The following is a 144,179-nucleotide window of genomic DNA, read 5'->3' on the forward strand; positions in this document are numbered from 1 at the left end:
CATGAGGCTCATTTGCCCTAATCTCACATTTTCACACTACACTCCACATTTTTACAAAACGACCTACCGATACAGCAGAACGCTCATGAAGTTTCCTACTAATGCTTATCTTTTACGGAATAAATACACTCTGGACACTCTAGATCACTCTAGCTAGTCCAGTCACTGCCAGTCCATACGTGTGTTGTAGATCAGTGGGACAGGGCCAGTATCCATAGCAATGGTAAACCAACTTATTCGAGCAAGACACAAACCTAAAACAGACTGTGTTGTGCTTCTAATCCTTAAATCCAGTCCTGTCAACATTCATCTCCAAGATGCTGATACCCCATTAACTCATACTCCTCCTAACAGAGTGATGAGAAGCTCTTAGATTCAGAGCTGTAAACTGTAGCTGGGAGTCTGAGATTGTGTTGGTGGTTCGGGAGGGAGTAATGCTTAGCAAACCCCTCACAATCATAGTTATTCGTCAAGCTGAGATTTTGATTGGTTGATGTTAAAGTGGAATTTCGAATTGTTTTATATTTTGCAAAGTCATTTAATTTGTTTTGATTTACTTATTCATAAAACTGTAATACTGAAACTAAATTTAAGCATAATTTTGTGTGGGCCAGTGATAAAAGTGGGTGGGCCACATTGTACTGCCGGCTACATCACTGGTAACCATTAACTAACTATTTTTAACTGGTAAACTGCCCTTATTAGAGTAGATTGACCAGTTAGTTGGAGAGCTAATACTAAATGATCAGTGCTGAACAAAAACAGAACTTACCAGCTTTCAGTCATTGTTCCTATAAAGGCTTAAATGTTACACTTCATCAAGTCACTTAATGTGACAGACCATTGTTTCATGAGTAAATTAAGCAAACATTAAACTGCATTTGTTTATAATATATTTTACCTAAAATTATTGGTTTTATGTATTAAACTGATTTATGTTATGTTGATGTGGAAACAGATCAGATTTGAATATGGCAATGTTATACGTTATATGTAACGTTGACATAACATTTCAGTCTCTTTATATATTGACATTTAAAAATACCTGTACTCTTTAAAAACAATTCAAAATTCAAATTTATGAACTACCCCCATTACCATCTACCCCACGACCACCCCCTACACCCAGCCTCAATACCCCTGGCCTGGCCTGTTGAAAACTCACTCAAACAAAAAATCTAAAAGTTGGCAGCATGTGTAGTTTTATGGTTACATCTGAAGCTATCGTAGCTATTGTTATTCACTTCTCGTCCCTCTAGTTACTGCATTTAGGTTTCTAAGTTTTTGGTGGTTGCAAAAAATTTTGGATTCAAAATTTAAAAATACCTGTACTCTTTAAAAACAATTCAAATTTATGAACTACCGCCATTACCATCTACCCCATGACCACCCCCTACACCCAGCCTCAATACCCCTGGCCTGGCCTGTTGAAAACTCACTCGAACAAAAATTTGGATTCAAAATTTTTTTACAGTTTTTGAGATAAAAATAAAATGTTTTATGCAAGTGACCACTGTTTGTTTTTACCATCACCTATTTTTACTTATTTACTTGTGACATTTGTATTGTACTTGTAAATTGATCACTCATGTGTCTGTCACAAACTTTCACTTGTCCTGCACAAACACCAATGTCAAGCCCTGCAGTCTCATACAAAACCTTATAACTTCTTTTTCACACCACACACTTACATTCCATGATCAACTGCAAAGGCCCAAAGCATAAATTATAAATCATAATTGTAATGATGCTATTCAAATCATGCCGCATCTATCAAATTTCATACAGTGCCATTCAGTGTGTATAAAGCCTGGAATTGTAGAAGGCTAAGCTTAGTTACAAAAAGTTACAGAAAGCTAAATAAGTCAACTTGTAAGGAATTAAAGACATGGGTTTTTATTTGGGCTTGTGTGGAGCAGAACCGCTTCTTATGTCAGTACGCTGTCACTAAGGCTGTAACCACAGTGAATAACTGATGTACAGCAGCTTTGCTCTAAAAAAGAGATTCTCAGAACAGGGACTCTAAAGCATTGCTTTTCCAAGAAGAAAGAAAGGGGAGTTTTTCAGAGAAGAAATTTATGACTATGACCCTCAAATACACACACCCACACCCCTCAACCGTCTCGTGCACAAACACCACAACAGACCAGAAAGACCTAAAAACGATCAAAGAGATTTACTGTACTATACAAAAGTCAGAAACATTGATTAATTTAATTTCCAGTCTAACCTTTAGTTTAGCGTACCTAAAGCTTTCATCTTTGAGAGACAAGCTCCACTTGTACTTTAGATCTGAAAAAATCCACAGGTGTTTCTGTCCATCCTTCCACTGTGAGAAGACAACTCAACACTATGAGTATGAAAGGATATGTAGCTGTTAAGAAGCCCTTACTAAGACAAATAAACAAACAAATATATAAATAATTAATTAATTTCACAAACAAGAAAATTTGCTAATCAAAAATAAAGGAGCTGCTGTGGATCAGAACAGTGAACTGGTCAGGTTTTTGTAAACACTTTCAGACTACCTTAGTTTAACCCAATGAAACCCAGCTTCTAAGGGAGTAAGGACCCTCTGAATAAACTTGACTGGCGGGGTAACTCAGCGTGGATCATTCCGGTTACAGAACGAATGATATTTGAATGTTTATTGATATAACAGAAGTCATTCATGCATGATAGGAAGTATTGAAAGAAGACGGCGATAGAGCTGGCAGGGACATAAGGTGGAGTAGACTACAGGAATGGTGGTAGAAGTTGAGTAAATAGTTGTGTTTAATTAAGGAGGAACGTACAACAATGCAACTTTCTCAACCTACTTTCTCTCTCTCCAAAATTCACAACTGCAAGTTCCACCTGGAAACCGGTTCAGCGCACTGTTAGCAATGACCTGCGCAGCAAGCCCGGTCACATGTGGCGCCAAACATGACATAAGACGTGCGAGGAAACGCGAGACGGAATGAACGTTTAGGATGCGCAAGAGGTTGAGATACTGCGCGAGAGAGATTGAATCCCCGCGAGAGAGATTGAAAGTTTGCCAGCGAGAGAGAGTGAAACAGCGTGAGAGAGATTGAAAGTTGATTTACCTGAAGTGTACCTCCATCATGCTGACACAGTTCTGTCTTTTTTAGCTTGGTGTCTAGGCGTTTGGTCTGCCACTAAGAGTTACGGGGTACAGGGCCAGAGACAACGTGTTGCAGAATAGATGATAAGAAAAAGAGGCATAGAAAACTGTTTTTTGTTGGGGGAAGCGCGCATACATGGGTTTGTGAGCAAATACTAACTTTTTAAAAATATAAAATAAAAATAGTCCCTCTCTCCTTATTATAATTATATTATAATTTGCTTCTCATTGTGTGATTGATCAGCTATCACCAATGTCATAAATAACAAAGTGTTTTATTAGAATATCTAAAAGGGTAACATTACTGTCAATGTTAGGCCAATGCACAAGTATTCAGATGGCTGTAGGTTGTATGGTATAACAGGCTACCATCTACAAATTACTGTTGACTTTTATTTTACCTTAAAATCCTTAAAGAAACAATTTACTTTGGTTTTCCACTGGTCCTAACTAAAGAGCGTCCTGCAGAATATAATTATATTACAAAAGGGTTTCATTCTAAGTGTTTGTGAGTAAAGTACATTATATGACAAAGAATAGTGTATAACAATGTTTAATAATGCAACAATAAGTAAACAAAATAATATGATACATAATCATTAATAGCATCTGACTGTGCTCGTCCAACAACTGGTGGCAGTGTTCTTTTGAAACCTCTAGCCTGCAAACTTTCTTCACAAAAAAGCACGCGTGTTTAACTCCCTAAAGTACTGCTCTATATCATTACACTGAATTGTAAAAAAGAAAATAAATTGAGATAAAGGACTATTTAAAGGACTAAGAGACTAAGGCTATCTTTTGCATCCTCATATTGATAGCAAACACTGCAGCAGGCTGACAGTGGTTAACATGAACAAGCTCCTCCCCAATATCAAGCTCAACACCTCGCAGTTTCACTCTAGGCTTGTTCGAGATGAACTGCGCCTCGCCTTGGTGGTCAGCGAGAGCAGCCGGTTGCAGTTGGCGGAGGAGGGTAGAAAAGAGCCGTCAAGTCGGACAGTCGCCACATGAATCCCACGTGAGCTGGCGGATCTCGAGGAGTTTGCATTCGTCGTAGCTGATGAAGTGGATGCAGTAGAAATCCCTCTGTTATATGCATGAAATCAAGTATGATGAACAACGACGGTGAAACAGCGTTTATTTAATCGTCTGTAGGCTAAACAAAATATTCTATCATAGTTGCAGGTTAAACCCAGCGTTTGTTTTCCAAATCCACAGTTGTGACTATAGGTGGCCACAAAGCGTCAAACTAAGTTTCTGTAACATCTGTAAACACAAATGGTTTTATTCGTCATTCATTTAACGTGTAGATTGGTGAAAAAGGTTTTAACAAACTGTTATCCATGTTTATGAATAGCCGTGATATTTGTCAATAAGAATGTAAATTAGTAGACTTAAACTAAACAGTCTGTTTTTAAGACTGTTTATTGAATCATTTCACATGAAAACGTTTGAATAAATAATTCCAAGTACATTCATTTTGTTCAAGGTAGAATGATTGAATATTGATAAACAGTGTATATCCAAAACATTCTAGAAATAATTAAATGGAAATGATCAAGTGCACTCAGACCTTAATCATTAAGGTTACGTAAGTGGTAAATAGACTCCAATTACATTGTGTCATAGTGGCTTTAAGTCCAAACTGTCTAAATAAGCATTTTATCTATGTAGGGACTTAATCACATTTCCCCTTTTTAGGCTTATATCAAAAAATACAACATTTAGAGGATGTCGTCCCTCTCTAATAGCCTCTCAGAATTTAGAGGTCATTTCAGACTCTCCTAAGGACAAGTAGATGTATGTAGAGCTCTTAAAGACCCCATATTTACGCTAATACTATCAGGCTCTCTAGTAGCATGACAGTTTATTTCCATGCAGTATTCAACGTATTTAATGTCATAATTATCATTTCATGTCGTGAAAAGACTCGAGTGCCTGATATTTCTTCAATCTAACATATCTATCTTTTTATCTTGATATTTTTCTAGAACTCTTAGTGTTTTTTTCTTATTATTTTTTATGAAGCACTCTGAAATGCCTTTATGATTTATAACTAGACTGGTTTTAAAGCACTACATTACTTTTACACTTTGATTTTTTTTTCTTTCTGCTCTGTAAACTTTGTAAATGTTTTAAAATATAATAAACAAATAAAGCTGTGTGAATGAGCATGGTATTATGTTTCTTTACAAGAACCAGTGCCAGAATGTAAGCTGTTTTGGAATATAAGAACAAAACATTGTATTGTTCAGAAGGTGATTTTGTTAAGAAATTCATCTTCAATTAACCACAGCCAATATTCATCCTCAATGCCTGAATAATTGCTTTGCCTGTGCCTCAAGACGCACAGACTTCTACACAATCATACAATGTACAAATTAACTCCGATATTCATTAGTGACTCATATTGGGCACATCCTTCATTGGTGTTCTTACACCAAGTAGTACTGTTACACAATACATCCATAAAATAACATCCTACATTGCATGTTATGTGATTAGTTATAATAGGTTTGTTTTATCTGCCAACAATTTAATGTCATCACTGATGTTGACAATATATGAATATACACACTTACAAACTGCAGTTTCATACACACCACTTAAGAGGAGCACATTTCACCTAAATGGTCCACACAGTGGCATTCACTGCTAATTGAAATGTGTTCAATTCATATAGGCTAAAGACCACTCACTAAATCTAAAAGCCAATCACTGCTCAATGGAAAGATGTGTTTGAGTGGCAATTTGGCATAATGCAACAAATTAAGAATTACAATCTACACATTTGCAACAGGTGTGCACTATTCCACCATTAGACCTTTTGGTATATAAGGCCACTGTTTCATGTTAATTGTGCCATAATATCACAACATGGACAACATCCTTATCATTTTAAAGGACAGCCAAGGAAATACCACCTTATGTATCAAAAACTGTTGCAGAAAGGCAGAAGAATGGTGAATCAACAATAAAAGCATGATGCTACTGCAATGGTTTTGGGAATACTTTATTGATTTTAATGTACTTTTCCAGATAAAGAGAATTTGGCAGACAAAATGAATCAAATAAGAACTGCAAGAAATACAAAAAGCTCTGGGCCTGCAGGTACACAGGTATTTATTACACTCTGCTGTACCCCTATATGACTCTTGCTTTGACAGTATCCATAGACAGCCTAGGACACTCTTTGTCAGCGACAATTTTTTCTCATTTGGATTCATATAAACAGGGCCAAGGGTGTTAATTAGATTGTAAATAGTAAGTAAAAGGAAAAAAGGTTATCATAATAACATTAAAACCATTTGGATGGTTATGTGGCTCCACATACTCTACACACTTCTACTTGTCCTTAGGAGAGTCTGAAATGACCTCTAAATTCTGAGAGGCTATTAGAGAGGGACGACATCCTCTAAATGTTGTATTTTTTGATATAAGCCTAAAAAGGGGAAATGTGATTAAGTCCCTACATAGATAAAATGCTTATTTAGACAGTTTGGACTTAAAGCCACTATGACACAATGTAATTGGAGTCTATTTACCACTTACGTAACCTTAATGATTAAGGTCTGAGTGCACTTGATCATTTCCATTTAATTATTTCTAGAATGTTTTGGATATACACTGTTTATCAATATTCAATCATTCTACCTTGAACAAAATGAATGTACTTGGAATTATTTATTCAAACGTTTTCATGTGAAATGATTCAATAGACAGTCTTAAAAACAGACTGTTTAGTTTAAGTCTACTAATTTACATTCTTATTGACAAATATCACGGCTATTCATAAACATGGATAACAGTTTGTTAAAACCTTTTTCACCAATCTACACGTTAAATGAATGACGAATAAAACCATTTGTGTTTACAGATGTTACAGAAACTTAGTTTGACGCTTTGTGGTCACCTATAGTCACAACTGTGGATTTGGAAAACAAACGCTGGGTTTAACCTGCAACTATGATAGAATATTTTGTTTAGCCTACAGACGATTAAATAAACGCTGTTTCACCGTCGTTGTTCATCATACTTGATTTCATGCATATAACAGAGAGATTTCTACTGCATCCACTTCATCAGCTACGACGAATGCAAACTCCTCGAGATCCGCCAGCTCACGTGGGTTTCATGTGGCGACTGTCCGACTTGACGGCTCTTTTCTACCCTCCTCCGCCAACTGCAACCGGCTGCTCTCGCTGACCACCAAGGCGAGGCGCAGTTCATCTCGAACAAGCCTAACCTCTTTCGCGTCCTAAAAGTTCATTCCGTCTCGCGTTTCCTCGCACTTCTTTTGTCATGTTTCATGCGAAACCTTTTCGTGCGCGACCGTGTTTGAAGCGCATGTGCTGCGAGCCGCTCCCTGCTGCTGATCTCAGGTCAGAAATAATCTCCAGTACTAAACCAGTAATAAACCAGTACAGACAGTAATGGTGATCTGTCCAGCACAGTTTCTCAACAGCTATATACAGAGAGATTCACTCGAAAGAGGCCCCGAATATTCTGTTGTAACTCCCTTTAGGATGAAGCAATCTATACCAAAAAATCCGCTACATACCTTGACGTATGGGTAATCGATTGCATTACATGCGATGCTGGAAGTGATCTCCGTTTTCTGCCAGACACATTTCGACACAGTGCTCCATGTTCCTGAACGTATCGGTAAGCATTAGAGAGGTTAAATGTTGCAAGGGCTGTCCGGTGCCTACCTCATTGCTCCGACGCAGGGGCATCCCGGCTTGTACGAAGCCCCATATGCTGTTGTTTTGTTCAGATTGCTTCGTCCTAGCGAGAGTTATTACAGAATATTCAAGTCCTCTTTCAAGTGAATCTCCCTGTAGTATTTAGATCATCTTTAATGGTAAAGAGGGTGTTTCACGTGATGTTCGCTCTAACAAGCATCTTTAATTTGTGCTGAGAGGTAAACTGTAGAGTCCTGTAGCTGAACAACACAGATGAGAACCAGTTTAAACACAGCACGTCTAAATATTACTGAAGTAGATAGAGCTGAATACAGAACAACAGTATAGTGAGTAAAAGTGGATACAGGTGGGTCTCGTCATGAAAAAGTTCGGGAACCCTTGATTTCAGCTGTAAGCTGCCATAAGCTTAGGTCAAGCTGATTAGTGTCGGAAATGGAAATAAAAAGAAACTCTTTTTTGTTGCTTTTTTCACCGCTGTACCGAAATCGTAAGAACTTTGTTCTTCTCAGAAGTGCGTGTGGCAACTGCTGGTGAGCTATTCACTGAAAAGCCAACGGTGGTGTTTGAAAGATTATGAACCTTTTAGAATTTTAATATATTTTTGCATAAATATGACCTAAACATCACTGAAAACAAATGTTCACATACATTTGCTACTCACAAATATAAAATATTGGATCTTTTTCCTCAATGAAATAAATGACCAATTATCCTTTTTTCATTTGTTTATTTGGGTTCTCTTTATCTACTTTCAGGACTTGAAAATCTAATGATGTTTTATGTTATATTCATGCGGAAATATAGAAAAGTATAAAGGGTTCATAAACTTCACCACTAGAGTATATTTTGGAAGATATTTCAACGTAAGGAGTAGTAAAGCAGTTTTTGACTGTTCACTATGCTAGACTTTGATTAGAATTCATTTGAGAAACTATGCCCACTTAAAATTTCTACTTAAAATATTTTTTGCAGATGCAATAGACCTGGAAGCAGTGTATTTTTTCTGCAGACAAAAGAGGACAGTTGTTTAAAACACGATTGCCTAAAACATGCAGGCTTTACTCTGCAACAGCCGATACCACCAATCCTTTATATAACTAATGGCCTTTACACACCAAACATGGTTTTTTAAGTGCACATCAATAATTAAATCCAAATAAATTTCACACCAAATGTGACGTGACAAAATGTGACAAAATTTGCCATCTGTTCTAATTTAGCAATTTTTCACCGGCGTCATGAACTCATTAAGCTCTTACAGCTCTTACCGAACTCTCTCCGCCAGATACAGCTCTCGCTAGCATTGATGTGACGTTAGACAAACTGATTGATCAGCTACCACGAACCACAACTAGAACTTTTAACACATAGTGTGTCCTCACATGTGGAGCTGTGTCGGCAAAAAAAAAAACAATCAAAAAATGTTCACAAACAGCTCAGAATCAGATACGGCCAACTGAACAATGTGCAGATGCGCCTCTGAAGTTTAATCTCCCAAATGAAACTCCATGTTTACTGTTTGTGAGGAGCAGACTATCGGCCCTGTTTTACATTACCCCATCCTCCCTATGCAGTGTGCAATATTGGTAAAAAATTTCAGCAACTCCTATCAAAATAATGCATAATATCTCTGAACTAAAGTTGTTTATATTCACGTCAATAGGATAGATGACTCCCTATTTAACATTTAGTAGAATATTGAGCCATTTGAGATGGAGCTGATAGTCTCAGCTTTCGCACTTTTTTCTCTGCAGTTCCACACGTGATGAAGACATGCCTGTTATTATGTGTTGAAAGTTGTTGTTATTTTGTGAAAAAATTGTGTTTTCCTCTTGTTTATTCATATCGCGTTTGGTGTGTAGCGCGCTTAACTCCGTTTGCAGTCCGTGTCACTGTGTTGCACTGCTGAGCTTAACGGTGCTAAGCTTGCTTGCCATGCCTTGGTTGTGAATTCTGCACAAGGGGTAGAACATCTCTACCTCACATACACTAGCTATACAAGCCAGCAAGGTCAGCAAAGGAAATTGAACATGAGGAATACTTCAATACTTAATTTCACTTCATTCATTACATTTGTAAACTGGTCTAAAATGTTTAAGGGCAACCAATGGTGACAAAACTGCTAAATGTGATTGTGAAGTGACAACTTAATGGTCAAGGCTGGAAGGCAGTGTAGGCAGGACAGATGATATTGTGACAAACAGTCATGCTTATCAACATTTCCCTGTTGTAATGCTGTTCTTTGTTTGTGAGAAGTCTGTATAAAAATCTGTTGGAGTGCTGACTGTCTTCAGTGAAGATGTGCCTCTCTCTCCAAACTAGCTACATCCTGAGGAAGTGTCTACTGCCATCATTGCTGAGGGAGGTACTGGAATGGACAATCTACAGAACCTACCTCAAGTATTGTGCCTCTTGTTTGGATTGGATTACCCCAAAGCCATAAAAAACACTTTAACTTGATTCAAAGAGTGATGCTTGGCTTGGGAGAGAAAAAACTTCCACCTAAACTGCACACTCTTAAAAATCTCCTGTTGAGTCATTAACATGTTTCTGAATCAATGATCCATACACATAGTGGCTGAATGTTATTAGTTCTCTCCCACGATATGCCTCATAGACCTCATATGATTGAGATTAGAAACGTAACATAAACTACAAACATGACTTTCAAGATGTTTTTCATCTTGTTAACTGTTACTTACGGTGGCCTGCTGAGTCATATCACAACAAGAATTATGAAGCAAACAATAGCTGAGAACAGAACAGCATTGAGGGAGAACGCAAATGCAAAAGAGAAAAGCAAATACAAAAGAGAGAACCAAATACAAAAGACAGAACGCAAATGAAAAAGAGAGAACCAAATACAAAAGATAAAACCTAATACAAAAGAGAACCAAATACAAAAGACAGAATGCAAATGCAAAAGAGAGAACCAAATAGAAAAGAGAGAACCAAATACAAAAGAGAGAAGGCAAATGCAAAATAGAGAACCAAATACAAAAGAGAAAACACAAATACAAAAGACAGAACCAAATACAAAAGACAGAACCAAGTACAAAAGAGAGAACCAAATACAAAAGAGAGAAGGCAAATGCAAAAGAGAGAACAAAATACAAAAGAGAGAACCAAATACAAAAGAGAAAACACAAATACAAAAGACAGAACCAAATACAAAAGAGAGAACCAAATGCAAAAGACAGAACCAAATATAAAAGACAGAACCAAATACAAAAGAGAGAACCAAATACAAAACAGAGAATGCAAATGCAAAAGAGAGAACCAAATACAAAAGAGAGAACCAAAAACAAAAGAGAGAACCAAATACAAAAAAGAACCAAATACAAAAGAGAGAACCAAATACAAAAAAAGAACCAAATACAAAAGAGATAATGCAAATGCAAAAGAGAGAACCAAATACAAAAGAGAGAACCAAATACAAGAGAAAAACAAATACAAAAGACAGAACCAAACACAGAAGAGAGAACCAAATACTAAAGAGAGAACGCAAATGCAAAAGAGAGAACCAAATACAAAAAAAGAACGAAATACAAAAGAGATAATGCAAATGCAAAAGACAGAACAAAACACAAAAGAGAGAACCAAATACTAAAGAGAGAACGCAAATGCAAAAGAGAGAACCAAATACAAAAGACAGAAGCAAGTACAAAAGAGAGAACCAAATGCAAAAGAGAGAATCAAATAAAAAAGAGAGAACCAAATACAAAAGAGAGAACCAAATGAAAAAGAGTGAACGCAAATGCAAAAGAGAGAACCAAACACAAAAGAGAGAACGCAAATGCAAGAGAGAACCAAATACAAACGAGAGAACCAAACACAAAAGAGAGAACCAAACACAAAAGAGAGAACGCAAATGCAAGAGAGAACCAAATACAAAAGAGAGAACCAAATGCAAAAGAGAGAACCAAATACAACAGAGAGAACCAAATACAAAAGAGAGAAGCAAATGCAAAAGAGAGAACCAGATACAAAAGAGAGAAGCAAATGCAAAAGAGAGAACCAAATGCAAAAGAGAGAACCAAATGCAAAAGAGAGAACCAAATACAAAAGAGAGAACGCAAATGCAAAAGAGAGAACCAAACACAAAAGAGAGAACGCAAATGCAAGAGAGAACCAAATACAAAAGACAGAACGAAATACAAAAGAGAGAACCAAATACAGAAGAGAGAACGCAAATGCAAAAGAGAGAACCAAATACAAAAGACAGAAACAAATACTAAAAGAGAACCAAATACAAAGAGAGAACCAAATAAAAAAGAAAGAACCAAATACAAAAGAGAGAAACAAATACAAAAGAGAGAACGCAAATGCAAATAAGAGAACCAAACACAAAAGAGAGAACCAAATACAAAAGAGAGAACCAAATGCAAAAGAGATGACCAAATACAAAAGAGAGAACGCAAATGCAAAAGAGAGAACCAAATACAAAAGAGAGAACCAAATACAAAATAGAGAACAAAATACAAAAGAGATAATGTAAATGCAAAAGAGAGAACCAAATACAAAAGAGAGAACCAAATGCAAAAGAGAGAACCAAATACAAAAGAGAGAACCAAATACAAAAGAGAGAAAGCACATGCAAAAGAGAGAACCAAACACAAAAGAGAGAACGCAAATGCAAGAGAGAACCAAATACAAAAGACAGAACGAAATACAAAAGAGAGAACCAAATGAAAAAGAGAGAACGCAAATGCAAAAGAGGGAACCAAATACAAAAGAGAGAACCAAATACAAAACAGAGAACCAAATACAAAAGAGAGAACCAAATACAAAAGAGAGAACGCAAATGCAAAAGAGAGAACCAAATACAAAAGAGAGAACCAAATACAAAAGAGAGAACCAAATGGAAACGAGAGAACCAAATACAAAAGAGAGAACCAAATACAAAAGAGAGAACCAAATACAAAAGAGAGAACGCAAATGCGAAAGAGAGAACCAATACAAAAGAGAGAACCAAATACAAAAGAGAGAACCAATGGAAAACGACAGAAGCAAATACAAAAGAGAGAACCAAATACAAAACAGAGAACCAAATACAAAAGAGAGAACCAAATACAAAAGAGAGAAGCAAATACAAAATAGAACCAAATACAAAAGAGAGAACCAAGTACAAAATAGAGAACCAAATATAAAAGAGAGAACCAAATGCAAAAGAGAGAACCAAATACAAAAGAAAGAACCAAATACAAAAGAAAGAAGCAAATGCAAATGAGAGAACGCAAATGCAAAAGAGAGAACCAAATACAAAAGAGAGAACCAAATACAAAATTGAACCAAATACAAAAGAGAGAACCAAATTCAAAAGAAAGAACCAAACACAAAAGAGAGAACCAAATACAAAAGAGAGAACGCAAATGCAAAAGAGAGAACGCAAATGCAAAAGAGAGATCCAAATACAAAAGAGAGAACCAAATACAAAAGATAGAACCAAAAACAAAAGAACGAAGCAAATGCAAAAGAGAGAACCAAATACAAAAAAAGAACCCAATACAAAAGACAGAACCAAATACAAAAGAGGCCCAAATACAAAAGACGGAACCAAGTGCAAAAGAGAGAACCAAATACAAAAGAGGGGACCAAATATAAAAGAGAGAATGCAAATGCAAAAAAGAGATCCAAATACAAAAGAGAGAACCAAATACAAAAGCAAGAACGCAAATGCAAAAGAGAGAACGCAAATGGAAAAGAGAATCAAATACAAAAGACAGAATGAAATAGAAAAGAGAGAACCAAACACAAAAGAGAGAACGCAAATGCAAGAGAGAACCAAATACAAAAGAGTGAACGCAAATGCAAGAGAGATCCAAATACAAAAGAGAGAACCAAATGCAAAAGAGAGAACCAAATACAAAAGAGAGAACGCACATGCAAAAGAGAGAACCAAACACAAAAGAGAGAACGCAAATGCAAGAGAGAACCAAATACAAAAGACAGAATGAAATACAAAAGAGAGAACCAAATAAAAAAGGGAGAACGCAAATGCAAAAGAGAGAACCAAATACAATAGACAGAAACAAATACAAAAAGAGAACCAAATACAAAAAGAGAACCAAATAAAAAAGAGAGAACCAAATACAAAAGAGAGAATGCAAATGCAAAAGAGAGAAAGCAAATGCAAAAGAGAGAACCAAATACAAAAGAGAGAACGCAAATGCAAAAGAGAGAACCAAATACAAAAGAGAGAACCAAATACAAAACAGAGAACCAAATACAAAAGAGAGAACCAAATACAAAAGAGAGAACCAAATGGAAACGAGAGAAGCAAATGCAAAAGAGAGAACCAAACACAAAAGAAAGAACCAAATACAAAAGAGAGAAGCAAATACAAAATAGAACCAAATACAAAAGAGAGAACCAAGTACAAAATAGAGAACCAAATACAAAAGAGAGAACCAAATGCAAAAGAGAGAACCAAATACAAAACAGAGAACCAAATACAAAAGAAAGAAGCAAATGCAAATGAGAGAACGCAAATGCAAAAGAGAGAACCAAATGCAAACGAGAGAAGCAAATGAAAAAGAGAGAACCAAATACAAAAGAGAGAACCAAATACAAAATTGAACCAAATACAAAAGAGAGAACGCAAATGCAAAGAGAGAACGCAAATGCAAAGAGAGATCCAAATACAAAAGAGAGAACCAAATACAAAAGATAGAACCGAAAACAAAAGAACAAAGCAAATGCAAAAGAGAGAACCAAATACAAAAAAAGAACCCAATACAAAAGACAGAACCAAATACAAAAGAGACCCAAATACAAAAGACGGAACCAAGTGCAAAAGAGAGAACCAAATACAAAAGAGGGAACCAAATACAAAAGAGAGAAGCAAATGCAAAAGAGAGAACCAAATACAAAAGAGAGAAGCAAATGCAAAAGAGAGAACCAAATACAAAAAAGAGATCCAAATACAAAAGAGAGAAGCAAATGCAAAAGAGAGAACCAAATACAAAAAAAAAACAAATACAAAAGAGATAATGTAAATGCAAAAGAGAGAACGCAAATGGAAAAGACAACCAAATACAAAAGACAGAATGAAATAGAAAAGAGAGAACCAAACACAAAAGAGAGAACGCAAATGCAAGAGAGAACCAAATACAAAAGACAGAACGAAATGCAAAAGAGAGAAACAAATACAAAAAAGAAAATCAAATAAAAAAACAGAACCAAATACAAAAGAGAGAATCAAATGCAAAAGAGAGAAACAAATACAAAAAAGAAAATCAAATAAAAAAACAGAACCAAATACAAAAGAGAGAATCAAATGCAAAAGAGAGAAGCAAATACAAAAGAGAGAACCAAATACAAAAGAGAGAAGCAAATGCAAAAGAGAGAACCAAATATAAAAGAGAGAACCAAATACAAAAGAGAGAAGCAAACGCAAAAGAGAGAACCAAATACATAAGAGGGAGCCAAATACAAAAGACAGAACCAAGTACAAAAGAGAGAACTAATTCAAAAGAGAGAACCAAATGCAAAAGAGAGAAGCAAATGCAAAAGAGAGAACCAAATGCAAAAGAGAGAACGCAAATGCAATAAAGAGAACCAAGCACAAAAGAGAGAAACAAATGGAACAGAGAGAACCAAATACAAAAAAGAACCAAATACAAAAGAGATAATGTAAATGCAAAAGACAGAACCAAAAACAAAAGAGAGAAGCAAATGCAAAAGAGAGAACCAAATACAAAAAAAGAACCCAGTACAAAAGACAGAACCAAATACAAAAGAGAGAACCAAATACAAAAGACAGAACCAAGTACAAAAGAGAGCAGCAAATGCAAAAGAGAGAACCAAATTCAAAAAAAGAACCAAATACAAAAGAGATAATGTAAAGGCAAAAGAGAGAAGGCAAATGCAAGAGAGAACCGAATCCAAAAGAGAGAATGAAATACAAAAGAGAACCAAATAGAAAAGAGAGAACGCAAATACAAAAGAGAGAATCAAATACAAAAGAGAGAAGGCAAATGCAAAAGAGAGAACCAAACACAAAAGAGAGAACCAAATACAAAAGAGGGAACCAAATACAAAAGAGAGAAGCAAATGCAAAAAGAGAGAAGGCCAAGTGCAAAAGAGAGAACCAACACAAAAGAGAGAACCAAATACAAAAGAGGGAACCAAATACAAAAGAGAGAAGCAAATGCAAAAGAGAGAACGAAAATGCAAAAGAGAGAACCAAACACAAAAGAGAGAACCAAATACAAAAGAGAGAACCAAATGCAAAAGACAGAACCAAATACAAAGGAGAACCAAATAGAAAAGACAGAATCAAGTACAAAAGAGAGAACCAAATACAAAAGAGAGAACGCAAATACAAAAGAGAGAACCAAATACAAAAGAGAGAATGCAAATGCAAAAGACAGAACCAGATACAAAAGAGATAACGCAAATACAAAAGAGAGAACCAAATGCAAAAGAGAGAACCAAATACAAAAGACAGAACCAAATACAAAAGAGAGAACACAAATGCAAAAGAGAGAACGCAAATGCAAAAGACAGAACCAGATACAAAAGAGAGAACCAAATACAAAACAGAGAAACAAATACAAAAAAGAGGAGGAAATGCAAAAGAGAGAACCAAATGCAAAAGAGAGAACGCAAATGCAATAAAGAGAACCAAGCACAAAAGAGAGAAACAAATGGAACAGAGAGAACCAAATACAAAAAAGAACCAAATACAAAAGAGATAATGTAAATGCAAAAGACAGAACCAAAAACAAAAGAGAGAAGCAAATGCAAAAGAGAGAACCAAATACAAAAAAAGAACCCAATACAAAAGACAGAACCAAATACAAAAGAGAGAACCAAATACAAAAGACAGAAACAAGTACAAAAGGGAGTACCAAATACAAAAGAGAGAACACAAATGCAAGAGAGAACCAAATAAAAAAGACAGAACCAAATGCAAAAGAGAGAACCAAACACAAAAGAGAGAATGCAAATGCAAGAGAGAACCAAATACAAAAGACAGAACCAAATGAAAAAGAGAGAACCATATACAAAAGAGTGAACCAAATACAAAAGAGAGAATGTAAATGCAAACATTCTGTTCTATTTGGTTCTCTCTTTTGCATTTGTTTCTCTCTTTTGTATTTGGTTCTCTTTTGTATTTGGTCTTCTCTTTTGTATTTGCGTTCTCTCTTTTGTATTTATTTCCCTCTTTTGTATTTTGTTCTCTCTTTTGTATTTGGTTCTCTTTTGTGTTTGGTTCTCTCTTTTGCATTTGCATTCTCTCTTTTGTATTTGGTTCTCTCTTTTGCATTTGGTTCTCTTATTTGCATTTGCGTTTTCTCTTTTTGCATTTGTTTCACTCTTTTGTATTTGGTTCTCTCTTTTGTATTTGGTTCTCTCTTTTGTATTTGGTTCACTTTTATATTTGAGTTCTCTCTTTTGTATTTGGTTCACTTTTGTATTTGGTTCACTTTTGTATTTGGTTCTCTTTTTTTTGTATTTCGTTCTGTCTTTTTTATTTGGTTCTCTCTTGCATTTGCTTTCTCTCTTTTGTGTTTGGTTCTCTGTTTTGTATTTGGTTCTATCTTTTGTATTTGGTTTTCTCTTTTGTGTTTGGTTCTCTCTTTTGTATTTGGGTCTCTCTTTTGCATTTACATTCTCTCTTTGGTATTTGGTTCTTTTTTTCTATTAGGTTCTCTCTTTTGCATTTGTTTCTCTCTAACCAAATACAAAAGAGAGAACCAAATACAAAAGAGAGAACCAAATACAAAGGAGAACCAAATACAAAAGAGAGAACCAAATACAAAAGAGAGAAGCAAATGCAAAAGAGAGAACCAAATACAAAAAAGGAACCACATACGAAAGAGAGAACGCAAATGCAAAAGAGAGAATCAGATACAAAAGAGAGAAGCAAATGCAAAAGAGAGAACCAAATACAAAAGAGAGAACGCAAATGCAAGAGAGAACCAAATACAAAAGACAGAACGAAATACAAAAGAGAGAACCAAATACAAAAGAGAGAAAGCAAATGCAAAAGAGAGAACCAAATACAAAAGAAAGAACGCAAAAGCAAGAGAGAACCAAACACAAAAGAGAGAACCAAATACAATAGAGGGAACCAAATACAAAAGAGAGAACCAAATACAAAAAAGAGAACCAAATACAAAGGAGAACCAAATGGAAAAGAGAGAAGCAAATACAAAAGAGAGAACCAAATACAACAGAGAGAATGTAAATGCATAAGAGAGAACCAAATGCAAAAGAGAGAACCAAATCCAAAAAAGGAACCATATACGAAAGAGAGAACTGAAATACAAAAGACAGAACCAAGTACAACAGAGAGAACCAAATACAAAAGAGAGAACCAAATACAAAAGAGAGAACCAAATGCAAAAGAGAGAACCAAATACAAAAGAGAGAACCAAATACAAAGGAGAGAACCAAATACAAAGGAGTGAACCAAATACAAAAGAGAGAACCAAATACAAAAGAGAGAACCAAATACAAAAGAGAGAACCAAATACAAAAGAGATGAGCAAATGCAAAAGAGAGAACCAAATACAAAAGAGAGAACGCAAATGCAAGAGAGAACGAAATACAAAAGAGAGAACCAAATACAAAAGAGACAACCAAATACAAAATAGAACCAAATGCAAAAGAGAGAACCAAATACAAAAGAGAGAAGCAAATACAAAAGAGAGAACGCAAATGCAAAAGAGAGATTGCAAATGCAAAAGAGAGAACCAAATACAAAAGACAGAACCAAATGAAAAAGAGAGAACCATATACAAAAGAGAGAACCAAATACAAAAGAGAGAATGTAAATGCAAAAGAGAGAACCAAATACAAAAGAGGGAACCAAATACCAAAGAGAGAACCAAATACAAAAGACAGAACCAAATACAAAGGAGAACCAAATACAAAAGACAGAACCAAGTACAAAAGAGAGAACCAAACACAAAAGAGAGAACCAAATACAAAAGAGAGAATGTAAATGCAAAAGAGAGAACCAAATACAAAAGAGGGAACCAAATACAAAAGAGAGAAACCAAATACAAAAGACAGAACCAAATACAAAGGAGAACCAAATACAAAAGACGAACCAAGTACAAAAGAGAGAACCAAACACAAAAGAGAGAACCAAATACAAAAGAGAGAACCAAATACAAAAAAGGAACCACATACAAAAGAGAGAATGTAAACGCAAGAAAGAAACAAATACAAAAAAGAAAACCAAAAAAAAAGAGACCCAAATACAAAAGTGAACCAAACACAAAAGAGAGACGCAAATGCAAAAGAGAGAACCAAATACAAAAGAGAGAATGCAAATGCAAGAGAGAACCAAATACAAAAGATAGAACCAATTGCAAAAGAGAGAACCAAATACAAAAGAGAGAACCAAATACAAAAGAGAGAAGCAAATGCAAGAGAGAACCAAATACAAAAGATAGAACCAATTGCAAAAGAGAGAACCAAATACAAAAGAGAGAACCAAATACAAAAGAGAGAATGCAAATGCAAGAGAGAACCAAATACAAAAGACAGAACCAATTGCAAAAGAGAGAACCAAATACAAAAGAGAGAACCAAGTACAAAAGAGAGAACGCAAATGCAAAAGACAGAACCAGATACAAAAGAGAGAACCAAATACAAAAGAGAGAACGAAATACAAAAGAGAGAATGTAAATGCAAAAGAGAACCAAATATAAAAGAGAGAACCAAATACAAAAGAGAGAACACAAATGCAAAAGAGAGATCGCAAATGCAAAAGAGAGAACCAAATACAAAAGATAGAACCAAAAACAAAAGAGAGAACCAAATCCAAAAGAGAGAACCAAATACAAAAAAAGAACCCTATACAAAAGACAAAACCAAATACAAAAGAGACCCAAATACAAAAGACAGAACCAAATACAAAAGAGAGAACCAAATGCAAAAGAGGGAACCAAATACAAAAGAGAGAACCAATGCAAAAAAGGAGAACCAAATACAAAAGAGAGAACCAAATACAACAGAGAGAATGTAAATGCAAAAAAGAGATCCAAATACAAAAGAGAGAACCAAATACAAAAGAGAGAACCAAATACAAAAGCAAGAACGCAAATTCAAAAGAGAGAACCAAATACCAAAAAAGAACCAAATACAAAAGAGATAATGGAAATGCAAAAGAGAGAACGCAAATGCAAAAGAGAACCAAATACAAAAGACAGAACGAAATACAAAAGAGAGAACCAAACACAAAAGAGAGAACACAAATGCAAAAGAGAGATCGCAAATGCAAAAGAGAGAACCAAATACAAAAGAGAGAACCAAATACAAAAGAGAGAATGCAAATGCAAGAGAGAACCAAATACAAAAGATAGAACCAATTGCAAAAGAGAGAACCAAATACAAAAGAGAGAACCAAATACAAAAGAGAGAAGCAAATGCAAAAGAGAGAACCAAGTACAAAAGAGAGAACGCAAATGCAAAAGACAGAACCAGATACAAAAGAGAGAACCAAATACAAAAGAGAGAACGAAATACAAAAGGGAGAATGCAAATGCAAGAGAGAACGAAATACAAAAGACAGAACCAAATACAAAAGAGAGAATGTAAATGCAAAAGAGAGAACCAAATATAAAAGAGAGAACCAAATACAAAAGAGAGAACACAAATGCAAAAGAGAGATCGCAAATGCAAAAGAGAGAACCAAATACAAAAGATAGAACCAAAAACAAAAGAGAGAACCAAATCCAAAAGAGAGAACCAAATACAAAAAAAGAACCCTATACAAAAGACAATATCAAATACAAAAGAGACCCAAATACAAAAGACAGAACCAAATACAAAAGAGAGAACCAAATGCAAAAGAGGGAACCAAATACAAAAGAGAGAACCAAATGCAAAAAAGAGAACCAAATACAAAAGAGAGAACCAAATACAACAGAGAGAATGTAAATGCAAAAAAGAGATCCAAATACAAAAGAGAGAACCAAATACAAAAGAGAGAACCAAATACAAAAGCAAGAACGCAAATTCAAAAGAGAGAACCAAATACCAAAAAAGAACCAAATACAAAAGAGATAATGGAAATGCAAAAGAGAGAACGCAAATGCAAAAGAGAACCAAATACAAAAGACAGAACGAAATACAAAAGAGAGAACCAAACACAAAAGAGAGAACACAAATGCAAAAGAGAGATCGCAAATGCAAAAGAGAGAACCAAATACAAAAGATAGAACCAAAAACAAAAGAGAGAACCAAATCCAAAAGAGAGAACCAAATACAAAAAAAGAACCCTATACAAAAGACAGAACCAAATACAAAAAAGAAAACCAAATAAAAAAAGAGAACCAAACACAAAAAAGAAAACCAAATAAAAAAGAGAACCAAATACAAAAGTGAACCAAATACAAAAGAGAGAATCAAATACAAAAGAGACAACGCAAATGCAAATAAGAGAACCAAACACAAAAGAGAGAACGCAAATGCAAGAGAGAACCAAATACAATAGACAGCACGAAATACAAACGAGAGAACCAAATACAAAAGAGAGAACCAAATACAAAAGAGAGACGCAAATGCAACAGAGAGAACCAAATACAAAAGAGTGAACCAAATGCAAAAAGAGAGAACGCAAATGCAAATAAGAGAACCAAACACAAAAAAGAGAACGCAAATGCAAGAGAAAACCAAATGCAAAAGAGAGAACGCAAATACAAAAGAGAGAAGCAAACACAAAAGAGAGAACAAAATACAAAAGAGAGAACCAAATGCAAAAAAGAGAACCAAATACAAAAGAGAGAACCAAACACAAAAGAGAGAACCAAATACAAAAGAGGGAGCTAAATACAACAGAGAGAACCAAATACAAAAGACAGAACCAAGTACAAAAGAGAGAAGCAAATGCAAAAGACAGAACCAGGTACAAAAGAGAGAACCAAATGCAAAAGGGAGAACCAAACACAAAAGAGAGAACGCAAATGCAAGAGAGAGAACCAAATACAAAAGAGAGCATGCAAATGCAACAGACAGATCCAGATACAAACGAGAGAACCAAATACAAAAGAGAGAACCAAATTCAAAAGAGAGAACGCAAATGCAAAAGAGAGAACCAAATACAAAAGAGAGAACCAAATTCAAAAGAGAGAACGCAAATGCAAAAGAGAGAACCAAATGCAAAAGAGAGAACGCAAATGCAAAAGAGAGAACCAAACACAAAAGAGAGAACCACATACAAAAGAGAGAACCAAATACAAAAGAGAACCAAATACAAAAGAGAGAACGCAAATGCAAGAGAGAGAACCAAATACAAAAGAGAGCACGCAAATGCAACAGACAGATCCAGATACAAACGAGAGAACCAAATACAAAAGAGAGAAACAAATTCAAAAGAGAGAACGCAAATGCAAAAGAGAGAACCAAATACAAAAGAGAGAACCAAATTCAAAAGAGAGAACGCAAATGCAAAAGAGAGAAACCAAATGCAAAAGAGAGAACGCAAATGCAAAAGAGAGAACCAAACACAAAAGAGAGAACCACATACAAAAGAGAGAACCAAATACAAAAGAGAGAACCAAATACAAAAGAGACCCAAGTACAAAAGAGAGAACCAAATACAAAAGAGAGAACCAAATACAAAAGAGAACCAAATACAAAAGCGAGAAGCAAATACAAAAGAGAGAACCAAATACAAAAGAGAACCAAATACAAAAGAGAGAACCAAATACAAAAGAGAACCAAATACAAAAGCGAGAAGCAAATGCAAAATAAAGAATGCAAATGCAAAATAAAGAATGCAAATGTAAAAGAGAGATCCAAATACAAAAGAGAGAATGTAAATGCAAAAAAGAGAACCAAATATAAAAGAGAGAACCAAATACAAAAGAGAGAACCAAATACAAAAGAGAGAACCAAATGCAAAAGAGAGATGCAAACACAAAAGAGAGAACCAAATGAAAAAGAGAGAACCAAATGCAAAAACAGAACCAAATACAAAAGAGAGAACGTAAATGCAAAAGACAGAACCAAATACTAAAGAGAGAACCAAACACAAAAGAGAGAATGTAAATAAAAAAGTGAGAACCTAATACCAAATACAAAAGAGAGATAGTGAAAAGATAGATTGTAAAACAAATATGTTCATAAAATAAAAAATAATTTCCAGTTGCAGGAGGCATTGATGTGGCTGAAGGCTCCACTGGTGCAATGATAATGTCAGGGCAAATTGTTCAACTTTCCTTTGACCATCCTAACACTGGCAATAGAGCATGTTTTAACGTCAATAGCCTGTCCTTTTAGTAGCCTGCTAGGGGGCCGCTGGCTGTCTCAGGTGTCATTACAGAACAGCTATTTTTACCATTTAGACATTTTACCAAACATAATTTTACATATGACAAATATCATGATAATTATTTGCAAATAAAAAGCATTTACACTATGTGGACAAAAGTATCGGGACACACCTCTGAATCACTGAATTCAAACCCATTGCCACAGATGTGCCATGCAGTCTGCCTTTACAAATGTTTGTGAAAGGATAGGTCATTCTACAGAGCTCTGAATTCGAGCATGGTACTATAATTGGATGCCACCGTTACAACAAATCAGTGAATGCGAATTTTTTTTCCCTCCTACATATTCTACAATCAACTGTGAGTGGTATTATTGAAAAGTAGAAGCATTTATGAACCACAGCAACTCAGCCACAAAGTGCCAGACCATGTATAGTTACAGAGCAGGTCACCGGTGCTGAGGCGTGTAGTGTATAAAAGTCACCAACGCTCAGTAACTGCAGAGTTCTATACCTCCTCTGGCGTCAACATCAGCACAAAAACTGTGTGCCGGGAGCTTCATGGCATGGGTTTCCATGGCCGAGCAGCTGCATGCAAGCCTTACATCACCAAATGCAATGCCAAGTGTGGGATGGAGTGGTGCAAAGCACATCATCACTGGACTCTGGAGCTGTAAAAACGTATTCTGTAGAGTGACAAATCATGCTTCTCTTTCTTGCAGTCTGATGGACGAATCTGGGTTCAATGATTGCCAGGAGAACATTACCTGCCTGACTGCATTGTGCCAACTGTAAAGTTTGGTGGAGGAGGGATAATGCTATGGGATTGTTTTTTAGGGGTTGCCCAAGGCCACTTAGTTCCAGTGAAGGGAAATTTTAATGACGCAGCAGACCAAGACATTTTGGACAATGGCATGCTTCCAACTTTGTGGGAACAGTTCAGGGAAGGCTCTTTTCTGTTCCAGCATGACTGAGCCCCAGTGTACAAAGCGAGGTCCATAAAGGCATGGCTGGGTGAGTTTGGTGTGGAAAAACTTGACTGACCCACACAGAGCCCTGACCTCAACCCTATTGAATACCTTTGGGATGAACTAGAATGGAGACTGTGAGCCAGGCCCTCTCGTCCAACATCAGTGCCTTACCTCACAAATGCTCCTCTGGATGAATGGGCAAAAATTCCCACAGACACACTCCAAAATCTTGTAGAAAGCTTCCCAGAAGAGTGGAAACTGTTAAAGCAACTCCATATTAATGCCTGTGGATTTGGAAGCTCCTGTACGTGTAATGTGTAGGTGTCCCAAAACTTTTGTCAATATAGTGTACCTCCATGGTATACTGCATCCCAAAATGCAATGTGAAAATGAAATGACTGGAGGAAAATAGATGTGTTTGGAAACCACACATGTTTACCACACAGATGAACCCAAACAGTGACATTTTTAAGTTCATGAAGACAGGTAGTAAACACCATCCTGCCCTCTGTCACTGTATAGGGTGTATTTTAAAAGTCACACAGGCACATTTCTTGACCAAAATAAAAATGTACTCGCTGAAAAGCGGCTAGCAACGGTGGTCTTGAGATTGTCTGATTGGCTCAGTCCGTGATGTTGGCAGGCTAGTCGCACCCCTGTCCTGTAGTAAGTTACACAGTTTGTGTCATATACTAGATCTTATACAGTACACTACTGATGAAGAGCAGTATGTGGTATACACTAGTTACTGGTGCAGTATGCACTAAACAGTACAAAGTATGCTATTTCAAACACAGCATCTGGCAAAGTTTACCTTTATGCAAATTAGGAGCAAAGCTCTGCCACTGTGAAATGGTGTGCTCCCTTTTTGGTTCCTAGATGTTTGTTTTTACTACAGATGGAGGAATGGCAGCGCAGTGATCGCAAAACCAAACACTTGTTTTCTTCACATACTGACTACAGACAGTGATGCACTACACAGCGATTGCAAAGTCTCTCCACCCATATGGAAAAAAATATATTCCAGATGTATTTATCAAACATATGTATGAAAATGGCTAAAAATGTTTAGTTAAATTTTCAATTGTATGTAGTTTTAACAAAGGTTACAAATATAACTAAATAGTACTGACTATGTGTTTTTCATTGGACTTTAAATGAACCTTGTACATATGTGGTAAGTGTATTTCAATGTAATTTAAATAAACAGCGTACTGCTTTTAACTGCATTTTCACAGTGTAGCAAAAGCTACAACACTGAATTTTGCCGTGTTAAAGGTTCATTTGATAATATTTACAATTAAGATATTTGAATACAAATTCAAAAGGTATTCCAAACAGTTAAGTCCTTTAGACAAGTATTTTGGGTATTTTTGATTTGAGATTTTCAAATGTATTTGATAAGTACATTTTCATATATTGTTTTTTTATATGTAGTATGTAGTATTTTAAAATAAAAGTATTTTCAAATATATTTGGTTAATATGGCAGTACATTCCGAAACACATTGTAGTGTTTGGAATGTATTTCAGCATGGATTGCAATGTATTTGAAATGTATTTAAAATATGAAAATTTTTTTTCCATATGGGCAGGACTTTTATTTTTAGCAGAATGCATCTAATTTGTGCTTGTTGTCAGTGAAACCATGGCAACCAGTGGTCAGCTCAAGTTCAGAAACGCTCACAGGCATTGAGCGACTAGCATTTTGTATGATAACAAGTGAGGGTTGAAAATGAAAGATAAAACAGATTCATTAGAATGAAATGTTTATTTATTTTCTCGTTTCAGCATTTGCTCCTACATATCTGCCCTGTTTTATAAAGCATTATACTCCTTTAACAAGAAATGCTCAATATTTTTATCAGTGAGGCCAACTAGCCACTATTAATTAACAATAGTGAACTTAGCTAGCTGTCTCTTATACACCTTAACTCTTTTCATGTCCAGTTTATGGGTAAAACAGTTTTTGGGAAATGTTTTTGGGAAACTGTAGCACCTGCTGACACTGATTAAGTTAATATCTCTGTAAAAAGTCACTGGAAAAGAATCTAAAAATATATAACTAAGCTTGCTAGCTTGTTTGTTAACAGCTTCTTTAGTCATTCTAACATCAGATAAAGTTCAATACTGTAGCCACGTGTCTAAGTTAATATATACCTAACATTATCATATAGTTACAATGTTTTTAACAACACATTTGAGTTTATCACCACGGTGAAAAAGTAGCTGTCTTCTCTCTCATGAAGGCGCAGGATGAATTTTTCCCCTAATCTGGTTTGTCCTGCACATTCTTTGCTGCAGCTGTAACCAGTGAGGTGACAGGAAAAGTACCCAGCATGCAATGTGCGCTTGGAAACACAGAAAAGATACAGTGAAATTCAGAAATGGAAAAATTCTGTTTAAATTGTTCTAAATAGCACCAAAAAGGGTTTTTCTATTGTTACAGGCTTGACATCATAACAGTAGAAGAATCCTTTTTGGTGCTACATAGGTCCACTTTGAAAAAACATTCTAGAACCGGGTCCAACACATTCTCCGTCAATCTGAAGAACCATTTCACCATGTAAAGAACCATTTAAGCATGAAATGGTTCTAAATAGAACCATTCTCTTTACTAAACAACGCTTGAAGAAACACCTTTTGAAAAAGTGTATCTATAGTTTTATGTATTGGGCTTCCTATAAATATGCACTATGCTAGGATATTTTGACAAAGTAGCACAATTCGTCAGAACACCGGTTGGAGCCTGTCCTCTCCCTATTTATCACATTATATCAAATAATGACTGAAAATGCTAGGGCATGCAAGCTAGACCTTTTTGAATGAGGTGTGAATGGAGCTATACAACTAAAATGTTAATGAAGTATATTTATTTCACGCAGGAGTTTCCTTTAATTTCCTTTAATTACCTCCAATGACTAGTCAGACGCTCGTATAACAAGGAAAAGTGAGCTTTAATAACAGTGAGATAAGCCAAAAACGTAATCCAACAACAAGCCAAGAACAGAACCGAGATAGAAAATACGCACTGCAAGGAAAAAGCAAAGAGTGGTGGGGAAAAAGATCAGGGTCAAGAGCCAAAACAGTAAGTTCAAAATCAATAAACACTACCAAAAAGGGAAATCCAAAGACAAGGTTGAGAAAACAAGGCAGGTCGATACACAGTGATGACAAACAGGTATACAATGCTTGGTGTGCTCTGTGAGCAGTGGCAAAGACATAATGTGACATGTTTATTACAAAGACATGAAATGAGGCACAAGCGTAAACAGTATTCAGGTGACATGGAGCTTTGCCAATACCTCTTAGGCATAAATAATTCCGTCATATTCAGATTGTTTTTCACTTTCTGTTTTTAAGACAAGAAATGGGCCAAGACATCAGAAGGACTGTGAAGAATTTGTAATTGTGAAATGCTGGTGTAAACAGTCTGGCTTCATTCTTTTATCAGACAGAATGCAGCAACCCAGAGGTTTATGTTCCCTATAAATTATAATTAATTTCACAAGAGATAAAAGTGAAGACAGTTGAAAAACGGAGCTGATTGTAAGTGATTGAATGATAAAATGCTGCATTATAGTACAGTAGTGTGTGTCTTTGTGGTATATATAATGAAATTAATAATTAAAATTAATACAATTTGTAAATTAGTAACAAACATCTGCTAGTAAAATAGGCTACATTAAAAAGTGTTATGCGATGGGCAATGAGACTGGACACAAATACTTTAATGAAGTTTGTTACTATGTTGCCCATAAGGTAGCTACATAAGTACAAAGTACAAGTGACCGGTGGAGAAAGAAATTAAATGTTTCATGGCCACATCGATAAAACAATTAAATAAAGTGGTGATGTTTGTAAACCATGTAATATGAATAGTAAATTGGGGACGTGAAAATGGGCCAGGATGCCGATCCAGGTTGTTTGCACCTTGCATTACTGTGTTACTGTATGGATCGTACCTGCACCTGGACCACATTTTTGGTTTACACCATCTGTACTAGAGGTCAGCTTTTATAATTTCTGTAAGACTCAAGGTAAAAAAAAATTGCTTCAAACAACTCTTTAGTTTTTCCCTGCATGCACTAACACACAAATTCACCCTCTCAAGCAATTATTTAAAGACACCCAGGCATGTATGATCAATGTTCAGTTATAAAATAACTACCATGACTCCAGTGAAAAATAGACCTTGTGAGAACTCTGGAGTTGAATATTGCATGACTTTAGGATTGAAATATACACTTTGTTGCATAGTTAACCAGCAAGCTTCCTTCGTACATGCAGAGGTCTGATACTGTCTACTGTATAAAAATTATTCAATATTATTAAAATTATTATTAAAATTAAATGTTAATTAAAAGGGCCACAAATGTGAATTCAGATCAAGTGTTTTAAAAAAACGTTTGTACATTGCACACATCACATTCTTGTGTATCAGCAATATGAAAAAAGTAAGTGTTGATTTTAAGTGGTTTAAGATATGACACCAGGCCCCCTTAAACTGAACATGAGTAAATATAGTTTCATAGTTTCACCTGTAAAAGAGGAAGACAGGCTGGACCAAGTTAGACCTAAAATGTACCACTTTATCCTGTAAATACACATTAAGATATCTAACGTCTATAATGTGAAGGAATCAGCTTAGTATAGCAGACGTTAGTGCTTTGAGCAGGTTTTAGATTTCGGCTCTATTGCTTTTGCCTCTGTTCTGTTATAGAGGGATGCTCTTGATTGTGGCCCAAGTTTAGGATGTTTATTGACAGTTACTTTTGTTAGTGATTTCCACACCTAACTGAAGCACCAGTCTACACTTTTAGGTAGACATTGGATAGATGTTTTGGAATGTTCTGCAGAATTATTTAGGCCAGTTCCTAGTCCTGGTCCTGTAGTACCTCTGCCCTGCATGTAGTGTTCTCTCTGCTCTAGCACACATAATGTGTTATCATATGTGAAAATAAGTGTGGTCACATGTGAAAAAGCATATGATTGTGGAAACCTGTTAACGTGAAACAAATGTGATTACTTGTAAACACATGGTTATGTGAAAAATAAGTGACTTTCCTGTAAGAGGTGGCAAAATCCCAGATGGCTCTTTGTTAGACATATGATGCACTGTTTGGGTGCTGGAGCCTAGGTAGGTCACTATGTAAGGAGCTATTTGAGAGTCAGCTATAGTTCACCTTAAGAAGGGCTTGAAAATGAATTCCTGAGTTGCATCAAGTGTGTTGGGAGCAGGATTGAGAGCCTCTGATGTAGCCTTTCTAAAATGTATCCACACTGTTTGTGTGCAGTACCTAATAACCATAGAAAATGAATAAATTACCTTTAAAAAATAAAAATTAACTGGAATTGCCATTATTGCATCTAAATAACTCTCAAGATTTCTTATTTGTTAGTATCTAAGATGATAGCTTATATCCAAGGTTGTCTCTTCAAACGAAGTTACTGAGCTTCTCTTGAGCAATGGTGAGACGGTCCATCCGGTTCTGCATGTTAACGCGGCGTCTGCTGACCTCTGACTCTTCCCGGAGAACCTCAGCTACGTTAGCACCATCCATTAACCCTAACATCTCACTGCAGAGCAGCTGAGCAGACTCCTTCAACATGAAGTATCGGATCAGCATGGGCACCTGGTCAGCCAGTCGCTGCACTACGATCTGTCAGGAGTTGAAAAATGAGAATTTTGTTGTTGATTTCTATTCCATTTTGCATACACATATTATAGCTGTTGAAGTGGTTCTTCAAGAGTATTTGGCCCTCCTACTTAATTATCCACTGAACTAAAATATACCTCATAATAAGCGTGCAGCATCTCAGGATATTTGGTCCTGCAGTCAAGCCCAGTGTAGTTATCTTCTGAAGCTGTTTGTCCTTCCGCAGAAGGACGTGTTCCATTCAAGGTTTTGAAGTAGATGCTATCTTGAGTGTAGACCAGCTGCTCCATCTCAAACTGCTCCATGATCCTCTGCTCCACTTTAGCTTCTTGCTTTGACTGAATGTTGTCTATCTTGTTCTGGGGTAGCAATTATAAGCAGAGAGGGTACATAGTGTCAGTAGAGCAGTTGGAAACTACTCAAATCAAGTTGAAAGTTAAAAGGGTTTTAAAATTTCAGAATGATCGTACTAAAATATTCTTCTCATTCTGAAAGTAATGCTTACCGTAGCAACACACTGGAGGAAAGGATAGTTGGGGAAGCATGCTTTGGAAACATCTGAGAACTGTTTCTGGATGGTCTCTGAAATTCATGAATCATATTCAGACAGTGGTCACAGCCATTAAAGTGATAGTTCAACTAAAAATCTATGTACACAGTTTTCTCCTTGTCCCAAATGTAGTCAATCAGCAAAGACATGTTTAGTGTCCCAAGTTTGCTTCTTTAGTCTTACACTGGAACTACAAGGCTTGTACACCGACCCACTTGGTTACCACGTCAGGTAGTTAAAAAATTTCAGACAGACTCACTTATGTGGCTTTTGACACTGTCTGCACAGTTACCTATACAAATTGACAAAATATGGAGAGTTCAGACATCAGCTGGCCGCTATTACTGTTTTTAGCCATGCAGAAGACTATTCACCGCTAGTCAGCTGCATTTGGGGTGCATTTTTCACAAAAAGTACTGCTTTAATTCAGTTACTGATAACACAATCTTTTTTTGAGAGTGAGCAACTGTGGGACACTGCAAATTCATAATTACGCCTTTCAGAATTTACTAGAATCGTTATCAAAAAGCCAGACATGCCATCATACTGGATTTGTTTTGTTTTTGGCCAAACAAATTTGCTGATAACTTTACTCCTCTGAATGGAGAATATGTACTTTTCTTCATTGGAAGTCTACATGAAGAAATCTAATTCCATGAGAATTCAGTCACTCATGTTTTTAAGACTGGAATGTTTGTCATTGCAAACTGTGTTAAAGATTCATTAACATGAACTCATTAGCTTTAGGGGTTGTTAATGAATCTTTACTGGCATGTTGTAGTTATACCTGTTATGCCTAAAAGTATTACCAAGCATCTTACCCTACAAGATACATTCCATGCAATAAACAGAAAGTCCAGCTATAAACCTTTGCAATTACTTTGACAAAGTAATGTCCCAGCTCCCCCTCTACTTTGTCTATGCATGGAAAGTGAGCACCATAGGACCACCACTGAACAGATATTTAGAAGGTGGACCATTCTTAGCACAGCAGTGACACCAATATTGTACAATATTGTACAGTTACACCCGATCATATGTGGTCACTGGAGATGCTTTTTGAGACTTACAGAGATGTCAGGTGTAAACACTATATATCTCTCTGTTCACTTATGGTCAGATCACTCAAGATGGATGTTAATACCACCTATGAACAGGGCCATTGATCCACCACCCAAATAATGTCTGGTCAGCAGTGGTTGATGGATGAGCTAGAGAGGGCTGATAAATTGTACAGCAACAGATGAGCTACAGTCAGTAATTGTAGAACTACAAAGTGCACCTATAGCGTAGGTGTACGTGATTAAATAACCTGTGAGTGTAGATACAAGAGCACATCATAAACTGGCAACTCAGTGTGTTTACATATTAAAAGATTCAGCTCATCAGCTGATATTGGAGAAATGTATGAGCTGGATTAGACAAGGCAAGGCAAGTTTATTTATACAGCACTTTTCATATGCTGCTGTCATTCAAAGTGCTTTACAAATACAGAGTCAGAAAATACAGTGTGCTGAGGCAGGGAACACTTAAAACTGTGCAGTGCTGGAGTTTGCCAGGAGCACTATTAGCAAAACCCTGTGTTAAACAATAAAGACTGTGAAAGACATAGTGTGTAAGTGTAAACGTACCTCTTATGACTCTGAGTCTGTCAATGGCTGGTCCCTTCAGTTGGATCACAAGTCTCTGCACCACCATCTCAAACACATTATAATCGCTGAAGCCAGGCAGCTCCCTTCCTCTGTACTTCAGGTCATATTCTTTCACCACAGCCTGGACCACCTCATGAACTGTGTTGCATGTAAATTTTGACATGAAATATTGCCTGAATAAACTCTTCACATACATATGATATCTCGTATAAAAAGTATATTTCACAGTTCTTGGTCAACTTTTGTTAAGCTTTGAGTTTGAACATCAGTTACTGAAATTATTACTGAAATCGAGCCTGTACTACGGTGGATTACAAAAGGGTACAGCTCAAAGCACAACAGAACAAGTCTATTTTTTATATTTCTGTCACTTCAACAGCAGACATTCGAATTTGTTCTTTCTTCAGAATACATTTAGAAACAAGCATGTTTGCTTCATGCTATGCGCTGATTTTAAAATAGTTAATAAATCAGCACTGATGGTGTTTCTTTTGATGATTGTATATTCTTTCATTTAGTGGGTAAGTATTCTAAAAGGATTCTCCTGAAAACATGAAATATAACTATATTCTGAGTACTGCCTTTACAAAGTGTAACTTGGATAGAGATACTTTACTTCCGTATTCTGAATACATATTCCCAATACTTTTATAACCCTGGCCAAGCTTAATGTGTATCGACACATTTACTTACATGATGACTTTGTACTGTCAAGATGTTCTTTCCACTTTTTGAACTCCGACCGAAGCTGAACAAACAAGTTGTCTTCATTACCCGCTTCCCCAGATGCCAAGCGGTTGATCTTGTCATTGAACTTCATCAAAGTCTGCGAGAACAATGGACCACCAACACATAATTTAGGCATGTAAACCAAGTTGCCAGTTTATTAGGTATAGCTACCACATATTTTTTTTCAACAGTGGTTCTGTGGTCTGCAGTTGACTTATTGTGTATAGAAAAATACAAGCTATAGTCAGGGGTGGAAATGGCCATGTTGTATGGAAGAAACTCCCCTTGGTTTCCTTTATTTATTTATTTAAAAGCCTGTTTCTTGTACATTGTCATGTTGAAACACTTTACACTTTAAAACACTCACAAATGAAAAAATGCATGTTTTAATCTAAGGCATTTCCTGCATTAAAATAAATTTAAGAGCTGAAACCTTTACTGACAGACGTAGTGATACTTCACATTCAACTAAAAACACACTTCTTGGGCCATGTTCCAACCTCTTTACCTTTTAAAATTAAACAGGCTATTTTTGCTACTGTGCCTTTAAGACTGATGAATGTAAATTACCTATGCTCTGATTGGCTGCCTTGTATAGCACCTTGTTCAAAAAGCAGAAAATTTAGTTTTTTCTTGATAGGAGGATTAAAGCCTCTGTCTACTTTCATAATCATTAATGCTTTGATTTAACAAACACCAACAATTCATCAAATATCCAGTAATATGTGGTTTTAACCTATATAAACAATTCCTTAGATGTGAAATAGAGTCAGAATGCTGTTCTGTCCTGAATGTTACTTTGTTGTGCAGTAATAAATGGATTACAGTCAAGATTTGTAAACCTACAAAGTGCATGTATGAGGTAGGTGCCATTGAAGCTTGATTCTAGGTAAGTCTAGCTAATAAACTGGTAACCCTGTGGGGATTTTAGAGTAGGAAGTGGTCTCTCACACTGATGAAGAAGTCCTTCCTCTTCTGTGGATCCAGTGGTGGGCCAGCCTCGCACTGATTCAACTCTTTTCTCAAGTCCCACAGCTGCTTCTTTATCTGCTCTGAAAGCAGAGGCAGCGATTTCTAAACAAAAGAAAGGAAAAGAAACATTTAAATGAGATGGGCTGTATTTAGAAAGCAAACAGTGAAGTAGCTATGGGGACATGGAATTAACAAGAACATGCCAATGTGGAAAGATGGAATAGATGTTTGATTTCTTGCAGATTTTTGGATTTGGCTTGGACTCAGCACACTAAGGGATTGACAATGAGTTGAATTGGGTGTGTTAGATGTCTGTCCAGGACTGTATTTGGGATACACTGTTTTAACTAAAAGTGTTTAGTGTGGTTACTTTTTAAGTTTAGTGAAAAATACAGATATAGATTTAGATGTAGAAACTGTGTTTATACTTTGATGTGATCAACCAGGTCTTGAGTCAGTTTGCTGGCAAGGCACTGAATCGTTGCTTTCTCCTCATTCAAAAGGCAACTGTCAATGAAAAATATGTACTTTATGAGTGGATTAAATGTCATAAATATTTACAAGTGACAAATGACTTCTTCATGTTAAGCTGACCTGAAGAACTCGTGACGTTTGAAGAAGTCTCTCTCCACTCGAGTCGCCTGCTCCAGAGAGATTTTCTCATCAATCTGCTTCTGACCACGGCACTTAACGATGATGTATCCTTTGCTTAAAGGAATAACCTGATTTCTGACTACATCCATTATGTTCTTCTCTGTTCCTTTGTCAATAAGGTCTGGCTTAGTAAGAATAGCTGATAAAAAAAGTAAATAAATAAATACATATTTTTATTTCACATACTTTACATATTACTATTATTATTATTATTATTATTAGTGGTAGTACCATGAAATAAATCTGCTCTGTGTTACTTAGCCTTATTTATACTTTACCCAGAGTTCTTTTCCCTTCAGGGTCCACCTCCTGTGCCATCTTCAGTGCCTCTGTTGTTGCAATGTCAACATTGCATGGGACCACGACCAAATTGATGGTTTCATTCTTCTCAATAAAGGTCCGTATGAGATTTTTGATCTAGAAGAAAAGTAGCTTACAGATAAATGAAAATCTTATCATTTAATTGACGCATAAAATTACACATGCTGGTTGTATACTGACCTGATCTCCGATATCATCAGGCTGACCTTTTACAGGAACCCTTGCAATCCCAGGCAGATCGATCAGTGTGAGGTCACAAACATCAGGAGACATGATCTCCAGAGTGATGAGATCATCACATATTCCAACTCCATCTCCAGCCAACTCATTCTGAGCTATTAGACACACGTAACACTTCATTTATGGGTACAGAAATTCTTCAAATCTTTTACTTGATAGCCATTTAGCTAAGATCAAGTTTTTGTTAGACAAACTGTGAGCACTAGTAGCCGATAGTAAGCTTTTTCTTTAAGAGCTACAACATAAGCACGGGCGTCGATAGGCCAGTTTTCCCAAAATAAATGCACCTTACTAGTTAAAATCATGTTTAGTTTCTTCTCATTCGTTTTTCATTATTCAACAGCGCCAATAGCAGAGCGCTACCTGTGGGAGGCGCAACCTGCTGCTCTAACGCAGCGCTGCCTTTGCTGTGCTGCCAGAGCCGGTTTATGAGGAGCCTGGCCACTTCCTATCCCCCTGTTATATCAAAAACAGGACTGATAAACAGCAGAGGGCGCCCGCGAGTGAGTCCTCAATGAATGGGAGTAAATGGAGCTCAACGGCTAAAAACGAAAAGTTAAAATAGTTTCTTATCACTTGCCCAGAACGTTTCTTTAATTTTAGAAAGTAGAAGGATATATTTCACAAAAAAAAAAAACCCAAAGAAATCTTACCTATATATTTCCTTTTTTCTACTGCAAACAGGTCTTGGGCAGCAGAAGGCGGGCTTTACTGCTAGAGCGTGATGATTGATTGGTGAGTATAGCAGCTCATTGGCTGTTTGCGCTCACTGACGTCATGGACATACATGAGGCGCCGTTTTAAACTCCTATAACTCGAGTTGAAAAGCTCTTAAAATATAACAGCGGTGTTAAAATGTTTTATTATATTCAGTGTTCAGGAAATTACTGTATTATTTTACATTAAAAATGTTTAAGCATTTATAAACTATGATTTTGCTCAAATGCTCCATATCAACCCATTCATTTTGGACTCACTCGGGAGCGCCCTCTAGCGTCTGAGAAGCCCGGAAGACATTGCAGAGCGGTAATTCTCCTCTCTACAAGTTCTCTGGTGCTACCATTTATTGACTGAACGTGATGTGAAAAGTAGAACCCCCCACACGGCCAATCATATGAGACCTCATAAGTTGTAAGCCAATCATTTCAGACCTGGGGGCGGGGCTCTGGTTTTACTTACGCAGCTTAGTAACGTAATTCAGCAACCACTGAAGCTGAAGACAGGATTTTGGCTAAAAGCTTATTTGGCTAATAAACATTAGACCTTATTCAAAAAATATATAATGTACAGAGTGAAGACACCCACCTAAAATATGGATCTGTGGCAAATTATGGTCAGTTATGTACTTGGTTGCTTTTTTTAGCTAGTTAACTTTGTGTTTATGTTTGGCAAGAAAAGCTAACTAGCTAACAAACTGACAAACAAAATTTAAGAATTTGAAGAAGCTTCACAGTGAGAGTGAACAACAGGGATAGAAATAACATTATTTACAGCTCTGTTTAGTCTTTGTTTTTGTTATTTTTTGTTTTGTTTCTTTTTTTAGTATTTAAAAACATTGACAAAGGTGTTCACCATATATTGCTTTTTACAAGTAAATGCCAGTGAAAAGGTCATATAGTGTTGATCATAACTCAATTTTACATCCCTCAGTTCCTCAACCAATGAAAATTAAGAGGCAGCAGCTCCATCAAAGGCCAGTCAGATGAGGTAAAACAAACAAAAAAAAAATCTCTCATTATTTTTTAGGGTTCTGAGTTTAATTAAACAATGTGTTACTGAACACAGGAAAAGAGGGAGAGAGAGAAGGTCTGACAGGACTGAAAGAGCAGATCTGATGGAGGTTAGTGATCATGAAGAAAGCGAGGGAGAGCTGTATAAGCCTTAACTCAAATTAATACTGAATTCAATTTAACTTGACTGAGAAAATGTTTGTCACTATGACCATGAAATTCTGTCATCTAGCTTATTAAACATGCCTACAGAGCAAAATCACAATCTTTCTGATTGCACTGAATGTACTGACATTGAACTGACATTTTGGGACCAATAAAAAAATTCTCCTAGGGGACCGCGGCCCTAGACCTCCCTAGTACAGGTTTAGCCCCCTATCCATAAAGCTCTAGTGACACCCTGAACATGAGGGAATACAAGTTTTTCTTTAGTATTATCAGCGACTGCACTGACCTTCCGCAACATAATGTTCAACCATTAATGGGTCATCAAACTCAGTGTACTCCTCTTTGTAAGATATGGCCGCTCGCCACTGAACCCCACCCTTGATCTTCCTCAGCTTAAGCTCCAGAGGACATCTGGTAACAATACCTACAGTGGACAGAGAACATTATATATCCATATGTCTTGTGAAACTTTCTAAACAACATTCCAGCAATTGGACTATGCAGTGTTTTAAGTGTACACACATTTACATTTATTTAACTACACACCTACATAAACATAATGTAAAGGCAAGTGAAAAACGTAGTTACAAAAGTGATGAGAAGAAAAGTAAAGTTGAATGAGTTTTCCAAAGGGGTTTCTTTAAATGTGTAAGGTTTTCATTTTTCCTTCATATAAGTATTTGTTAATTATAAACTAAAACCAAATAAAATTCAAAAAACAACTAAAAAAATGACGTGCTTCGGAAGTTAAAGGTGCTCTGTGCTCTTATCACACTGTTTTTTTTATACTGTAAAGGTTTGTAGGACAAGAGAAAACTACCCACCACTCCCTCTGGGTAACGCCACCCCAGACAGCGCCTCCAGCACAGAGCTTTTCCCGGAGCTCTGATCTCCAATCACTGCTATAGTTGGTAGAGCTAAATCTTCTTCAATTCCAATCAGCCTCAGAGAGTCAATCAGGTCGATGTAAGGACGAACTTTCTCCTCTAAATGGCTATGAAACACCCCTTCCATTGCTTGTTTACTGTAAATGAGGAATTGACATTAATTTGCATGTTTGATATATTTATGAAATTTACAAGGGAATTAAATGGTCATAATCACTTCATACAGTTAGTAATACACACCTGGTTTCACTAGAAGAAGAGACATCTTCAAAACTACTTCCGTCATTCTCCATCATTTAGGAAAGAGTTACTGGGAAAAATTGAAGGAAGGGAAATCACATTTGAACATCTTCAATACTTTAATAAAGACTTTGTATGTATTTTACTAGTCAGATTATAGGACTGTAAGCAAGTTATTTTACTCACCTCTCTGTCTTCCACCAACCGGATTTACAGAAGGACACAAATAAACTGAAAGCACCCACTGTGCTCTTATATATATATAGGCACTCAGTCGCACTGCAACAGTAATTGTGAAACTGAAAGCAGAGAACACAGGGATGACAGGTTTTTCCAAGGTATGCAGGGATTTTCCAGGTTGTATTTAGTCCTCTGAGTTTCACATAAACACCTGTGACGTTAAAGGAGGTGTTATTCAGGCATGATATACATTTTTTGGTACCAAGCTCACGTGCCAGCAGTGTTTTATTGTTGTCTCATGTCTTGTTTGCCTCAGGCAAGTATAATTAGACCCTGACAGCAGAGTTATCAGTTACTAAGCTGTGCCTGATTCAGCTGGGTGGAATCTCTGGTTAACCGTATGCTCTCAAAATAACCCCTGCATGACCACTTCCTCCAAACATTTGGTGAAATGTACACATATACATGGCGGCATGGTGGCGCAGTGGGTAGCACTGTCGCCTCACAGCTAGGAGGGCCTGGGTTTGATTCCCTGGTTGGGTGACCAGGGTCATTTCTGTGTGGGTTTCCTCCCACAGTCCAAAGACATGCAGTCAGGCCGATTGGACACGCTAAATTGCCCCTAGGTGTGAGTGTGGGTGTGAATGTATGTGTCTGCCCTGTGATGGACTGGTGACCTGTCCAGGGTGTGTCCTGCCTTCCACCTGATGATTGCTGAGATAGGCTCCAATTCCCCCCGTGACCCAGAAGGAGAAGCAGCTTAGAAGGGGAGTGTGTGTGTGTACATATATACGCTGTATGTGTGTGATGTGTAGAACTGTCCAGTTTTCCCTGCTCAGGTCCTGCTTCTTTCTCTCTCTGCCCTGGTCCTGTCTTCTGTTGACTCGCCACACATTTGTTATCCTGTTCATGTTTGTATAGTTTTTAACACTTTCTGGTGATTATTGCCTCCAGCTGAGTTTCTATACCATGGCAACCTTGAGCTCTGTGTGGTTGCCAGCTCATTTGGATCCTCCCATGAGCCTCCATGGCCACCTGTTACTGCAAGTTTACTGCCGCTATTTACTAAAGTTAGTGCTAATATTAGCTATAAGTGTGCTAATCTGTCTATTTTCACGTGTACACATCTTGTGGCAAAGTTTCTAGGGTAGGTTCATGTTTACTGTCAGTGGGAGACTGGTTTCCCAGACAGGGATTAATAGACATGTACTATAGTTTCCAGGGCTAGGATTAATCCCTATCGAGGAAACCAGTGTCCAAAGGTTTGTAAACACCTGTTCATCCAATATTTCTTCCAAAATCAAAATTTTTCTCCCTTTGCTTCAGTAACAGCTTCTACTCTTCTGAGAAGGCTCCACACTAGATGTTGAAACATTGCTGTGAGGATTTGATTGCATTCAGCCACAAGAGCATTTGTGAGTTCAAGCTACTGATGTTATGTGATCAGTTCTGGATGACTCCAAATCATGCCGAAGGTGTAGGATGGAGCTCCGTAACAACTTCTACTCTTTTGTGAAGGCTCCACACTAGTTGTTGGAACATTGCTGTAAGGATTTGATTGCATTCAGTCACAAGAGCATTCATGAGTTCAAGCTACTGGTGTTGGATGATCAGTTCTGGATGACTCAAAATCATCCCAAAGGTGTAGGATGGAGCTCCATCACTCCAGAGAATGCAGTTCCACTGTTTCACAACCCAGTGCTGGGGGGGTTTATACCCCTCTAGCCGACGCTTGGCATTGGGCATGTTGACCTTAGGCATACGTGCGGCTGCTCCAAAACATCCCATTCTATTAGCGAAACATCCCATTCTATCACCTCTCTTTGTTCATCCCTGTTTATTCTTCTCTGTTATCACTGGAGGCATCTTTGTTGTTATTATATTGCTTTGCTTTTAGTTTCCAAGTTGTGTTTCAGCTTTCTGTGGTGTTTAACAAAGATATACTGGTGTTCTCTCTGTACTTTGACTTCCAGTGTTGTCAAGGACTTAAATAATAATATATAATAAATAAAAATAAAAAAATAAATAATAAAGAAATAATTCACATACACACCCCGTACATCCTCAGATGCAGTGTTGACATTAAAAGCTCGACATTCACTCGATTCACTTGTCCATGGAAAAAAGGTTAATAACAACATTTACAAATGACTGCGGATGGTGTTGCACAAGTTTCTTGAAATGTTATCATTTGCATTGAACAATATATATTGAGAAAGAGAGAGGGAGAGAGAGAGAGAGAGAGAGGAGACAAAATAATTAAGAGATAGATTTTAACCTACTCAATTTAAATTATGTTACTTTCTCAGATTTTTAACAACAAAATTGTTACTAAGCCTCATCAGTTATCTCTCTCGCTCTCTTTTCACACATTCAGTTCACACAACTTTATGAGGAAAATTAACTTATGGGTAGTGCCAAGTGCAGCTGTAGTGCTAACGTTCACTAAAAGTTAAAGACACTAACTAGCATGAACTGAGTTTTGCCTCTAACTCTATGTGATATTAACGTCAAAAGCACATTTATAATGTATTGTATGAGAGAGCTGTGTGGTTTGATGGATACACTTGAAGCTAATGCAGCTAAATTTACTTCCTTCTCAGCCAAGGTGGCTAACGCCAGACATGCCTGGTAAACACCCGCTACTCTACAGGCTGTGGCGCTGTGGCTTAGGTGGTCAAAATGCCTGTCTAGTAAACAGGAGATCCTGGGTTTGAATCCCTGGTGTTTATCTGCAATCTCTCTTCAGAATCAATAAAGATCTCTCTGTTAAGTTCATCCCTACAAGTGCGAAAACAGTTTTGTTTCCTCTTTGACTCGTCCATGTCATTTCGGAGCTTTACCTCACAATTCTTCATGCTGTGGAGGTTTTGAAAACATTCTGTTTGATTAGCTTAGCTGCTGTGGCTAAAGTGAAGCCCTCAGGTCTGATGAAGATAGAAACTTGTTCACTGTTTGTAGGATACTCTGCTGGGAGTACTTCAGTGTTGTAGTCCTGGACTACATTTCTTTCAGTGGAGAATCTCAGACAGCTGTGAAAAAAAAAAAATTTAGTAGTTCTTTTAAAATTCACACTTTTGAATAATTTAAGCAATGAATGTAAGATAAATGCTTAATTTGTTTATGCAAATGGACACTGTTTGTTTTCTTGCCTTTAGCTGTCTTTACTTTCACTTTCATTTCACCATTTGCGAACATTTCATGATGAATGGATCAACTGCAAAGGTCCAAAGTAAAGAAATCGCAATTGTAACAATGCTTTTCAAATCATGCTGCATTTGTCTTATTACACAATGCCATTCAGTGTGTATAAAGCCTGGGATTACAGAAATCTAAGCTTAGTTACAGAAAATTATAGCATGTTAAATAAGTCAACTTGAACTGAATTAAAGGAATTGCTTTTTATTTAGGCTTTTTGTGAGGAGCGAAGCTGTTTGTTCAGTCAGGGCACTGATATTGCAGCTGTAACCACAGTGAGTGACCTGCATATCAGTGAGCTTTTATCTAAAAGAGAGGTTTGTTCTCAGAACAGAAACTCAGATAGCAGTTTTTTCCCAAATGGAAGTGGAAAGAGGAAGTGAGCTTAAACAATCATTGACTTCATTAGCTTCTTATTCAGTTAAGCATCTTTAAACTCATTGTTTAATGGCTTTTATGAATTATTCAGGAAACCAGTATGTAAGTTATATAGCTTTGAGAATGAGGAAAGGAAAATCACAAAAATCTGAGATCTTGAATATGAATTTTTCCTTCATATTACATATTACATTTAAATGTAAACTAAAACCACTGACAATTGAATTGAAGTGCAATGCTTCCCAGATTAATGCTGATCCTCTCCTGTGCTTGCTGGGGTTGTTCCATTCGGTGATACAGCTCTGTCCTCTTTTAAGTCTTTAGTCTGGAGTTTTCACACATCAGCTCCATCATGCAGGTTAATGGATTCTGCTCATAGCATAACAGCAGCTTCTTTCAGCATAAACAGCAAGACCAGCATAGGCACATAGTCAGCCAGCTGCTGGTAGACGATCTGTTAGAGTAGAGGGGGATTTATAATCTGCAGGTATATTATTCAGTTATTAATAAAAAAAAAACCTATTATATTTGGAAACTATAATCATGTACATTATGCAAAATATCTAGATATAAAAGTGAGGAATTGATGTGTGGGCTCTCATATGGACTCTTTTTTTGTTTGAGGGGTTAAACTGAAAGTGGAAGTGTAAAGGTGGGCCTGGGGAGTTTTTCAAACAAAATCTTATGACTATGAGTCACACATACACACCCAACCCTAAACCAGTTCCTTAACTGTCTGGGAAACCGGTCTATGAAATAGAGTACTGTGCAAAAATGTTTCTATATATAAGAAAAATAAGATAATCATATAAGATAATCTTGCCTGTGAAAGTGGGAAGTAAAAGGAAAATAAACAAGAAAGCATGTTTCCAAGCTGGAATTCGAAAAATGATTAAAAGATACAGAGAAAATGGGATTCATAACAAGACCGTGCAAGACCTGATAGACCATGAAACTGTCTCCATCAGATAAACAGCACTTAAAGCTTTCATCTTTGAGAGAGAGGAAAAAATCAAGCTCCACTCTTGATTCAGATCTGAAAACATCCACAGGTGTTTCTGTCCATCCTTCCACTGTAAGAAGACAACTCAACACTATCTAAAAGGATGTGTAGCTGTCAAGAAGCCCTTACTGAGAAAAGGAAAAATGAACGCAAAACTCCTGAGAAGAATGGAAGCTATAATAAAGGAAAAGAGTGGACACATCGAATTCTGAAAAATCTGATATTATATACAGTTGTTGAGGTTTTTGTGTCATTTTCTGTTCAGTGTATGTTTTTTGAACAATGCATAGCTCACACTTTCTGAAGCTCCTCCATCCTATTTAATGCCTACATATTTCATGCTCTACCTTTTGGTTTCTGTTTTAAAGTTTACACACCCCACCATCTTTTTCTTACTTTTCCTCAGTCTTATCTCTCGACACAACCATACGCTCAATCCACTTTATTAAAACTCCTTTCTTGTTCTTTCACTCACTTGCCTGTTTATGAGGCCCACTATAGTAGTGTTTGACCAAAAGGTTGTCTCGTTCCAGATCAAACCGAATCATAATTCAATTTGTTTGCAGTGTGAAAACACTTTTATTGATTGTTCGGACTTTCAGACCAATTACAGGAAGTTGAGGCAGGCTATCGTCACCCGTTAAACAACATAAGAAGGAGAAGAAGTAGAAGAGAAGTAAAATGAGCCGCTTTAGCACATGGGGAGAGGAGGAGATGAAATGTTTACCTGTAATTTGATCTGACAAAAAAAATGGCAAAAGTCAACTTGAAGTCAGTGCATGAAATTGTCCCTGTAAATGACGATGTAATATTTGCACGATGAGGACGTTCATTTGGTGAATTTGTAGTCTCAAAAACTGTGCTTGAAGTTGGTGGTGCTGGTAGTAATGCCATAATATGATTAGTATAGTGGCAATAAAATTGATCTGTTCATTCATTTATCTCCATTCAAACAGAAAAGGCTACCCACTGAATTGACAGTATGCTGACATCAGAGCCACGCCCCTCTACAAACCAATCAGTGTTAAGTACAGGGAGACACAGCACACGTAGGTGATGATGACAGGACAATGTGTGACCAAAACTAACTGAATTAAAAGTATACAATGTAACAAAACATAAACCTTGGTCTGGACTTTCAGTTGTGAAAAAACACCCTAATACACGTGTTACTAGCTCAAAGCAATGATTTGTTCAAAAATCAAATGTACACAATTTCCCTTAAATATAGCCGATCAGCCATGACACTTTTTTTTTTCACTGGTACTGCGAGACTAATGTAGCTAACAAATAATGTAAGCCACCAGCTAAGCAGCACTCATGCCTATGATCACACATTTATCTCAAACCTCTTAGGTAATCTCAAATAGTGATTTGTTTTTTGTCACTGTATTACATACAGTTCCCCATAAGCATGAACTAACAGTGTCCAACAGTGTGTCAGTGTCAGACACCCCCTAATCAAGTCTTATAAATCCACTTTGATCTGTATTGAAATAAACACATTATAAAAACATTTAATGTTTCCATTTTGTCCTAAATCTTTTTTTTTTTTTGTAATAGTTAAAAATTCCTGGATCGGGGCCTTGTTGAGGCGGAAGGGCTTGTGTGGTCTAGGGATCTTCAGAGCTAAGTCGTCGGGAGCAGTATGCTCCTGGTAGGGTCTCCCAGGGCGAACAGGTCTGGAGTGAAGACCCAGACTAACCCGATCCAAAAATCCTCTATGAAAAATGTACACAGACAATCGTGTACCCTGCCCGGGAGAGGGTCACCGGGACCTACCCCTGGAGCCAGGCCTGGGGGTAGCGTCCCCCGGCGAGCGCCTGGTGGCCGGGCAGCCCACGTAACCCGGCCGGGCTCAGCCCGAAGAGGCAACGTGGGGGGACCATGTGGGCCCACCACCCGCAAGGTCCAGCATGGGGCAGTGGTGCAGTGCCATATAGGCAGTGGGAGATTGCGGGGGGGCCCCTGGTGGCCTAGGCCCCTGCGGCAGAAACTGGCTCTTGGTACGTGGAATGTAACCTCACTGGGAGGGAAGGAGCCGGAGCTTGTGTGGGAGGTTGAGAGGTACCAACTAGATATAGTTGGGCTCACCTCCACCCACAGTGTCGGCTCTGGAACCAAACTCCTTGATAGGGGTTGGTCCCTCTCCTACTCCGGGGTTGCACAGGGTGAGAGGCGCCGGGCGGGTGTGGGGATACTCACGAGTCCCCGGCTGGCAGCCGTGCAGTTGGAGTTTGTCCTGGTGGACGAGAGGGTCGCCTCAATGTGAATTAAAATCGCAGAGAGGAAAACTCTGACTGTTGTGTGTGCTTATGCACCAAACAGCAGATCGGAGTATTCTGCCTTCTTGGATCAAGTGGGTGGGGTTCTGGAAAGGGTCCCGCCTACAGACTCCATAGTCTTACTGGGAGACTTCAATGCTCATGTTGGCAATAACTGGGAGACCTGGAGAGCCGTGATTGAGAAGAACGGCCTGCCCGACCTAAACCCGAATGGTGAATTGTTATTGGACTTCTGAGATCACCATCTGGTGGTGAGTTGGATCAGATGGCAGGGAAGACCGATGGTCAGACCCGTTAGGCCCAAGCGAATAGTGAGGGTGTGCTGGGAACGATTGTCGGAGACCCCTGTTTAGAAAGATTTTAACTCCCACCTCCGGGAGAGCTTTTCTCATGTCCCGGAGGAGGTAGGGGACATGGAGTCTGAATGGACCCTGTTCAAAACCTCCATTGTGGAAGCTGCCAGGCGTAGCTGTGGCCAAAAGCTTGTTGGTGCCTGTCAGGGCGGTAACCCAAGAACCCCCTGGTGGACACCGGGGGTGAGGGAGGCCATCAAGCTGAAGAAAGAGGCCTTTAGGGAGTGGATGGCCCGAAGGACTCCCAACTCAGCAGATAGGTACCGACAGGCGAAAAAGGTGGCAGCCGCAACGGTGGCAGAAGCAAAATCCAGGGCGTGGGAGGAGTTTGGAGAAGCCATGGAAAAAGACTTTCGGTCAGCCTCAAGGAGGTTCTGGATGACTGTCCGGCGACTCAGGAGCGGTCGGGGTGGCTGCGCCCAAGCTGTATTCAGCAGGGGTGGGGAAGCTCTGACTTTAAATGAGGATATTGTCGGTCGGTGGAAGGTGCACTTTGAGGAACTCCTTAATCCAGGAGATATGCCTCCCTCATGGGAGTCATGGCCAGAGGCTTCTGGCGTGTCAAGCTCCATTTCCCTGGTGGAGGTCACTGAGGTAGTTGGCAAGCTCTTCAGTGGCAAGGCACCGGGGGTGGATGAGATTCTCTGGATATTGTGGGGCTGTCGTGGCTGGCACACCTCTGCAATATTGCATGGTCCTCGGGAACAGTACCCTTGGACTGGCAGACCGGGGTGGTGGTCCCTATTTTTAAGAAAGGGGACTGGAGGGTGTGTGCCAACTATCGGGGTATCACACTGCTCAGCCTCCCTGGGAAAGTCTGTGCCAAGGTGCTAGAAAGGAGACTTTGACCGATAGTTGAACCTCGGATTGAGGAGGAACAATGTGGATTCCGTCCCGGCCGTGGAACAATGGACCAGCTTTTCACCCTCTCACGGATTGTTGAAGGGGCATGGGAATTTGCCAACCCAGTCTACATGTGTTTTGTGGATTTGGAGAAGGCTTACGACCGTGTTCCCCGAGATATCTTGTGGGAGGTCCTCCGGGAGTATGGGGTGCCGGGGCTGCTACTCCGGGCCATTCAATCTCTGTACTCCCGGAGTGAGAGCTGTGTTCGTATACTCGGCATTAAGTCGGACTCTTTCAGTGTTAGCGTTGGACTCTGCCAGGGTTGTGCCCTGTCTCCACTCCTGTTCGTGATATTCATGGACAGGGTGTCAAGGCGTAGCCGTGGTCAGGAGGGCATTATGTGTGGAGGCCGAAGGGTGGCGTCTCTGCTATTTGCAGACGATGTTGTTCTTTTGGCTGGATCACATGGATGCCTCCAGCGCGCACTGGAGCAGTTTGCAGCTGAGTGTGAAGCGGTTGGTATGCAGATCAGCACCTCCAAGTCTGAGTCCATGGTCTTAGCCCGGAAAAGGATGACATGCCCACTCCAGGTAGGGGGAAAGGACTTGCCCCAGGTGGAGGAGTTTAAGTATCTCGGGGTCTTGTTCACGAGTGATGGGAAGAGGGATCGTGAGATTGACCGCAGGCTGGGACAGGCGGCAGCAGTAATGCGGTCACTGTACCGGACTGTAGTGGTGAAGAGTGGTTTACCGGTCGGTCTACATCCCGACCCTCACCTGTGGTCATGAGCTATGGGTAATGACTGAAAGAATGAGGTTGCGAATACAAGCGGCGGAAATGAGCTTTCTTTGCAGGGTGGCGGGCTACACTCTATTGGATAGGGAGAGGAGCTCGGCCATCCGGGAGGAGCTCGGAGTAGAGCCGCTACTCCTCTACATTGAGAGGAGCCAGCTGAGGTGGTTCGGGCATCTGATCCGGATGCCCCCTGGACGCCTCCCGGTGGGGGTGTACCAGGCACGGGGACAAGACCCCGGGGTCATCCTAGGACGCGCTGGAGGGATTATATCTCCAGGTTGGCCTAGGAGCGGCTTGGGGTCCCCGGGAATGAGCTGGAGGAAGTTGCGGGGGACAGGGTCGTCTGGGATTCTCTGCTCTCCCAACTGCTACCGCGACCCTAGCTGGACTAAGTGGTTAACGACGATGATGATGATGATGATAGTTAAAAAATTCCAAGGTGTAACTTTTCAAAATATCTGTGTATTTCAATGGTTAAGATATAAACAAAGTTCAGGGTGGTTTGGTGTGAAATGCTCCCTTGTAGAGAAACGTACAGAGTCAGAATTGTTCACAGTGGTGGTGATAGAAAACAAACATCTGAAGAGTTTCATGCCTCTAAAGCTGCATCACAGAAAGTTATTATATAAAGAGGTGATCATGCTGCTTAATGCGACATTGTTTTTACAATATTTTTGCAAGCTTTTGGCCTAAAACGTATATTTTTAAAAAAAAGCTATTCATGGAAAAGAGATGCATTCAAGGCTAAATAGTACTTCAATAATAGGTTTTAAGATTTAACCCTATTTTAACATTATCAGCTTTAGATATAAAAACTCTTTTGGATATAATATAAAATGGCTATTTTTGAGTTGTAGACATTGTGACCCCTGGTTCCTATCACCACCACTGTAAAGAAAGAGGAACAAGTGAGTTTCTAAATAAATCATTTTACACAAACCACTCTGAATGACTTTGTTTACATCTCAACGATTGAACTGTCCCACTTTTGCTCAATTACTAACTCATCTCAGTTGTAATGTAAAACCCTTAACCAGTAGTATTCAGATAATCAGAAATGATCATCCACCACAATCATGTAATAATTTCCAGTAATCATTTTTATTTGTTTATAATCATTTCATTTCATTGTTTACATGCTTCATTCAGCCTATTCAAACACCTAGGTTTAATATATTATACACTTAGCTATACTATTATACTCTTAGCTAAGCCATGCACCTAATTATATCTAGCAATAACAGGCTCTAATTATCTCTGCTGTAGTGAAGAAGAGAGTCAAACTGCAAATGAAAAAGGCCAGTAAAAAATGCTTTCGTTAAGTGTAATAAAAATAAACACGACAGTTGTCAACAACACAAAAACTCAATGACACAATAACACAAGGCTGGCATGAGCCTCATTTTCAGACTGGGTGTTACATGATGCAGACCAGCTCACCCCATACACTAACTGTATTACTACAAATATAAGCTACATTACAAACGCTAGGTTGCTCCCGAGAAAGGTGGGTCCTTGGTAGCACTGTGCCCTGAAGGTTCCTCTTTGTATTATATAATGCAAAACAGAACAGTCTACCAAGAGAAAATACTGTTGATGTAAATGATAGTAAGCTGGCAAGCAAAACATTGGTGTGAATGATGTAATGTGGCAAACAAAGCAGGCAATAAAATTTAATTTACCATCCTGCAAGCTAAAAACTGTTAAACTCACTGAAAGTGAGTGCATTTTATACCCTGTTATCTATTTACACCTTTAAAAAACATACACAACTAAAGAAATAGCATACTCTGTAGTTTACTGTGCTTTTTAGACAACCTGTAGTAGCTGGTTTAATCTGATGGCATTTCTTTTGAATTTTCTTTGTGTGAGTTTGGTATAAAAAGGAATATAGTCAAAATGTAAGCTAAAATTTAAAAAAAAAAATTCTAGAAATTTAATCTAGAAAAGCAGCCCACCTAGATAGCTGCCTAGCTTTTGGAATGCGTTCAGACTTGCATTCTAGTGTGTATATGTGTACGAGAAAAAGAAAGGCCAGCCTTAGCTACACACTTTCACTAATACAATACTCTTAGCCCACACAGCTTTTGAAGACGATCAGCGAGCAGTGTGAGAATAGTGATATCTATACATACAACACAAGGCATATTTGTATTTGTGTTTACACAGATTAGGATGTTAACAGGATTTCAATACATACATTCAATACATAGATCTCACAAATAATTACTGTAGGTTATATAGAGACACATGCATTTTAAAATGTTTATCTTTTCTTATACCTATCAAACCTATCCTATCAAAGCTTTCATCACACTAAAACTGAAACTAAACTCTACATAAAAACTAATATAAACTGTTGCTTTTCAGAAAAACAAGATAAAACTATAATGCACCCTTAAACCAATTGAAACTAAACTAAAAATGCAAACAAAAAAATGGCACTAATGAAAATTTAAAAAAAATGAAAAATGGAAAATTTATATGTGAACGGAAACTTCAATCTGTCTGTACCTGGTTAGATAAACATCACAATCCAACACTAAGTAAACAGACATAATATTAACATTTGACCTTTTTAAAAACAAAAAAGGAACTGCTATTGTTGCATCTAAATAATTCATAGTGTCTTCCCCTTTTACTATTGTGTGAGCTGTTGCCTTAGATCCAGGGTCCTCTTCTTCAAACGAAGCTACTCAGCTTCTTTTGAGCAATGGTGAGGCGTTCTATGCGGGCCTCCGTGATAGCGCAGCGTCTGCTGATGTCCGAATCCTCACGAAGGACGTCAGCTATGTCGGCACCTTCTATTAACCCTAGCATCTCACTGCAGAGCAGATGAGCAGACTCCTTTAGCATGAAGTATCGGATCAGCATGGGCACCTGGTCAGCCAACCGCTGCACAACAATCTGTCAGGAAATGAAAAATGATCATAGTAGTGATTGCTCTCTGTCTTTGCACCACAAAAGATGTGTCTTGGCAAGTGAAATTATCTTAAACCTAGTCAATATATCTAATATTTCTTATCATGATTGTTGTAAACTTATTGTAAGTTTATTTAACTAATTTCTAGACATTTTTTACTTGGTTGGGTGATTTTAGTACAGGGGTGCTGAAACCTATCAGCAAAGGGCTTGTGAGGCTGCAGGTTTTTATTCCAGCAAAGCACATGATCAGTTGTTTGACTGAAAGCAATTGATTAACGAAGTGAAATCAGGTGTACTCCTGCTTGTTTGGAATGAAAACCTGCTGCCACACCGGCCCTTTGCAGGTAGGATTGGACACCCCTGTTTTATTAAGTGAAATTATCTCACTATTCACGGTTTTCCTAGACAACAACATTTACCATTACACTTTGCACGTCTTTGGAACAAGAATGGGCACGACTTCCGGTATGCGTTTGTTGTTGACAACCGATAGCGTACGGATTAGCTTCAAGGCTAAAGAGATTTATCATTAGCTAGTTATTAAACTGTGTAGCTAGTTGGGTTTCGCTTTTAGGATACAAGAAGATGGAAGTTGTGTTGCGGTGGCATCATGGACAAGAATGTTTAACAAGAACTGTAAACAGTGTCACCCAGTCTGTTCCTCATCTATTGAACCTACCCCAAGTCTGGGTTGACGATATGAAACTCTAGCCAGATGTCACGCATGTTGACATTATCAACTACCTTGTTTTTTTCTGAAGGTGTAGACAGTGAGAAGCTGAGAAATTAGAAAAGCACAGAAGCTTACAATTATCTACAAAGCAATAAAATTGGAAGGGTTCTGTGTTTTAATTGCGAACAGTTCACATTTCTCAAAGCTGAGGTACAGCCAGGCCAGTCTGTCGAGAAACCTCAGCATGGGTTATGGTTCAAAACAATGGTGTAGTAGAGACAGCAGGATGGTCTTCCGGGCAGATCTTGTAGCCACGTTGCTGCTGTTTTGTGGAAGGTAGGTTAGGGATTTTAAATGAAACTAGAATACATAGCCAGCTAAGATGAATTTACTCTGAGAAAAAATATAATTGGTTATGTTGCCACAGTAGCAGTAATGATTTATTAGTTTAGCACTGCAGTAGCAAAGTATTTCGTAGGCCGACTAAAATACCAACAGGTGTGCATTCTTCATTCGCTTTGTTCATCAGATTGTATCTCTTGTGCATTTACTATGTTTCATTACAAAATGGAAGGAGCAAACATGAATATTTCGGGGGGGAATTTTTTAAGTTTAGTGCCGCTAGCCATGCTATTTTGGCCTCGTCTTCCTCGGACACTGACATTCTGATCTGTGCATGCCTTTGTGTTCGTAGCATTTATTTTCCAATATCGTTTTAAGCTTTCGATAGCTGTTGTGACCCCCTCTGACAGCACATAATGTTCCTGTGCTTTTGAGACAGTTTGATTGCATTGTAATTACTCCCGGTGAAAAGCGTTACACGCTGGAATTGGAAATGACTAAATTGGGGAGAAAACTGGGTAAAAATCCATGGTTACACGGAGGTTTAGCCCATTCTAGAGGAACTGTTGTGACATCATGGCAACTGACGTTGAGAACAGAAGAAAACCATGGATATTAGAAGATAATTTGGCTTGCTTCAGGCAAGTTTCTTACAACTCAAGTAAAATGACCTGCCAATACAGTGAAATAATTTGACTTACTAATATCACCTAAACAAATAAAAGGTATCTAGAAAAAAGTTTTAAAAAAACTCATAAGGTTGCAACCTCAAAACTAGAAATATTAGATATATGGACTACATTTAAGATAATTTTACTTGCCAAGATACCATTTTCAGCAGAGCAAGAACTCCTCAGGCAGGTTGCACCAGCAAGGCTAATAACTTTGTCATAACTGTCTGGATGTAACTTTTATAACAAGGGTCACCAGTCCTATCTACAAAGGGTGCAGGTTTTCATTTCAATCGAGCAGAAACACACCTCATTCGCCTTGTTTAATCAGTTGGTAACAGTCTTCAAACAATAGACAAGTTATATAAGGTGCTCCTGCTTTGTTGGAATGAAAACCTGCAACCACACTGCCATTTGTGGATAAGATTGGTGATACCCTTCTTTAGACCATTTCACCACCTCATCATAAGCTGAATTTAGACTATTCTAGGACTGTATTAATGGGGTGGCCTTTTGGTGGCCGTATCAACAGAACAGACAATTCCCGCTTATCAACAGCCAACCAATTGGAAAAAGCAGCTGTTATTTAGAGTCAGGCTAATGTTAGCAAGATAGCTACTACTGCTACTCTGTGCAGTTCACCTGTCACAGTTTTCAGATGGCTAAGCTGGCTAAGTGCTATATAACATTTCATACATTAATATAGACAACAACAAAATCAAATGTACTACACAATAAAATCAGGGATCCCCAGTCTTATCCTCAAAGGTCCGATGTGGCTGCAGTTTTTTGTTCCACAGAAGCTGGAGCACGCATGATTCTACTGCTTTAATCAGTTAGTCTAAGTCAAACAATCTGCCCCAAAGATTGGACACCCCTGCATTTAACTAATCAGAAATTGTTGTACCTTGATCATACCCCAGACCACCACTTGGACTCGCCCCTGTTAACATGTGTATGCGGGTTCGGGTTTGGTTTTAAATACACTATATTGCCAAAAGTATTCACCCACCCATCCAAATCACTGAATTCAGGTGTTCCAATCACTTCCATGGCCACAGGTATATAAAATCAAGCACCTAGGCATGCAGACTGCTTCTACAAACATTTGTGAAAGAATGGGTCGCTCTCAGGAGCTCAGTGAATTCCAGCATGGCACTGTGATAGGATGGCACCTGTGCAACAAGTCCAGTCATGAAATGTCCTTGCTACTAAATATTCCACAGTCAACTGTCAGTGGTATTATAACAAAATGGAAGCGATTGGGAACGACAGCAACTCAGCCACGAAGGGGTAGGCCACGTAAAATGACAGAGCGGGGTCAGCGGATGCTGAGGCACATAGTGCGCAGAGGTTGCCAACTTTCTGCAGAGTCAATCACTACAGACCTCCAAACTTCATGTGGCCTTCAGATTAGCTCAAGAGAGCTTCATGGAATGGATTTCCATGGCCGAGCAGCTGCATCCAAGCCTTACATCACCAAGCGCAATGCAAAGCGTCGAATGCAGTGGTGTAAAGTGCCGCCACTGGACTCTAGAGCAGTGGAGACGTGTTCTCTGGAGTGATGAATCACACTTCTCTGTCTGGCAATCTGATGGACGAGTCTGGGTTTGGCAGTTGCGAGGAGAACGGTACTTGTCTGACTGCATTGTGCCAAGTGTAAAGTTTGGTGGAGGGGGGATTATGGTGTGGGGTTGTTTTTCAGGAGTTGGGCTCGGCCCCTTAGTTCCAGTGAAAGGAACTCTTAATGCTTCAGCAGACCAAGAGATTTTGGACAATTTCATGCTCCCAACTTTGTGGGAACAATTTGGGAATGGCCCCTTCCTGTTCCAACATGACTGTGCACCAGTGAAAGACCATAAAGACATGGATGAGCGTGGTGTGGAAGAACTTGACTGGCCTGCACAGAGTCCTGACCCGATAGAACACCTTTGGGATGAATTAGAGTGGAGACTGCGAGCCAGGCCTTCTCGTCCAACATCAGTGTCTGACCTCACAAATGCGTTTCTGGAAGAATGGTCAAAAATTCCCATAAACACACTCCTAAACCTTGTGGAAAGCCTTCCCAGAAGAGTTGAAGCTGTTATAGCTGCAAAGGGTGGGCCGACATCATATTAAACCCTATGGATTAAGAATGGGATGTCACTCAAGTTCATATGCATGTCAAGGCAGACAAGCGAATACTTCTGGCAATATAGGGTACATCAGTACCAGTCAGGCCTGGTTGGCTTGAGTCTCAAAGTACACATGACTATCAGGCTTTAATCTCATGCCCGTGCAGACCTCTAAGGAACATACTGTAGCAAGGCACGTGCTACTCCGGGCTCAATGAGGACGCTGGAGGCATCTCTCCAGCTCACCCTTATTCCCTGGATGTCCATCTAAAACAGGCAAGCCAGCAACACCTGTGTCACCCTTCTCACCGGGGATTCCAGGGAGACCATCCTGTCCTGAATCCCCCTTCTCTCCTTTCTGTCCAGGAAGTCCTGCCAAACCTGGAAGGCCTGGTTCCCCCTTCACTGCTGGGCACTGGCATCGATCAGTGGGCTGCTGCGCTGGCTTGGACAGCATTCTGTGGAGGTAGCTCGTGACTAGCGGCGCTGTTATGGGGTCGTGGGTTTCTCTGAACTCACAAACAGCTCCTGGTCTGCCTTCATGACCCGGGGACCCCTGGCTTCCTTGGGGTCCAGGAGGGCCTTGTAAACCTGGTGGTCCATGCAGACCCTCTAATCCTGGCTCCCCCTTCGGTCCCATGATGCCAGGTGGACCAGTCAGCCCCACTCCAGGCTCTCCTTTCTCTCCTGGTAACCCTGGGACTCCCCTCTCACCCTTTGGCCCTCATGATCCTCTCGGCCCTGGCACTATCTCTCCCGTGAGATCAAGCACTGCCACTGCAGGCGCTCCAGGCTCAACCTTAGGGCCTGGTGGGCCCTGTGGCCCCGGGGCTCCCCCCGCATCACCCTTCTGTGCTTTCGGTTCCTCTATCCCTGGTGTGCCCAGCTCCCCCGCTGAGCCTTTATCTCCAGGAAGACCACGGGCCCTTCTTTGCCCTGTGGACGTGACTTTCTGACTGGACCTGGCAATCCAGTGTTTCCCTGGAATCCTTGCAGGCCTTGAATTCCTCTTTCATCCTGCTCTCCCTTTTCTCCTTTCTGGCCCTTCTCTCCAGCTTCACCTGGTCCAGTAAGGTGTGTGAGCCCGTGTGCGGTCATCACAGGCCCTGGGGTCCTCTGGGGCCGAATTCACCTTTCTGTCCTTTAATTCCACTGGCTCCTTCTTGACCGGGCTGAACTGCATCCCCCTTCTCTCCCTTCTGTCCGCTACCCCAGGCTCAAGGAGGACGCTGGAGGCAGGGTTCAGGGTCGCAGCAGCCATGTTTCTTTAATCACTCACAAAAATACAAACTCAAACAAACCAAAAACCAAAGATACACTATGCTAAGCTGGGCACTCTTCAGTGGCTTCAGCCAGACTTTTCAGTCCTTCTCCTAAATAAGCTTTTCAGCTCTTCACTCAGTCACTCTTGTGGCTGCTGCTCGTCCCTCTCTCTCTCTCTCTCTCTCTCTGTTCCCTCTCGGCTCTTTTAAAAGTTGCTCACGCTGCCAGCCAGATCAGCATCTGCTGACTCCCATTAAGGGCAGTGTGAGCACCCGAGCCGAGAGGGAACGAGAGCTCGCTGCTCAGGCTCCCCGTCACCGCCCCCAGCTTGTAGCTCGAACGTAAGGTATCGTGAAGCAGCCTCGCTGCGGCACAGGGGGCTGGGCCCGGGCTTGCCTCGGTGCCTCTCGTGGCCGGCACCATCGTCTTCGTCCTCCTCCTCAGGCCGTCACTCGCGTGACGCGCGGCCCTCGGCGGAGCTCGGGTTTTGTGCTCCGCCCCCTCCACACTCGCGGCTCTCTCCCTGCTGTCCTCGCCAAGGTTCGTCGCCACTGGGTGTTCGGGCCCCGCCTTCCTGCAGGCTCTCGCGGCCGTCATCGTCGGGGCCTGGGGGGCGGGCGCATGCCACACATACTCTTTTCGCAACTTAGTTATCATATATGGATATGGGTTATCATATATGTATATGTATGGGCTGGGACATGAACAGTACAGTACATGAAAGGACAAAGTGTACATCGTAGAGCAAACTGTTTTTAATAAAAGTAAGAAAGGTAGGCTTTTCAATGATGTGGGCCCTAATATTTTTACTGGTCCTTTAAAAATCTTAAACTTTTTGGTAGGACTACGTGGTAATTAGTCACTGAACTACTAAAACATACCTCATAATAAGCTTTCAGCATTTCTGGATACTTGTTCCTGCTCTCTAGCCCTGGACATCTGTCCTCTGAAGCTCCTTCACTAGAAGAAAGGATCTCATTCAAGGTTTTGAAGTAGATGTCATCTTGACTGTAGACCAACTGCTCCATCTCAAACTGCTCCATGATCCTCTGCTCCACTTTGGTTTCTTGCTTTGACTGAATGTCTTCTATCTTGTTCTGGGGTAGCAGTTGTAAGTAGTTAAGAGACATAGTGACAATACAACAGCAAGCAGCCCATGCCCAAATGCCCAAATGAAGTTAAGGTGCTGCCCATGCCCAACTAGAAAAGTGTTTTAAAATTTCAAAAAGACTGTACTGAAATATTATTCTGTATCATAATAATAATATTTACCATGGCAAAACTTTGGAGGTAAGGATAGATAGGGAAGCATGCTCTGGACACTTCTAAGAACTGGTTCTGGATGATCTCTGAAATGCATGAATCACATTTAAGCAGTGATCACAATCCTTAAAATGACCGTTTGGTGAAAAAACAAATGTGTGCAATTTTTCTCTTTTTTTTAGGCGTAAGTCGACTGACAGTATTATCTTGAATCACTGATAGATGGTCGAGGAGAAGTTGGGTAATTTAAATCACAATGATCACAGTGAACCCATTGGATGATTAAGTAATGCAAAATTGGTGGATTTCTTCTTTAAGGAAAAACGCGGTGGAGTTTTGTATGATGCATTCAGATTGGTTTCTTAGCATCACAGAAACATTAAACAATTGCTGTACTTTATAACGTAAGAAATAAAAAAACAAACAAAATTAAATGTGGCATGGTGTGAGAAAAAAACAGCACACATCATGTTAGTTTCACAAAACTGTTTTCATCTGGTTCCAGTGACCGACCGACAAGCTAACCATGAACTATATTTATGCTACAGAATGGTAGAACCAGATTGGAAGAAACAGATTAGGGCAGCAACAAACAACTAATTTCATAGTCGAATAAACTATCGATTACTGAAACGAATAATCGATTATTCGGATTATGAATCACTACATTACTAAATAACTTTTATGTAGCTAAATTTTATGTAGTAACAAACAATGAAGAATATAAAGATGAATACCATTCAAGAATTCACTGTTTTAATGAACTTTCCTGCTAATACAAAAGATAAAAAATAAAACTCCAATATATTTTTCCTGTCAAAAATTATAACCAAGGATGTGCAGGGTAGCAGCAATAAAAATAACTAAACTAAATCAGTTTTCTTTAATCAAGTAAATAAAAAATCAGTCTAAATTTAAATGTTATATTTAAACAGTGCAGTCTGTGATCGGTCCGTTCTGCTGTCTGTCTACACTTTGCTGCAACTACATTTTACAATCACAGGTCTTTATTGAAACGGAGGAAGGTCAGTATCTCTCCGTGCTCCTGTGAGAGTCTCGCTCTCCTCTGAGAGCGGATACTCCCCGCGGATGGGAAAGTGGCGAATGTTTGTGGCAAACTTCGCTATGAACAGTTAAATTTAAACGACTATCGCCGCGTCCCAAACCACACACTTTTATACTTCACACACTACACTAATGAGTGCACTTGCTATAGCTATTTTTACACACTATTTAGTGTGCTAGTAAAGTGTGCGGTTTGGGATGCGGCGTATCTTACGGAGATGAATCTTCAAGTGATCCGACGAGTTTCCTCTTCAGATGCTCCTGCATGGAGGATGTGCTCCCGTGCCAGCTAAGCTCGGCTTCACAAACAGCACAACTGACGACTTTTTTTCTAAGCTTAGCTCCGGCACTTCTGAGGATTTGTTCTTGAGGCAGCCGTCGCGCTGTTGTTAATTCTCCAGTGAGCGGTATTGTCAAAACGTTTCTAGTGAGCGCGAGAAAATAGTAGTATTTGTTTACCAGGTTCGCCTGGTGGGGCCTCTAAAGCAGGCGTGTCAAACTGGGGGTCTTCCAGGACCAAAAAAGATAGTATTTTAGTAAACTACTGTGTAAAGTTCTTTAAAGAGTAGCTCCACCCTAAGACCTTTTTCCATTAACAGCTGAAATGCACTACTCCGTAATAATAAAATATACCAGCCTTGCTTAAAACGTGAACACATCTTTCCAAACTGTAGAAATATCATTTTTATCGTGGTCAGTTCTGTAAATTGTAAATAACCCAATTAATCTAAGCCTAGTTTGTAATAAAGATGTTGGACCGATTAAGTGAGGATTCTTGCGAATCTCCATAAAACTGGTTGCATCTGATTTATGGTGTTGCATCTGATTTATGTTTCCCTTTACAACTCGGATCCTCGGGCACGCGCGCTCACTGAACAAACGTCAACAGCAAGCAGCACTGGAACTACCCGGGTCAGGAAAGGTTAACGTTAAATGGCCACTGTTACCAACAGTGTCAACCTTTCGCCCGTACAGCCTTGCTCGAACCTTTTTACCACTTTCCGTAGTTCCAGTACTGCTTGTTGTTGATTTCTGTTCAGTGAGTGCGCGCGCCTGAGAGTTCGATTTATGAAGGGGAACGTGAATTTGAGAGGGAACTGACTGAATGTAACACCGTGCCATGAACAGCTTGCAGAACATAAGGGTTTGGGGCCAGCAAGCCTTGGCTGAGCGGTGCAGTCTGCGACCTTGATGTCAAACTGAATGAAACTTAAACAATGTTTAAAGAAATCCACTTTATTCATTCAGAATTCAGTGCATGTAAGAAATCAGGACTCGGGTTATATCTATAATATGAACCTGCTGAACAGATAATTAGAAGCGAGCTGTCATGGTTTTAGAGAGTGTTCTACTCTTCGGACGCCTCTGCCACTCGCTGCTAATCATTTTCTGGCACTACGTTAACTCTTTGGCGTCTTGAGTCAGTGGCTCATACTGTTAAGGCTCAAGACGCCCTACCTAAACAGAAACACCTTCCCTCGTCCAAGATGGGGATGGTAGTAGAGAAAAATGCAACGCCAGCTCTAAAAACACAGCAGCCCAGCCCACCTGGCCAGGGGCGGAGTTGGCTGAAAATAGTGGGGTGTAGTTACTCTTTAACGTTTTTTGTGATGTATTTACACATAAAGCAACAGACACCGAGATTGTGAAAGCAGTGAGAGGTGAAAGCTGTAAGTGGTGTAAACGTACCTCTTATGACTCTGAGTCTGTCAATGGCTGGTTGCTTCAATTGGATCACAAGTTTCTGCACCTCCGTTTCAAACACATTATAATCACTGAAGCCAGGCAGCTCCCGTCCTCTGTACTTCAGGTCATAATCTTTCACCACAGCCTGGACCACCCCATGAACTGTGTTGCATTTCAGTTTTCAGATGAAATTTTTGCTGAACATACCCATCATATACATTCAAACACATACTTAACCCTGGTTCTGGAGGTCTACTGCCCTGCACATTTTAGTGCTTTTCCAGCTTCAACACACACTTTAATTTAATAATGGGCTGTTACTGAGCTGATTAGTTGGATCAGGTGTGTTGGAAGCAAGTAAAACACTAAAAAGAGCAGGACAGTTGGCTTCCAGGATCAGGGTTGAGAAAAACTGACATACATAATGTTGCTAAAAGTACAATACATGAATAACAAATATAAAAACAAAAATCTTCCAAGTTTTTTTTTCTTACACCTATAAGCTTTGATAAGATTTGTTATTCATCCAGCAGAATTCTACCCTTCTAGGTTCCTGTTATTTGCAGTTTCTATTAGCCCATTTTAAATGTAAACTGGATGCAAAGCAATTAGAGGCCTACCAGAAGTTGATTTGCATTTTACTTAAGAAGTATCTTCATTTTTTTTTTTTTTCAATTTTTATTTTTCTACATCATTTGAACCCAGAAGCTGCCCTGTACATTGTGTGGAAATTAATGCACCAAAAGTGAATGGAATAAAATGTATTTACACTTAAATACATTTTAATGTACTAACTTACATTAAAAGTAAAGAACATTTTTGCTTTCTCCTGTAAAGCTGCCATTTTAGAGATCCATGTTTTTTTGGGCAGTGATGTGATCTTTTTATGATTACTGGAATAATATAAGCGCACTCTCAGGAAGGTAGATCTGGAACAGGGGTTGGTGACCACTTCTGTGGGACTATGAGAAGTACTAAAACTTTTTCTTTGTTCATTCAGAACGTATCTGCATATAGACTGTTTACTTACACGGTGACTTTGTATTGACAAGGTGTTCTTTCCACTTTTTGAATTCTGAATGAAGCTGAACAAATAAATTGCCCTCATCACCAGCTACTCCAGATGCCATGTGGTTGATCTTGTCATTGAACTTAATCAAGATCTGTAAGAAAGGACAGCAGGCAGAGGATCTAACCATGCAAGTCAAAACTCAGTACCGGTTGCAGGTTTTGTGAGTTTGAGAATAGGAAGTGGTCACTCACACCAATGAAGAAGGCCTTCAGGTTTTGCGATTCCAGAGGTGGGCTGGCCTTATGGTAGAGATTCAGCTCTTCTCTTGAGCTCCGCAGCTGTCTCTTTATCTCTTCTGAGAGCAGAGGCAGTGATTTCTGAAAAAAATGAAATGACACTTTAAAAGGACACAACTTCATAGGATTTTGTTTACTTCACTACTTACAGAAAACACTGGATAGTGCACAGTTTATCAACCCTATCCATTAATGCAAAAGGACCACCATAGTCAAAGACATCTTAAAATACTGAATGAAACATCTAAAATACCTTGGGGTGAATAGGTTGTAATTTTTAAATCTGCACTGTAAGTGAAGCAAGTGTCTGAGCTCAGAGTGAGGGCAGGTTAAGTTAATATGGCAACTTAAGCTGTGAAGCTAACCTCCTCACAAGCAAGTTTATTTAATCTAACCAGTTACTCACCAGTACACAGACCTAAATAATTTAGGCACTTACAAACATAAAATAACCATACTGAAAATCCAATCTACATCTATGCTCAAATTATTTGTTTTGCGTCAGAAAACAGCAGACCCTGACATTGACATTTAAACCTACCATTTTTAACTGAAACAGTAATTGTATATACAGTGCTGTTTAAGAGTGGATAGTCTGATGATCTCCTTCTTGGGGACAGAAGTCACACTACAGTCTGGCTCGCTGCAAGACAGGAGCCAGGGTCAGGATGACCACAAGCGAAAGAAGCATTCATTCAACTTCTTAACCATTAAGTAAATAAATAAATAAATAAAATAATAAATAATGTCACAAAAGCAAAAATAAATAAAAGTAGGTTAGAAATAAATGAATAAGTAAAATAAATGAATAAGTAAATACATATGAACAAAAACATATATTTATTTCTGTTTTAATATTTATTTGTTTATGTATGTATGAATGTATGTATGTATGTAGGTATGTATGTGTTTCTTCCTCCATTTCATGCTAATGAGGTGGGCAACACTAGCGTAATTCTAACAAACTATTGGTTGAGGGCAGCTTGCAAGATGGAGATGAAACAGATGCTACTAAACAGCAGGTCGATAAAATGAATGTGAAATCCAAGAAAACTGCAATATGGCAAACTGACTTTCTCAGATTGTACAGGATTAATTTCTGTCAAATGACAGATAATGCAGTTATACAGCGTTATTGTATAATTTACATTTAATGAAATGGATGACCTACAAGCATCCTGACTGAACTGTTGCTATCCCAGTAGCATCATCATCTGCAGCTGCTCAGGTAAAACGCTCAGCTTGCCTAAGTCTGCAATTAATTGTCCACTGTCTGATTCGTCCGCTGTCAAGCATAATTGCCATCACTGAAGTACTAGCAATGTTTCAAAAGCAAGGCAAGAGTAACCAAACACACTGCTTTTCCTGCAATTAACCTTGCTTAATTAAGTCTTCCTCATTAGAATACTGGATGATGAATTCTATAAATAAATAAATATATGAATAAATAAGTAAATATATTAAAGAAATCAATGTATAACTACATAAATGCATAAATAAATAAAACAAGTATTTATTTGTTTACGGGTTTATATCATAAATTCCGTTCTTTATGTTTACTTTTCTGCTTTCCATTAATTCATTCTTGTCCTCTGTAGAACGTATCTCCATTTAGTATGTTTCAGAAAGAAGAGACCACTGTCAGATGTGGTTTAAGGGGAGCCACAGCATTTCCTTTTTCTCCCATGATATCAAAAACATGCAGAATGCAGAGGGTGAATCCCCCTCACTCCTGTGAGTGAGTCCTCAGTGAATGTGGGGGTGAAGGGAGCTAAAAGGCTAAAAACGAAAAAACTTAAGCATGTTTCTAACCACTTGTGCAGGACCTTCCTTTAACATTCCTGTCTTAGAATACTGTATAACTTTAAATGTTAGACACACACATTCTCGCCATACCTCGGCCTCTTGTTCTCTATTGGCTGATGCTTCCGAGGTTTGCCAGTTTGCGGGGTTAAAGTTCATCAAGTTCAACTTGGCATGAAGCGGCATGAATTGGCTTTTCAAGTGAATTTTAGTGCAGAGCCCAGACTTTCAGCTTTCAGGACTGAACTTCTCCTGCATTACTCTTATTAGATGACAGAAACCATTTTATTTATGGTAGCATTTTTGGTTCTTTCGGTACCAAAGTATTGTGGAGTGAAGGGTTCTCCCAAGAAAGAGTCCGGGTCCATAACTAGCTTTACTTGGCTTGACTCAAAAACAGTGTATAGAAATTGGAAAACACAGCTCTAAGACAAGCTCTGTTAGCCCATTCTGTTAGCTAGCTAGGCTCACTCTTTGTTTACAATTAAGCCCCTTGAAACTTGCTCCAAACCACACACACAGAACATAGCCCCGCCCTTCAAAATTAGAGTCTGAGAAAAGCATAACAAACACCATTTCTCTTTTAACACCACCAGAACACTGATGTGCACTGACATCAAAGAATATTTGGTACTTCAGGCTGTCGCTGAGCATGTGTGGTTGTAATCAACACTGATAGTCATTTGTTCAAACAGCCTGACTCTCCGTCCTCCAGCCAAAGCCACAGACACCACAGACATAGTTTTTGTATCACAATCGCATAGGCTGAATCTCAAATTGCTGTCAACAACCTGGGTAGTTAGTGCATGATGTAGGCCACAAAATAATGGATTGTACTCCCAAATAGTGCATTATTTATCAAATAGAATGCCATATATATTCATCCAGTAGCTGCACGACTTATCTAACATTTAGAGTGGTACTTCAGTTAGACCCTTTATGTGAATTTGCTTTTTTTTGGTAGGCAGTTTACAGCCTACTGACTTACCAACATGTTTTTTTTTTTTGGCCATGCCAACTCACGTTAAAAGATGCTTCTTGAATCCTGTCATCATCACTCAATTGCTGAGAGCTTATGTGAAAACATTTCAGTTAGGATGAGCCTACTCAGGGCAGAGCAACCTCCATTACTCAAACTCATTACTCTAATTTTTCTGGAAATGATAACTCCAGATATGTTGTGCCATTGTCAGTCAACTCAGAACGAGAGCGACGGTACAGCATGATCTTAGCTACAGCCAGTTTCTAGCTATGCCACTACCAGCAATGGATGACCCAAGATAAATTTAGCAAAGAGTATCAATACAAACACAACTGCCTTTCAAAACTTACTAATGGATTAAATTAGGCCTGTTTACAGCCAATGTAAATGGAATTGGATTAACCATTTTTAATTATGTTCTTACCAGTTTAAGAGGGTTAAGAATGTTAAGTAAACACATCCTCTACAAATTTTATGCATTTTAATACACAATCATGGCTTATTTGCTAAATTTATCATATTGGGGAAAATTTAAATGTAAAATGTAGTCTGTGCAAAAGTTCTTGCACATTTTATATTTTATGTTTTTTTTTTCCAATATGTCGTACCCAGCAAATAAATAGAATGTGTGCACTAAAATGTGCATAAAATGCAATATTTAAAGTTTGTTTCCTGAAAAGGACATGCAAGCTAGACCACGGTATTCACAATTTTGCAAACGACTATATGTTAAGGTTTGGAACAAAATAACATACATACATACATACATACATCATCTAAACCGCTTATCCTTCTGGGTCGCGGTACAAAATAACAGAAATATTCAAATATTAATTCTGCACTGAATGAAATAATTTGTTTTTTTATTCATGTCCTGAGCCCTGACCAACTTAGCTCATAAAAATGTTGTCAACAAGCTAGGACAATGAGTTGAATCCGATGTGTTAGAAAGTTAGACCATGGCTGTATTTAGTTCACACAGTTTTATAATGGCCCTTTAAAAGCAGCATTTTAAAAAGTGAGGGTTTAGTGAGTGGTTTAGTGAACAAGGACATATACATACTTTAATGTGATCAACCAGGTCTTGAGTCAGTTTTGTAGCAAGGCAGTTAACAGTTGCTTTCTCCTCTTGAAGCAGACAACTGTTAATTAAAGAAAAATAAAGAAAACTGATACTTAAGTGTCCAGTTACCTATGAGCAGGTTTAAAGTCACAAAAGAAAACACTTTTCTTGTATGAAGCTCACCTGAAGAAATTATGTTTTTTGAAGAAGTCTCTTTCCTCTTGAATGGCCTGCTCCAGAGAGATTTTATCCTCAATCTGCTTCTGGCCCCGGCACTTAACAATGATGTATCCTTTGCTTAAAGGGACAACCTGATTTCTGACTATTTTCAATATTGTTTTCTCTGTGCCTTTGTCAACAAGGTCTGGCTTAGTAAGAATAGCTGGTAAAAAACAAACAAACAAACAAACAAAAGAAACCATAAAAATATATGCTTTTTTTACTTATACTTTATGACTTATCATTATTATTGCTATTAGCATTATTGTTGGGGAAGAATTAAGTTGTATGTGCTACTAATAATGTGTTTACATATATATTATATGAATAAAGTATTTAATTTAAATATGTGAAAACTGTCACATCACCAAATTGTAACTACAGTTTCTGGTCTTTGGGTGGTAAATTTCTCATGGGAACAGTTACTAGGCCTGTATATGCTAAGATGGACAAAAGACTGCAAACAACACAAATGAATGATCAGTTGTATTTATACTTCACCCAGAGTTCTTTTTCCATCAGGGTCCACCTCCTGTGCCATCTTTAGTGCCTCTGTTGTTGCAATGTCAACATTGCAAGGGACCACGACCAAATTGATGGTTTCTCTTTTTTCTATAAATCTTCGTATGAGGTTTTTGATCTATTTGACGAGAATAGAAGGAAATTCATAAATAATCTTAATTTACTGAATAAAAATGTTAAGTCATAGATTTGTACTGACCTGCTCCCCAATATCATCAGGTTGACCTTTTACAGGAACCCTTGCGATCCCAGGCAGATCGATCAGTGTGAGGTCACAAACACTAGTAGACTTGATCTCCAGAGTGATGAGATCATCACATATTCCAACTCCATCTCCAGCCAACTCATTCTGGGCTGTTAGACAGACGTAACACTTCAGTGTTGCAACAATACATAAAATACAAATACAAAAAAAACCCCAAAAAACTTGTAGATGGCCATCTGGCTAAACATCAGTTTTTTTGTGAGAAAACATTTTGAACAGCAACAACATAAGGAAATAAACATTTTTTTCAGTATTATCAGCAACTGTACAAACCTTTACACACATAAATCTCAACCTGTGATGGGTCTTCAAGCTTAATGCTCTCTTCTTTGTAAGATAGGACTGCTTGCCATTGGACCTCACTCTTGTTCTTCCTCAGCTTAAGCTGCAGAGGACATCTGGTAACAATACCTACAATGGACATTAAACATTAATTTGTTTTGCGGTAGTTTGTCCTCTGGGATAGTTTATTTTTAGAAGACACAAGAATATTATGTAGCTGCAAACAAACAAACAAACATATAAATAAATAAATAAAATCATAATGAACGCTTTATGACGATATATTATAAATTAAGCACTTGATTATATAAATATTTTTCATTCTTTTAAAATTTTGTTTGCCCTGAGAAGAAGATGCCACCCACGCCTGTCATTAATTAGCAATGTGTAATGCTTATATTTGCTAGCATGATGCAAATTTCCACAAGCATCCTCACTGGATTACATTATGTGTGATGTCATCTTATGATGTTATGTTACTATGTTACATTACGATGTCTGTCTCTTGATTCCTCTCTCCTGTGTCGTTCAGTTCCAGTTCTTTAAATGTGCCTAGAGGAATCAAGACGTGCGGAGAGAGGAAGAGTAAAACCTCAATTTTGCACCTGTGTTACTTTTTGTATGGGTGTTCTAAGGGTGTTTGGGCCTAAATTCACAAAACCAGCAGCTGGAGTGTTGATCTACAATTGCCTTCATTAGAGTAGGTTTACTAGGTCAGCGGATAGCTAACAAGCTAATAGGCTCCCCAAACATCCAGGTTCACATCTTATTTGAAGAACTCACTGTACAAGTACACAAATATGCTACTTATTCTGTCCTCTCTTTAACTGGACTGTACTCTACCTCACCTAGCTCAGCAGATAGCTAATGGGCTATCTAACATGCTTCCGAAATAATATTCAGAGACAAGGTTTAAGGTATAATCTTCACTGTAGTGTAAACCCAAAACACAAAACGTTTAAAATGTTACTCGAATGTCTTTTATAAGTTTTAAATACCTGTGTTCATGCTAATTGCTATGAAATGTGTGCAAACATAGCATTAAGAATCTCTCTGGGGCATTAGCACATAATACTGTAAAATCTCCCTGTTATCTAGTCAGTTCAGTGCATTGAATAAATAGGTGCTGTCACTGTAATAGTTGTGACAGTAAAAATAGGCACCAAAATCGTCTCCTCTGCGGTTTAGTTTTGTTTCTCAGTTTTCAATTATTATTGCTTAATTTTGTGCAATTAATTTGAAGTTTAAGGCGGCACGGTGGCGCAGTGGGTAGCGCTGTCGCCTCACAGCAAGAATGGCCTGGGTTCGATGCCCGGCTGGGTGACCAGGGTCATTTCTGTGTGGAGTTTGCATGTTCTCCCCGTGTCTGCGTGGGTTTCCTCCGGGTACTCCGGTTTCCTCCCACAGTCCAAAGACATGCAGTCAGGCTGATTGGACGTGCTGAATTGCCCCTAGGTGTGAATGTGTATGTCTGTCTGTCTGCCCTGCGATGGACTGGCGACCTGTCCAGGGTGTATCCTGCCTTCCGCCCAATGACAGCTGGGATAGGCTCCAGCACCCCACCGTGACCCAGAAGGATAAGCGGTTTAGATGATGGATGGATGGATTTGAAGTTTAATATATTTTAATGCACTTTTTAAATCTTCTTTTGTAGTTTACAGTTTACATACATACATACATCATCTAAACCGCTTATCCTTCTGGGTCGCGGTGGGGTGCTGGAGCCTATCCCAGCCGTCATTGGGCGGAAGGCAGGATACACCCTGGACAGGTCGCCAGTCCATCGCAGAGCAGTTTACAGTTTAATGTAATTTGTCTTTTGAGTTTTCCGGTATTTAAATGTTAAAAGCATGGCTAGCTGAGCTGCATTAATATCTGTGAACCAGGTTAAATGCAACAAATCTTTTCGTAGACTAACATGAAATGAAGCAGGAGAAACTAAAATGAGTTCATGAAATTGTCATTTTTTTGTCACAATGCTGGAGAAGGTAATTGAGAGATTTCCTAATGAGCTGGTAGCATGTTGGGCCAGTTACTGTGGTACAACAGATACAAACCCACATAGAACAATTTAGGGGAGCAGTGAGCAGTCGCACTGGGGCCCATAGCACAGGGTGGATCACAGCAAAAAGACCCCCTAAAATCTTTACTGGACCTCATATTGATGCTGACTCAAGACCCAGTTTCTTGACAACATACCTCAGTTAGCCTCCATCAACACTACACATCCTTGATGTCTATTTGTCTCCTTCTCATTCATAATGAATCATCCATGGCAACAATTTTCAAATGAATCATTCAAAACCTGCAATATGACACATCACTCTGAAACCTTAAATAGGCTGTCAAATGTAAACATTTTAGTCAGCATAAGATGCTAGTGGGTGGAGTAGCATGCCTTCAGATAGAGCTGGTTGGCAATATGAAATGCTTAAGGAAAAGAAACATGGCGAGCTAGAAATGGTTTATAGAATATTAACTGTCATGATTGTCAAATGTAAGATTCAATCTTTCTGGTTTTTTTTATTTTATCACAAGCTGGATCTCATTGTGTAATGAATAAAGGTAGGAAATGAAGAAGATGAAAATACTCAGAATAAAAAAAAAAACATCTTCATTTGAGTGGAGTGGACAACTAGCCTTTCTCTGCTTTTTTTTTTAGGTGTGAGAGTTTTTAGCAGAGAAAATACAGTTAAAGTTCTGGGGATGTGTTACAGAAACGTCCTATCTTTTTGTCTTAAGATCCGGCAGGTCAAGATAAAAATTTTCACAAATTCAAAAGTCTGGAGCCCCTCTGGTGACATCCTGTATAAATAAAAAATAATGCGTGACCACGACTTAATAAGGCGTGGGAATGAGATGATTAAGTCGTGGCCACGACTTAGTAAAGCATGGTAATGAGATCCTAATGCGTGGCCACTACTTAGTAAGCCGTGATCTCATTCCCACGCCTTACTAAGTCGTGGCCACGCATTAGGATCTCGTTCCCACGCGTTAATAAGGCGTGGCCCCGCATTATTTTTATTTATACAGGATGTCACCAGTGGGGCTCCGTAAAAAAAGCAAATATTGTCTTAATTTAATAATCTTATCTTACAGCATTTTATCTTATCTCAAGTTAAGAAACCATAACTTACTCCAATCAAAACTGACAATCAACTGTCATGTCTGTTACCTAGCAACCGACTATAGGCGCACAGCTGAAACGTAAACACGTAATCAAAATAATCAAGTAACGTAGCCAGACAGCTAACGTTAGCTACCGAGGTAAACAAGGTCAAACAAAACTAAAGCACCATAAACTCGAAGTTGAGACTATGGTCTATGTATCAGGGCGTCGCCGCTCTTCAGGTTCACTTTACCAAAGGCTTCAGCTGACCGCGCTAACGTTATTCCTCCTAATGAACAGAAACACGTCCGGTGTTGTGCCGAATTCGGCACCCCTGCCGCGAGATGCACCCCCTCACGGGAGCTGGAAAGTTCATCCGCTTTTACTTTACATATATCGATTTGAAGAACTTGCAAAACATCACCTTCGTCTTGATCAACAACACAATAAATCGCTGTTTTACTGAATGGAAACACCCCAGATGTTCTTCTAAAGTACAGTGACTCGTAAATAGTAATACAATAGTATAATGTAGCCTACATACACCGCTGCTTACTTATTCTACGACATAGCAGTCTGCATTGACTTTGTATGCGGCAAAGCTTGTTGCTTGTTGCTATTTGTCAACAAAATATACATATGAATTTCACCTACTTGTCTTGTCATGTTTCTCACCAGTCTGGATCAGGTTCTTTAGATTTTACACTCTAAAGGCAGTGGCTTGTAAAAAACTCTCAGGAGATGCAGCCCAGTATAAATCGGGATACACTCTTATTGCTGCCATGTAACTTGCATGGATACATACTGTTTGCAAATACATACTGCTAAAATCATTTCATGGTAGACTCAAAAGAAAGAAAATGACAGGGAAATGCTTTGTATAGCAGAACACTGGCCAGGAAAATGCCAGTTTTTGCTAAATTGGTGTTGCATCCCTGAAAATTTATAGCAGAGAACACATGTTGGCCCTAAGTGTATATTACTAATATATTTCATAGTTCTATTCAAACTTTACAAGAGGATACTTTTCAAGTGAGTCCACCTGTCAGGAAAAGAACCCTCTGTTAGATCTGGCTGGGGGGGATGTTGTATCTACGATACTTATACAGGTGTCAGATATCGGTCCAACATATGTGTGATTAAAAACATATCATAGTTGTGTCAACAGAAAGAAAGTTACCTGCCAGGAAATGCACCCCCTCTAAAATCTGGCTACATGATACTTATACATGTGTCACATATTGGTCCCAAATATGCATTACTAAAAAATGTTTCATAGTAGTATCAACAAACCTGCTGGGAAATGCACTGCTTCTCACATCTGGCTACATTATTATTACATCCAGGATGCTTATACAGGTATTGCATATCGGTTCCAAATATGTTGAAGGGATGCAGATTATCTCCTGTAATCAAATTTGAATATTTTGAATTCTTGCTTAAGAATATTTTTCTCAAATCTATGTCAGACATGGCAGTGACCGATGGTAGAGGAGACCGAACTGCGTATTTTAGTCATTGTATATAACTGGATGAAAGGTGACCTTTTGGGAACCTTCAAGGTCTTGGATCTGAGACTCTTGCTGATAAGATAACGAGACACCATATCTTTGTTGACTGAATCTCACCAATGACTCTGTTCAGTTTTGTTTCTAAGCCTATCTAAGTCTACATTATAATAGTTTTGTTTTTTAATGATGGATCAGTAAATATATGTGTAGATTGTCTCATTTACATATGATATGAAAAAGCTCTAACTGCCACGATGAAGTCTGTGTTAGATGGGGGACACACCTGCGAGGGCTCTCACCCCACCACTTTCTTTCTTTCTGTCTCTGTCTATCTGCCTTTCTCTCTCAAGTCTTTTAGCCTGCTGATTTTCTTTAAGCCTTTGTGCGTGTGGTTTAAGTGAACATAACAAACTGTTTAGATTATTTTTCTCTGTTTATATATTTTTCTTATTGTACGTTTCATTGGTATGTTTGCTATCCTGAAAAACATTTTTGGTGCATTTCCTGGCAGGTGGACTGCCTTAAAAGGCAACCGCCTATAACTTTCTTTCTGTTGACACAACTATGATATGTTTTTAATCACACACATGTTGGACCAATATGTGACAACTGTATAAGTATCATGGATACATCCCCCCAGCCATCTCCTGAGACTTTTTACAAGTTACTGCCTTTAGAGTGTAAAATCTAAGGAACCTGATCCAGACTGGTGAGAAACATGACACAACAAGTAGGTGAAATTCATAAGTATATTTTGTTGACAAATAGCAACAAGCAACAAGCTTTGCTGCATACAAAGTCAGTGCAGACTGCTATGTCTTAGAATAAGTAAGCAGCGGTGTATGTAGGCTACATTATACTATTGTATTACTATTTACGAGTCACTGTACTTTAGAAGAACATCTGGGGTATTTCCATTCTGTAAAACAGCGATTTATTGTGTTGTTGATCAAGACGAAGGTGATGTTTTGCAAGTTCTTCAAACAAGTAAAAGCGGATGACCTCCGCTTTCGAGCAAAAGACTTTGAGCGCGCGCTCCCGTGAGGGGGTGCATCTCGCGGCAGGGGTGCCGAATTCGGCACAACACCGGCTCTGTCTCCTCATTATTCACCGACATATTCACACGAAGGTCATAAACCGCGGTAAACTTGCTTTCATCTTCGCATATTCAGTAGCTTTTGAACGGTGCGTGCGAGACAGTTAAACCTAGCAAATTATCGTTGTTGGCATCCAAGACAAGCAGCTACAACTTCGCTTAAGTCTTTTGAAAACCACAGAGCACACTGATTTCCATGCGCTGCTGCGACCTCCGCTAGAGCTAAGGGACCGTCTACAAATTGCATTAAACAATACAAACACAAGTGAAGACCGGCGGACTTCACACTTCATATATGAAAATTCAACCATATGAGCTACAGTACTCTTTTTAGAAGATGACAAATGATGAGAAGTCAGAGGTTTAAGAAAAGACTTGTATCTGTGGCTTTGTTAACAACAACAACAACAACAACAACAACAACAACAAAAACAAACAAAAAAAAACACTTAAATAGAAGAAGCTATTGAATGTTTTGTTTATAAAATATTATTCAACCCAACAATTAATATAAATTTTGCTTGCTGTAGTTAGTTACTATAATAGGGAACTCTTCAATACATTTGATTTGACAAATTTAGTCCCTTCAATAAGAAGCCATTGAATGTTGGTAATATAAAATATTAATTGTCATTCAACTCAACATTTAAGTTTGACCCCTACATTCATCTTCTTTATGTTTATTTATTAAAACAATTATCAATATTCACCTCCAGTTCCTGTAGTAAGTTGTGGTAATAGGGCACTCATTAATGCATATGGTTTCATAATGTTGGCTCCTACTGTAAAGAAGCTATTGAATTTTTGGTCTTTACAATATAAATTCAATTTCAGCAGAACACTTCATTTAAATTCTGCTTGCTGTAGTAAATTGTAGTAATGACCAGATCTTTACTGCATTTGGTTCACCATTTTGGTTCCTAAAGAAAAAAAAATCCAATTATTTTTTTATTTGTGTAGAATATTAATTATAAATCAATGCCCCCCCCCCCAGAGTAAAGAAACCAATGATAACTGTGTTTGACAAATGTTTTAAACTTTAATACAATTCAAATTCTACTGGTAGTAAGTTGCAATAATAGGGCAGTTAATGCAGTTCGTCATAAAATTTTAGGCCTTATAGTAAAGAGGCTATTGATTTTTTTAATGTTTAAAACATTAATTAAAACAGGAATTTATTGACTTGCTGTAGTTAGTTGGAATGATAGAATAGACTTTAATGCCTTGTTTTACCAGTTTGGGCCCTACAGTAAATAAGCTGTTGTTTTTTTATTTTGTGAATTTAGAGTATTAATCATAAATCAACACAACAGTGAATTTACATGAATCTTAAAGTGAATTTAAGTGAATCTGCTGCTGTAGTAAGTTACAATTACAGGAAGGGTTTCAGCTGCCCTACTGCTTGGGTTTCAGCTGGCCCTACTGCTTGGGTTTCAGCTGGCCCTACAGTATAGACGCTAATGATATTTTGACGTTCAGAACAAGACTTGTACATGAGGACGCACACTTTGACGACAGTCCCTTACTTTTGTACGCGAAGATCCGACTAATGCACGGTTCAGTTTGGGGTAATGTGTCGACAATTTCTTTTAAAAAGCAATTACAGCAAAATGAAATAGTGCAGTCAGGAGCTTGTGTTCTGCGGAGAGGAGATGTAAGAGAAAGTTTCGTGTCTTAACGTTACTGACGTCGGAAGTTTACCGAGGTGGTAAAAAAAGGGGACAGTGGAGATATCGTCTGCAGCGTCTGGGATTTTCCTTTACAAAGTCCTTTTTGTAAACACATGTACATTTATAAATTAAAAATGGTAAATAATTCAACTCCACTTTTGTATAGCATAATCTATACATGAAAAACTAAATTTAATGTGTCTTAGTCCTTGCATGCAAGAGATAGTGAGCTGAGTGTATTTTCAGCATATAAAAATTTTACTGCCAAAATTCTGCTCCCTCCTGACAAAATCTCCCCCCTAAGCCTTGATTGATGGGGCTAAGCCTTTACTTGGGAGGGACTATGGGCTTGCCGGTCACATTGCTTGTGGACATTGGTCACAGTGACATCTGTCAGCACAAATTATTTTTGCTCAGTTAAAAAAAAACTTAGAATTATTTATATTATATTCTACAAAATCAGTAATAATTTGAACCGAAAGCTTAAACAGTTTATTTTTGATCAGCAACCTTCATCAGACCTGCTCTTTTAGCTCTGCCAGTCTCCTCAAGTCTCTTTCTCGCTCTCCTTGCCTGTGTTTGGTGACACGTTATTAGCTGTTTTACTAAACTCAGATTTACAGTAACTCATAGCTTAATTAGAGATCAAAATGTTTTTATGGCAAATTATTCTCACCTGGCTGGCCTCTCTGACTGAGCTGCCGCCTCTCCATGTCCATTATGCAGTGTGATTACTGTATTTAATGTGAGAGCGCAAAGACAAGGTTAAATCGAGTAAGTCAGAAAAACGAGCAAACAGCGACACCCAGAGTACAGAAACAAGAACTGCTTCAGACGCCGCACACCGAGAGTTTAGTGTGCTCGCTTGTCGCAGCTCCGCGCTCACTTCACTGATTTCAGCAGAGATCTGCAATGTCTTCCGGGCTTCTCAAACGCTAGAGGGCGCTCCAGAGCGAGTCCAAAATGAATGGGTTTATATGGAGCATTTGAGCAAAATCATAGTTTATAACTGCTCTAAACATTTCTAATGTAAAAGAATACAATCATTCCCTGAACACTGAACAGCATAAACATTTTAACACCGCTGTTATATTTTTAAGAGCTTTTCAACTCGAGCTATAGGAGTTTAAAACGGCGCCTCATGTATGTCCATGACGTCAGTGAGCGCGACCAGCCAATAAGCTGCTCCGCTCGCCAATCAATCAGTACTCTCTAGCATTAATGCCCGCCTCCTGCTGCCCAAACCCCGTTTGCTGTAGAAAAAAGGAAACATAAAGGTACGTTTTCTTTGCCTTTTTAGTGAAATGATCTCCGTATCACCCTTTTTTAGTGAAATGATCTCCATATCACCCTTTGAAGGTAGTAGAGCTGCAAACGTAACTGCTGAAGCATTTGAAGAAGTCGAGCCAGAAAGTGCAGAACAATGGTTCTGAAACAAAAAAAATCAAATGGTGCATCTAATGTAAGGATATGTATTTTCTGGCTTGGCCTTTGGAAAGTTCCAACACAATGTGTAATACACAATTATCTAGAGGTGGTCGTTCACAAGAATGAGAAGTTTAAAATAATCATGTTTCATATTTAAATAGAAACTGATGCACAAACCTTATATTTTGCTTCTTTTTGCCTATGCATACGACACCTATATATCCACAGGATAATATGTCATGGGTAAGGTTAGCACTTGTCACCTGAAACATCACTTTATTGCATTTAAAAGCAAAAGCAAATAAAATGTGCCATTTAGACTGTAATAATAGTACCACATACAATATACTTTACTGATCAGCTCTCTGGTTTCTTGATCTGTGACATCGTCTGAGGTAAATTTCCTGTGGTAAGGTGTAGCACCATTCACGCATAAAATTTGGTGGTGGACTCCTTGAGCCAAGCTTGCAGCAAAAATGTCCCCAAAAGTCCTAAGAATATGCACACAACAATTAAGTTGGCCAAAGAATTTATAACAATATATAGTAATAATTATAAATCAATACCTGAAGTACCACTGGTCAAGGGCAGTACTGAGTAGATGGGATTCTTCCCTTTTGGTCAGAGCTCAGTTTAAAGAAATGTGTTTTAATTCTTGACATCATGTCTGCCAAGAAATTAAGTGTATTACATTTGAACAGCACTACTAATGCACACTTGTCAGAATATGGAAAGGACACCATAAAATAACTGAATAAAATTCTCTCAACCTATTGAAAGTACTTGAAAGTGATTACTGATGAGATAAAAAGTATGTAAAATAATTAATATCCAAACAATGAATCATTAAAAAAATGCCCGTTAAAAATCCCTTCAATGCTCCTGTATGTACACTGGCTTTACCCACATATAACACACATGCATAGAGCATTGTGGGGTGCTTTTCTTTTGTCACTTCCATTGTTGAAGACCACGCTGGAGAAAGTTAGCTCTTGTGATGCAGATTTAAAGTTTTCATATTTATCCGGCTGGTCAGCAATTCTTTTTTGCAAGATATCATAAAGGCCGGGGAAAAAAGGTTATATTACTGATATCTTTGTACAATGTGTTATTTTTTAAAATAAAACTTTTATTATTAAACGTTCAGCTTATTACTTGACTTCACACCTTTGAGCCGCTTCTTGTCTCACATCTGTGCTGTCTGCTTTTGCTGTCGGCCTGCTTAATAATATAATAAATGAATCAGTCCATACTTTAAATCAATTATTTCTTCAATAAACTAAGGCAAGACTGAAAAGGCTCAGCTGCGATAAGCGAGCGCACTAAACTCCCGGTGTGCTGCGTCTGAAGCGCGCAGTTCTTGATTCTGCGCGCTCGGTTTTCTGACTTACTCGATTTAACCTTGCGCTCTCACATTAAAGACAGTAATCTCACTCCATAATCCATCTATAGGTTGAGGGATCAAGAGATACAAAATACAAAATTGGTACAAAATTGAGTTTTGATCAACTCGGTGACTTGGTGACATTGTATTCTTCACTCTGTAATTACTGACTGTATCACTCAGCGCATGGTGTATTGTGAGTTAGGGTCAATGTTATTAGTCTTAGCATGATTTTAACCAACGTCTCTTACATCCTCTTAATGCTAACCATACACTAGAAGACTTTGAAAAGACTTTTGAAAGACTAAAATCTGACACCCTCTCACATCTAAAGACAGTGCCACGGTAGAACTGTATATTCTGGCAGATCATCACCCAGAATTCTACTAATGAACCTGTAAAATGTGCAGTTACTTTTTATTTAACAGAAAGTTTTACACATCAACAAAACATGCAAACATAGGTGTAAGGCCGGCATTAGACTTCTCAACTGATGTCAGAAGAAACCCCCCTCATGCCGACCTTACACCAAACGACTGTTCAAGCGACTTTTCGAGCCTGTAACAGTGATGTAAGGAAATGTGCAGAGGACTTTAAGAGTGGCATTATTGAAGAATCACCCCCCCCTTTTTTTCTTTTGCTTTCTGTTACAGTGGTTTCTTTTTATGGTTTAGTTCATAACACCTAATCAATAACGTAGAATCACTCCATATTTTGTTTATGTATACATTTTCATATTAAATAATAAAGTAACTGTACATTTTACAGGTTAATTAGTAAAATTCTGGGTGATAATCTGCCAGATTATACTGTTCTACAGTGAACTGCGCTGAGCACCAGATCTTTACATGCCATTTGTACCACTATAGAATGAAAGGAAATGGGTTTTTCAGTTTGTACATTTCTACCAGGTGCAAGATGGGAAAAAATCTCAAAAATCTACTTGCGGTCTTGTAAATAGTGACACTGCAAGATCCCTAGTCTTTGCAAAATCATAGTCTGTGACTAAAAACTGTGTCACTGTCTTTAGGTGTGAGAGGGTGTCAGACTTCAGTATTTAAAAAAAGTCTTTTCAAAGTCTTCTCGTGTATGCCTAGCATCAGACGTTAGAAAGTCTCTGATGTTGGTTTCTGCTCTCGCTTTTACAGAGCGTGAAGGGCAGCCAACGCAGCGCTGGATTAGAACAGCATCGCCCTCCCAAGGTCCTAGCGCCCCCTGCTGTCCCGGTATACAGACAAACTTTTGCCCTGTTTTCATAACCCTCTTCAGTTCAGTTTTATACATTAAACTGTCAGAGAGAGAGAGAGAGAGAAATGCGTGAACGCGTGACATTTCTGTAAAAAAAAGCAATTGTACTACATGAAATATAATAGAAAATACAAAACAAGTGTAATAGTTTGCCGGGCCCTATCATGCTCTAAAATGTTAAACAAGGCTACGTTTACACAGCAGGTAAAAGTGGCCCAAATCCGATCTTGTTCTTCATATGTGCAGTGTGAACAGCAAAAAACGCACTGAATCTGATATTTTCAATTCCGATTTGAGATGCTTTCATATGTGATACTGAAATCCGATACGTGCGACTCAGTCTGAACAGCCAGATCGGAATTCATGTGACTTTTGCGTCAATCCAACTCGACATTCGTCGTTCGCTGCTGAGACCTAATAAACATTTGGTGTAATATTTCTGTACAAAAATGTGAAGATACTCATCTGTAAACTCCTCCGTGTTTGGAGAGATTTTGAAAGAAAAGGCCGAACGCGGCAGTGGGAGATCGAGGCTGCTGCGTCGAAGAACAGTTAAAAGTCTGAAAGCAGAGTTTAAAGAATCCGAGGACGCGAACCAAATAAGCGACCGTGGCTGAATAACGTGCACTTTTAATGGCGAACTCGAACACATTCCGCCCAGCTGTCAGTCAGTGAAGCTTGATGCCCCTGTGATACTGGCGAAGATGAAGCTAAAAGCTCCGGGAGAGCGACTGGTGTTCGTTGGAAGTCAGCATTGTTTACCTGCGTAAAGCAACGTGAAGCTCTGTTCTTTTGCGCATGCGGGTCGGTTTGGGAGCGCGATCTGTTCAGAGTAATGTCGCACACAGATCACATTTAAAAGATAATGTGAACAGCCAAACAAAAAAAAATCCATTTTGGTGAGAAAATCAGAACTGGGTCACTTTTACCTGCTGTGTGAACATAACGCAAGACACTCACAAAACCACACAGATGGAGTGGTTCGTTTTACTGATTGACTATTTAGCATTTCAAGTATCACTAAATATAGAAAAAGTATATATAAATATAAATACATTTGAGAGGAGACGTGTGGAAGAGCTGGCTGATGTAGAGAGAGCGGTAATGCGCAGAGCGGCATTTTTGGGGAAGCATCTGTTTTCTTCCACACTTTTATTTTAAGTTATAAGCAGAGTCGTCTTTTTTGTTGTTTTTATGATTTTGTTTACTTACCATGAGCCAGAGATTGTGAGATGATGGTATATGCCCCACGAGTCCGTCGGGTTTCAACCTTGTTTCCGAAAAATCGCGTTTTATTGCCGCATTCTTCATAAAGAAATACATTACCCATGGGTCCTACAGCGGGCTCCACCAATCAGAGAGGTCGCTGTTACCATGAAGATTCAAACTGTGGTTTGGCTAGAAAAGCACCAAGCAAAGCATCGTCAGTCAGCGAGCAGCAGCAGCAGCGCGGTTCCACTGTCGGATGTGTTTATTTAGGGATATAGAGCGAGAGAAGGAGAGTTCACAGGGCTGAGAATTAGAGTCCGCCGAGCGGTGGAGTGGAGTGTGTGTGAGTTGTAGGGGGTGCGGATGGTTAGCTGGTCGGTTCTGTCAGAGTTAGTATGAAAGACCGCGTGTACAGGGCTGTGGAGGGGTTTTGTGGACAAACATTGTGAGCTCAACACAGATTATGCCAATATGTCACACCGCAAAATATACAAAACCATTCAGAGGCAAGAATCTCCTGAATACACATTTATACATACATCATCTAAACCGCTTATCCTTCTGGGTCGCGGTGGGGAGCTGGAGCCTATCCCCGCTGTCAATGGGCGGAAGGCAGGATACACCCTGGACAGGTCGCCAGTACATCGCAGAGCAGATAGACATACACAATCACACACACACTCACACCTAGGGGCAATTTAGCATGTCCAATTAGCTTAACTGCATGTTTTTGGACCGTGGGAGGAAATCCACGCAGACACGGGGAGAACATGCAAACTCCACACAGAAATGACCCTGGTCGCCCGGCCGGGAATCGAACCCAGGCCCTTCTTGCTGTGAGGCTACCCACTGCGCCACCACGCTGCCCAATACACATTTATGTAATATTAAAATTTCCAGCTAATTTGTAAGGTGTACGTTTTCTTTCTCAGATATGTTGGTACTTTGTTTCAGGAATGACAGGCGAGCTTTCACAGAGAGGTAAATATTTTGCGAGTGCACAGCACTGACATCTAAAAAGATTTAAAAAGTTGTGGTAGAAAAATTGGAAATAAAATAAATGAATAAAAACGTTCTCCACCCTCTCCACAGGTCCTACAGTGAACTAGTCTGAGCCCCGGATCTTACATGCCCAGCCAACGCCCCTGGTGTCTGCGCGACGGGCAGGGGATTTTACGGAAAAGTTGGGTAAGAAGTTGGCGAATAAGCGGCTGACATCAGTTTCGTCCTTTCCATCCCCTTTAATTAACGTACTCCATTCTTATTTGCGATATAGACATCGACTTTCCATTAGCAATGCTGTGGAGTGTTTGATGAACGTTTTAAGAAGAAGGAGGAGGTGGAGGAGGAGGAAGGGGGGCTGTCATAAGCGTTAACAAGTGAAAAAACTCTGGAGAAACGGAAAAAGACAGCCTACAATCTTTGGGCACTACCTTAACAGTTAACTCAGCAGAAGGTAAAGGTAAAAGGCGACACTGACAGCTGCATCTCGAGAATAAGAAGTGCTCAGTGACACATCACTGTCTTCAGTGTTTCTAACGGTACGGTGAGGGTCATATCATGCCTCATAGTCTAAATGGTAATTACTGTGGAGTTTAGTGGAAAGAAAATCCTGGTAAAAGAAACGTCGAGGGCAGCATATACATACTCTAGCACTGCAAGATGGCTGCGTTACATAGCTTTGCATTTTGCCCCAAACCACATGGCTCAGAGACTGAACCGCCAGTAACTAACAGCAAAACTACTGCAACAGATTTGAATTGAAATCTTAGTTTGAAACACGCGGGTGTCACTTACGACCAGCAAAATAAATCGACTTGGTATAAAAAATCAAAGCCCTAATGACTGTATTTGACCACTGCTCTTTTATATCTCACCAACTGGAGGAATATGAAGGACATGTGAAACTGAAAAAAAAATGCAATACAATGCTTATATAATGCAAACAAAAAATAAATATAATGGTAATGTAATCTTTAGAAAGACATGCCGATGCTGTCCTGGACACCCACCACTCCCTCTGGGTAACGCCACCCCAGACAGCGCCTCCAGCACAGAGCTTTTCCCGGAGCTCTGATCTCCAATTACTGCTATGCTTGGGAGAGATATATCTTCTCCAACACCGATCAGCCTCAGAGAGTCAATCAGGTCGATATAAGGACGAACTCTCTCATCTAAATGGCTATGAAACACCCCTTCCATCGGTGTACTGTCAATGAGGAACAGGCATTAAACTGTGTGTGTGACAAATTTAGGAAAATCACAACAGAATTAAATTACTCAGTTATAATTAATTATGAAATGATACAGACCCGGTTTTGCTAGAACCTTCGCCCCTATCTTGCTCTTTGTCCACCATCTAGGAAACAGACACTAAATTGTATGCTTATCACAACCGAACATAAAGACTTTTGCTACTCTCAGATGAAGATCATTTAAAATTCACTTACCTTTGCAATTCGTACAACAACCCGGCTTGAACGTGGATGCAAATAAACCGAAAGTGACTGTATGACTCTATTTATGTACACGACCACTTTCTCTGCAACAGGACAAGTGAAACTGAAAGTTAGAAAAACCTTTAGGGCTGCTGTGATTCGTCCATGTAATACTGCAGAGCCAGGGCCAGTGTTTTTTTTTTTATGCAGCACCATTACCATGACATAGAAGAAGCATGCTTTGAGTGTCTGGAGACACCACCCAGACAGGGGTGCGAATTTGGACTCACCAATATCAGGAGGCTATAGATTGCATACAGCTACTCAAATGTAAAAATGGGCAAAGAAAGTATGCCCACCATTACACTTACCATACTGATATCTCATGCCTTTTATGTCAGTATTAATGCACAAAAACAATTGGAAAATCATACTCAGTAGAGATTCAGTTTTGTTGTCAGTTACATTTTTTGTAATTTGTTCCACCTCATTATAGTTGCTGTAGAGAACTGAGTATATAGATGAGGAACCCCTGTCCTGCATGTTTTGGTGTTTACTCTGCTATAGCGCACCAAATTCAGCTATTCAGCTAATTAACAAGCCATTTATGAGCTGAAGCAGGTGTGTTATAGCAGAGAATTCGCTAAAATGTGTAGGACATGTGGGCTCCAGGACCAGCATCGGGATCCGTACAGGTAAAGAATCACACATTAAGCTTTTTCTGTGTACCTAGCACTACATAAAAGTCATGAAAACGGCATAAAAGCTCTTACAACAACCTGGCTTGAAGGAGAATGCAAAAAAAAAACAAAAGTGACCAAAAGTACATGTCCAATTTCTCTGCAACAGTACAAGTGAAACTGAAAGTTGGAAAAAACCTTTAGGGCTGCTGTGATTCAATGATGTAATACTGCAGAACATTTTAATGCGGCACCATGATCAGACAAATAGAAAGAAGAAGCATGCATTATGTCTGGAGACACCACCCAGACAGGGTGAAAATCTGGTCTGACCAACATCAGGAGGCTATAGATTACATACAATAGAAGAACACTTTTCAAAAAGGTTCTATGTAGGACCATTGACAGCACATTCTCCATCAATCTGAAGAATCCTCTCACGAAGCAAAGAACTCTTCAGTCATGCAAAGGGTTTGGCTGTTCATGGTTCTATATAGAACCATTTCCTTTACTAAAGAAAACATTTTTTTAAGTGTGTCCCATTGCACTTATCATATTGATATCTCATGCCTTTTATGCCAATGTGAATGCACAGAAACAACTGGAATATCATATTCAGTAGAGATTCAATTTTGTTGTTGATTACAATTTTGTTTCTTTCCACTTTTAAAATATTTTAGCAAAATACACACAATAATGATAAATATGATCTAAAGGGGAAGAAAAAGGAAGGACTGTTAATAATTGTTATGGAATAAGTCAACAATCACAGTGCAGTGTTGAAAACAACTGGAGGACAGATTGTTTCATTTTCTCTTGACTGACTATAAATAAAAAGCAATCTGCTTTGTCTTGAATTAGTTTTAATTGTGAATGACTGCTATATAATAATTGATATCTGCCAGCAACACACAACCTGTTTAAACTACTGCAGTTTTCATTGCATGTGTCTAACTGCATATAAGCAGCCTGAATTTAGACATGCTCTAATACCTAGTAAACTACTGAAAACACAAAGGCTCACTGTGTATTTAAACACACATTTCAAAAATGTTTCACATTTCTCAGTTCTTTCGTCCTGGTGCATGCATGAAGTGCTTTAAAACAAGCTACAAAATGGCACTTACCTCTTTGTCCCACCTCATTATTGCTGCTGTACAGAACAGAGTAGATAGATGGGGAACCCTTGTCCTGCATGTTTTGGTGTTTTTCTGCTATAACACACCAAACCCAGCTACTCATCTAATTAACACGCCATGTGTGAGTGGAAGCAGGTGTGTTATAGCAGCGAAATCACTAAATTATCATTTTTACGTGGGCTTCAGGACCAGCATTGGGATCCACACAGGTAGAGAATCACACATTCAGCTTTTTCTGTGCATCTAGCATTACAGTTGTGCAACTGTATCCCTATCACTATATATCTGGCATCATACTATAATACTGAGCTACTGTTTTGCTTAGCACAACAGGCAAGGATAAAGCATTATAACAATACAGCTTGACAGAAAAAGCATGCTTTTGAAGTTCAAGTGAAAATAGTGCTTACCCTTTACTGTATTGTACACAGCTGTGCCACTTAATTTTCTCTTCTTCTTTTTTCCTTTTTCTTCTGTGTTGAACTGACTCATACATTGAATGCTTTGAACCCTTAGAGTTGAGAACAGGGTTGGGATGTAAAAGAATACAGGTTTGGGAATGTATAGTCACAACAAAAGAAATGAAGTATCTGTGTTCAGTTCACATTTACACCAGGGGCCTTCAACCTTTCTTGCTCAAGTTGAAAGAACAAAAATGCACGCGCGCACACACACACACACACACACACACACACACACACACACACACACACACACTCATCAAATTCAGTATGTTGCCACTGCAATTAAAAGTTTTTTTTCATATTTTTATTAGATAGAGAAGAGCAATAAAGTTGATTAAGAATCGGTCTTGGGGTACTAATCCATTACAAATGACTAATTACCTCTCTAAAACTGTATATGAGATTACTTCACTCATTACTTCCTGGAAAAAGTAAGTCTTAACACTCATTATTTTACTTCCAAGTCACTTTCTAAAACCCATACACATCTATAACAACTGGAAAACACAAGGTGAAACCCAGTAGTCCTTTCAGTACTTTATTTAGAAAGAAATAGCCAATCACAGCCATCATTTAAAATGTGTCACCATATATATGTAATTGAAGTATAAAGCTTATAAAGCTGTTCCTGAACAAAAATCAAGTTAAGTCTATGAGTTGCCTTTTCTTCAGCATGGGGATCTTCGTCAATCAGATGCAGCAGACACTTGTTATTGATTGTGGACTTGCTCAGCTGCACTTACTGCACCTTCCAAACATACTGATGTGCCAGAGCTGCTGCAGATTGCATTAGAAAGGAGACTAGGTGGAACCTGCGCTAACTCAACTGTCTGAATGGTCTGGGGTGTGTTCAGAAACAGTGTAAATGCTTTTGAAACAGTATAAAACAAGTACACACATTTTCCCCTATAAAAACAACTTCCTAAATATTCAAAATTTTGTTCTGGTCTTTTCTACCGTCCGTTATCAAATGAATTTAAACATGATGTGAAATGGATAACTGACTGGATTGAAGTCTGGTGATTCTATTTATTTGCCTTAAAGAAACTTGGGTCACCTTTGCAGTATGCTTATTATTGTCTATCTGCACCATTAAGAGTTTTAGATTTGGCTGAATCTGAGGGCCTTTATACTTCAGAATTCAACCTGCTGTTTTTGTCAATAGTTACATCATCAATAAATGGGCCCAGTTCCATTGGCAGCCATACATGCCATCTCCACCATGCTTGATAAATGACGTGGACTGCTTTGGCTCATGAGCAGTTCCTTCCCTTCTTGATACACATCCCACTGTTCTGGTACAAGTTTATCTTTGTCTCATCTGTCTATAAGATGTTGTTCCAGAAGGCTTTTTCAGATGTTTTTGGCAAACTCCAATCTGATCTTCCTGTTGTTAATGCTTACCAGCATGCTTTACATCTACATCTGTGGGATGTGCTGGAACAACAAGCCTGATCCATGGTGGCTGAACCTTGCAATTTATAGAACTTAAAGGACCTACTGCTAATGTCTTAGTGTCAGACACCACAGGGCACCTTCTTGGTCTTGTAGAGCCCGTGCACTGAAGAGCAAGAGCTGTTTTGGTGGCACATGGATGACCAACAGCATATTAGACAATAATGTTTTGGCTCAACGGTGTACTTTGATTAGCTGCAAAAAAAGTTGTTATTTAGCAGAATGATACAGTAATTCAGTCAAATTAGAACTTCTAGAGAAAGTATGTATGCTAGGCAAAATATTACATAGCAGTTAATGAATTTTTGTTGTAGTAAGAGTAGCAATAGTTTAAAAACAATAGTTTAAATTAAAAAATAGTGAGACTACATGAGGCTTCATCAGGTATTGCTTAATTACCTGTCTAAAACATTCTGGATGCAGTTCCTGGAGTTACGCCGTTCTATTTTTGCTAAAAGACATACCTGTGAAGAATGTGAGAAAAAAACAATACTGGGCATGAAATGTGAGAAAGAACATTCAAATACCTGCAAATTTTAACAAAGTTTCAAAAGTTTCCTGAACAAGCAGGCATTGCTCTTCTCCATGGTATGGAACCTCTACATGAATATCTACCAACTTTTTCAGAGTCTGCTCATACAGAGAAGTGTTTCTGACTCTGTGGCAGTCGGACACAAAGTCGCTGGTCACTTTAAAATTCCACCTTGGCAGATTCCCACCAGACATACACTGTGTGATTTTAACCTGTTTTTAGACAGACTATATTATCCCATGTGTATAGCACTGCCTTCTTTTAGCTTCAGTGCACAGCATTAGCAAAGCTGCTCAGTTTCTCAGGGAGTTTGAAAACTAAAAAAAATGGTATCGCTGCACGCTATGGAAACAGAAATGTTTTAGTTTGCTTTGTAGGTTTTATTTGATATAACGCTATGTTGGCCATGCTCGATCTGTAATGAAAAAAAAGTGAGCCACAGCACAGAAACTGTTTCCCGCTACAGGATTTAAAGGTGTTTTGAGTGGAATACATTCCGCCATCTGAACACACCCTAAAACAATGTTCTTCATTGTGCTGGCCTAAGGCCACTAGTGACCCTCACAAAGAAAAAAGGCAGTGAAATCCCTGACTCATACTCGCAAGTCTCTGAAATACAAAAGAAAGTACATACCTGGTACATTTAAAAACTAATAATTAGATTTTTTTCTCTGAACCAGAGAAAATACATTTCTTCACTAGGTGGAACCATTTCAGCTGTAGCTTAGCTGGCTACAGATCCTACAGACAAAAGGAATGCTCAGTACCTTGTATAATTTAGAATATAGTGAAATAGTTTAATGGCCCAGCACAACGATCACTATCAGGGCCAATCAAGCCATATTTCAATGGCTCAGTCTTAGCCATATTATACTCTATCCAATCTGATCTGTAGTTAATTGTTGTAAGTACAGTAAAAGAATGGGATTCTAGTTTTGGTACTGAATCTGGTATATAGAACAGTGTTCTACTCTCTGCTATTGCTATCAACTAACAGCATTCTGATATTGATAAGAATCACAAGTACACTACTTTGTAACAACTTTAAATATGGAAATAGCACATTAAGGACTCATATATATATATATATATATACTAATATCACTTATGTATATGTATACTTGATAGGGTAGCATTGTACATACCTAAAAAAGGAGGTTTTACTGCAGCATTTTCCAAAATTGTCAGTAGGCCTGGACAATAGGGCGATGTAACCGGATATTATCAATAATGGACAAGTAATCCAATGGCAATGTATAAAAGGCAATAATCAATGTTTTGGCAAAAAAATAACTGAGAGAGAAAATAACTTGTAAATGTGTTGGCAAATTGCAGGCACATGCCTCAATATTCATTTTATTCTGAGATTTGTTAAGCTGCTTTTTAGTTCTCTCTAATACGCTCTATAATGCTATCTTCTAGAGCAAAAAAGCACGACCTTAGAAAGAAGGTTCTTCTGATCTCTGCCTACTGTTTCTGCTGATTTATTGAGTAACATATAGTCCATAATCATGGCTTTTCGACTAGAAAATATTGTGCTATATATTTTTAGATATATAAAGGCCTATTAGTCAGTTGAATTATAATTATAAATCAATATTAAATAAAGACACCATTAAATTTGTTATTCCAAAAAATAAGACAACAGTATATTATTTCATAATGTACATACACTAAACACAACATAATCTTGCTGCAATATTTTAAAGCAATGTTGCTTGTTCCAGCTCACCAACTGATTATTCAGGCATTCATGAGTTGTGTTGAGGGAACAGTAAACTGTGTAAGGAAGTGGGTCCCATGGAGCAAGATATTGTTTTGTGAGTTAATATCGTTTTGGTGAGTCTTGTTTTTGTACTTTTTGGTATTTGCTGGCCTAGCATATCTTATATAGTTATATATAGCTATATATAGTTAAATTAGATTGTTTTTTCTAAATATAATGTATTTAAATGAGTAGTATGTATGAAACAGTAATCAATACACAATTCACAGTTTTTAACATAATACTGGGAAGCTTTTTTATGTACTCCTTATGTGTGAATTGTTAGCATAACAAAAGTACTTACAGTCCCTGGATCTCCTGTCTTCTCTGGAACCTTCCTGCGGCCCGGGCTTAGTGGCATCCCTAGATGTTTTTAAGTCCCTGATGTACTCCTTAGATCTGCAGGGTCTTTGGATGGAACAAGCTTCTTTAGAGGATTTCAAAGATGTAACACGTACAGTTAGAAAAGATGTGGCTTTTAGGACATGCATGAACAGTAAGATTAGATTGCAATTCAGTCAGTGAAGATTAAATCTATAAGCAACATGCGATGCTGACACCTTAATACGCTTTCCAAAAGAGGTTCAAAAGCAATATTAGGGTGTCAGTATGTTGTTACTTATGTGTATACACACATTTATACACACACACACACACACACACACACACATATATATGTGGATATATATTTTCATTTTCATTTTTCAATTTTAGATTTTGATATTTATTTTTTCTATTTGTTTTGTATTTCATTGTTTTATTATATTTAAATGTATTTTGTGACATGGCAAAAATATCACATTATACATTTTCATGCATGATTGCGACACACAGATACAAGGCACTAGTAGGGCTACAGTTACTATGAATGCACTGATTTTTACTCAATGTTTTACATTCTGTACTGCATTAAATCCAATAAAACAAGACCAAGAATGCCCTGTTTGTAACAAAAACTAAGTTCAGTGTTCTTTAAGTACAGACGATATCCAGGATGTGCTCAGGGTAGCGTTTTATTCATCACAATTACAAAATGTATCATGATAACGATAAAATACGGTCATATTGCCCACCTCTGCTTTTCAATCGCTCTTACACATCACATGACTTAAAAATGCTTTCTCTCTCAGGCTCAAGCTGGCTTTAGGGAAACAAATATAACGTTAACTACTACATAAAACCTCTCACTGTGACCAATTTCGATCACTACAGCCCAGATAAGCGCGGTCCTAACAAACGGCAGTAAAATGTGTCATTTTAACTGTGTGAATCGTTCCTTACTGCGGTTTGTTTCTCCCTCAGGTTCAGGTCAGCGTCAGAAAAGCAACGGGTAGCAAATACTGAAACTGGCACTAAAAAGGCTTAAAGGCTTTTTTAAAAAGTCGACTACCTCTCATCGTGACAAACCCCAAAATTAAACATCATGAACTTAAAAAACATTATCAAAACGCAGCAAAGGTGGTTTTGTTAATCTCTCCTCACGAGGGCATAAATGAAGGGTTGCCTGATTTCACCCCCTCAAGAGAGCGTCAGACAAGAAACGGTTAGCAAATGCAGTCTGGCATTAAAAATGATCACTAATTTAGTAACATATTCATTCTCATAGTCATTAATCTCGCTAACTAAACACCACAGACCTGGTGAAGAGCTTACCTGCTTTCTCACTGTTTTCTCCTCCTCGTCTGAAGGACCGTTACGCGGTGACGGTTGATAATTTAAATAATTTGAATCCCAGTCCGCTTCTCCTCCTGATCAGACGAGGAGCGCTGCAGACCGGAGCACCAGTGGGCGTGGCAGAGGGCGGAGGAGATGGCGTCGTCATTGTCGACTGTAGCCAATCAGACAGTAAATTTAGCTGTCAATCAAATTTAGTTGAGCCAATCCCCTGCCAGACTTAGGTCCATGCACTGCAGCCAGTCGTTTCTAGGTTACGTCCCACCGCAGCGGTTTGTCTTGAGGCGTCGCTGTGAAGTGAAAGTGAACATGGTGGCTGTGTTGTTAAGTTGAAATATTGGGGAACATAATTTTTATATGTTGGATGTAACCAGTCATGTTTTAAAGGAGGAGACAGGTCACTGGTTGGAGAATGAATATGAATGCTCCTTAACGCTCAAGTAAGCGCAGTAGACAAAACATTTATTAAGAAAAACACGTTTTTTTTGTGCTTTATTTACGCCAAACGCTACAAACCATTTATGACATTTTTGTTAGATTTTACCAGTGATTTTAAATATGTATATAAATATGTATTTGAAACGGTAATTTGGCCTTCAGTCTTTCGCCATTTAAAGAGATGAAGAAGACTGGAAATAACTGCCTGGTGGCGCTGCCAAGATGGTGGACAGATTTTGCTATGAGGATTCTGATGTAACTAAACTTACAGCAAGTGATGGAGATAAAACTTCACAAAGATTTGAAGCTGTATATCCAACTGTGTTGAAAATGGTTCATTTCTCAACGCTTCAGGTGTCCACTAGAGCTCCCTAGTGATCAGCCTACAAGATGACAGAGTAATGCGTGTACAATTTCCGTTCCACCTTAAATAGTGCAGCAGTTACATTCTACAGCAATGGGGAGTTTTTTTCCTGGATATCTAGTTTGTCCGGTAAGCGTAATGTATCAACAGCAAAAGTGCAGTTTTTGTGTAAGTTACGCAACTTAATGACATATCTAGAAACCTTCTAGTTCTGAATATACACACACATTTTCTAAACCGCTTTATTCTTCTGGGTCATGGGGGGATAGTTCTGAATATAGCCAGTGACAATTTAATGAAATGAATGTTACTAGGTAATGGTAGGCTAATGATACATATGCTAGCAAGCGACTTCTAGATAAGATAAGCTTGCGTGCCAACTCCTCCGCAGGCAAAACTTAAGTCAGTCGTTAGTTAGCTCTTTTTATTATTGATCTTCACATCTACACCACTGACACTCAATTTTTAAATCATTAAATGTCACTTCAATGTAGAGTGACATGTGTGTCCTGTTAACCAAAATGGAGATGATGCTCATGTTAATGCAACTGACATTAATACGTTCATTTCCAAATGTAACCAATGCTTCTTTTGATATAGTAGTATAACATTTTGAGGAACTCATTTCTGGGGAAAAATAACAAATGTGCCAATATCAGTATAATGTTATTTTGTCATTGAAATGCATGGGGATAGGCGGAGCTACATATCTTACTGCAACCAGCCAGCAGGGGCACTAGACTCGTGGTTGTTTCACTTTTCAGAGATGTTACGCTGACTTCTGTTATTTTGCAGTCATTAGGCTGAACCATTTAGGACAAAAAGCTAACTTAAGCTTTGTAAATTTCAACTAGCAAAGGTCAGTAATAAATAAACATCTGATGTAAGCAATGTCTGATAAAGAAATGATTTAAATTGTATTACTTCTTTATTGGAGCCTTGCTACAAAAATAACTAATAGCTTATACCCTGATGTAGTGCAGAGATATGGTCCAGTTTTCTGCTTTTCTTTATTGGTAGAGCTTATATTACTGTTAGTTACACATCACTTGTAACTGCTTTTATGTATGATATAATGATGTAATCATGTCTGGAAATATAGGGAAGGATAAAGTGCTTTAACTGCACAGTGAGAGTGGGTCTCATTCACAAAGGGCCTGTCCCATAAGCCGCCCTAAGTTCTGTAGTCTTCCTCAAGGTATGCACTTTGGTGACGTCAACAAATTTAAGACATAGAGAGCAAGAGACTAGGTTTAAAAGTGTGTGTTTGGTACTGACATGTGCATCACACAAGCTATACATGTACTGTATCCAATGAAATTAATTTATTAGTGATACTGGTCATAAAAGTATTGTTATTGAGTTCTGGCAGTTCACAGTTCTGGCAGCTGTGTTTTTAAAATACTAGCTAGTTCACTCACTGGTAGTTGATCAGGTGATACTAAAGTTTAGTACTAGAGTTTGTTGTTGAATTTGTGTCAGATGTATGGGCCACTACTCTCCCATAAATACATTGCTGCCTGTTTAAGGTTCCTAAAGACCATCTGGATGAGCAAAAAGTCTATCAAAAGCATGTTATTGGACTGATAAGGCAAAAGGCATCATTTGATAGAACCATGAATTCTGGATTGTATCAGGAAATTCTAGAGGAGAACGTCAGGACAATCATCCATGAACTAAAGCACCTTAATCCAAAAGAAATATCGTTCATGCAAGAAGGCACACCAGCATCACTGAGCTGAGGCAGTTCTCATTAACAGTTATAGGAAACATTTATTTGAATTCATTGCTGTTTGAGGGGGTCAGACCAGTTAGTGAAATCAGAGGTTCACATACCTTTGCTAATAAAGAGATATAATGGTGGATCACTTTGTTCACTAAATGAATAAAAAACTAAATAGATCTTTCTACTGAATTAGTTTAAGTCAGAGTTTAAAACATATTTCAACTGACTTTTAACTGACTTGGACTTCAGACTAAGATCAGACTAAGACTTTGCTTTGAGTGATCCTGTACCTTAATAATGTTTATTTTATTAAAATGAAAGACTGAACAGTCCATTTTGTCACTATCGCTACAATAATTGCACTTCAGAAACTTTACCAAATGTTTCGCTAGTGACAAATTTCAGCTCATTTTAGCATAGCTCTAACGTGCTAGCCAGTACATGACTGGCAAACACAGCTTTGAACTGTTGTACACCTGTAAAATCTTTATATAACACATAAAAAAATTACTTAAAGGCAAAAAAAGTGTAATGACAGTTCTTAAGGTAATCAGATATAACTGCTCACCATGTGGCCACAAGGGACAGGGATGCCACTTTCTGCTCTAAAAAGAAGAGGTGTAGCTAAAATAAAGCTCTACCTATGGACTAAAACTGTGGGTGTGTCTCAAAAAGCTCCCTAGTTCAGTAGTCAGATTACTGTCCAGGGAATCAGCCATTTTCTAGGGTGTCTCACTGTCTAAATCTTTCGAGAGCATTTTGTTCCCTGAAAGTTCCCACAATGCACCATAAAACCAGGGGGCATCAACTGTTCACTGAGCTCCCTAACTGGAAATAGTGTCACATCTCCAGCTCGACTTTCAGAAACTTTTAAATGGAGAACAAATGCTGTATGTTATCTCTCTTTCTTTTCTAGTAAAAATTTGTATCTTTCACACTTGTGAATAAAAAGCCTACCCACAATAAGGTTTTTGGTCTAGCAAGGCATTTTATCACAAATGTTTATTATACACCCTGTAAGCACTTTATTAGGAACACCTCCTTAAATCTACACTCATTGTCCATTTTATCAGCTCCACTTACCACATAGGAGCCCTTTGTAGTTCTACAATTACAGACTGTAGTCCATCTGTTTCTCTGCATACTTTGTTAGCCCCCCTTTACCCTGTTCTTCAGTGGTCAGGACCACCACAGAGCAGGTATTATTTGGGTGGTGGATCATTCTCACCACTGCAGTGACTGGTGGTGTGTTAGTGTGTGTTGTGCTGGTACGAGTCAGACATAACAATTCAGTTGCAAATGTGTGTGATGTGAGCTTCAAGGAGAAATCTGAAACTAAACATTGTATGTTTATTTGTAATTATTCAAACGATTGCTCATTGGTGTCATGACAAAACCTCATATCTCCATGTTGTCGTTTTTCATTTTTTTACGTAATTTGAAATTGTCAGCATTCCTTTATGTTGTATTAAAAATTCACAATGAATGGACCAATAGAAGTGCTCTGAAATAACTTGGAATAAATCATTTCTCTATTGACTTCCTTTTTTCTTCTGTAAAGTGACCTTCAACTTTTTCATAGCCACTGTGTACATGTGCTATGATTCCAAGTGAGTAACTTTTTTTTAACAATAGTTCTTTAATAAGGCACTATATCTGAGCTTACTAACAGTGAGCAAGTAAAATGAGACAAACTGAAAGGAACTGAAGAAGCTGCCTGTTATTTGTACTTGTGTAGTTTCTTTTAATACACTGTTTTTAGTCACTTTAACAGCAGTGAATAGCAGGCATATCAATCAGCCTTGATCTCGAAAGAGGAAAATGGTTCTCAAAACATGAACTGTTCAGTGCAAGTGGAAGTGGCAAGAGGAGGTGACACCTTAAAGAGCATTCCCTAGTACTAAAGTTACCTTAAGGATCATGGAGTTTAAATAGATTTTTGAATATGAGTTTTCCTTCACATGATGCGAAGAAAAGACAAAGACAACATAAAAGAAAACACAGTACTAAAGACAATTGAATAAATGCAATGGTTTAGAAGTTAATGCTGATCCTCTCCTGCGCCTGCCGCAGTCGTTCCATGCGCTGATATAGCTCTGTCCTCTTTCTTCCTGCCTCTGAGTCTTCAGTCAGGAGTTTTGACACATCGGTTCCATCCCGCAGGTTCATGGATTCTGCTCGCAGCATAATGGCAGCTTCTTTCAGCATGAACAGCAAGACCAGCATAGGCACGTAGTCAGCAAGCCGCTGGTAGACGATCTGTTAGGATAGAGGACGGCATATTGGCCCTTATTCATCGAAGTTAAGTACAGTCAAATTTTGTAAAATTGTATTGTAAAATGAGCACACAATTTCACCAAAGGTTTGTTATTCATTGATTTCATCTTCGCCATATGTGAACGAGCAAACTCATGTCTGGTAGAAGTGCATGTACATTTGCGTGCAATAGTTTAACAGTCTGCTTGATTTGCAGTTAACTAGCCAAAACTGTTATCAATATTATCTATAATACCAATGATAATAATAATAATAATAATAATAATAATAATAAAATGTGCATATGGCAATCCAGTGCGAAAGGTTTATGTTTTACCTTGTGGACTTGTTCATAAGAGCATGTTCCTAAAAGGTTTACCAGGAGCATGTTTGCCAGACACTATTTATTGACAATGTTTTTTTTTTTCAAAGAGTTCCGGAGTGCATGTGGTGATAACCATAACAGAAACATACTGGTTTTTAATGAAGTACTGTCGGGGGTTGAAGGTCACAAGCATTGATTTCTGGTTTTTGGCCTTTTCCTTTACACACAGAGATTTCTCTAGATTGTGTGAATATTCTGATGATACATAGCTCTGTAGAAGGTAAAATATCTAAAATCTTTGCATCCCCTGGCTAAGAAAGCTTTTTCCGAGCATGATCAGCATCAGCCGTTTGAAATGTTTTCTGAGCGTTTCCTAGTCTTGTATTGCACCTGTCCCAACTTTTTTGGAACCTGTTGCAGGCATCAGTTTCAGAATGATTGTATGTTTATGAAATACAATGAAGTTGTTGAGATAAACTTTAAATATCTTGTCTTTGTACTTATCGGTGCAAATTGGCCATGCAAAGTGGCTTTAATGTTTGTAGTTTAAGTTGTTGATGTTAGTTGACAGGTGTACATGTGTTGCATGTGTTATTCTGTGTCAGGTTGCGGGGTAGTTTGTGTGGCTCTAGTGTCTATCATAAAGCAGAATTCTTTGTCTGCATATGACGTGCCTGCTATCCCAGCCACAGTTAGCGCTGGGCAGTGGTTCTCCATTGCTGCCTGTTCAATAAAAAAGCACTTGCCTCCATGTGCAGTGTTTCCCTCTAGTTGTTCTTCACCTAAACACCACATTGTTATACATGCACAAACATAAACAATATAAACAAATGCTGCAACTGATTCAATGTTTAATTTAAATACATACTACTCTGTGCTTTTGTTTTATGTTAATGACATCCAAAAATTTAACAATACTAAATGCAGCTAGGGCATAAGCCTCTCAAACGCTGCAATAATAAAGCATTTAAATATGTTATTTTAGGAAAATAATCACAGTACACAATAACATCATTCTACTGTCTTAAAAAATTAAAACTTTTTGTTTATTTCACATTTTATTCTTTTCAGCCGCTGAAATTTTAACACTATGAGTACAGCCATTTGCTCACCAGCTGCTGAATACTATCGTTTTATTGGCTCTCTACAAAACATCTGCATGAATTCTGTTTTTAAATGATGTAAATGATTCTGGTGAGCAGGCGCTTGATTTTACGAACTAAAGCTGTTTGATCATTTGTACTCAAATCTCCACTTGTTTCCACATTGAAAGTTTCATGACGCAGAGCAGTTTGTCTGTCTTTCAATCTGCGCTCCTTTGTACCCAACTTTGATAAATAAGGGCTAATATGTGCAGGCATATTTTTCAGTTAATAATCTTAATTAATCATGTTATGATACTAATATCATTGGTATGAAATAAAGCTGTAAGCAATGTAGTTATGAGAGTGAGGAATAGAATGTGGGCCCACACACAGACCCATAGTTCAAGTTTTAAGGTAGCCTGGGGCAAAGTGAATTTTATGATTATGATTCTAATGGACTGTATGTGCTCACACAAATAAACATGGGTAAAACCTAGACAACATTCCTCAACCGTTTCATGTACAGAACACCAGAATATATTGCAAAGACTGAAAAAAGATCAAATGGGTAGAGTTATGAAATAACTAAAGTTTGATAGAAGGACTACACCTGAAGCTCCTCCCTGCTATATAGCTAGCTATATATTTCCGTCTCTTCCTTCTGTTTTCTGTTGAGAAGTTTATGCACCCCCTGCTTCTTTCTTTTCCTCAGTCTCATCTCTGAGCCCTATCCAACAACCATATACTCACAATCCACTACCTTGTTCTTCCATTCACTGGCCACTACTATACTATTATACAGTTTACTATATACAGTAGGTGTGCTATTAAAGCCTGTAGCCCATCTGTTGTCATGCACAATTTGTTTGTTGTCCCCTACCCAACCCAGCACTGGTCAGTTTTGGGTGGTGGACCATTCCAAACACAGTACTGACACTGACATGGTAGTGGTGCATGGTAGCAATGTGAGTTCAGTCTTGGTCCGAGTCCACAACTTAATGAGTCCACAACTTAACAGTGCTTGTCTCAACATCATTTGGACTGGGGATACTTTTTTCTGTCGTTATTGAATATTAACAAAACCATCAAACATCAAACAAATAAAACAGTCCTTTATCTACAAGTTGAAATAAAATCAGTTTGCTGCCAGTTGAGGATATAATAGATCTCCATGATGTCTTAATAGGGTTATTTTGTTTGTTGAAGTTCATTCGTTCCAAAATTAAAACATACCTTGAGGGCAGATTGGAATGTTATTATTACTTTGTTGTCATTTATTAATAAAAATATATGTATGTTTTAGAGTTTTAGAGAAAGGACAGAGAATAACCTCGGCATCTTTAGCTTCCAAAAGTTACAATGCAAAGTCTGTAATATAACACTGAGACTAATATAATAATGATAATGAATAATATTTTTAGGCTATATATCAATTAATGTTATCCTTTACAAAATATAATTAAAAAACATTTATTAAGATCATATAATGAATGATAATGAATGTACAGTGGACTACAGGCAGTCTTTATCTTGACTCGGACTCGACTTGAATGGTTGTGAGTAAAACACTAGTAGCCTGTATTAGACACAGTCATGTTGGTGGGGGTTTTTACATGTTAGTGTCACTGCTAGGTTGAATGTGGTCCACCACCCAAAAATGCCTAGCTCTGTGGTCAGAAACTGATTGTTGATGAAGGGCTGGAGGCTGAGTAACATACATTGTGCATGGCTACAGTCTCTAACTCTACACCAGCAAAGTGGAGCTACAAGGCATAAACTCACAAAATAAGCCTTTGGCAGAGCCTTGTACACTTTTAAAAGAAAAAGTACTACTGCTTTCGAAATCGAATGTGTCATAGTGCAAATGCAGTGCCTAGTTTAGCATTAGCTTGCCGTCACCCACCTCATAGTAGATGATCAGTTTTTCAGGTGTTAGCTTTCTGGTGTCAAATACAGCACAGTTGTTGGCAGAGGTTGCATTCTCTCCAGTATCTAAGCAAACAGACTCATACTCCTGCCTCCGCTCCACGAACTGGAAGGCTACCAATTTCTGTGTGAAAATGGGGTCCTGGGTGTACACAAGTTTCTCCATGTTGATGTATTCAAGGAGCCTCTTCTCCACTTTGGCCTCTTGTTTTGATTGAATGTCGTCAATCTGGTTCTGAGAACATATATAACGTGGCTATTAAGACATTAGGACAACATAATGCAAAGAAGCCATGATTATTGCCATAATACATTCAGACTACATTAGTTTACTACCCAGCTTGTTCCTACAACAATCTCAGAATGAAAAATATTAGATATATTAAGTAGATTTAAGATTTTGCTTGTCAAGGTATCATTGTGTAGTGTAGAAAATGCTCTACAGTGAAAGTAAAGCTCAAATAGTTCAGATCATTTTCACTTACTAGTATCATATACCTCAAATGAGGATAATTTGGGAAGCAGAGCTCACACATGGCTCTGAACTCACTTTGTACAATGCCTGGAAAAAAACAAACTTGTTTTTATTATATATTTTATGATTCGTTTATACATTCTCAACTGTTCCTGATTATCTTCTGCAGTTCAGTTTTACATTACCTCTAATGGTCTTCAGAGTCTCCACAGCTGGTAGTTTGAGGTCATTAACATGCTTCTGAATCAATGATTCGAACACTGAGTAGTCGCTGAATGTTATCAGTTCTCTCCCACGATATGCTTCATAGTTCTCCATCATCTCCTGCACTGCGTCTCTGACTTTATTTAGACCAAAAAGAGAACATGACTGAGATTAGACGAGAATTCCATTAACCGAGAACATGACATGACTCAAGATACATTCTTCATGCTGTTCAGTCTAATATGCTTATTTTTATAGCTAACATGAAACCAAAATCAAATTTGCACAATTCTCCTTACCCCAAATGTAGTCAACCAGCCAAAACATGGTTACTATCTGAGGTTTGATATTTTCATTGGAGCTACAAGGCCAATGGAAGCTTCTAACCGCAAGGTTAGCATCATGCAAACTGCATGTCTGAATCACCACATATTTGCCTCAAGCTATGTCGAGTAGTTAAGTAATCTCAAATGGAATTGCTTATATTTGTTTTTTTAAACTGTAGCATGTTCTGTTTTCTACAGCAGGAGTGTCCAGTCTTATCCACGAAGGGCCAGTGTGGCTACAGGTTTTCATTGCAACAAAGCAAAAGCACACTTGATTGGTTGTTTGCAGACTGAGACTGACTGATTAAACCAGTGGAATCAGGTGTATTCTGCTTGTTTGGAATGAAAACCTGCACCCACACTGGTCCATTGTGGACAAGATTGGACATCCCTGTTTTACAGAGATGGGCAAAAGTACATAGCATAGCTAAAAATTCTATTAGCAGTTGTTATTTGTCCTTATTTTGGCCCTTTTTTTTATAGATAACAGTATATCATACAGTGTCTGAACCACATAATTAAGAGCTTGGGCTTGTTTATGTCTTGCATTAATTTGTTTCATGTCTGGATTCTTTCTGGATATACCTTTCATTTCCGTTACATTCCGTTTACCCTTTTCATCAAAATGCATCCCCAGTGTGACTAGATGAGATCAGATTTTACTTTCCACTGTAAAAAGTTTAACATCCAGTAAACTATTGTAAACGTTGTTTTTAATCTCTTATCTCTTACTACAAGTGTATTTTACACTGTTGAATATCGGAAGAAACCGAAGCCCAGAAGACAAGGCATTGTATTGCAGCTGCTGATTTCTGCAGTGGTCAGTGCCACTACTGTCCTTTTTGGACATGAGATAAATCTTGACAAAAGATTGTTATTGTACGTGGACATAGAAAATGCAATTCCATCCACCCTTATGTTGCATATGGTCAAGATCCATCTCTGATCAATTATGTCCCTCGACTTTCAAATAAGAACCATTTTTACAACTGAAGTAAATCTGAAATATTTTTTATTGTGCAAAATAGTAAAAAACTGAAAAAACTGTAAGCCTGGCAAAAATGGTGCTAAACGTTTTAAATTTCTACAAAGCTGAAGTTCATTGGCAGTTTTTTGTTTGAATTTACCGGTACATGCACCTGAATGTAACTGCTGCACTGTTGCAAGGTGGAACAGGAAATTCAAATAAGAATTTCTCATTTGTGCGTCCCACACACTCGCACCTCTGACCGTCAGACACTGCTGGAATTTGGAAAATATTATGGTCATTTATGCTTCAGTACCAGCTGGTCCAAAGTTTGCTGCACAAACAAACCCATTGCAGAACATTGCATGGTGCAGCTGATCCAGTCGGCTGGCTCATTTTAGGAGGTACAAGCAAGAGTAAACAGAAGTGCTCTGGTGTCCATGTTTGGCTGATACTAAACTCAAAAGGTGTAGTGTTCCTTTAGGTCTGCTGCCTCGAAAACAAAGTGGTCTACTTCAAAAGCAAACGGACAAGACAGCGATATCATTTTCATTTGAAATGTGATGGAAAAATCCCTGGCTCATCTGTTCTGCCAGACAGGCTTACTCATACATCGCATTATCTGCACTTGTTTGTGGCAAACTGGTATATCAGATGTGACAAAACTCCTACCTGAGGAAGAATTCCATCCACTACTAGTTAGAAGCTTGCTGTATTACTTGCTAGCTACATTAGCTTGAGTGTAAAACTGCCACACGTTTTGGCTGATCAACTACATTTGGGGCAGGCATGTCAAACTGGGGACCTTCCAGGCCAAAGTGCTGCAGAGATTAGCTTCTACCCTCATCTACCACTCTAAATTGCCGCGTTTTGGCCTGCCAGGATTGGAGCTTGACACATGTGATTTCGGGTAGGGAGAATTTTTTGGGCCAAACCATCACTTCAAAAATGAGCCAGTAACTGATGATGTACAGCATGCTTTGGAGTCTCTCAGTTGGGATTCCCATTGCTTGAACACAGGCCGCAGGAGTGAGTAGAGGTTTCCCTGTCCTCCAGTCTGACAGATCTCACTGATCTGGTCGCTGAACTCCAGGATTCTCTGCTCACACAAAAAAAAACAAGAGACCGAAGAGTCCACTTAAGTTTCAAGAGCTCAAAGGATGAATGCTTACCTGCATCTTCTAGTGAGTTGCTGAAGAACTTACCTTGCTCAGATAAGGTCCCATCTTGTGCTGCTCTAGAGGAGGACCGTGACCATAGTTCCTCAGCTCTATCCTAACAGCAGACAGACGGATTTGAATCTGTTCTGTCAGGGATGGCAGTGATGCCTGCATGTGGGAAAGAGCAGCCAAAAGGAATTTGCCACATATTGCATATTCAGGAGATACTGTCTAAAACTCTTTTTAACCAGTGTGCTATGACTTGCCTTGATGTGTTCAACCAGCTCTTTGGTGAGTCTGTTGGCAAGGCACTGAGTTGTGACTCTTTGTTCTTCCAGAAGATAGCTGGAGATGATATATACATTTCAATGAGTTTGAACAATTATCTGTAGTCATACCGTACTTGTTGGCCAGTGGTCCACACAATAACCCCCAATAACAGGGCTTTTTAAATTAGTATTGTGCTTTGAAGGCTTCCAACAGTGCATTTTGAATGTGTGTAGAGGTCTGCCACTGTAGCTTAACTACTGGGGGGTCAAGGGGGTCAACCGTACTGGGTCCCATGGTACGGGAGGCCTGCAGTGACCAAGCCCCCTAAAATCTTTATTGAGCCTCCATATAATGACATATACTGACACAACTGTGGATTCCTGACTACTGGGGCAGGGTGGCTTTTAGCAGTGGGGCCTGTAAGATCCTTGTTATGCCACTGGTCTGCCATGAGTACCTGCTGTTCAGACACTGTAATTGAATATAGTATTTTTGTTTGTCTGCAGAGTGAGGATTTTTTAATCTAATACTGAGAAAAAAGTTATGATGCAATATAAAACTTCTCCATTGTGGCTGACCTTGTGGCATTTTTCCCTTTACTTAACTCTACCAACAAACCGTATTGTAGAAAAACAGATTTTCCTCTTTTATATATATATATATATATATATATCTATATATATGTATATATGTGGGGTATTCACTTCTGATCTTGAAGCATAGTTTGGTGATTTCTTTGCTCAAATACACCTACTAAACCTAGCTATTGAAAATTAAGGTTTGGGTTCCAGTTAGTTTTTTAATTCATAATATTAACAGAATATTTGTTCATTTTGATAAAAATGTTATTTATTTAAAAGCTAATTGATTAATCATTTTGATTCGATTAGATGAGGAGCATAAGTTACGGCTCCTGTACTCATTCTTATGGGCCACTGCTGCAGTTTTTCTGTGTGATAGAGTTCTGTTACCTGAAGTGGCTGTGGTTTCGAAAGAATTCCGTCTCCAATCTCGTGGCTTCAGCCAAGGAGAGGTTTTCATTGATGTCACTCTGGCCCCTACATCGTACGATGATATAACCCTTTTTCAGGGGGACAACCTTACCCTGCATAATCTGTAAGATGTCAGCTTCTGCTCCTTTATCCACCAAATCTGGTTTTGTTAGAATTGCTGAGTAAAGAGAACGATAAGGAAATGTATACAAATAAGCAGAATCCTGCTGCCTCCTTAAAGCGTACTGATTTGCAAGTCAAAGTACTTCTGCATCGATATAGCAGTGTTTCTTTGCAAATATGAATTTTTACCTAAAGTTCTTGTTCCATGAGTGTCCACACCCTGTGCCATCCTCAGCGCCTCAGTTGTTGCTATGTCAACATTGCAGGGTACAACAACCAAATTGATGGTTTCTTTCTTCTCAATAAATTTCAATATAAGGCGTCTAATCTAAAAACAATCATAAGAGGTCAGTGGTCTTTCAGTTCCCAAAGCTTCAGAATTGTTTTTGTAAGAATATTGCATCTACCTGATCTCCAATATCTTCAGGTTGGCCCTTTACAGGAACTCTTGTTATACCTGGCAGGTCAATCAGTGTGAGGTCGCACACATCGGGAGATGTGATCTCTAAACTGATGAGTTCATCACAGATTCCAACTCCATCTCCAGCAAGAACATTCTGGGCTACAAAAAGTTTTTGTTGGAGCAAAGTTTAAATCTGCAGTACTGTGCAAACATCCTAAGGCTGTGGATAACCAGCCCTGGTCCTGGAGATCTACCATCCAATAGTTCCAGTCACAGTCTGCCACACATATTCCAACTATTTAACTACTTCAGAAGTCCTTGATCGGTTGAAGGAGGAGCAGCTCGTTAGATACAAGCTGGAGCTAAACTGTGCAGGAAAGCAGGTCTCCAGGAAGAGGATTGGAGACCACTGTCCTAAGGCTAGCCAGGGAAATCACATGCATTATTTCTTCTGTAATATTTGGTTAAGTATCCGCTTGCCTTAATAACAGCACCAATCCCAGTCAGGTAATGATTATACCACTCTCTCTTGAGATCGTGTCCATTTAAGCCCACAATTCCTCTAACTGTGCTTCGTGTCCAAGCAGAACCCAACATTGACACTCCCATATTCCAGAATGACAACTGTAGGGTGTCTGTATGAGACTGGATCAACAGACACAATGGAACACAGGCAGTTTGAATAAACAACTGGACCACGTGTCGAGGTCCAGTCCTTGTGGACCAATACAGTGCAGACTTCAGCACACTACCACATTAAACACACCTAATTCAGCTTATCAGCTAATTAGCAAGGCCTTCATGAAATGAATTCAGAGCATTAGATGAGGGTAAACGCAGTTTGACATGCCTGCATTAGGGTGACCATACATCCTCTTTTTTCAGGACATGTCCTTTTTCTGGGGTCTAAAAATATCTCTGGCCAAGGTTTCTACATTGCCTAAAATCTTTCGCTTTGCTTTCTTGTTGACATTTGGTTTCTATACTCTGCCCTGTGCCACCCTCCTGCCATCAGTGTCCTCTTCTTTAAAAACCAAAATATGGTCATCCTACTGACCCTAAATTTGGAACAACAGGTGCAACTCTAGGTACACACTAACTGTGGCTGAAATGTGCAAACAGAGAGCTTTACCTGACAGGATTGTGTCTGTTGTTCTGTTGTGCTTATTTCATTAGGCAGTAAATATTTTTTGCCTTTTTAAATCACTATAATATATATATATATATATATATATATATATAATATATATATATATATATAGTGTAAGTATAGAACATATGTAGAATAAACACAAGTAAACATCTGTACAGCATAAAGGAACAAGAATTTCTTGTTTTTACTAAAGTTATTAATATATTGTGAGATAATGCCTATTTGTACTAATTCCACTGTTAAGATTTTGCAAGCAAAGAAACACTTACTATAGACCACTATTTAGAATATGTAATATAACATATACTATATAACACTATATACTACATAGACTACTTACTATAGAGTACTATTTACTAACTAATTTAAAATCAACCTAGAATAAAACAACACTTTTTTTACCTTGTTAGTTCATGACACTGTTCATATTAAACGTGATTAATCATATAGTATCATTTAAAAGGCAAAATTCTTGTTTTCCTGTGATCTTTGAATACAGTGTACTGACATTTACTTAAAAAACGTGTTATGATTTTTGGCTGTGACACCATCACTTGGGAACAATGATATTAACCAATGACATTGTGTTTTACCACCGCCTCTCAATACCCCCACTTATCAGTGAAACACTCAGAGAGCTCAGTGCTCCTCCTTGCCACTTTATTTCATTCAGAAATATGAAATTAGTGCAGAATTAAAGTTCAGTAGATTCCGTTTCACATTAATTTTAAATTTCATTTACTCAAGAAGCCTAAGAATTTTGCTAAACTGTGTGTACAGCAGCCTTTCTTCATTTCCTGCTCATTGTTCTAATGTCATACATGTACAGGTCTATCGAATATGCAAACTCATGATTAAAAGATTAAAAGCCTTTCTTACCTTTTCTGACATAACTCTCCACTTGTGCAGGGTTAGTGAACGTCTCCTGTACGTCTCGATAAGATATAACAGCCGTCCATTTTGCACCTGTATGCATCTTCCGTAATTTCAGCTCCAGTGGACAGCGAGTGACAATACCTGAAATACAAGCAAATTATTGGTCTTTTATTAGATTACTCAACTTAATCTTCAATTCTTTAATGTTTTAGTCTTTTACATCTCTTGAATCTCAGTAAAACATCTTGAGAAAGTTTTACTTTGGTGTTATAAAAAGCTAAAAACAATACGTACAGTGCTGTGCAAATGTCAGAAAGCATCCTTCATTTATTTAATGTCCTGTCAGAACTTGAGTGATTAAAATATGTAGAGAAAATGAGATCCTAACAACCGTACAAGACCTGGTAGACCTCCAAACCTGTCCCCATCGAGTAAACATAAGGCTGGGAGTCAATCCCAAAAAGAATCAGTTCTCCGATTCCAGGCATTTGTACAAACTCGATTCCACACAAGGATGTTCAGGTTTGCCTGCATCTCCGAATATCTCAGAGAGTCAATGTTTAGACAGCATGTCTAAAAATGCATCCGTCCACAACATACACATCAATAGATTGGCTATTTTAATTGAAAGCAAAGTAAAATGTAAAGTTTGTAAGAAAAAAATGGCTGACAGTCAATGTCGCCCATGCCGAAACACCTCCTCAACAGTAGGAGTTTAATGTAATTAGTCTAATTTTGCTAATGTTAAGTTAGGCCAAGTGTCCTTGCTAATTATAATTAATATAGCCCTCTTTATTTTTGCCGAATATTCTTTTCTGTATCTTGTTTTTTTTTCTGGAGATTATTGTGTGGAATCAACTCTATTGATTTACATTACTTGGAATCAGAAATGGAGTTGACTCCAAATTTTCTGCTGAACAGCTCTAAATAAACACTACTTCTAGTTATTATCTTAGAGAGTCTGGAGAAAAAGCCATTCCTGAGAAAAAAAATAGACAAAAAATTGCAAATCAAACAAAGAAGCTGCTGGTGTTCTCAGAACAATTGACTGACCATTCCAGAGTCCAGACCTTAACATCAGCGAATGTGTTGGATTACTCGGATTGTAAGAAACAGAAAATGTAACCAACTTATAAGACTGAACTTCGGAAGTGTGGAACAACATTCCTGCAGATTTCTTTAAACACTCACAGCAAGTCTGTCAAATATATATTCTCTGCTTTTATTCGGATTCTAAAAAAAAAGAATAACTTGAATGTACTGAATGGCTATATCTGATTTTTGCACAGTACTGCAGTAGGGCTGTGCAAAAATTATTTGTGTTAATTATGGTATTATTTACCTTTGCAGTACTGATGTTAACCAATCACATGTTGGTTGACCATGTTGTTGACCAATCATAGTTTCATGCAAGTGTTTCTGTTGATATTTTGATAAACCATGTAGTCCAACAAATGTAAATTATTTTGGCCGACCAATCTTGATCATATCACATTATTGATTTGTCAGTGGGTTTTTAATGTGTTATAATGTGTATAATATCATAATGTGCAGTACGTTGCAGTATGACCACAATGCTAGTATGTTGTCCCCATTGTGTAGCCCTGTGTAACAGACGGATCTCTCACCACTGCCTCTGGGTAACCCCACGCCAGACAGTGCCTCTAAAACCGAGCTCTTCCCAGAACTCTGGTCTCCAACAACAGCGATGGACGGCAGGGCAAACTCTTTCTCGATGCCTATACGCCGCAGGTAGTCGATCATTTCAATAAAGGGCCGCACCTGCGAGTCCCATTGTTTGAGGAATACTCCACTCCTCTCTTCAACTGGATGATTTTGTTGTCTTTTAAAATAGAAAACAAACATTACCACCAGCACTTATTTCACAGATGGTATGAAAAAACAAAAGTAGTTATATTCAAACTGGTGATCTTACTCATTCTCATCTGGAGAATCAAGCTCCGGTATTTCAGGTGAAGGTGAAGTCTCCATGTCTGTAATAAATGCTGAGATGTTTAACAAACTATATTGCATTACAACATGTAACATTTCATTAACATACAGAGAGTTCTAAGTCAGAATCAGAACTGTAAAAAAGACTGTTATTTTAAAGCGGGATTCCACTGATTTTTCAAAATCTCTACATAGTTCATGTGTTGAAATGTAAACAGAGTAATTGAGAGTGGTTTGATGTGAAATGATGCACTAGTGAGAAATGTATTGACTAGGATTTCTTTACAGTGGTGGTGTTAGGAACCACCTGTGTCTACAACAGAAATTTGCTATCCAAAACCATCAGTGAAGCTACATGTGCTTGAGTCTGAGTTTTTATATTTAATGTTGATGATGGTGAAATAGTGATAAATCTGAAAAAAAAGAAAGTTTTCTGTGCAGGGATCTATTTTGCCTCACAACACCCGGCACATGTTTTTCCCAAATATCACAGTCATCAAGCAGCATATTTGTTACCATTTCTTGTAAAAGATTTCTATAAGGTACGCTGTAAGCTAGTTTCTCGGTTCACTCTAAAAAAAATGTTCATGTGGTTTTATACAACTCAAACAATTATTTTGGCTAAAAGAATTGTTCATTCAAAGTTTTTTTTTAGCTTAAACTAAACTATTACCTTATACTACAGTGTACCTTATAGAGGCACTAAACTCTGGCTCATTTGGAATGACTGTTTACATCTCAACCATTTAATTATGCAAAAAATTTGAAAAAACGTCTGTAGAGTTTAATGCATCTAAAAACTCCCTCTCAGAAAGCTCTAGTTAAAAAATTAATTATACAAAATAACCGTTTTGGAAACCTGATTAACATGGAAATATAATGAAAAGAAATAAAAGAAAAGACAAGAAATTAAAGTCATCTAGGGAGAAGTAATAGGCCTCATTCACCAATCGGTCTTAAGAAGAAATTTCTTCTTAAAACCCAATTACGCAGTTTTTATGAAGATTCTGACATTCACCAGTGTTTTCTTATTTGGGATTTGTTCTTAGGTAAGAACAGAATCTACACACACTCAAGAGCACAAAGGTGCGAACAATTCTGCAGTTTAAAAGCACATCATGAATCTGACTTTTTCTTAGGACATTTCTCAAGAACAAATTTAAGAACAAACTTAGGAAGACATTGGTGAATGAGGCCCAGTGTTCCAAAGACTGCAATCAAAAGTCATTTAGCCTCAAATACTATTAGGGTCACTTTTCTATCATTTTTGTTGAGGTACCTACCGATGATGCCGGATTTGCAGACAGAATACACCCTCCTGTAGTTTCCAGCTGTACTGATTTAAGAGAACTGAACATTTAATGTGCCTATATATAGTATTTTAAGTGGCTCGTGTTAATCAGGGAAGTTCCATCTGGGACAGTAAAGTCCTTTGTTAAGCATTATGTACTGCATTCATTCAAACACGGTCAGCATCACATTGTCTTTGATTTGAATAAAAATGAAGGAAGTCTAGGATGAAAATATTATGGTTTACCACAAGATGCTTGCGTGTAACTTTGACTGAGCTGTTTATGGTCATTGTATTTGGGAAGTGAAGTGGAAGTGGTGCTTTAGTGTGCATTTGTGTCTGTTCTGCTTCCAAATACAGCAACAGATTATGCAAAGGACCCCAAGACCAAAGCAATGACTAAAGCAATAAAGTTGCTGCAGTTATGCAGTTATTGTGCCACTAATTCATCTTTTTAAAAGCTTTCATTCAAATTAATTTTGAAGGGCCTTAAATTTCCCTCACTTTTTTAAATAAAAGAGTTCGCTAAAATGTAATTAATTAATGTTCACTCCCCAGTCCATGTATAGTTCATATAGAACTCATATCAATATGAATTTATTGTTTTTGTGATGTCATGAAAATCAACACATAAAATCAACACATAAATCCACCTATTCAGTCTACAGCAATTATCTCTGCCCATTCACACTAAGTTAAAAAGAATGTTTCAGCCTGAATTACTTTTTGAATGAAGCACAATACAGCACAGTTTTCCTTGTGTTTTCATTTTTCTCCCCATGATATTTTTCATTGTCATAATTCATTTCTACATGGCCATTTTCCAACCTCTTAGAATTAAAAACGTTGTTTGGTTCTCTCGTATTGAGGCTGAAACACTCCTTATAACTTTAGTGTGAGTGGCTGTGGGTGAACTGCTGTAGGCTGAATAGGTAGATGCATGTAAATGTATTGGTTTTCATGACGTCACAAAAACAGTGGATTCAAAATGGGCTGTTTTTGCAGCTTAGTTTTCATATTTGGAGTGTATAGACTGGGCTGTGACTGAAACTTTAGCATAGCTTACAGACCACATTAACCCCTTGTGTGGTGTTCATGTTTTTGCTACTCAGTGGTCTGGTGGACCCACCACATTATTGTTTTTTTAAATCAATACAGCCATAACCACTTATGTAAAAATACAAGATATATATCATTATCAGATTATCAGAGAAATTATCACAAGTGGTCAGTGCAGGTTCTCCTTTAGCAGCTGTAGCCAGTCAGCAGCCTGTCCTTGTCCATCCACACACACACACACATAAATATACAAACACATGAACACACAGACACACACACACACACACTAACAGCAGGTCATGTAGGAGGAGAACAGAGTAAAGGTGTACTGTGTGAAGTCACTGAAAATGTGTTATTTTATATGTTCTTCACAGAAAATGGGCAAAGGCCAAGGAATCTGAGGTTGAAGTAATAATAAATCGCATCATTTTTTCTTTTGGAAAACATTGAAAATGGGTCCCACAGAGCCCAACACCACACAAGGGTTAAACTTTTATTTCAAGAAAATTATTTTTCATAATATGAGCCCATGAGCAATGATCATGTAAATATAAATATATAGCTGTTTTTTGGCATGTAAAACCATACAAATATCATACGTGGAGCTAATGGAAAACGGAAAAAAGAAAATGAGATAGGATAGGATAAAGACCCCCTAATCAAAAATCACAATGCTGTTTGTCATTTACCACAAACCTCAACACATTTGGACAAATAGTTACTCTCCTTTATTACAGCATTTTTTCAGTTCCTCATTTTTCTCTAAAAGAAAAACAAAATTAATGCACAGTTTTAAAGATCAGCCTCACTGGTGTTATTAGTGGCAATCATGTGGTTTCGTTTAATGATAATAGCTTGAAAAAGTGCACATTCTTCCAGACTTATACACTGAACAGCAACATTAAAACCACCTCCTTGTTTCTACACTCATTGCCCATTTTATCAGCTCCACTTACTATATAGGAGGAGTTTGTAGTTCTACAATTACAAACTGTAGTTCATCTGTTTCTCTGCATACTTTGTTATCCCCCTTTCACCCTGTTCTTCAATGGTCAGATCCCCCATAAGACCACCACAGAGAAGGTATTATTTGGGTGGTGGATCATTCTCAACACTGCACTGAGGCTGGCATGGTGGTGGTGTGTTGGTGTGTTGTGCTGGTACGAGTAGATCAGACACAGCAGTTTTTAAACACTGTGTCCACTCACTGACCACTCTGTCAGACACTCCTACCTTGTTGGTTCACCTTGTAGATGTAAAGTCAGAGACAGTAGCTCATCTGTTGTTGCCCAGTTTGTGTTGGTCATCCTCTAGTCCTTCATCAGTGGTCACAGGACGCTGCCCACAGGACGCTGTTGGCTGGATATTTTTGTTTGGTGGACTATTTTCAGTCCAGCAGCAACACTGAGGTGTTTAAAAACTCCAGCAGCACTGCTGTGTCTGATCCACTCGTACCAGCACAACACACACTAACACACCACCACCACGTCAGTGTTACTGCACTGCTGAGAATGATCCACCACCCAAAGACTATTTCTCCAAATGTTTTTTTTTTTCTTTCAGATTTACCATCAACAATTCATACAGAAATTTAGGAGGCACTTGCAGGTTCACTGATCATTTTGGATAGTAAATAAAGTGGCTATATGTGTGTCAGACATTGTGACCCCTGGTTCCTGTCACAACTATACAGTCGGTATGTTGCTCTACAATGTGCCATTCCACTTTAACACTCTAAATGATTTTGTTAACATCTCAACAACTTAAATTGTTACAGAGTTGCTCTGGATAAGAGTGTCTGCCAAATACATAAATGTAAATAAATTAAAAGAATTTTAGAATAACTGCTCAAATGTAGAGTTTGTTTAGTGTCATGTGATCAGAGTCAATTGTTGATATATCGCTGCTGTCTGATCAAAACCTTGTATCTCCATTTTTTTCAGTTTTTGACAGAATTTGAAAATGCCTGTTGGCCCTTTACATTTTGTGTAAATTTTGTGATGAATGAGCCAAAAGAAATCACCAAAATCACTTAAAATTACTAAAAAAAAGTCTGGTTTCATTGACTTACTATAAAAGCATGTTTTCCTTCTTTTGTAAAGTTACCATTTTGGAGATATGAGGTTTTGTTCAGACTGCAGCGATATATTAAATAACACCGTGTACTGTTGTGCTACTAAGGCGTGCACATTTGCTTTGACAAGTGAGGGAACCAATGATGGGAGGCTAAAGCTTACATACTGCAATTCAATCGTAAAAGTGAGTGAAAAACAACATCTGCAGTTAGAGTTAGTGTACTGTCATATATCTAATGTCTTGTAAAAATCACTATTGAAAAAACCCAATACTATTAACAGGAATAATGTCATGTGTTTTCTGATGCATATTCAGCACATTAGTTTCTTGCCCTTAATCATGACAGGTTTTATTCTACTGTCATTCAAATAGAATACATTTCAAAGGCATCTATATATTTTGGGTTTTGTTTCACAATGGCATTAAAACCACCTCCTTGTTTCTACACTCATTGTCCATTTTATCAAGTGAGGCAGAAATATGTTCTGATGTGAGATAACTGAAGGGTCTGCTTTAAGTGGTAGGCCTTTTCTGACAAACCAGTTCTCAGAACTAAAAGACATAATGAAGTCAGAGGTCATACAAAAGAGTGGTAAACGTTTTATTAAAGATGTTGTGCGTTCTTTCTGGATGTTCAGCTACAATCACAATTATCACAGCTATCTTCTGCATCATCTTCCTCCAGGTTTGGTGAAATCACTTATCAGTGTGTTTGATTTCTATTTAATTACTTCATTTTAAAATTTGTCAATTGCATTACCTCAATACAACAAACAGATTTTCCTCATTTTATCTCCTATCTAATGATCAATGTCATCAATGTCTCAGTCCCTCGATTCCCCATCCATATTTCCAATCTGCAGTGCCATCCAAAACTTTGAAATCACTTGTGATATTGATCATGTTTATACAGTAATGTCTAATGCACTAGGCACCAAAGGGTATTTTAAGATGTTTTGTTCATTATTTTAAGTATTTTGTGTTATTGTAAGTAATATACTGGAATTCTCTGTTTACAGCAATTTTTGTCAGGTTTTCTGCCTTGAGATTTGATCACTCATACTTTTGAAAGGCGAGGCATTCTGGATATTCATTTTATTGATTTCATTCTCAATGCTACATCTTTTTCAAATAACAAAAAGCTCTTACAGTGTGCCATAGATTTTGGCTTGAGCTTCTTTCAGTCGTTCTAGACGCTGCAGCAAGTCGGCCCTCTTGCGTCCTCTTTCGGTACCTTCGCTGAGTAGTTTGGTCACATCTGCACCATCCCTCAAGTCCATCATCTGATCACGCAAGATTTTAGCTGCATCTTTCAGCATGAAGAGCAGGAGCAACATTGGAATGTAGTCCGACAGTCTCTGGTAGACAATCTGGCAAAACCAAGTCATCATATTTGAATAATATGATGGTCACTGACTGCTTTGACTCACTTAGACCAGAAACACTGATGGTGCTCTTGCCACTAGGTGGAGTAGTAAGACCCCCTTTTTTTTACAGTACATTACAGCTATTGAATAAGAAGGGAATAAAGTATGACAAGAGTCAAGGACAAAAGCTCACTTGCTCAGCCTGTCTCAAAGTCCACACTTTGTTGTTTTGTGTGCTCATGTATGTGCTTTGCAGTAAGTGTCTAAGTATGTCCCACTTCTCAAATGTGCACTCCTGATTCAACTCATTGGATAGTTGCCTGATTAGTAGGTGGGGTAGAGCAGAAAAATCGGCCTGTGCTGGAGTCCCTCGATTCCCCATCCATATTTCCAATCTGCAGTGCCATCCAAAACTTTGAAATCACTTGTGATATTGATCATGTTTATACAGTAATGTCTAATGCACTAGGCACCAAAGGGTATTTTAAGATGTTTTGTTCATTATTTTAAGTATTTTGTGTTATTGTAAGTAATATACTGGGATTCTCTGTTTACAGCCATTTTTGTCAGGTTTTCTGCCTTGAGATTTGATCACTCATACTTTTGAAAGGCGAGGCATTCTGGATATTCATTTTATTGATTTCATTCTCAATGCTACATCTTTTTCTCTGTCATTTTAGAAATGTTCTACAACTCTGTTCATGTTTCTGGACAAAATCTAACATCTTGATTTTCTAACAGCTTTTTATTAAATGGATAGCTCTGGTCCTAAAATCTGATTGGTTGACCTGCTTTCAAAGCCGTTGTAAAATCCACAATATACGCACACTTATTTCCGCCTTACAGCAACAGAACTGTATATTACTGCGCCACAGTACGGAAAACCCTTCTGCTGTTAATGGAATAATCTTTGACTCATGCTGCTCACATGGAGCACTGAGTATACTGATGAAGTAAGAATCCATTTTTTTGTTTAAACTGAGGGGCTGACAACTAATGTTCTTAACTACAACTAGGCTGGCCAGCTAGCTAACAGGCCAAAAGATTTGAAGAATGTCACCTGAATGGGTTGCATGCTTCAAATGTCCATGTTTCAGTCAGAAGTAGCATTAAACCCAGACTGAATCCCAAATGGCTCCATATTCCCTAAATAGTGTGCTAGCTATGAAAGTTTAGAAATTCTAGCTTCTATAGCCAAATAATGCATCATTTGTCGAGTATGGATGAGTCTGAGTCCCAAAAAACTATGAATTAAGAACACCCTTCCCGTGATAAAATCGCGGTAACGCACAGCCTCAAGTGGCTTATTGCTTCATTAACTTTGTACTATTTGAAAGCTGCACTGAACAAGCATATTAACGATCATTTTATACATTTTTCTGCAATGATATTAGTTTGATATCATTGAATACATTGAACATTTCTGACATATTTCTGAATGATTTTAGAAATTAGCAATACTTTCTTTCTCCACCCACAGACTATTTGCATTCAGCATCAGTATTTCACAGTTAATAGTTCAATATATGACATCAGACCAACCTCATAGTAAAGGACAATCTTTTCTGGGCTAAGCTTTCTGGTATCAAGCACTGCACAGCCACTTGATGAATAAATGCCGTCATCATCGTAGAAGGCCTCATCTCTTAAATCCTCCTGAACTGAAAGTTTGGAGTTGCTGAGTTTCTGCTGTAAGATACTGTCCTGAGTGAAAACCAGCTGCTCCATCTGAATGAACTCTTTGATCCTGGTCTCCACTTTGGATTCTTGCTTTGACTGAATATCATCAATCATTGTCTGTGGAATACATTTGAACAGTAGAAGTTAATGAAGGCCATGTTGTTTAGGCTGTATGAATGAACATTAATCTTTGATCTCTAATTATAGCTAATTTGTGGCAGAATTTGAAGTTTCAGAATTTATGATAGTTTCAAAATAAGATTTTGGCCTAAAATATACAAAACATTTACAACAGTTAAGATGAAAATTGATAAAACACAATCAAAAAATGTCAGGTCTCTCTGGTCTGGGTTTCAGACCTAGGGCTCAGCAATATGACAATAGATAGCATTATTATAGTAGTTTACATCACATTACATCAAAATATAGTTTTTAGATAGTAATATGGATATCATCAGTACATATTTCATTACAAAGAGAGAATAATTAGTCCTGTATAGTTATATTTGGTGCAGCTCAGTATGTGAAGCATTAAATAAAACCACTGTATTCAAAGTTTTTAATAGTTTTTAAATGTGGCACTGCGGTTCTTTTCTGTCTGTATCAACTCATCAAAATGAAAAACTACATATGGTGATGCATACTGTCTATTGTGAAAATGTCTGAAATGTCTCATGATGTGATATTTTTGCCATATCTTCCATCCCATCTGCAATTTGATTACATTACAGCATCTTACTGTAGAGAATACTTACCATGGCTATGTATCTCAGATGAGGGTAGTTTTCAAATGAGATGTCACACACATTCTTAAACTCATCTTGAATGATCTCTGAAAATGAAAGTGGTTTACACTAATTTCTGAAATCTTCTTGCACAGAATTCTCTCAAAATACAGTTTCAATTCAGAATCCTGACCAAAGTGAACAGTACAATCATTATTATATCATTACAAATGGATCATTTTCACACAGTTAGGCAAAGGACTCTTATTGGTATAGTGTAGGGATTGAACCCCAGTCTACAGCATAGAAGGAAGAGGTGTTACCCACTGCACTATACCAACCATTGCTACATCTCTTGTAAATATACTTATTTGCATCCTACGGTGGTGCTGCAGTAGTCTCTAGAGTGAGACTTTCTGGTTTGAAGACTAGAAACCTCCTTCTCATGATGTTTTTTGAAGGTAAGAGAAGCTTGTAAAGAACAATTACACCTTTTAGCCAGTGAATCCAGAAGGAAGGCAGAGGTTCTTGCTAGGAAGCTGAATATCTTCTTACAGTCAGATAACTGTAGTAACTGCCTTCAAACCATTTTTTGCAATGGATTACTCAAAGGACAAAAAACATGTTCTCCATCAATCTGAAGAACTCTTTCACAATGCGAAGAACCCTTTAATCATGCAAAGGGTTCTTTGAGTGTTCATGGTTCTGTATAGAACCATTTTCTTTACTAAAGAACCCTTGACGAATCATCATTTTTAAGTGTGTAGATATTATACCACAGTTTGGCGGCTTGCCTCTAATATCCAGTCACAAAGTGTTGAATAAAGATATAGTTTCTGTTTTGTTTATGATTTTGTTTGCCAACTGAGGTGTGAGTTACACTATTGCTTGGTTATTTATATAGGTTAATATTCATTAACCTATAATTCGTGGCTAGACTAGCAGTCAGGATTATAGGAAAGGTTTTATGATGTATTTGGGTAATGCATGCTGGGTGTTGTAGTTAAGTAATTAAGACATGAAAACAATAAAAATTTGTGAATTCTGTCAAACTGATGAGGCTGTGACATGACAGAACATGACAAATAACATAAACTCTAGTTTAAATTTAGGCTGGAAATGCCAATTTAACATATGCTTAAGTTGCTCACCTCTGATGATCTTCAGTGTTTCCATTGCTGGCTCTTCAAGAACATTCACCTGCTTTTTGACTAAAGACTCCAAAGACGAATAGTCACTAAATGTTAGCAGTTCTCGGCCACGGTGAAGGTCATCATATTTATTGATCATTCCCTCAACGGCTTCTTTGACTGAATTCAGGACCCAAAAGAGAGCAGGTACAAGTGATCAGGCTGAGTCATATGGCTGAGACGCAAAATATGTAGTGTAGTAGAGTAAAAAATCTGTCACTCTTTGCTGCTCTTACATGATAACTGGCTGGTCTTTAAGTATCCATCCCATTGTTTGAAGACTGGACGTAGGAGTCCATATATGTTTTTGTGCTTTGAATCCCCTGTTCTAGCCAAGTCATTGATGCGGTCACTGAACTCAATTATAATCTGGATGCATGGAGGACAAGAAGAAAGAAAATGTAGCACACCACAGAGGTTAAGCTGTCTTAGATCTTTAATTGACAATTTGCAAAATTATCATCATGCCTATCAGCCATTCACAGTCTGCTCTAAATGTTCTTTCCTCTGTCAAGTGTAGAAAAACTCCAACAAAACTCCTCAAACAAACCTGCAGTGAGAATGGCACTGGTAGCAAATTAGCCTGAATTATTAGACTAAGAAATGGAGGAAAGATGTTACTGATCGGCGTGTAATGCCCGACATAGCCTACCCTGATCATTTGTAGTGTGGTGCTGTTTTTATTTCATTCCTGTTATCTGGGTTACTATATTTTCTAAAATCATTTTAATACGTCTAATGATACATAATGTTACAGAACACTGTTAGTTAACTTGTTAGCTTTTCTTAGATTTAGCTGCTGACAGCTTGATAAATCAGTTGGATTAAACAGGATTGTACAGCGCTGACATTTGTGATTAAAACATCCTCCTCAGCATCTAACATTGATCTGACTAATGTTAGCTTTAGCATTAGCCCATCTGTACAGGTAGCTGCAGTCACTAGAAACTTTTGTTCTTATTAGACATAAACACTTGTTACTTTAACAACTAAATTAATTCCCTGGTTTGATTGATATAAACACGGTTTACAATTTTTTTGTGTTTGCTTTAAATCCACCGACAAGCGTATTTTTAAATGTTTTAAATGCACTCATCTGTATGCTCCTAAATTTTTCTTTGTACTACTGAACTTTTTCATCTGTGTTACAGATACTACCAGGCAGCCTAATATGAAAGATTTACAGACATAGCAACAATAACTAAGGGAGGCAGGACCTTCTCTGAGTTTCGCAAACGATCAGTTTATCAGCTACTGAATTGGGCCTTTGGCGTGAGAAGGAAAACAAGTTCAGTAACTTTCTATGAAGCCAATATTCATAAATAGTTATAAATGTGCACTTTGTAACTTTGTAACAGTGCTTTGTAAGCAAACTTATAAACTCTAATAATGCATCATAAGGCTGAGATAATGTACTATAACTAATTCTTTGATGATTTATACATTTAAAAGTATCACTATCCATTATAATGCCTTCTACATAGATATTGGCCTGTACATAAATATAAAGCACCTATAATACTTATTTACAATTATAAAAACATATAAACATTTAAAATTCCCTGCTTCAAGTGAAGCAATTAATGAAATTTATTTTTATTTGATTGTTAAATAAGACATCAGCTGGTAATGTGTCTGTCAGAGTAAGCTCTGTTTATGTCTTTTATTATGGCAGGCAAAGTTGCAAAAGCTTCTGTCCTACTTAATAAATTAGGTGCTAGCTAGAAGAAAACCCTCTTATGATAATGCATCTTGAAGGTGGGAGGGACTACAAATTTTTTTACACAGAATATTTTGTCTGTTCACAGAATTTGTGGCTGAATATTTTGTTTGTATTTTTTAGCATCTACATCAGGCTAGTGTTTTGAATGAGGTGGATTCCCAATGCTATTTGTGTAATGCATGCTGGGTATTGTAGTGAGAGAATGTTGATGGTGACGAAAACAATAAAAGGATACAAAACTGTGAATTCAGCCAAAAATTAAGAGGTTGAGGGATACAAAGCTGCACTCAAGAATACTACATTTCATTACAATAACATATTAAATAAAATATTAGTTGTAGGCTCGAATGCCCCTTTAAGAGTGCCCTCTTTGAAACTAACTATACGTTGTTTTCTAAGTAATAAGTGTGTAAGATAATTGAATCTTGTAATGTTTGGAAATGTACTGGTTTTATTTCAGATGTTGGCTACCTGACTCAGAAAAGGTCCCATCATTTTGTGGTCTAGTGGAGGGCCTTCATGATATGTCTTCAGCTCCGCCTGCAGCTGAGATAGAAGGCTTTGGACCTGATCTGTCAAATGTGGAAGTGATTTCTATCAGGGAGACAAATTTTTGTTTAGAATACATCTTTCAAAGTTTTTTGAGCCTTTTTTTCAGTTAACAATAACCAGCACTGTACTAACCTTAATGTGGTCAACCAACTCTCTCGTAAGCTTTCTCCCCAAGCACTCTGTAGTAGCTTTATCTTCATTCAAAAGCGAGCTGAGAAATAAGTGTTTAGTTTGGTAACACTGTAATTTTTATTTAATTTAATCTTGTTTATTAATCAAGGTACATAGCATGTCACCCAGTGTAACACCTAAAATATAAAAACCTCTGTACCTAAAATATGTGTGGCTCTTAAAGAAATCTCTCTCAACCTGCATGGCCTCAATCAGAGAGAGCTTATCGTTGATGTCCTTTTGGCCACGGCATCGTACAATGATGTAGCCTTTACTGAGGGGAATTACTTTACCCTGGACGATCTTTAAAACATCATCTTCTGCTCCTTTGTCAATCAAATCTGGTTTTGTGAGGATCGCTGTAAGAGGATAGCAGAAACATCACATTTCATGAGTGAATGTAGAGTGAATACATCACAACAATGTATATTAAACTACATCATAGCTCCAGATTAGAAAAGATATTCAAAGTACCTAGAGTCCTGCTCCCATGAGGATCCACTTCCTGTGCCATTCTCAGTACTTCTGTGGTGGCTATATCAACATTACAAGGGACCACGACTAAATTGATTGTTTCCTTTTTCCTGATGTATTTCAAAATGAGACTGCGGATCTAGAAATGTGAAAATGAAAGGTAGAGTTCTTTTCTGAGAAGGATTGTTATTTTATTCAGATTTCCTGTGGATAAAGTTCACATGAAAAAGACTATCAGAGAAACTAAGACCACACAACTACAATCTTTAGCTCAGAGTCTTAAAGGGGAATTCCAGAATTTTTAAATGTTGGCATATTTACATGGTTAAGAGTGGTTTGACGTGATTGTGCCATTCTACAGAAACCTGTTGAATTGTTCACAGTGGTAGTGATAGGAACCAGACATCTGAGTTGAGAGTTTAATGCCTTTAAAAGCTACATCACAGAAAATTATTGCATGAAAAAGTAATACATTTGCTGCCAGATACCTGAGACATTGTTTTTTGATAGCTTTGCAAAGATTTTGGCCTATTATTTTAACAAGGCGGAGAGGTACATGCCAAAGAAAACATTCAGATTTACCACTGTTTTACTCTCAACATTACATATAAAGACTCACTGTATTTGCATTATAGACATTGGTTCCTATCAGCACTACTGTAAAGAAATCGGAGTCAGCAAGTTTCTCTACAACGAACCTTTTCACACCAAACCACTCTGAATGACTGTTTACATCTCAACCACTGAATTATACAGCAGTTTTGAAAAAAAGTGGATCATTAAAAATAAAGCTACCAAGAGGAACCACAATGGATTTTTTTGAAGGGATGCCATAGAAGAACCATTTTTTGATCCCTAAAGACTTTCAATGGATGGCTCTTTAAAGAACCATTTTATAAACTAGATGTAAATGAATGTGAAGAACCTTTTACAGCTTATAGAACTGAACTTCTGCATAATGTAAAGATTCTACAACAGCTGTATTTCCAAGCCAGAACTATTCCATATGCAAAGGAAACATATCCAACAAATCTCCACATACATTTCAAAATGTCAAATTTGTTATTTTGGACTAATTTAAATGTGAAAAATGTTCACTATTACATACATTTCATCTGCATATGTGTATATATTTAAATGTATTTCCATACAGATGCCCATATTTGCAAATATTTAAATATTCAAAAAGTTAAATATATTTAGCACTGATGTTTTAAAACATTACATTATTGCACATATATTTCACAAATATTTTTAATACGAGCAAACACATATACATATATTTTCTTCCCTATGGGATTAAGGTCCTTCCTTGTCCTTCTGCTCACCTGGTCTCCAATGTCATCTGGCTGACCCTTCACAGGGACTCTGGTTATGCCAGGGAGATCAATCAGAGTGAGGTCACACACATCAGGGGAGGATATTTCTAAAGTGATCAGATCATGGCAGATCCCCACCCCATCTCCAGCCAGAGCTTTCTGAGCTGTTTAGCAAATTACACAAAACTGCATAAGGAACCTATGTACATTAATAAGACTGTGGGACTGCTTTGGGTATAAGTTGTTACAGTGAATATAGATTCTTGCCTTCTCTGACCATTTTCTCCACCTGTGATGGATCATAAAATGTTTCGGAATGACCTGCATATGAGATTTTCCCCTCCCATTTCCCTTTTTTCTTCCTCAGTTTTAGCTCCAGAGGACAGCGAGTGACGATACCTAAAAGGTATCAAAGTGAAAATGAAACCAGACATCTATAATTTCACTTAAATATAGATTATTCAAATAGTGGGAAAAGAGACACTGCACTGATGGGGTCAGTTCCTTCAAACATAATAGATTCAAGACATTTAGCTATTGGAGTGAGCTGAATTTGTTGCGTCGGGCAGGGTTTCACAGTTGCAATCAGCCTAAATTGGAATAGGCAGATTTTTTCTTCAGAATTGCTAGTTAAATAGATTATTTTGGCTGATGTACACATAAGGGAGGTATTTTAGTGCTGCTGCTACACTAGTTCCAAAATGTCATAGCATAATAATAATTCTGCTAAATGACAGTTGCCTGTTACTTTAAATGTAGCACTTTTTTTGATTCATATTATTTAAATAGGCAACTATCAAAATGGCTTCCATCAGCCAAATCTAGCAGATTTTAAAAACCTTTTTTCTATGTGAGGTTATGAGAAAGTAAATTTACCACTGCCTCTCGGAAGGCCCACCCCAGAGAGCGCCTCCAGAACAGAGCTTTTTCCAGAACTCTGATCTCCTACTACAGCGATGGAGGGCAGATTCAGATCATTGTCAATGCCAAGCAGCCTCAGAGAGTCAATTAACTCAATAAAAGGCTGAACTTCATTTTGGAAGTAGCACTGGAATGTGACATTATTTTCTGAAGATGCATATTTGCTGACAAACAGAAAAACCAAAGTTATTACCAGCAATGGAAAAAAACATGAATTTTAATCTAAAGCCCAAAACCACCACTAACCTTTCCTCTGAATCTTGATGTGAGTCCATTACTTTACCTACAAAAGAATGAATGAGTACAATATTATGGATGCATCCATAAAAAATCTGTCACCTACTTCTGTTGCTAATGAGAGTTCTTATTTTATAAAATCAACGGAACAAAAGAGACTTAGCAGAAAGAGCCTTTCAATGATCGTCTCACAATGATTGAAATGTTTACAAAACACATCTAAGTCATGATCATAAAGGATATATGCTAAATGTTGAGAAAAAGAAGGCTCACTATTACTTACTGTATCAAGTAATTTGTAGAGCCCCAGTTTAGGTCAGCATACAACATTGGCATAGAAGACAAAGCAATAAAATGTGTCTTTTCTTGTCTACCAGTGAAATACTATCCACAGTGATTTGCATGTGACACCAAGAAGGCCAAGGTTCTTTCAGTATGTACATTTTATTATAGCTGTATCAAGCATATCTAAATTGCAATGGAATGTCCCTAGTTAAACATTGATATTGATATGATAGAGAATAGAAAGAACCGTTTCCCGACAGTCCAGGCCCACCAGTGTTTGACCTAGTTTCCTGTCTAGATAGCACCAAGCTCGAGAAGTTTCCACTTCTCTTATCTTTAATTGGGTAAAGTAATTAGCCTATACAGTTCTTTTGTTTATAACACTTAGTTTATATTATTGTAGTTGTGCCATTTTGTTTTGTAACTACAAAATAAAAGACATCATACATTCAATCGTCTGTATTACTTCATCATAGCTTTGTGGATTCTATTGGGGAATAGGGCTGGGTCTTGTCACTTTGCACCATGAGCTCCTCCCTTGATTAGTCTGTCATGCTGATTAAGATCAGTGTGAAGTTTAGTCTTATCTATTAAAGAAGCTCTCACTGTACATTTGTGCTTAGCTAGAATTGGTCTCGCAGGGCCAGAGTACTGAAAATACACATCTGGGGAAAAGCATGAGAATTGTTTTTGCTAAATGCGGGTTAGAATGAAGACTTTTAGAGTGAGAACAAACTGAGAGTGAAATTTCGAAATGAGTCTGATCATTTGTGTAGGCGGAGCTCGAAGTAGGGGGCGATGATGCGCTCGTCAACATTGTCCGACAGACAACAAACCTGTCGATAGCCCATGGATGTAATGTAAGTTAGCATTGCTGAAAAGTCCCCAGAAAAACTCCAATGAAGCAGACAGGTCTTGTGTTTGTGGAGACACATTACATGTGATACAAATAAATACCACCTCTGAAATTGGCCTTAATCCAATTTAAGAAATCAGAGTATGTTATATACATGACAACCTAAATAATCAGATAACTGTCAAAATCTGATCATTGGATTATTAAGTTCGTGTAAATGCACTCAGTCCACTATAGTTGGTATGAGATCATGTCTGGCTCTGAGAGACCAAGTGGGTGGAAGTTTAGGCCTAGACATACATAAAGAGAATATATGCATGGTACACAAGGTATTTCATTAGTTTCTTTAGGACAGCCCTACCAAAAGCATTCAAAGTATGTCATTAAAGGAAAACAAGAACATGTGGCGATCAGTGTGAACTCCCTGACCTGCCTCCATAGCCACAGTGCTCTGCCACACCGGCCTGCCACCTGCAGGTTTTTATTTGAGTCAAGCATAAGGACACCTCATATACACTGTTTGTCCAAAAGAATCCAGACATCTTTTCTAGTCAGTGAAGTTGCCATATGATGCCCCCAGTGCTTTCCCAGAAGAGTAGAGGCTGTTACTGCAGCAAAGGATGACAAACTCCCTATTAATACCCTTCATTTCACAAGATGTGGATCTGCTTGATTAGAATGAAAACCTGCTGTTACACCAGCACTTTGTGGGTAAGACTGGCAATCCCTGGTGTAAATCATCATTTACTAACCTCAAATCAACTTGGATTGCTACATAAACTCAGATAGGCTTGCTTAGGCCATTTTTTTAAAGGCAAACAGTCCTCTGAGGCTTTAAAGTGCTGTATTCAGGCACTTCCACTTTAACTACCTTTTTCAAAATAGGAAATTCTTATTATTGCTTGCTGTATTTTTAATTGTTTGCATTTATGGTCATGATATATGATGTTTTTACAAGCACAAACACACTTATTACCAATATAGATGGTTTTAAACTATGTGTGAAGGTGCACAGTACTGTAACGCTACACATCATGCCAATATTGTCGTATTCACAGATTCATTTTTTTCTGAGGTACATATTTAATTTGTTTTTTTTTATATTTTATGTATCAAAAAGTGTTTTGATTATACACACCTCTAATTTCCTTGTCTCTGGAAAAATACAATTCTTGTTACAAAACGAAAGATCACAAAGTAGCATGTACTTCTGCTGCATAGGGTTAGCTTTAACTCTGAACTGCCACATATTTAAGCCTACAACTTCATTTTCAACCCTACACAGTGCACAGAAGTAGTCTTGGGACACTCTCTGAATGCAGCTCATGTCTTGTTTATTTTGTACTCTTGCAAGTAAAAGTCATTCATATCCATCAGAAAAGTCGTAGCAGCCAGCGTTAACAACTAGGTTTACTAATTGAGATTCAAAGTGATAAATTAAAACTTAAGGCAAAGAAAAGTGCTCAAACATTAGCGGGACAAACATTAGCGGGACAAACATTAGCGGGACAAACATTTGCGTCTCTTTCTTTTGTGTGGGTTGGTATTTTGCAGCCTGTGTCTTCTTTTGAGTGATAGATTAGGTGTTCTAGTCATGGAGTGCATGAGTTTGCACAATTGATGCTCAACCAGGCTTTTAAGTTTTTCACTTTTGGATGGCCAGGTTGGCAGGTTTTCCAGCATATGCCATCTCTTTCTATGACCTCAGTACATTTTTCACCTTTGAATTTGTGAACTATCACCAGTTTTTCTCACAGACATTTTATTGCCAAGAGAAAATATTTTCTGACAGATTAATTCAACACAAATATTTTAAGTGTTGGAATGTGGCTTTCCAGGACCAGGATTAGCATTTAATATTCGTTTGAACATGACGTTGACATTTGGGCACTTCGATTGGTGTCCCGACATATATTTTTTTAAGCTTAAAAAAGAGTTAGATTAAAGTTTGGATTGATTGATAAGCGGTAATATTGAAATTATGTAATTTGGAATACGGTAAAGCACAATTTGTTGGTCCTTGGGCCAATTCTGAGGGGGGTGTCAGTGGTTCATAGTGGGCCGGTGATGGCACACAAATACAAAATAATTGACAAATCTGCTGATATTTTATATTCAATGGTACATGTTGTGAGGGTAGGCACCTAAACTTAGTCATGTTAATAATTCACCTAAAATATATTTTTTTTTCATAAAAAAAAAAGCGTTTGTTTTCTTGTGGGCTTCATGCTCTGTAGTGATAAACAGGAGGGCCTTGAAATGGAAAAAGGTTGAGAACCCCGGCTGTAGAGGAAGTGAAGTGCTTATCTTCACTTAGAAAATCAACAAAACGTGTCATTTGACCCGAGGTGCCTCAACTTTTGCACATTCCTGTATAGACTGGGCTTGACTCGGCAGTCCGTGAGTCGATACTTAGGCCGTCCGATTCACTGAGACGGACAGTCGGAAAGAATAGACGCCGTCTGCGGACGCGTCATTGCATATCGGCTGTGAGGTAGCGAATTCGTTCATATCTTGAAAGCTGATAGGTCAGAAAACAGCCCTAGATCCCGCCCACTCGGCTGTGATTGGCTGCCCAGGCGTCATTCATGACAGTCAGGAAGTACTGATGTACGAGGTTATTTTGCTGGACAATTTAATAGACGCCGCGTCCAATAATGTGTTTGATCATCCGGCGCTTTGTTCAATAACGCCAGTAACCTCACAGCCCAGATAGCTAGCTGACTCTCTAATAAGCAGAGGAGGCGGCATCCCCATCCTGAACTTTGTTTCATATTAAACACAGCGGGCTGTCTCTGTTATCTTCACGGTGTTATGCAATGTGATCTGTGAGGTAACTCTGAACTCTGCGCCGAGCTAACAGCCCTTAGCACTGCTAGCACCGCTCAGCTCGGGCAGTAAGGAGCCAGGCGAGCACTTCCTACGGATACAGCCGGTTGAAGCAGATTCACCAGGCTTTACTGCAGAGGACAGCTGCTCATCATCGCACCGAACGGGTCCGTAACGCTTGTTTACGACGATGTCTCTTTCAGCGGCGGCGCGGAGGTTAACGTTGGTCGGTTGGAGTCTTTCGCGGCGGAGCTCCTCCATAGTCAGCAAAACTTCTTCGAGGACTTTACCTTCACTGAGCAGAGACCGCACTCAGAGGAGAGAAATCACCTCCTCCAGTGTCGTGCAGCCTCTCAGGTAAGTCAGGGAAGGGGGCATTTCTCTGGCCCGATGCCCACTCGCCCTGCTAACTTAGCGAGCCAGCAGGTTAGTAGCTTAGCTAACTTAGCCGGCTAAGCTAACCGGTACTTGACTTTGACATGCAAGTTAGTTGTTGAGCGTTAGCTGGTATAGCTATAGTATTTAGCTGTGGCTAAACCGGCTAGAAAATGTGAACCCACTAGACAATAGGTTTGTGTAACTTTAGTGCTCAGTTCAAGGTCAGCTGTATTACAGAAGCTTAGAGCTGGAATATAAACAGAAAACGGACAGGTTGTGTTTTTGAGTTTCTCAGAGTGCAACAGTGAACAGGGCTCTAGCTGCTCTCATTCATTTGGGACTTCGTACTGGGCAGCTGTCTGAGAGAAGAATTTTCTTTTTAAATTAATTATTATAATATATAATAATAATAATATATAATAGTATAATTAATGAATGAATTAACTAAAAAACAAAACAGATGTGTCATTGTTTCTTTATCAGATAGCTGCACAGTGCCAAGTAAAAAGCCTTATCTTCACTAAGAAGAAGCCCTGTCTTCACTAAGAGTGAAGGTAACATAGCTTATCGTGGCTGGAATCTTTTGTCATATTAGGCTGCGTTCAGAGATTGGAGAGGAATTTGTGCCGTACTGAAAAGCAATCACTACAGTGTAAAAGCATGAAATACAACACAAACTTTTCCATAGTGACATACAGAATACATGCCAAAATGAAAAGCAAATCCTCTGTCGCATTGCTTTCATGTCACCTCTTTACTGAAAACAACACATGAGGATGTGCACTTCAAAAATAAAATGCTGAATTTGTGTCAGAATTGAATACAGTCCACCTTGAAATGTGGTGAATGCACGGCTATGCTGCTTTCCACCATGCAGTACTTTAAACAGATTTGCCTCGTTGAAATGCAGTTATAACAGGAAAACAGTGAAATACAATGCACACATAACATCACTTTTCTGTAGGTGACATGCAGAATACATGCCAAGAGGAAAAGCAAAACCTGTGTTACGTTGTTTTCATGTCGCTTGACCTCTGTTTGTACTTCAAACATGTTGAAATGCAGTGCACACACGAGGTTGTGTTAAAACTGTAACATGCGAAAAACATGGCAAAGTGAAAAGATCCATTACATTGATTTAACGTTGTTTTAAGTACTGCACTGTGAAAGGCAATAGCATTACATTTTAAGGTGGATTGAATCTAGCGTTTCATTTAAAATGCAAATCCTGCTGTATAGCTTTTCAGTAAAGCGTTCAAGGGACGTGAAAGCAAGTAATAGAGGGTTTGTTTTTCATTTTGGCACATATTCTGCATGCCACTGTAGAAAAGATATGGCATTGCATTTCTTGTTTGTCCACTGTAGTGACTGGTTTTCAATTTGGCACAAATTCTTCTCCACATGAGTTGCAGCTGATAGTGTGAAGGAATAGATTTCCAAGACTTTCTCATGACCCTAGTCACCCTGGTCATGCCACAGAACTGGTTGACCTCCTCATGTTGTTGTTGGGGGTGGTTTCATGTATTTTTACTTTGATGTTTTCGTAGTTCTTATATACAGCAGAATAGCAACAGACAAACAGGCACATCTAGCAATAGTGCTTCAAGAAGACTAGACATGAAATAATTCCGTAGTATCAGTGGGTGATGTTGAAAAAATATATGATGATACTTCAAGACATTTTCATGACACGCTATATGTTATGATACTTAATTTGTTCAGTGCATGCAGTAGTTCAGTGTTCTTTAAGTATGAGAACCACAACATACTCAGAAAGACACATTGAGACCAATTGTGGCATCCTTACAGAAACAAAATAGTTCACAGGTACACGTCAGTTGAGTTTGAGCAGTTTTTGTTTTACATTTCAAAGAGTAATTTGCATTATGGCTTAAAAGAAAAGGACCCTCGTTTCAGTGATGCATTTCCCAGTAAAATAATTGTTCATTGCAGTTAAAGCTGGTGTTTCTACTAGTGCAGAAAATGAAGTATTTTTAGCTAATACTGTTACTAATGATATCTGTGGTTGTGTGACCTAGAATCGTTAGTCACATTAAAAAAGTTTTTTACCAAATTCCTGTTTCACACCCCTTTACATTTCATTTCTGGCGTTATGTTTAAGGTGTAGTAGAATAGCCTGCGTAAGGCCCCATACCAGCCACATTCCTTGTGGCGTTTTACAGTCCCGTTTCCAAAAAAGTTGCGTCACTGTGCAAAATGTAAATAAAAACATAATGCAGTGATGTGCAAATCACTTAAACCCTATATGTAATAGAAAATAGTACAAAGACAACGTTAATTTTCTTGGTTTTTTAAAAAAATTAATTTGAATTTAATGCCAGCAGCACATTTCTACACATTATTTACATTTGTTTTCCAATTTGTTAAATCAGTTAAAGTTCATTCTCCCATAATGTAACCGCTTTGTGTCTTATTTGGCAGTTGTAATAAGTTACATTGGAATGAAGGCCAGATCAGATCAAACTATATTTGTCTGAATAAATCAGGCAGGTGATTTATTTCAAACCAAAAGGATATTTTCTTTAACAAAAAGGAAATATTGCATATTGGCCTGGCCATCATAGATATAATAATAATAATAATAATAATAATAATAGTAATAAGCAGCTTTATTGTGTAGCAAATAAACATACACTGTACATAAATGTAGCTCAATGCAGCTTTACAGAAGATTAAAAGACAAAAAGAGAGAGAAATCTACACAAACAAGATTACGTGAACATAAAAGCAGGGAATGTGGTAGTGGTGTTGTAGCAAAGTAATGATAATATCAAATAAATAAATAACATAATAAAAATATCAATCACTTATTAAAAAATAAATGCAGTAAAACAAGTAATGAAAGAACGTAAAAACAGCAGACTCATGAGAAACAAAGTTGGTCAAAATATTCAGCTGCTTCTTTAAATTACGTACTGATATAAAAATTGTGGTTAATCTGTTCTGAGAGACTTTGAAGAATAAAAAAACAGGTGGAACTTTGTAATGTGATATAGTAGTGTGTACTTTCGTCCACTAGAGGGCAGCATGCTCTCAATCTTAGCGATGCAGAATTTTGGCACAGTCTGTCACTTTTTCTTGTTTGTGGATTATAACAGGGGTGTCCAGTCTTATCTGTGATGAATCTAATTGTTTGATAACTGAGACTAATTGATCAGGCATGATGCAGCTTGTTTGGAATGAAAACCTGCAGCCACACTGACCCCTTGAACACTGGATTATTTATAAAGTAGTCAAGTTACACATATTGACCAATTGTTTAACATATTTTATTTCTCTTTCACCAGGTCAGAAAACAAGGTGACTGTTAATTTCATCAATCGAGATGGAGAGAAAATTACTGTCAAGGCCTCCCCTGGTGAATCCCTGTTAGATGTCGTCGTTGATCAAGACCTTGACTTCGATGGGTTTGGTGAGTGCATACATTTTCTCCCTTAACTTGTCCATATCATCAAAAAGAGTTTGATGTAGTATGTAAACATTGCCAAAGTTTTAAAACATGCACTCACTACACAGTACACAGTCTGTATATGTAAACTAGCAAAATAGCCCATTTTACATGAAAACCAACACATTTATATAAATTCAGTCTACAGCAGTTTAGTCCCACCCATTCACACTAAAGGAGTGTTTCAGCCTGGACTGCTTTTAAAATGAGACACAATACAGGACAGCCAATCAGAACAGAGGTCATGTACATATGTTAGTGTTACAGGCACAGTATTAATAAAGTTTATTTAATACTAAATTTGGTCAAATAAAAATAAATTAGGACTGTTTTGATGCATATAGCCACATAAACGTTAATAAGTGGACCTCTAAGTAAAAATAGTAAAATATGAAAAAATGTAGAATATGTGCCCATTAATATCTGTCTGAAGTGTCAGTATGAATTAGCCCAATGCTATTAACGCTCCTATATCTATAACTAAATAAGCTGTGTGTAATACATTGAGGGTATTTTACTTCATTCATTCATTTTTATTTAAAGCAATCTTGTGCATAATTTGTAAAAACAGTGAAGTCACATGACCAGTACAGTAAGTCTCCATTTAGAAAAGCACAAATAACTGGTGTAGCGTTTTACAACTTTAAAGTCGGAGAAAGCTTTTACATTTTCTTCTTTAATGACTATTCTGTTCTTTATCAGGTGCATGTGAGGGAACTCTAGCTTGCTCCACCTGTCACATCATCTTTGAGGAAGAGACTTACAAACAGTTAGGACCTATTAGTGATGAGGAGATGGATATGCTGGATCTTGCCTATGGTCTCACAGACACGTAAGTTGCTTTTTCTGCTGATCTGACAGTTATGTTTATCTCAGTGTTCATGGATGGGATTGGGAAAGGGGGAGCTGATTTGAGAGCAGCACAAAATGACAAATTTAACCAACGTTAGTGGCACGATGTGGGTGGGCAATGATGGTATCGCTAGCATGAAAAATTACACACTTTTCTGAGTTTGTCATGGGCGTCATCAGTATCTCTAGAATGCAGAACAACTACATGTATCATAAAACAGATTTAGACCAATTATAGACCTGTTTTATTAGGCACTGTCCCTTTTAAACCAGTATGGGTACCTATATTGAATCCAGTTAATTTTTTTTCCTTTTGATATCCGATACAGCATTTTCTGCTGATATTGGCCTGCTTCTGATACCTGAATTTGAATAAGTATTGTCTCTTCTTACCAATTTTTAGTAAGTTATATATTTTTTTATCCTATTTCTTCTAAAATAGTTAAAAATTTTGCAAGCGTTGAACTTGAAGTCATTGTAAATGATAGTTTTTTTAAATGTGCACTGCTTTTTTTGTCTGTTCTAACTTATTGGTGAACTTGGTGAACTTGGTGAACTGAAATATCCCCAAGATTCACAAGGACCTCCTCCTGTGAATTCAAAGATTAGAACTTTTGTCCGCAAGTTCTTACTTCCTCAAACGTCAGAAAGCACAACCAAAAACAAAGAACTTTTATTTTGACATGTTTTACGAAAGTGGGGCCAGGGGATCGCATCATAAAGAAGACCCCAAGTTTTTATTATAATTACGTGTATTTATTTTTTAAAAATGTAAGTAATCTCAAATTCAAGAATAAAGGTTTCTACGGGTGTCTAAGTAGATGCCTGCAACCAGACCATCAAAGTTTAATAATGGAAACAGGCAATTAAAAGCTTTGATGACACTAACTGTATTTAAGAAGTTTAAAGTGCACATAGATATAAATGTAAATATCTGTGCAGATAGAACAATGCACATTATATCCTTTTTAATAAGATTTTTAAAAATTGTCATTTTGAAAATCTTAATTGTCACTGGTCCCTATTACAGGAAAGGTAAATTAAAACAACCAGTCAGTTCCTGCGCAAATCATTGTAGGGTTTTATAACATTAGTGCTGTTACCTCTGTTATGCTGAAATGATGTGGTATTAGTGCTGTAACATACTAATTCACTTATTTCTTTATTTCTTACCTGATATGTCTGTAAACGGTCAGGCAAAGTATGATATACAGTCTTTGTTACAGGCTGTAATAACAGTGAAACTAAATGGTATTAGAACTGTCAAATACCAGAAGGAAATAAGTAAGTTTGTGTCTCAGTTACTGCATCTCACACCAGGTGAAAACATTAGTCTTTCCAAAAAACAATGTGGATAATTGTGCTGAAATGATTACTGAGTTACTGCATTATAATCACTCATGGCTGTTCTGTTATGTTTACATGTTGGCTGACTTCCAGACAAGTGTAGGTAGCCAGAAACAGATGAGGTAAATATACTGAGATTGTACAGAATCAGGGCTGGAAAATGCAGCATTGCATATTCCTTTTGTGTTACCTGTTAACAAAACACTATTACTCTGTTATAAAGCACAGATCTGGCAAAATGCTCAGAAATCAAGACTCAAACCACACCACATATATCTTTATACAACATGTTAAGCTTTCTTTATCTCATCTTAACTTATTAATTATTTATATCTAGAAAATTAGCATGTTACCATTAACCATAACCATATTATTACTGGCTTCTGACCAATACAATTCTAAGCTAATTCTTTAGTAACAACTTTAAAATCAGCATGTAATTTTTTTTAGGCTGTAAAGTGCTACTGGGATTACTTATTATGTTTCACTCCAGATGTTACCTTTTAATTTAAACCTAACTTTAAGCCTTATTAAAAGAATGCCACTGTGTGAATGACCCCTAGTACTCCCATAACAGCAGAATTCAGGGGAAATAATTAGGTCAGGGTAGTGGGACTAACGTGAAAGGATATTAAATCTAACAGGTCTGTGGCATGGATAAGATTTAGATCATTACATTCTCAGAATTCATTCATTCAAGGGAATTAATGTAGAGAAATGCCAAAAATTAGGAAGAAAGTAAATGGATCTTACAAGACCTTAAGTCTCACCTATCCAGACTTTGAGTTTGTGTCCGCCTGAGCCGATCTGTAATGTCACAAGAAGATTACTAATGAAGCAGATTGTTAATCACCGTCAGTAGAACAGTCGGATTAGAGCCTAATGCCTTATTGGTTGCACTGGGGATTGTGTATGGACAGAGCTGTGCTTGTTGTTGCTGTTCATTTATTGTGTTGACAATGTGTCTATTAGCCTAGTTTCCTCATGAAAGTGTTCATTGATCAGATTTTGGTAATGCGGTCAAATTAAAAGATTTCTGTCCGGTTTTTATTGTGTAATGGTGTAGTTTAATTTTTTTTTGTTCTTTCAGTTCTAGGACGGAGCTTTTAATGGTTAAGGCCGAGCTGATTAGTCAATAGCTTTCACTCTGCAGGTCTGTTTTCATGAAGAATTGGCCTTGAACTTTGTCTCAGATTTAAACCTTGTCTCAGTTGATAAATGAGCCATCTAGTAGTATGTCCTTCTTTGCTTAGTGAACATGGAGGATATTTCTTTATTTGTTATTCAGAAGTTTCATCTTTTTCCCCCTAAAATTGTAACATAAACTACCATACATTTCATCTGCAAATGCCTGTAGGCAGAACTGTGATTGTTAATTGTTAAGATGTGTAAAGTGTTAAATATGAATAAATTATAGCTGGTCTCTGCCAAGCTGCACTTTCAAACTTAATTATTCTCTCAACAAGGACTTGAACTCATTGTACTTGTGTTTTTCCAATTTCTTAAACACCACATAATCACTTGATTTCAGTGTATGTGCGATCTACTTTTTACTGCAGCTTTTTCACTTTTCACTCAGATTGTCTCAACCCACTTATGCACCGGTTGAATGAAACCGGGTCACATGAAAGCAACAGATATTTCAGTAATTGACTGAACTGTTAATTACATGTTTGATAAGGGCTTGCATGAATAATTTAAGTATTCAGAATATTTGTTTGTTACATTCGTATTTGTTTCTACAATAATGTTCATCAGCAAAGGCCTTTAGAGAGAGCTGCTATTGTTAATATATGGTAAATGTTAATAAAAGAGTAGTAAATAAAATAGTATCTGGTTTATTTGCATCATAAATCCATGCCAGGCAACTGTGTCACAACAAACTACACTCTCTTTCCATGAAGCCTCTAAAACTAAAGGAACACACATGCCTGAGAAATCATGTGTGGCAGGCCTAAATTATCAGGTGATAAGACAAATGGTCAAAATTAAGAGAATCATCTCAAATATGTACAATATTGTGCAAAAGTCAGAAACCACCCATTTGTTTTTTTAATTCAAGTCAAAATGGCCATTTAATATGAACAAACAGAAAATGTGTATGTTCAGAAAAAAGCCTCAACAACTAAATGTAATACCTTTATTGTGGCTTCCACTCTTTTTGGGAGTCTTGCTTTCCGTTTTTTTGTTTTTTTTTAATCTGCAGGGATTTTTCCATACCTTCTAAATTCAGTATGAGAGTTTGGTTGCATTTAAGTGGTATTTTAATATTTCATATTGAATTAGAGAAGATTGCAAAATGTAAGGATATTCACTGGTACTTTGAAACCTCACTGTAAGTAACGCCCTAAAACAGTCTCTTGTTTCTAGGGAATTTCTCCAAGCTAAATAGCTTATTCGTTATACAAAGTACAGGCTGATTGAACTCTTAGAATGTGTTTATAAAATTCAAGGTAATTTACCTTGTTAAGCCAGTTACCTTAAAACAGTGGTCACCAGCCCTGCTCTTGTAGATCTGCCTTCCTCTTGAGTCTTATTCCTACCACAATCTGACATGCCTTTCAGAAGTCCCTGATTGGTTGAATCAGATGCTATAGTGTTAGGTAAACGGTGGCAGCAAGTTAGATTCAAGCTGGAACTAAACTTTGCTGCAAAGTAGATCTCCAGTAGGAAGATTGGTGACCACTGCTTTAGCACTGCATTTAATGCACGTAGCATTTGGTGACGTCTGTCTGATGCATGATGTTAGTAAAAGGCCTGCTAATTGCAGCCATACCGAACCCAACACCGCTGCAAGCTTTTAGAGACTGGCATTGCAATAAATGATTGCACAGAACGGTTGCAAATTGACAGCCAAAGACACGCGTAAGGTCTGAAACAAGGGCTTTAATAATGCACCACGTTAAGACTTGAGTCTGAGTCACTGTTCAAGATTCTGTGTCTAGAATGTCATCAGCATATGAAGAATGAACCTCAAGGAACGTTCATAGATGTGTCTGAATGGCATTTGATCATAGTGTGTTTAGTTTTAAAATCTGGCAGTCATTTATTTAAACATTAAAGAGGAATTCAATCGATTTTTCAAAATTTGCCCATAATTCAGTCTTTAAGATGTAAACAAAGTCATACAGAGTGTGAAGTGAAATGCTCTGTTCTATAGAAACTTGCTGAGTGGTGGTGATGGGAACCAGATGCCAGAAGTGTTTAAAACCTCCCTCCTAGAAGATTATTATGTGAAGTGGTTATGATGACGTTGCCTGATGTCTAAGACATTGTTTGTCAATAGTTTTGAGATACGTTTTGGACCTAAAATGTGTTTCTTAAAAAAATCACGAGGGTACATGCAGGGAGTTGTAAACTAAAATAGAATCCAAAGAAAACATTTTTCAGATTTTTCTTTATTTTGCAATCATTAACATTACATATTAACACTCAGAAAACACATGTAAGGTTGGATAGTAAATAAAATGACTCTTTTTGCGTTGTAGATGTCACCGTCTCTGGTTTGTATCTTCACTACTGTTGAAGTTTCTCTGAATGACTTGGTTTACATCTCAATGACTGAATTATGCAGCAGTGTAGATTTATTTAAAATAATTTAGAATGAAGTCCATGGAATTCACCTTTAACTTCTCATGTTTTTTGAAAATAATAATTTGGCTAAGTGGAATTTTTTTTTAAAACAACACATTTATCATGAAAGTTGTCATCATTGCACTCCTACAGGAAAGCATGGGGCAAGATGCTTTGCATTAGAACATGTTATACATATTGTCTTTCTTATTATAAGTTCCATTTAAATTCAGTATTGTCACACTAGATAGAATTTCCCCTGAATTAAACTGAATTAAAGTGTATTTCTTCTCTTTTTGTCTTCTGTCCATAGGTCCCGACTGGGTTGCCAGATTTGTCTCACAAAATCCCTTGATGGTGTCACGGTGCGTCTGCCTGAGAGTGTGGCGGATATCAGACAGTCAGATGGCTCTGCCTAGTTCCACTTTCATCTGCCTACAACTACTACGTCCATGTAATTAGCATATACCAATGTAAATTGAGGGATTCAAAGAGAACGCAAATAATGGATGTGCAATGGTATTAATCCATTGCCTTATGGCTACAGTGTCTGGGATGTAGTGTAAGGGCCCACACGAAGATCTCCATGCAGCTTATAATCTGTTTACCAGACAGTAGTGAGAGATCGTAAAAAGTACATCTTAACGATCCACTGGATTTTAATTATGTTCATTATGTTAACATGCAGTAAAGTTTTGGCGATATGAGATATTGATGCAACAGCAACAATAATGTTGATTATGAAATTGCCATAGAGTGCTTAATAGAAGTCCCCGACACATCATCCACTAAAAAGGCAACAAGAAAACAAGATCTTTACAATCCCGAAATGTGAGACGTTTATTATTCATAGGTTTTAATAATGAGAAGTTACTTTTAAGATACAACATACAAGGGATATTCTGAGCACATTAATCAACCATATTATGGTGTATTAGACTGTGTAAGTAGTATACTAATAATGCAGAACAGCCTTTATATAATCTTCTATTGAGCATCACTTGCAGCTGTTTATTAACTAAATATAAAATAAATGACTTTGTCTTTATAATTACACCAGTGTTGTCATATTTGAATTTACCTCCACTGAACCACAGTATTCTACTGAATGCTATATTATGGCTGTAATTGTTGCTCTCACAACAACTTAATTTGATTACAATTCTTGAGTAAATGATTTAGAGCACCATCAAACAGGATTTCCAAAAACTTGGAAATTTATTGACTAGATTCTGGTGCTCCTGATACACCAATTCTTTCAAACTCTTTCTTTTAATTAACTGAATGTACGATTTAATTGATTCCTTTTCGTGTCGTTGCTTGGTAGCATTCTCTGTGAACACGGCTACGCGAGAAAGTAAATCAAAGCCAATGTACAAAAATTCATTTAGAGTTTATGCTGCCAAAGTTAACCAAATCCATCTTAACAGCCTCTCTTTTCTGTTCTGTTAAAGTTGGCTGACTAATAGCTAATTGTCATTGGCTGATATGTTCTTGGAAAACATAGGGATATTGGCATCTGCCCAGAGTTTTGATATTGGTGCACCCCTACTGTTCACTACTAAAAATTTAGTAGAACTTGTCATCAAATGATGATTGGCTGAGGAATGGATTGTGTGGTTTTGTCTCAGTTAGAGGTTGTATCATTGACTTTAGTTATTAGGGATGTTGGCTGTTGTGCATCATTAAGATGGCCATTATGAGCAACAGGTGCCGTGTTTGTCATGGAGCCCTTTAGTGGGACTGTATAAACCATATAAAACCAACTTAAGCCCTGTAGTGGGACTGATTAAACCATATAAAACCAACTTTATCTCTATGGTGGGACTGTTTAAACCATATAAAACCAACTTTAGCTCTATAGTGGGACTGTATAAGCCATATAAAACCAACTTTATCTCTATAGTGGGACTGTATAAGCCATATAAAACCAACTTAAGCCATACTGTGGGACTGTTTAAACCATTAAGAACCAGTGTCTCTTTGTGAGTTTATTTGCTTTTGCCTGAATTTGAATTCCAAGCCTACGTCACTCCTTTTGCTTTGACAAGTTTTATATGAATGACTTCTGGTCTCGGGTCAGAAGATGAAAGGCTATGAAGAGTGATTCAATGGGTAGTGGGGGAAGCCCTAGCTAGTATGATCATCCTCTATTCCCCACTGTCCCTATAGGTCACTCACCCAATGCCGACATTCACATAAAAGAGGAGGTGGCTCTGTGTGAGGAGGAAATGTCAGCTTTGAAGGCCATCTCAAATTTGAATAGGAAAACACAGGCAGGTGAATTCCACGTGGACAGGAGTGAAGGGGACACTTTTGAACAGATGGGGGCTGGCGATGGACTGGAAAAAGGGTTTACTGAGAGAAATGACATCTTTTTTTGCCCTCTTTTAGGGGATAAAAATTAAATTAGTAAATTAGTCAGTAACAGGCTGTGTTATTAATATGGGAGATTTTTTCTAAATTACTTTTCATCTTATTTTTCAGTACCTGACTTTTGCAAGCATTCCATATAATAACTTTCTGTGAGGAAGCTTTTAGAGGCACTGAACTCTTCAGACATCTGGTTCCTATCACCACCACTAGAGCAGAGCATTTCACATCAAACCACTCTAAATGACTCTGTTTACATTTTAACCTTTAACTATGCAAATATTTTCAAATGCAGAAAAATCAAAGAAAGTAAAGCAAGTATTGGTTCTACTTTGTTTTTGCTCGATGAACAGACTTCATTTTACAGCCAGGTCATGTCAGTTTTCTCTATTAGTAAAATATTAGAGCTTAACCTAATAATCGTGTCAACAGGTTGCTATTATTGAAAGCAAATAGCAGTTGTTGATTCAGCCAACCCTGTTCAACTCACTGTACAAGCAAACTGTTTAAACTTTACAAAAATACCTGTGCTGCATAACTACAAATATTTTGACAAAGGATGGCGGTGGATGTTTGTACTCATCTGTCCGGTTCAAAGGTTCAGCTGCGGGTGACTTAGATAGGATGGAATTTGGCGGAGTGTCAAGTAGATGAGAGGGTTTGTTGTGGAAGAATAATTCTGTTCATTTTTCACAAATTCACAGACGTGTTACCAGTTTGTGATGTAAACTGTAATCTGGAAGTTCTGGAAAAACACCTGTTTTTTTATACTATTTCTTGGATTTAACGTTGAAGGACAGCTCTTTACCAAAAGAGACTGATTTTTCATTTTGAATGTAGTGATAAAAACATACTTTCATATACAGTTTTTAAAAGTTTGTGCACCCCTGGTCAAAATAAGTGTAAAAATAAGTGAAAACATCCTCTACAGAGAACATACTTCTGCACATTTTAATGCAAAATAACTGTTTACTTGCTGAGTTTAACACATTGGGGGAAAAAACACATAAAATATTCACATTTTAATTTTTCTAAAATGTGAAACTCATTAAATAAATACAAATTGTGCATTAAAAACGCCATATTTAAGCGTGTTCTCCATAAAGGAGTGTTTAACTTATTTTCACTTAGAAAATCAACAAAACATAATTTGAGCAGGTGCAGCCAAACTTTTGCATATGACTCTATATTGGTTCACATATGTGATGTGAGAAACTAATATTTTGTTAACTTCATTTCTAGCCTATTAATCATAATGTGGCATTCATATTGCTTGTATATGTAAAGTTCACTCCCAACAAAAAGGAAAAAAAAAGCCTTTCATATATTTATTATTTAAATTACACAAAAGCCTCCAACACTATGTATAACATCAAATCCGTCAGTATCAGTATTTAATTTGTGCACACTTTTATTTTTGTGCACTCTGCTGCCACTTTAACACTTCTATCCTTCCAAACTTAAAAACAACCAGTTCCAGCTGTGTCATCTTAACAAAAGCTGTTCCCAAAGCACTCACTGACATTATAACTGCGATCCAAAAGCTCGCCTGTGGTCCAGGTGGGCTGCATTTCTAGACCACTACATCATCCAAGGCTGTTCCAATCAGAAGGATCCTTCGAATACAGCAGAGAACTGCAGCACACATTCTATTTCTTCTGTCACCCATAATTCTTTGCGTACGCGTCTGACCCGATAAAAGATCAGCAGATGAAACCAGCTACTACACTTTATTAAGAAGGCCTGTAAAATGTATAGTAAAATATACAGTATGTCATTTCTGTAGTTGTGTATCTGTTTAGAGGGTGTAAACTGAATACAGGGTGTAAAATCCACCTACTTTCAGTGAGTTTAACAGTTTTGCTTTGCTTGCCAGTTCATAATTCACATCAAGTGAATTTTCTCCATCAAGTTTTCCTCTCTGATGACAGGACAACATCTTGGGAGACCATTCCATTTTGCACTATGTAACACAAACAAGGCACCTGCAGTCTGGCCTTTGGAATGCAGCTTATGTTCCCCTTCAAAGAGACACTAACATTCACACAAGCAACTACACAAACAGACTTTAACTCCATGCAGATTTTGTTCTCATGTGCATCTAAAATAGCTTTTACTGATTTTAGATATATTTCACTTGCATAAAGAAGATGAATGTCAAAGGAAAAGTGAATAAAAGTTCAAAAAATGAAAGAATTGAAAGTCAAAATGGGACTCCTAGCAACCATACAAGATCTGGTAGGCCACCAAACTTGTCATCATCAGATTAAGGCATTTATTGAGAGAATTCCTTTTAATAAGCTATATATACACTCACTGAGCACTCCATTACATACACTTCCTTATATCTACACTCATGGTCCATTTTATCAGCTCCACTTACTATATAGGTGCACTTTGTAGTTCTACAATTACAGACTGTAGTCCATCTGTTTCTCTGCATACTTTGTTAGCCCCCTTTTACCCTGTTCTTTAATGTTCAGGACCCCCACAGAGCAGTTCACTTCTGTCTGATCCACTCGTACCAGCACAACATCAGTGTCACTGCAGTGCTGAGAATGACCCACCACCCTAATAATAACTGCTATTAATAATCATATAATCAACTATATATATATATATATATATATATATATATATTTATACTTTCTATTGGGAAGTGTTCATGCCAATCCCTAACCCCTAAATTTTAACTTGTAAAGAAAGCAATACTTACATACTTTTAGCAATGTTATTGTTTAAGATCTTTTTCATTTCATTTAAAGTGAAGTTGAAACATTTAGATTTATCATGAATTTAATTGTTAAATAAAAATCCTGTTCCACGTTTTTCATGTCACTCCTGAAACACAAAGAGCTTTAGTTCATAGGTGGTGCCTTATTTTAGCCACACCCCTGTAGAAGTGAGACTGCATCCCTGTCCCTCATGGCCACATGGTGAGCAGTTAGATCCAACTGTTTTGAAGTAAATGTGTCCCAAAGTCTGAAAATCAATCTGTAACTTTAAGGATTGTCACTACCAAAACACATTTCCAGCAATTTAGAAATCTTTTTTTGTTTTAATGAAAAATATTACGATTTTGTGCGTGTACAACTGTTCAAAGCTGTGTTTGATAGTCATGTACTGGCTAGCATTTTTGAGTTCTTCTCAAAATTAGATAAAATTGTCTCAAAACAGTCAGTACCGAAACAATTGGTTAAGTTTCTGTAGTGTTACAATTGTTCATTCATGTTTGTTCATTTATTTTCAGAAAATAAACATAATTAAGGTGTAGTGTCACTCAGAAGGAAAGTCCAAGTCAGTTAAAAGTTTTCAACTCTGAACCAGTTTGGTAGAATGATCCCTATACCATGATCACACTTTATGAAGTAACACTGTAAAGTGTATAAATGTGTAAAGGCTAATATTCATATATTCTCGAGGTGATATTTTTCATAAATGTGACATTTTATTATGATCGTTACAAACCACAAGATACAAATGACCAGTCGTCTGTTGCAATTGCAAATACCTTCTTAAGACAGCAGCTGCAAAGGCTTGTTCATAAATGCATTATAGCCTTAAGACACTATTTGAAGCTTTACATAAATATAAATAAAAGCATCATATGAACACAGACACAAACGTCATATAAACATAGACAGGCAGAGGTGCAGTATTTTATATCGATATGCAATTGGTACCATGTTACACATAATCACCCTATAAGGTAAAACATGTACAAAGGATTGGCAGCAATGTTACTGAAAAAATATGAAATATCTCAATATATCATTTTGAAAAACAAAATACTCTGCACATTAAGACATTTTAGATTTGGCTCTGCTTTCTATGCACACCAGCATTCATTCACACTCATACCATAACTATTCATAGTCTTAGATTCTTGAAAAATATATGTCTAAAGCATAAATACACTACTTACAGATGTGATATTCTCTTACTGCACACAAACTTAGGATTGGCTTATTTGTTTTCATACGAGCATCTATCAGGTAGGAAATTTACATCATATATTTGACAAACTGCCCTTCGTCTTAATTGTATAATGTTAGCCATAAAGTTCTCATCAAAACCTACTGAAAATGCGCTAGTTGATTATTTACACTTGAAGGAAAAGTTTGGCAAAAAAAAAACATGATTTTTCACTCAGTTGATCAGTCAAGACGTTTTGGTGTGTTAACTTTGCTTTTTTGGATTAGCACTGGAGCTGCTAGGCTAACAGTGATAAACACAGGAAGTCAATAATCACCCAAACCGATTCCACAAATACATGATCATACATGGATAATCTACGTAAACTTTTTTAAAAAAAATTACGAGTTAGTCATAATAAGTCATACTGTATTCTAAACCACAACAGCTTATCTGTGCAACCAGCATCAAGACCTCGATGTGGTTTGAGCTGACTGATTTTTTGGGCATGTATTGACAGCGATAGTTTGGGTGATTATTAATTTCCAGTGCTCTGGAAATTTGGACACCAATCATGTCTTGGCGGATTGAACTGCGTTTAGAGTAAGTAGAAAGTCATGTAAATGTGTTTTCTCACCAAACTGTTCTTTTAATAATGCAGGAAACTTTAGTGGTCACAAAAATTGCACAAGAAAATACAGAACTAATTACATATCTACACACTGTAATGTTTTGCAACACCAAGCATTATATTAATCCTTTTAATATACTAAAGCTAACCATTCTAAAACCAGTTTTGTTTTGATGTAACAGTAAGAATGGATCTAGAGTAAGCTAAACTACATCTACACTTACACTGCAAGGGCTACTGAAAATAGAGTATCAATTAAGGATCCAAGTGGTTTTGGAAACATAAACATCAGAGAAGTCAATCTATCATAAACGTCAACGTCTATGTTTATGTTCGGTCTATATTTTTATTTTACTTAGCACAGCGTTTAGTTATTTAATCAGTAAGATAATGCAAACACCTAGTCTAGTGTGGCATCGCGTTCCACTTCAGTACATTTGATCGGATTGATAATTAAGATAATCCAGACGCTTATAAGAAGTGCAGCAGATAATCACAGTTGCCTTTAAAGACTGGACACTCCAAAATTACAAATAAGATGATCAAAAGAATTACATTTACATTTACAAGGACATGGCAGAGGAAAGTAAGTATACACCAGACCACACCTGCTTCCAATCATAATATTTACAGCTGTATTTCTCTTAATTCCACAGTCCTAGAGAACCTAGCATATTCTGTGATTTCCTGATCATCAAGAACCTATTAATTAATCGAACACACCAAATACACCGATCAGGCATAACACTATGACCCCATCCTTGTTTCTACGCTCATTGTCCATTTTTATCAGCTCCACTTACTATATAGATGCACTTTGTACATCTACAATTACAGACTGTAGTTCATCTGTTTTTACTATTTGGGTGGTGGATCATTCTCAGCACTGTGTTAGTGTGTGTTGTGCTGGTCTGAGTGGATCAGACACAGCGGTGCTGCTGGAGTTTTTAAATACCTCTGTGTCACTGCTGGACTGAGAATAGTCCACCAACCAAAAATATCCAGCCAACAGTGTCCTGTGGGCAGCGTCTTATGACCACTGATGAACGACTAGAGGATGACCAACACAAACTGTGCAGCAGCAGATGAGCTACTGTCTCTGACTTTACATCTACAAGGTGGACTGACAAGGTAGGAGTGTCTAACAGAGTGGACAGTGAGTGGACATAGTGTTTAAAAACTCCAGCAGCACTGCCGTGTCTGATCCACTCATACCAGCACAACACACACTAACACACCACCACCACGTCAGTGTTACTGCAGTGCTGAGAATGATCCACCACCCAAATAGTACCTGCTCTGTGAGGGTCCATGGGGGTCCTGACCACTGAAGAACAGGGTGAAAGGGGGCTAACAAAGTATGCAGGGAAACAGATGGACTACAGTCTGTAATTGTAGAACTACAAAGTGCTTCTATATAGTAAGTGGAGCTGATAAAATGGACAATGAGCGTAGAAACAAGGAGGTGGTTTAATGTTATGCCTGATTGGTGTACAATTAAAAATTAACAGATGTATTCAGGTGTGATCAAAGCAGGGAGAAACACTCCAGGACTGAATCTGGGAAACGGCCAGTCACTTAAACGTAAGACTCCTCCGCAAAAAGCATTTTTTCGAAGTCCTCCAGCCGTGGGTCACTGCACCTTCTCATCCATTCCCGTTTGCCATGGACAACAGCCAGTGCCACTTCCTGACTCTTCTTTAGATTACTCTGGGGGTCTTCACCTCCGTGGAAAGAGAAATAGTCCCTTACAGCCTTTGTTGCAGCAGGGGACAAGCAAAACCGGGGTTCACTAGCCTTGTCATGAGGTTCCACATCGGACACCTTGAGTCCATGAGGGTGAGAGAGTGAACTTCCATCTTGTCTTCCTATAGCCTGCCTATGGAGATGCTCCAGATTCTTTGCAGCTTCTCTGTCCAGCCCTAGGCAAGTCCCTCCGGGTTCAGATGCTCGTCGCTGACTGGAAGGACATCCATTAGACTTCTCTTCGACAGGAATGAGGGAGTATGATTTCTGCCTGTGCATTGCCAAACATCGACCACTCTGCCCATAGAACAACGACTTCGGCAGGTTGCTGTTCTCACCTGCTGTCGGGTTATATGTGCTCTTTTGAAAACACCTTGTCGTCTTGCGCACTGAACAGGCCTGGTTGTGAAGCTCTCTCAGTTCTTTGACTGTCAGTGGTTTCTCTGAGGCAGGGTAATAAACTGACCTGCTGTGCTGTGTCTGTAGCATGGCTTCTTCATAGGAAGGAGGGCTGTTTGACCCTTTCATAGAAGTTGAAATGCTCGACTCTTGACCTCTCTTTTCCTTGCTGTGGCCCATCTTGGAGGAAACCTCAGATTGGAGATGTGGATCCCCAGTTTCCTCGTCTTCCAGGCCAATTCTGTCCTTCGACAAGGAGAGTCTGTGGTCTTTCTTGAGCCAGGTATTTGGGTGTAGCCCATGACTGCTCCTCAGTTGGCTCCAATCAAATTTCTCTTTAGGTGGAGATTCCTTTGGAGAAGGAAGTGTTGGGCCAGGTGAAGGTGTGGACACAATGCCAGGAGATCGGGGAGAAGAACTCACTATTGCCTTGAAGCTGCCTACAGGTTGGGAGCAAGGTTTGGCAAAGTCGGCCGAGTGCTGAGAGAAAGCACTATCCAGGGAGCTCATTGAAGATCGTGTTGGGGAAGCCGCGGGAGAATAAAGACTTGAGCAGCTGGCGTCTAGATGCAGAGGCGGAGGTTTAAGTTGCTCTTTTCGTCGTCGGGGGACAACCCTCTCACTCTGACCCCTCTGACTGGAGCTGTCCTGCTTGTCCAACCTCAGATTTTTCAAATGTTTGGCAAACATCTCGGCTGCATCGCTTTTGCCTTGGCTTGTTGCACCGTCATAGCTGCCCTTTCGGTTCCCCCTCTGTTCCAGGTATTTGCTCAAAGATGAGGTTGCGTTCCAGATGGCGGGCTCAGAACAACGTCTCAGCTGACGAATTCCCTGTGACAAAACAGGTACCTCACATGGGGAATGGGGGCGAGGAGAGGACGGGCTCACTGCTGGGCTAGTTTTTACAGGATGGGTTAGTGGGGGAAGCAAGAGGTGAGTGGAAAGGGTGTTGTCTGGGTCAGTTTCAGGTTGGTCCAGGTCACAGTCACTGAGGGTGAGCACTGAGTCACAGCTGCGACTGTCTGGCTTCCCTCGCGACCTCTGCATGGGCTGGAAGGGTGATCCAGAGTCATCATTCAGTTCATTCTCAAGACTGTCATACGAAGAGTCTGTCATCTGGTAAGAGGACACATCTGTACAGAAAGGAAAACAGGGTCAGTTTGTGAAAAATATGTGTAGCATATGATTTAAATCTTTTGGGAATATAAATAAAGAGTCTGGGAAAGTTTCTTTACCTGAACCATGACCATCTATACTGCATCTTTGAGGAAACCCATCAAACAGTGTGGTCACATCTTCTCCCATTACTGCCTTGCAATTTTCAATCATTAACCGTGCCAAGTCACAGACCTGAGAAGAGACAAGAATGTTTATAATAGATATGTTTTATTATTAATAAAATGATCATTTTGTGGAACTGTACAGCACTGCAAGCTTATTTTGCTAGAACACGTACACCCCTAAAAAAGGGAGATTCTATAGAAAAGGCAATGGTTATGCAGTTGTATACAAAAGTTTGGGCGCCCCTGCTCAAATGACATCTTTTCTTGATTTTCTAAGTGTGAATAAGTTAAGAGATCCTCTACAGAGAA

The 144,179-nt window shown here is 38.1% G+C and overlaps 7 protein-coding genes across 10 annotated transcripts in view; 1 reads left to right on the top strand and 6 right to left on the bottom strand.

Moving 5' to 3' along the window:
• The window catches only part of LOC118798166 (interferon-induced GTP-binding protein Mx2-like), a 17,513-nt gene extending 9,725 nt beyond the window's left edge, over positions 1-7,788 (bottom strand). Inside the window, exon 1 of the mRNA XM_036557526.1 lies at positions 7,686-7,788. Coding sequence (XP_036413419.1) covers positions 7,686-7,711 — 26 coding nt within the window. The 5' untranslated portion in view covers positions 7,712-7,788. The remainder of the gene's footprint in view (positions 1-7,685) is intronic.
• Positions 7,789-26,995: 19,207 nt separating this feature from the next.
• Positions 26,996-38,121, bottom strand: LOC118798165 (interferon-induced GTP-binding protein Mx1-like). Its single transcript, XM_036557524.1, has 14 exons — positions 38,028-38,121; positions 37,842-37,911; positions 37,539-37,738; positions 37,001-37,138; positions 34,757-34,911; positions 34,534-34,672; positions 34,196-34,394; positions 34,030-34,108; positions 33,581-33,703; positions 32,594-32,726; positions 31,880-32,038; positions 30,204-30,280; positions 29,836-30,057; positions 26,996-29,701 (listed from the first exon to the last, which is right to left on the bottom strand). Exons 2-14 carry the CDS (start codon positions 37,895-37,897, stop codon positions 29,477-29,479), a joined length of 1,905 nt encoding a protein of 634 aa, XP_036413417.1. The 5' UTR covers positions 37,898-37,911; positions 38,028-38,121; the 3' UTR covers positions 26,996-29,476.
• An 11,440-nt stretch (positions 38,122-49,561) lies between these two features.
• Positions 49,562-80,508, bottom strand: LOC118797912 (interferon-induced GTP-binding protein Mx3-like). Its single transcript, XM_036557211.1, has 14 exons — positions 80,431-80,508; positions 80,293-80,339; positions 79,993-80,189; positions 65,317-65,454; positions 64,978-65,132; positions 64,758-64,896; positions 64,221-64,419; positions 64,038-64,116; positions 60,145-60,270; positions 59,912-60,044; positions 58,885-59,043; positions 56,140-56,216; positions 55,749-55,964; positions 49,562-49,786 (listed from the first exon to the last, which is right to left on the bottom strand). Exons 2-14 carry the CDS (start codon positions 80,337-80,339, stop codon positions 49,562-49,564), a joined length of 1,890 nt encoding a protein of 629 aa, XP_036413104.1. The 5' UTR covers positions 80,431-80,508.
• A 12,181-nt stretch (positions 80,509-92,689) lies between these two features.
• LOC118798425 (interferon-induced GTP-binding protein Mx3-like) lies at positions 92,690-106,683 on the bottom strand. Its single transcript, XM_036557860.1, has 14 exons — positions 106,433-106,683; positions 105,133-105,190; positions 104,825-105,039; positions 103,200-103,337; positions 101,172-101,326; positions 100,954-101,092; positions 100,621-100,819; positions 99,646-99,724; positions 99,425-99,547; positions 99,192-99,318; positions 96,908-97,063; positions 96,733-96,809; positions 96,225-96,482; positions 92,690-92,914 (listed from the first exon to the last, which is right to left on the bottom strand). Exons 2-14 carry the CDS (start codon positions 105,186-105,188, stop codon positions 92,690-92,692), a joined length of 1,947 nt encoding a protein of 648 aa, XP_036413753.1. The 5' UTR covers positions 105,189-105,190; positions 106,433-106,683.
• Positions 106,684-110,152: 3,469 nt separating this feature from the next.
• Positions 110,153-120,344, bottom strand: LOC118798426 (interferon-induced GTP-binding protein Mx3-like). 2 transcript variants are annotated; one of them, XM_036557861.1, is made up of 14 exons: positions 120,218-120,344; positions 119,944-119,980; positions 119,653-119,861; positions 119,044-119,175; positions 118,786-118,940; positions 117,458-117,596; positions 117,144-117,342; positions 116,945-117,023; positions 116,732-116,854; positions 114,774-114,906; positions 114,499-114,657; positions 113,378-113,454; positions 112,485-112,739; positions 110,153-110,945 (listed from the first exon to the last, which is right to left on the bottom strand). In XM_036557861.1, the coding sequence occupies exons 2-14, from the start codon at positions 119,970-119,972 to the stop codon at positions 110,721-110,723; spliced, it is 1,914 nt and encodes a 637-aa protein (XP_036413754.1). In that variant the 5' UTR covers positions 119,973-119,980; positions 120,218-120,344; the 3' UTR covers positions 110,153-110,720. The 2 variants fall into 2 exon arrangements, with proteins under 2 accessions (XP_036413754.1, XP_036413755.1); XM_036557862.1 differs by lacking the exon at positions 119,653-119,861 and having other exon boundaries at positions 120,218-120,334.
• A 3,333-nt stretch (positions 120,345-123,677) lies between these two features.
• Positions 123,678-134,579, top strand: LOC118798427 (adrenodoxin-like). Its single transcript, XM_036557863.1, has 4 exons — positions 123,678-124,261; positions 127,591-127,715; positions 128,454-128,583; positions 133,837-134,579. The coding sequence occupies exons 1-4, from the start codon at positions 124,095-124,097 to the stop codon at positions 133,940-133,942; spliced, it is 528 nt and encodes a 175-aa protein (XP_036413756.1). The 5' UTR covers positions 123,678-124,094; the 3' UTR covers positions 133,943-134,579.
• A 7,271-nt stretch (positions 134,580-141,850) lies between these two features.
• LOC118798287 (rho GTPase-activating protein 20-like) overlaps positions 141,851-144,179 on the bottom strand; it is a 39,681-nt gene continuing 37,352 nt past the window's right edge. For 2 of the 3 annotated variants that reach the window (XM_036557700.1, XM_036557702.1), the window contains 2 exons: positions 143,823-143,937; positions 141,851-143,720 (listed from right to left, as the gene is read on the bottom strand). In XM_036557700.1, the coding sequence (XP_036413593.1) occupies positions 142,021-143,720; positions 143,823-143,937 (1,815 nt within the window). In that variant the 3' untranslated portion in view covers positions 141,851-142,020. The remainder of the gene's footprint in view (positions 143,721-143,822; positions 143,938-144,179) is intronic. The other variant, XM_036557701.1, reaches the window with a different exon arrangement.

This window comes from Colossoma macropomum, unplaced genomic scaffold (assembly GCF_904425465.1).
Source record: "Colossoma macropomum unplaced genomic scaffold, Colossoma_macropomum, whole genome shotgun sequence".
Taxonomy (NCBI): domain Eukaryota; kingdom Metazoa; phylum Chordata; class Actinopteri; order Characiformes; family Serrasalmidae; genus Colossoma; species Colossoma macropomum.

Excerpts from the sequence above, each read along its gene's own strand:
- LOC118798165 (XM_036557524.1), bottom strand. The coding sequence starts at position 37,897 with ATGATGGAGAATGACGGAAGTAGTTTTGAAGATGTCTCTTCTTCTAGT. Across the intron at positions 34,395-34,533 it reads TGAAGGGAAAAGAACTCTGG|CTATTCTTACTAAGCCAGAC; the intron begins GTAAAGTATAAA and ends TTTTTTTATCAG. Across the intron at positions 30,281-31,879 it reads CAGACTCAGAGTCATAAGAG|AGACCATCCAGAAACAGTTC; the intron begins GTACGTTTACAC and ends CATGAATTTCAG.
- LOC118797912 (XM_036557211.1), bottom strand. The coding sequence starts at position 80,339 with ATGGTGGACAAAGAGCAAGATAGGGGCGAAGGTTCTAGCAAAACCGG. Across the intron at positions 60,045-60,144 it reads TGAAGGCCTTCTTCATTGGT|ATCTTGATTAAGTTCAATGA; the intron begins GTGAGTGACCAC and ends CCTTTCTTACAG. Across the intron at positions 49,787-55,748 it reads TGCTGAAAGCTTATTATGAG|ATTGTTGTGCAGCGGTTGGC; the intron begins GTATGTTTTAGT and ends ATTTCCTGACAG.
- LOC118798425 (XM_036557860.1), bottom strand. The coding sequence starts at position 105,188 with ATGGAGACTTCACCTTCACCTGAAATACCGGAGCTTGATTCTCCAGAT. Across the intron at positions 101,093-101,171 it reads CTGAAGATATTGGAGATCAG|ATTAGACGCCTTATATTGAA; the intron begins GTAGATGCAATA and ends GATTGTTTTTAG. Across the intron at positions 99,725-100,620 it reads CGAAACCACAGCCACTTCAG|CTATCTTCTGGAAGAACAAA; the intron begins GTAACAGAACTC and ends TATCATCTCCAG.
- LOC118798426 (XM_036557861.1), bottom strand. The coding sequence starts at position 119,972 with ATGGACTCACATCAAGATTCAGAGGAAAG. Across the intron at positions 113,455-114,498 it reads AACACTGAAGATCATCAGAG|AGATCATTCAAGATGAGTTT; the intron begins GTGAGCAACTTA and ends TTTCATTTTCAG. Across the intron at positions 112,740-113,377 it reads ATCTGAGATACATAGCCATG|ACAATGATTGATGATATTCA; the intron begins GTAAGTATTCTC and ends TGTATTCCACAG.
- LOC118798427 (XM_036557863.1), top strand. The coding sequence starts at position 124,095 with ATGTCTCTTTCAGCGGCGGCGCGGAGGTTAACGTTGGTCGGTTGGAGT. Across the intron at positions 127,716-128,453 it reads CCTTGACTTCGATGGGTTTG|GTGCATGTGAGGGAACTCTA; the intron begins GTGAGTGCATAC and ends GTTCTTTATCAG. Across the intron at positions 128,584-133,836 it reads GCCTATGGTCTCACAGACAC|GTCCCGACTGGGTTGCCAGA; the intron begins GTAAGTTGCTTT and ends TTCTGTCCATAG.